General features: G+C 39.7%; 9 protein-coding genes, 1 long non-coding RNA gene and 1 pseudogene across 13 annotated transcripts; 6 read left to right on the top strand and 5 right to left on the bottom strand.

The window, feature by feature from the left end:
- Positions 1 to 3,730: 3,730 nt before the first annotated feature.
- Positions 3,731 to 12,443, bottom strand: LOC103718886 (peptidyl-prolyl cis-trans isomerase CYP18-2). The gene is made up of 7 exons (XM_008807887.3): positions 12,281 to 12,443; positions 12,092 to 12,187; positions 11,928 to 11,989; positions 11,383 to 11,516; positions 5,621 to 5,705; positions 4,216 to 4,285; positions 3,731 to 4,096 (listed from the first exon to the last, which is right to left on the bottom strand). The coding sequence occupies exons 1-6, from the start codon at positions 12,350 to 12,352 to the stop codon at positions 4,240 to 4,242; spliced, it is 495 nt and encodes a 164-aa protein (XP_008806109.1). The 5' UTR covers positions 12,353 to 12,443; the 3' UTR covers positions 3,731 to 4,096; positions 4,216 to 4,239.
- Positions 12,444 to 26,321: 13,878 nt separating this feature from the next.
- On the top strand, positions 26,322 to 36,171 carry LOC103718887 (vesicle-associated membrane protein 714). 3 transcript variants are annotated; one of them, XR_005506949.1, is made up of 6 exons: positions 26,322 to 26,700; positions 31,074 to 31,264; positions 32,568 to 32,731; positions 34,150 to 34,253; positions 34,356 to 34,649; positions 35,697 to 36,147. XR_005506949.1 is itself a non-coding variant. In XM_039115902.1 (4 exons), the coding sequence occupies exons 1-4, from the start codon at positions 26,484 to 26,486 to the stop codon at positions 35,785 to 35,787; spliced, it is 663 nt and encodes a 220-aa protein (XP_038971830.1). In that variant the 5' UTR covers positions 26,322 to 26,483; the 3' UTR covers positions 35,788 to 36,171. The 3 variants fall into 3 exon arrangements, 1 of the variants encoding a protein (XP_038971830.1); XR_005506948.1 differs by having other exon boundaries at positions 34,141 to 34,253; XM_039115902.1 differs by lacking the exons at positions 34,150 to 34,253; positions 34,356 to 34,649 and having other exon boundaries at positions 35,697 to 36,171.
- A 283-nt stretch (positions 36,172 to 36,454) lies between these two features.
- Positions 36,455 to 38,467, top strand: LOC103718888 (casparian strip membrane protein 2). The gene is made up of 3 exons (XM_008807889.3): positions 36,455 to 37,453; positions 37,685 to 37,808; positions 37,988 to 38,467. Exons 1-3 carry the CDS (start codon positions 37,137 to 37,139, stop codon positions 38,201 to 38,203), a joined length of 657 nt encoding a protein of 218 aa, XP_008806111.2. The 5' UTR covers positions 36,455 to 37,136; the 3' UTR covers positions 38,204 to 38,467.
- A 4,197-nt stretch (positions 38,468 to 42,664) lies between these two features.
- LOC103718889 (mRNA-decapping enzyme-like protein) lies at positions 42,665 to 56,899 on the top strand. Of its 2 annotated transcripts, none has more exons than XM_008807891.4 (8): positions 42,665 to 43,016; positions 43,113 to 43,153; positions 43,428 to 43,477; positions 45,048 to 45,192; positions 46,299 to 46,355; positions 51,655 to 51,781; positions 52,013 to 52,480; positions 56,476 to 56,899. In XM_008807891.4, exons 1-8 carry the CDS (start codon positions 42,858 to 42,860, stop codon positions 56,530 to 56,532), a joined length of 1,104 nt encoding a protein of 367 aa, XP_008806113.2. In that variant the 5' UTR covers positions 42,665 to 42,857; the 3' UTR covers positions 56,533 to 56,899. The 2 variants fall into 2 exon arrangements, with proteins under 2 accessions (XP_008806113.2, XP_008806112.2); XM_008807890.4 differs by having other exon boundaries at positions 42,666 to 43,016; positions 51,652 to 51,781.
- A 1,086-nt stretch (positions 56,900 to 57,985) lies between these two features.
- LOC120104562 lies at positions 57,986 to 59,306 on the bottom strand (annotated as a pseudogene).
- Positions 59,307 to 62,805: 3,499 nt separating this feature from the next.
- Positions 62,806 to 63,411, bottom strand: LOC103699399 (tropinone reductase-like 1). Its single transcript, XM_008781417.3, has 2 exons — positions 63,287 to 63,411; positions 62,806 to 63,182 (listed from the first exon to the last, which is right to left on the bottom strand). The coding sequence occupies exons 1-2, from the start codon at positions 63,322 to 63,324 to the stop codon at positions 62,972 to 62,974; spliced, it is 249 nt and encodes an 82-aa protein (XP_008779639.2). The 5' UTR covers positions 63,325 to 63,411; the 3' UTR covers positions 62,806 to 62,971.
- An 8,581-nt stretch (positions 63,412 to 71,992) lies between these two features.
- Positions 71,993 to 73,579, bottom strand: LOC103718894 (secoisolariciresinol dehydrogenase-like). The gene is made up of 2 exons (XM_039115901.1): positions 73,041 to 73,579; positions 71,993 to 72,942 (listed from the first exon to the last, which is right to left on the bottom strand). The coding sequence occupies exons 1-2, from the start codon at positions 73,076 to 73,078 to the stop codon at positions 72,153 to 72,155; spliced, it is 828 nt and encodes a 275-aa protein (XP_038971829.1). The 5' UTR covers positions 73,079 to 73,579; the 3' UTR covers positions 71,993 to 72,152.
- Positions 73,580 to 80,064: 6,485 nt separating this feature from the next.
- On the top strand, positions 80,065 to 82,573 carry LOC103698836. The gene is made up of 7 exons (XM_039115900.1): positions 80,065 to 80,340; positions 80,662 to 80,719; positions 80,799 to 80,958; positions 81,267 to 81,395; positions 81,808 to 82,004; positions 82,089 to 82,160; positions 82,383 to 82,573. The coding sequence occupies exons 2-7, from the start codon at positions 80,711 to 80,713 to the stop codon at positions 82,440 to 82,442; spliced, it is 627 nt and encodes a 208-aa protein (XP_038971828.1). The 5' UTR covers positions 80,065 to 80,340; positions 80,662 to 80,710; the 3' UTR covers positions 82,443 to 82,573.
- Positions 82,574 to 93,735: 11,162 nt separating this feature from the next.
- Positions 93,736 to 112,596, bottom strand: LOC103713646 (IAA-amino acid hydrolase ILR1-like 3). The gene is made up of 5 exons (XM_008800652.3): positions 112,129 to 112,596; positions 109,853 to 109,978; positions 109,053 to 109,367; positions 94,569 to 94,697; positions 93,736 to 94,339 (listed from the first exon to the last, which is right to left on the bottom strand). Exons 1-5 carry the CDS (start codon positions 112,501 to 112,503, stop codon positions 93,965 to 93,967), a joined length of 1,320 nt encoding a protein of 439 aa, XP_008798874.2. The 5' UTR covers positions 112,504 to 112,596; the 3' UTR covers positions 93,736 to 93,964.
- A 12,573-nt stretch (positions 112,597 to 125,169) lies between these two features.
- LOC120104569 lies at positions 125,170 to 125,690 on the top strand. Its single transcript, XR_005506956.1, has 2 exons — positions 125,170 to 125,278; positions 125,554 to 125,690. It is a non-coding gene; the product is annotated as an uncharacterized LOC120104569 (long non-coding RNA).
- A 7,208-nt stretch (positions 125,691 to 132,898) lies between these two features.
- On the top strand, positions 132,899 to 134,386 carry LOC103713654 (secoisolariciresinol dehydrogenase-like). The gene is made up of 2 exons (XM_008800658.4): positions 132,899 to 132,963; positions 133,447 to 134,386. The coding sequence occupies exons 1-2, from the start codon at positions 132,941 to 132,943 to the stop codon at positions 134,231 to 134,233; spliced, it is 810 nt and encodes a 269-aa protein (XP_008798880.1). The 5' UTR covers positions 132,899 to 132,940; the 3' UTR covers positions 134,234 to 134,386.
- Positions 134,387 to 143,138: the final 8,752 nt, after the last annotated feature.

Raw genomic sequence — 143,138 nt, 5'->3', positions numbered from 1 at the left:
TGATTTTTACATTTCTAAGGGAAATAGTGAAAGCACGCGACTCTGAAAATTACTCGTCCATTTCATTTCATTTCCCGTGTATCTTTCAATGTTCTGCTAAACAGTAAATCTTGAAAAAACATGGGCTCAGAGGATACATTGTTGGTACGGCTCATCTACAAATTTTCGTTTTGTCTCTGAAGGAATAGTCCTAGCCTTCTCTACATCTCTTTCTCTCTCCTTATCTTTAGTAGTATGTAAGGTTGGCAATGCTAAATCATTTAATCCGTTTTAACTTGTTTAATCTATTGTAAATTGATCTAAATTATCTATTTAATAAAATGACCAAGTTTAGATTTGGAAATTTTGATTCATTTAACACATGAGTTTTAATTGACAAATTTTTGACCTATTATATATCTGACCCGACTCCTATCTTGTCTTGTCTGATCTGACCTGATTGCCATCTCTATATAATGTGGTCTATATATGGGATACCCAGCCTCTCGTTTATAGAGGGTGGAACCCTATGAGAGTCCTAATTTGACTCAAATTGGAGTGAATAAAGATGGCGAGGGAAGCAACCTTTCTTGGCCACCCCCTCATCAGATCCCACTCAGTCTTTGAGAGGAAGATGGGAGCTAGCTTGGGCTAACACTCCTAGTGAGAGTGAGCCATCTAGGTGGCGCTCAAGATGACAACAGTGTTGACCCATCTAGCTTTGTTTGCCAGCCCCCACTTTCGATTTTATTCCAGTGGCTCTAGGTTAGTCCAGGTGAGAAGATACTTGCTTGATCTACCATGAGTCCATTACCTGTATCTTGACTAATTTTCTTGCCTATTCTATTATTATTTATCTTTATTATTCTTTATTATGGATTGGAGATGGATTTGTAGAAGAATCATTTTATTGATAGAGAATTATTAAAAAGTCAAAAGAGTAATTTGGTTGCATAAATAAAGGATTTTTACTCTCTTTTAAATAAAGTGAACATAAATCAATAGGACATAAAAGGAGAGGAAAAAGATTAAAAGAAGTGTTGATTGGACACCCTTGTTTCTTTTGGCTTCAGGTGTTTACAGCTCATCTTGACCAATGCTTGGAGTCTTCAAATGTAACGTAAAAATGATATGTGGCAACATCACAGGCCAATCCAGAATAACTTTGTAAGCGCCACTTAGTTGTCAAGAGCAAGCTGAGTGACCTTGGAATGGAAGGCTATTGACCACCAAGAGATTCCAGCTAAGGGTAAGATTCAAAAGCTGACCAATTGCACGGGCCAAAAGTGCACTAGAAGGGCCAAATACGTATTCATAGACTGAAGATGGGTGCCTCAGCATTGAGCAATGATGACGAAAAATACTAGCCTAGTTTAAAGATATATATACCTGTATGATGTAAAAAAGGATGATCCAAAATTTAAAGCTAATATTGGTAACCGATAGAGAAGAGAATGGAGATAATAGTGGTAACTAAGCGGGACACATGTCAAAGTGAAAGAGATAACGCTCATCCGAGCCGGTAGAGAGAAAGTGATAGGCGTATAAATGTGAAATTGAAAAGAAAAAAGAAGGATCCATCGAATGAAATCATGAAGTCAATTTTATCTTTTAATTAAATTTTCTTTTATCTATCTTTAATGTTCAATAATTTCAAATTTAGTTATCACTCTCTCTCTGGTAAAATTTCGATAGTTAACGTTTTTGAAAGATCATGGCAATCAAAGTCATCTAGTTCTCTCCTTTCTTCCCGTGAAGATAGGCTGCATACCTGCACAGTTATTCAACCTAGCCATTGACTTGTTTGCCTTTCTATTTCATCCTAAGAAGAAAAAAAATGAGTTATATACAATTTTTTTTTTTTTACTATAATTATATACATAATGCATATCTTTCTATATTGCACTATGTATTATTGATAATCCAAGAAATAGGTTCTGCCTGGCTGCATCTTGTTCAAATAAAAATGTAAATAGAAGAATTACAAAAATATTTAGAAAAAGGCAGATCTCGACAACAATACTTCCTATGTGCGCTTCTTTTATAAGAAGTATATTTACGTATCTGCTAATGACTGTGGCTTCAATTGTTGGAATTTTTACAAATCTGCAACAAAAAAAAAAGGTTATAATAATAAAACTAGTTCAGTATTTAAGCACCAAGCCTATGGACCATCCCAAAAAGAGAGAGAATTTAGGAACTCTTTGTTCTCTGCGCGCAGTCGAATCCTATGCCACCATGTTTCTCATTCTAGATTTCTATAAAAACAGATTTTTCAACTTTTTTTATTAGACTTAAAATCTCTTTTAATATGACTTCTTTTTCTTTTCTTCCACAGCCTACTTCAAATTTTTATTTCCATTTTCCTTAAATACCATAAAAAGGTCAAAATAATAAATCCAAAAAAATAAAATATATATTTATTTGCTGAAATTTGTATACCTTCCCTGTTCCGACAAAAGCCTCTTTGACAACGGTACAAAACGATCAGCATAAGATATCCACAAAATCATGAACATGTACTCTGTTTACAATCATAAAGCCATATCTTGCCAATGAACAAAAGTCCTTTACCTTCTATTTGGTACAAAGAATGAATTGAAAGATGGATTAGAGGATAGGTAGATGAAGGAGAGAATAGATTAGCATGTTTGGCGAAACATGAAGGGATAGATGAGAGTAATATACAATATTTTCTCCTCTATTTAATATAGAAAGAATGAAAGAAAAAAAATGATATTTATATGACATTTTTACAAAATTACCTTTGATTAAAAATATTATTATCATCAATTCATATTATTTATTTATACTAAAGAAGAAGCTTATGCAACACACGCGCGCGCGCACACACAATTATTTTAATCTATATAAACTTATCAATTTGTATATATTTTAATCTTTATAAATTATACAATATATAATCTTATAATCTTTATAATTCATAACTATATAAAATTATACCAAAATATTTAATTTAGATTAGTTTAATTAAATCAATAATTTTATAAATTAATTACATAAGAATTAATATATTTATATATTAATTATATAAATAACTTATTAACTTATAATTTAATTTAAATAGTTAACTACTTTATATAATAGTTAACTAAAAAATAGTGAATATAAATACAAAAATAGAAGATAGAAAATGAAGAAATATTAAAATTTTATCAAAAAAATAATAAAGCATAATTTTGTCAGCATAAAAACCCACCGCACATGCTCCATTCTTCCTCACATCTTTCCAATTCCTTGCATCCTCCCAAATTGGGAGAATATAAATTTATAAGCCAGAATACAAATTGTTGGGCTAGAATGAATGAGCAATCCTTTCTTTTCATCTATCGTTCCTAAAATTTTTTGAACCAAATAATAAACAAAGATCATCCATCCTTCCTCTCATAGTCCCAACCAAATACAGGGTTATTTTCTAAACAGAAGCAACAGTCTCTGCGGACAAAATGGTTTAACGACCCACCCTTCCACTTGTCTGCATTGGGCGATGATACAATTGATATAACATCCTCACAGAGAATTTAATTTCAGTTGCCCTGGAGTTCGCTGGATATGAAGCAAAACACCTTTGGGTGCTGCTGGGCCACCAAAATACCATGGCAGGAGTAGGAGATGACCTTGCCCACCAAGCAGAAAAGGACAAGTCTAAAGCTGCGATTGATCTGAGGATCATTCTCGCAGCTGATTTAATACACACATTTACTCCTGCCACAGTGTGCCTGCATCCATATTTTTCTTGAAACAGTAGGATAAATATATACAGCACATCATCTGTGCTTGAAAAGAAAGCATCATCATGCAGTTCAGGGTCATCACATTCTGAAGTTTCTTTATACCCGAACAGAAGTATCATGCTAGCACTGATTTTTAAATTATTGCACTTTGTTATCCTGAACTAGAAATCAACAGAACCAAAACTATGATCCATCATAAATGTCGGTCCAAGAATATCAAAATTATATTGTATAGTAAAATCTTCCTCCAAAAGATACTGTATGCTAAACTTTCAAGATCTGATAGTTTGTCGTCAGTTGAGTAGTACATGTTCACAATCAGCAGAAGCACCATCTAGCCAGCACTAGCTTTTTCATTTGCCCTGCCATGCAGGATAAATTTTACAGTAAAAATGGTAAGAAATAGGTAAGCTCTAATATGCATAATGATTAGAAGCCCTTGAAGTAGAGAGGAAAAAGAAATGTTCTGGGTAAGTGGTACCTTCATAAATGCAAAAAGATCAACTCAATCTTTGACTATAGTTCGCAATATCTTCACATCATGGATAGGCCTGAATCAGTAAAACAAAGATGCTAATGTGATAACTTACAGAAATCATTTACTGAAACCTCGATTTCTCTCAAGAACATTGGTAATAAATTAAAATACAATGCATAATCTAGTAACGCCAAGGATACATTTTGTTTATTATAGTTTTATATTTCATGCAAGTAGGGAGATCCCTCCCAGAAAAGTGATGTTTCATCTGTTTTCATAAGGATAACGTTCGTGAAATTCAGAGTGCAGTTTGTGTTTGTCAAAAACATGAACACAGTAACCTTCCAAACTCCAATAAAATGATTACAGGACACCAAACAGTACACTAATAAATGAATAATGAACTTACATCATACTTAAACACATAGCGAAAATAGAATGAACTGGACTTCAGATCTCATAATAGCAATTCAGAAAAACACAGCATTAAATTCAGGCACATGTTATGTGAAGAGGGGATCTCCAGTTCTAGGATGTCTGCCATTCCTGGCATTTAAAAATTAAAAAAATCACATCAGCTATTATTAAGCTCGAACAAGGAATCAAGTGCATCTACACGTTGAGACAATCTTATGAGAATCTAATTATTCAGATAGATGAATATGCAGGGTGGAAAATATCAATTCAATTTTATACATTCAAATTGATTTATTAAAAAAATTAAGGACTATTTTGAAGTTGCAGCGACACTAGTCTATCGATAAGGATAACCAATACGCTACTTTTGTCATTTCACACAAACACAAAGTGGAAAAGTGAACACTAAGATCCACGTCATTCCCTTTTGGAAAGGGCATGTTTGGTTGGAGGGGAGTCGGACTCTGGAATGGGAATGGGAATGGGAATGGGAACGGGAACGGGAACGGGTGACTCGCATTCCAGCCATTTGGTTAGGGTAGTCTTACTTCTATTCCGATTCCAGGGGGGAATGGGAATACCCCAATCCTCAAAAATCCAATCCCTACTCTCCCCTGGCATTCAAATCCGATTCCGATTCCGATACCAGTCACAAACCAAATGCTTTGGGGATATGGCCATTCCTATTCCCATTCTAATCCATTTCCATTATAATTCTAATTCCAATCCCAAGTCCGGTTGCGAACCAAAGGCACCCTAGACAGATTGTCCTCCTTATCATCCAACTTGATATGCATAATTTTACTGACCATACAACCCTGAAAGAGAAATATGCAACAACAGCAGCAAGGACAACAATTATAATACTCGCAATAGCAATAAAAATAAAACAATAGCTTTACGTGAAATTCATTCATGTTACCTTGTATCAATTTATCATGCTTATACATGTCAATTGAAAGAACTATGCAGCTTAGCTATCAAGGCTCACCTATCATTCTTATCGGTTTGCACACTTCCAAGTCGTTTGATGATTTCCATCCCTCTGCAAACTCTCCCAAAAATTGTATGTTTTCCTGAAGAGAATTAATTGTACCATCAAACAATTAAATCATAAAGGTTGAGCACAAGTTTATATTTATATTTATCTTTTAGAGTAACTAAAAAGGAAGTTTTTGATAGAAACCAACAGATAATGATAGAATTTTGTCCTTTGGACACAACTTAAGGTCCCAGGCACAATTACCGAATAGATGGTTCTAGTTAAAATGTTGGTAATGTGGTAAAAAAAAGCATTAAGAACAAAAATCGTATGGTCACAGACCATGCCCTCAAATTTCTTACAATACCCAATTTTATTTTATTTTTAAAAAAGAATGGCCTCTAGAGCATTCAGGAAACAATGTTTGAGAAAGTATTTTCACTTGTTTCCAGCACTTATATATCATCATTAGAAATATCGGCATCCAATATCCATAAGTAAGCAGCTTTCAACTGCTGAATACGCACCTACAGACTTGAAAAGGTGACCTTGACATGCATTGAGGAGTCACCATAACAAATAATATTATGCAGAGACAACAAATACATATTACCAATTATGATTGCAATGGAACATAAAAAGCATTATATTCCCTGTTAGAAGATAATCCTTCAAGCCACAAATCACTGTTGCTAACATGGAGGCTCTTAAACCCCACTCCATCAACAATATTTGGAGCTATGTTCATAACATTGCTACCCATTAAATTTGAATGCCTTCTTTCAGAAGCAATCGCTTTTCTTGAATCTCTCTCTAAATGTTCAGCAAAAAGCTTCAATGATGTCCATGTAGCTGCTCCTTCAGTTTCAAAAAATTCTAAGGTCTGGTGTATTACTTTAGGCCAACCCCAGAATCTCTCATGTTGATCCAATACTAGCTGCAAAAGAAATAGACTTAAGAGGTGATTTGTTTATTTTAATCAGCTATATTGCCAATAGGCCAATGATGCTATTGGAATTGCTATTCTACATGAAAGAGCAATTAGGATTATGCAATTATACATCAAATTTCAAATATCAACTTGACTCCACTGCATCCTCAGGGAGACCATGGTATCTGTATTTCTTTATATATTCTATTTCTTTCAATATGAGAGTCAAATATTGTAATGGAATTTTATACCGAATATGAGTGAAAGAATGGAGTGTTTGTTTTTTCTTCCTTTTCACTCTAGCAGTGTGACTCCACAATAGAAGTGCAAGGCCCTTGAACCCTAGGTGTCACTCGTGGGTGCTGAAACGAGTTTGGTAATATTGTTTCCCTCCCCTTTAGCCTTTCTTTTCTTTCATTTTATTTTTCTTCCTATCTTCTTCCTCTCTATATTTGTCTCTTTATTTTTGTTCTTTGCATTTTTTTCTACCTTTTTTTTGTTATATTTCCTCTGCAGCCACCAACAGCCAATCAAAATTGGAAAAGTTGCAGTTAACTGCAACTGATATGACAGATTCTCACAAACCTTTTTGCCACAGCCCATTTGTTGTAGGTTTTATTTCAGTATACTGTTGGTTGATTTTTGAATGGACATCAAGACATCAAATCTTTCCTAAGCATTTGCAGACCCTCTTATTCCCCAACTACACCCTAGTTTCATATTGTTGGATTAATCACCACCATCCATGATCAATTTGGTTTGGAAATTCCAACATTCATAGTTCATTTTTAATCAAAATTAGAACTTGAATTTTCCAGCAATCTACATATTTTAGTCATTTCCCTAAACCCTAATAAGGCCTCTTCCCTTGACTGTCCCACATCAATTTGGTATCAAAGCCTCGGTTACCCACCATGTCTGCTCATCAAGTACAGTCCCAGTGCCATGGTGATCAAGGGCTCAAGTTCCGACAGGATGCCCCGCAGGATACCAGGACAAAGTAGCATCCCCAGTGCCAGGAGAAGACCATGCTGCTATTGTCCGAGCATCCTGCGGCATGTCTTAGGACATCCCTATCCCACGTGTCAGGATAAGGTAGGACAGTAGCATGACCCGTTCCATGAGAAAACTAGGACAACCCCATCCTCGAGATTTAAAACCTTGATACTGATAGCAAGTCTTTTCATACGACACCTACATGATCAGTTATTAATTGCAATGCACAACAAATAGAACAAACTTGTAGCAATGTTGAACTCCCTACTAGCCTTTAATTACCATGATTCGAGGAAGAATCGTAAGTGAACTAAATCACATGATTTCCATGTTAAGAAGTTTGCAGGTGTACATCAAATGCAAAATATCATAGCATCAACAACCCAAGGACTTCAACAAGCATATAACCAAGGATAGAAGGACAAAACAACATCAAGTGCAGTGGCCTATAAGTTCTCAATGTGAAAATCAAATTGAGGACAACGATGAGAGAATTGTGTTTCAAGAAGTGGAAGAAGTGCCAATGGTGAAGGAGATCTAAAGTTCCTGCTGAAGTTTCTACGCAAGATTTTCCAAAGTTTAAGGAACAAGCTGCTCTGCAAAATCCACTGGTGCGTGAAAAAGTTGCCAACACCAAAGCAGATGTATGCTGATCATGTGTGTATATGTTAAGGCAACACCATTATGGACAAAGCTAACTTGAAACTAGAAAAAAAAAACCTAGACTGAGTCACAGCAAGTCAGGATTTATTTGAATCAAGCTTCAGTGCAATTTTACATCAACTGGATTTCATAGGTTACTCAAAGTATTGTGAGGCGTCCAATGTTGGGTATTGATCATCCACTAAACATCAAACTGAAGATAAATCAATGTAATTTTGACTTAAAAGAACTCGAGAGAAGTTCCTGTGCAAAAGAAGCAAATGATGGAGACACAAGATCATGCCATGATATCATAGGGCTACAACTCGGCAAATTATACCCCACACTTTGTGGACCAACATGGCCACACCAATCAGATCATCTTCTCCTTGTGGGCCAATCACTGGGCACACAAGAAGGAAACAAGGTGATTGGCATGGTGCATCCAGTGTAGGATATAATTTCGCCTACGAATCATGGATTTTTATTAGATTTAGTTTTAGTCATCAATTTCCTCTATTTTCTTTTATTTCTGGTTGATTATAGTTTTAGTGGGTTATTTTGGAACCAAGGATTGGGAATAGATGCTCTCAATTTCTATTTAATAACTTGGTAAAGCTATTACTGTAGCAATACTTTTCAATGCATTGTTCATGCTACAATAACTGTGAACAGTAATCATTCCTTAGTGGGGTTAGTTTTGGGATTTTGAAATAAATTTGAGTTAGTGTTTGCTACTAATAGCATCTTAGTGGGGGTAGTTTTGCAAAGTTAATGGATCCTGAAGTTGCTATCGTGCATGAGGCAAGTATCTCGATCTAGGTATAATCCTAGGATATACCTAAAGTGAGTCTAACTCTATCCTGTCCCATCCTCTGTCTCTTTCTTGACTTTTTGTATCTTCTTCTTAGTGTAATTTATTTTTTCTATATCAAGTTTTCTTTCTATTACAAACATGTTTAGTCTAGAGATGTTCTACTTCGATTCCTAACTAGCCCTTCATTGAATCGAAACCATGGTTCGCCGAACTTGCCCATTCAGGACATACCAAACTGGATCAGTCGGCTATCGGTACAACTCGTGACTTTGATTCGGTACGTCAACGCTCCCATGCCGAAACCCTATACCTTGGTTCGCAACATAGAGAGGGAGAAGGAGAGAGAGGGGGGGAGGGGGGGAGGGCTCGAAGGAGAAAGGGAGACGAAGGGAGGCAGAGAGGCTGAGAGAAAGGGAGGGAGGGCTCGAAAGCTCCTGTCGAGATAAGGGAACCCTATTTCATTTCAAAATAGAGGAACCCTTTTTTATTTTTCCAACTTCGAACTAAAGTCGGCAACTGGTTTACTGTCTTCACTTTAAGTAGACAAGAAAAAAAAATCGACAAATGGTTTGCTGACTTCTTAAGTGAACTCGGCAAACCATCTGTCGACTTCAGTTCGACATTGACCAAAAACAAAACTAGTACATCCCAGTATGGTATGGTACGGACCGTACCATACCGCCCGGCGAACCTTGATCGAAACACTACTACATCCCAGTATGGTTCGACAATCCTTTTAGACCTTTTATTTCTTATATTTTAAATCTTTGTTTCCTAGTTGAACCTAGTTTCATGTTCTTTGGAATTATCACTACATCATTATCAATTTTGTGCTGAAAGTTCAACTTCCATAATTCAGATTTGTTGAAAACTCAGATCTAAGCTTGAAATTCCAGCAACCCGTAGATTTCAATCCTCTCCCTAAACCCTAATAAGGTCTCTTTCCTCACTTTTCCTACATCACTCCTCCTCTGTAGTCATGGAAGTAGAATTATAGTTATAATTTACTGAACTGGACAGAAATCCCAAACCAACTGAAATGCACTTCAATGGTCACTTCAAGCAACCAAACAATAGAAAATGGCCACTTCTTGGAAAAAAAAACTCCACTTTGGGGCTCCTACAACCAAAACACCCTTGGAGCAACTAAGAATCATATTCAAAAGGTTATCTAGGGTAGCTTAGGAATATCTTTTCCCCCTACATCTTTCTCGACCATCCTGTAAATTCTCTTCCATCTTTCTTCACTCTCTTTTTCTACATACTTCCCATTGTCCCCTCTATTCATGCAAATTTGACGTCGTGACATGGTAGCTCAAAACCTTTGAAGAACTTTTATCCTGATAAGATGGACAGCTCTTTAATATATAGTAAGCACAATAAAAACTCAGAAATCTTTCCACCAAGCATTTCTAAATCAATTCAATATATCACCTTGAGAACTTACCTCTTTTTAGCATTTCTGAAGAAACAATATTAATGAAAACATCCATTAGTTTTTCTACGTTGGATGAATTATATACTTGGGGTAATGGGACCCCCTACATTTAGATTTTCTAAGGACAATTTGTTGATGAATTTGCCAACTTGCTGTTACAACTTCTATCATTATAAATTTGGTTTATATTAAGTTTTCTTTTTTATATAAGAGAGCCGTAAATTGTTTGCCTCATGATATTTTGCATGCGCATGCATTTCATGTCTTCATCACATAGGACATCACAAAGAAAACCCCAGAATGCCCACATATACACAATAACACAGAACCAAGTTTGAGAAACAGGCTAACATAATCAAAACAACTTACAGAGTCAAGTATTTTGATGGAAACTTATTGCCAAACATCTTTCAACAATTAAAGGCAATTCTTTAAGATGATTACTCTGTATTATTGTTTTCTCAATATTTAAATTGTCCTCAAGCCTACTTACATGCATATACATACACTATGCAGGACAAACAGAGGTAGAGGGCCCAAAAAGGGGGGCCAAAAAGGCAACAATGAATAGCACAAGCAAGACAACAGTTAACTTCACCTGTAATTTGTATCATGTGTTCTTGCAAATAGCTTATACCATTATTTCTCTAAGTCTACTTCATCAACAGTAAGTGTATTAGCTGTAACCAAGTAATTTGCCTATTTTACTTCCAAATTACAAAAAACCAGGCCAAAGAAAAAACAGAAAATCTAAAAAGGATGATTGTAAATTGCTATGGAGAAAAAATTATGACAACTTCCACAATGTAACATATTCAGCAAGAAGACACAATCTAACTGTTGCTCATTAGAGAATGAGCAAGCATGTCAAGAAAATTTTTGATATTGTGCTAGCAAAGAAACCCATGAAGAGTACTAATCATTTAACTGATTATAGCTAGGCTTACCATCCAATGACTGACATGGTGCTAGAGTGATAAAGAACTGGCTTCCATTCGTGTTAGGACCAGCATTTGCCATTGATATAACGCCTGCCCCTGTATGCTTCAACTCGGGCTTTATCTCATCCTCAAACTTTGGGCTGCATAGATTCAACATAAAACCCTAAGATGACCTAATAAAAAAAAAGAAATGAAGCATATTTGATCTTAAGCATGACACAATTAAGCTGGTCCTTTCTATCTAATCAAACAGACTCCATAAAAATAAAAATAAAAATAAAAAAATAAACCCAAATCCAATTAACGTTTCATCAGAAAACAAACTAAAAATCACATTTTTTTTAATTCAGAAAAATCAGAACGGGTCAACATAGGCTTTTACCACTTTGACTGACACGCAGGGAAACCCTAATTTCAAGATCAAATATTGATACCTCTTCCATCCACATCTACTATTTCTTTTCGAACTCCGATATAATTAATCTCAATAAAAATAACACATAAACCCTAAAGTTTACTAACACCGATCAATAAGAAGGAATGTTACTCACCCATAGATGGATTCACCACCCCTCCCGGTGCCCGTCGGATCCCCACCCTGAACCATAAAATCCTACTCCCAGAATTCAACTAATTAGTTACAAAACAACCCAAAAGTTAGCAAAAAAGATAAAAAAAAGAAAAATAATCAGGGAAGGGTAAGAAAGGAGAAAACTTTGATAATCCGGTGGAACTTGACGTTGTCGTAGTAGCCCCTGCGGGAGAGCTCGACGAAGTTCCGGCAGGTCTTGGGGGCGTGCTTGTAGTACATCTGCGGAGAATCGCACGGGGCCAATCTCGTCAGCGAGGGAACAAAGAAAGAAGAGAAGAGAAGAGAAGAAGAGGAGGAGGAGAAGAGTAATACCTCGACGGTGAAGGGACCCATGGAGGTATCCAAAGTCACCTCCGGCGGGCCTCCGTCGGCGCTTCCCCACATCCCGAACAGTCCCGAGCAAGCGACTGAGCCGCAGCAGCAGGCGAATCTTCGAGGATAGTTGTTGGGGTTAAAGAGAGAGGGGGAAAAAAAAAAAGAGGGAGGAATCGGAGTCCCCAGTGAGGTACACGTGTGGAATCTAAAAGCAACGCTAAGTGACGGCCGTTATAACGGTTTCAGACGCCTTCCGTAATGTTCTCGCACGTGTAACGGGGTTTCAAGCGAGAAATGCTCGTAATTACTTTCTCTCTGCATTTTTCTGATAGAATTATCTTTTGAATTCAGCATGCAAGAGTAACTGGATTTTTTAAAAGGTAATCTGGTTTCTTTCTATTGTTATCCAATAAATCGAGAGTTCATTTGGTTGGAGGTATTTTGCCATGAAAAAATAAATCCCATGTCAAATTGGTACAAAAAAAGGATGAGAGAGATTGTAAACTAAATATTAGATTCCACACCTATTTTACTGAGAGAATATAATATAAAAACCATCAATTGGTACTATTTCTTTGCGTGCCAGATTAACCAGTGGAGGTCATCCAAAATTATCATTGCTTGATGGAAATGCATCCATCTTTTTTTTGTTAACGATAATTTGAAATTGTTATGCCACCAGAATTTCTACATTAGAACAATTTATATTAGAAACTATAATATATGGTAGTTCAACATATGATTATGCTAAATCCAAATTTCTAATTTTCTATCTAGTAATTTATTTTTTTCGAAATTAATCAATTAATAATGTGGTTGTGTTTAAATATATTTACTTAGTAAGAAATTAAAAATAATAACTTTTTAAAAAAAATATTTTCTAAATATGTATAATTAATTTTAAAATATTTATTAACTTATGTAAATATATTTAAATTTTAAAATGGCCTATATTAACAATTTTTATGCAAGCGAGCTATAAATGGCCAACAAATTACCTGAACAAAAAGATTGTTATTATTTAAATTATTTATTCAAAAATATTGTTGAAAATTTGATAATATTCTCATATAAGATTATCTTCAAACAAACATATCAATCTTTTTTGATATTATTATCCGAAGTAATTTTTTACCAATCATACATAAGGCTGCAAATGGGTCGGGTCGACCCGTGACCCGATCCGACCCGACCCGCGTAGACCCGACCCGACCCGAATTTTAGGACCCGCGGGTCCGAGTCGGGTTCTAAAATTGGACCCGAATCATTTTCTGGATCGGGTCTGGGTTTACCAAACGGATCCGACCCGACCCGAATGGACCCGAAGAGAGAGAGGAAAAGCAAAAGAAAGTCTTTTTTTTTTCTTTTTCTTTTTTTTTTTTGGCGTGGGTTGTGGTACTGTTGGTCAGTGTGGGAGGATAACAAGTTAGCAACAAGCATAGGTTCACAGAATCCAAAGGAACGTCGGCCCGTCAGGATTCTCTCTCGATCTATTACACTGTTGAGACCCCTGGTGTCTCGGTAGCTGCCTTTTTTTTTTTTTCCCCTTCTGTTTTTTGGTTTTTGTTTCTTTTAACTTTTGAACTTTGAAGGGAGAAAGTGAGGGAACACTGCAACTGAATATGGGTCATGTGCCAGTTTTCTGTAATGGAATTGGATTTTGGAAGAAGGTCTGGGATTTTTTTTGTCCTCGTGAGAGGGGAGCTGGGAGACACCGAGTTCCGTCCAATCAGTCATACAGATAAAAAATAGTGTGATATGAAATTTGGCTTGTAGACCGACCTAGTTAGTAAGTCATGGGTCATCTGTTCTGACTGGAGCTCAATTGCAAGTCTTTCAAGTCATGGGTCACCCAGCACCTCATAATTATGATATGACCAAATTAGATTTGCCCAAATTTTTTCCCAAAAGCACAAAAAAATTAGACCCGATCGGACCCGAACCCGACCCGAATCAGACCCGAACCCGACCCGAACCCGACTCGGACCCGACCCGACCCAACCCGATCTTCAACCGGGTCGGGTCCGGGTCCAAAATTGGGACCCGAACAAAAAACCGGGTTGGATCGGGGTCACCTAGGACCCGACCCGACCCGACCCATTTGCACCCCTAATCATACATGATCAAATTTATTTTCTCCTAGAATCATTTTTTCAGATAAATGATTCTCAAAAATCTTCAGTTATCCGGTAATCTAACATACCCTACCAAATGAACTCTAACAATATCAAAGTTCTGAAATAAAGTTGACATTTGATTAAAATACCTTTGAAAGCTAGTTTCAGATATAGTCAAAAAATAATATTATCTTCATATGAAAAAAGTTGTATTATCTTCGTATATAGATATACCATCATGAATCTTTCTTCAGATTTCAAGCTAAGAGGGATTTAGCAACTTCATATATACTAAATGCTCCTTCCAGCACAACAACTATAGTCATATTACGTTTAATCATTATTTATATAATTAGTATAATACACATGCCTTGCACATAGAGATCCATGATCATTTTTTATGTATGAAATAAATTACTAGTTACAGTATCACTACAGGAAATGTGAGTTTTGCCGACTATGTTTTTCCGACGCTAGGGGAAAGCGTCGGGAAAGTTTGGCTCAGCGCCAACCTTTGCCGATGCTTTGGTTTAGCGTCGGTAACTCTGCAACAATAACGACGCTTTAGAGCGTCGTTACAACTTTGAGAAACAACGACGCTGTTAAGCGTCGTTATAAAACATAAAACCCCAACCCGTCGCCAGGCCACCTCTCCTCATTTTATATCAGTCGATGCCCTAGCTACGCGCCGTCGACCTCCTCCTCCTCCTCCTCTTTGTTTTTAACGCTCGCTCGGCTCCCTCTCCTCATACTCTCTCGGTTGAGCCCCATCCCTAGCCCCGATCAGCGATCGAAGATTCCGCTTCTCCGCCGTTCCCGACCTCGCCGCCGTCTGAGGTAAGCCTCCCCTTCTCCTTCTCTTCCTCCTCCTCCTCCTCTTTGTTTTCTTCTTGTTTTTAACGCTCGCCCGGCCCCCTCTCCTCATCCTCTCTCGGTCGATGCCCTAACTGCGTGCCAACATTTGACCTCCATCCCGAGACCTAGCTACTCCGCCGCCGTCGACTTCGCCGTCGTCTGAGGTAAGTGATCCTTTTCCTTCAAAAATTAATGACACTCGACAACATTTTCTTTCAACAAATTAGAAATTACCAACCTGCAATAACCCATTCATTTTTGTACATTTGGTGTCTGCAGCCAGTAACAGGCCTCCGCAAAGCTTTCCTGCATTATTTCATTTCTAATTCATTTTTATACGTCTCACAACTTTATGATAGCCTAATTTCGTATTGGTATGAACAAGAAAGATCCGGTTTCTTCTTATTTAAATTTTTGGTTGTTTCTTCTTTTCCTTTTAAGGGTTGCTTTTTTATGTCATGTGCAAGATGATCCTTCTTCTTGTTCATGAGTCCATTTGACATGCCACAAATCTGATGGCAGACTCTGTCTAATTTTTGGTTTTAAAGAATTTGTCTAGATCTTAAGATTAGGTAATGTCTATAGTATGGTTAGCTAGTTCCTTTGCTTCTTTTCTTTTTATGCATAGTTCCTTTTTCCTTGCGTGCTGTCTGTCTTCAGAGCACTGGTGGGCTTTAGAAAATGTTTGAAGTTAATAATATACCAATGGTGTAGCTCTGTCTTTAAAAGTTAGGAGGTGGAAGTATTGATCTCCAACTAGTTCCTGAAATTGTCTCTTTTTTTTGTGTGTGAGAACTGGTTTGAAGGGGCCTATGACTGTGTGTATAGCTGAAAAAGCTCCATTGCATGGATTTCTATAGGAGGGATTGAGAGGACCAGGGGATAATTGATGGTGCTGGATTTTTAATGATTAAGAAGGGGTTGGTGTAATGGTTGTGGATCTTGGAATGCATCATTGCATGTGCCTCCACATGCCTTCCAATTCTAGCAGTGGTGGCAGATTTTTGAAACTTGGGATAATGATGGAGAATAACACTTATTGTCAAGAATTCCAGCCACTTTCTGATTTTTTTTTTTTAAATTTTTTCTTTTGTTTTCTTGAAGGGTGGAAACCTGGAACTGCCCTAAACTGTTGGCTTTGAGAAGGGGTGGTAGGGTACTATAGCTTTGACCCCAAACAAAAGCACAAACTTTTGACCCACAAACTGGTCTCTCTATTTAAACACAACTTAAAGCTGTAGGGCTTTATCTTAGCATGCTGTGGGATGGCTGAAACTGGTCTTTACACTTTGTCCAGAAAAGGTTTGATCTACGTTCCATTTTTCCAGCCAAAGCCTTTCATAAGCAAGAAAAGTCTCACTCCTTGTAGCCCCAGCTGAAGGAAACAAGTAGTGCCAATTCACTGGCAAAACAAGATTAGAAGCTTTCTGACAAAAGCAATATGGTGCTTTGCCTAATCACAGATGCATTGATCAAAGATATTAATTACTATAATATTAATTATTATAATTTTTATAATATTATATCATAAACTTAGGTGTTAGGTTTTGATATATATGTGGTGGTCAAGTTCGAGGGTGATGGTTTGGGATTTGATGGCAGTGTATATAAGATCTGAGCTTGAGGTATTAAAAGACTGAGATCGAAGTGAAAGAACAGAGATGCAACTTTGTCTGCAATGAGAAGCGATTCTGATAATGCATCAGATTCTCTAGAGAACTTAAAAGTAATTAAACTTGAGGACCTTAGATGATTTTAGGAGTAAGTGGACTGCAATACGAGGAAATTGAGTTTGGTGATTTGCATATGGAAGGTGGTTTAGGAGTTGTCCCATCACGAGTTTCTATGCTGTCATGACCAAGGAGTAAGTGGACTGACATACCAAGTATGATGCCATATAATTAAACAGGTCAAGATTTTTGGGGATGCACACCCCAGAATCAAACTGAGAACCTCTGGTTGCTAAGCAAAGGGGTGTGACCACTAGGACAAGGCTTAGCCTAAAAAGTCACATTTATCATGACAGGGTTGGATAATAGTATTGACTAATCTAGGGTATACAAAATGAAATTGTAATGTCCTCTGAGTTGTAAGCTAGATTCCGCCCTACAAAAAGTTGAACATTTGCAATATGCTAAGATTAGATTGCTCCTTGAACTTGACATAGTTCCCCATTGCTCAGATCTGATCTTGAAATCATGATGCTGACATTTGCTTTCATGCTCCATTCGTGGATCTACACAAGTTAAATAGCAAATAATACCCTAAAAAATATTTATGGATAAATCTGATCTTGTAAATTCTCATATCCACTAAAAAAATATAGTGGGATCATGAAATTTGGCTTATTAAGTTGATAGCAGTAGAACTGGAATGGTTGCTCCATGCTCATAAACGTATTATGTGAAATCTTTGTATGCTGATACTCGTTTAATTCTCAAAGTAACCTTTTCTCAACTTGCTTAGCATATATGTGCCATCAGAAATTTATGGATGCTGCTTCTTTTCATTTATTTGACCGGACAGATGCACACAACTTGTATGTTGGATTTGAATTCTCATTATAGAGCTTCTCTCTCTTGTTACATTTATTGTCCTGTTTAGTTGTTACTTCTTAAATTGTTGTAGGATATCTGACATATGCTAATGCAATATAAATTTTCAGAATTATGTTTAGACATGAGATTATGTTATGGTTGTGTATTCATTAGGCACATTTGCTTGACAGCCTCCAGAAGGAAAAGATACTTGAGTCAAAGTCTGCAGTACTAATCACATCTTTTATTATATTTTACGATCGGAATATTGATACTTTTATAAATTACTTTGCATTAAATTACTTTTATAAATTATTTCTATACTTTTAATTAACTAATATTGATTCTTTTTTATGCATACTAGATTACAACATGCCGCGAGGAAAACGTTTCAGAGATATTGAGTTTCAGCACACATCTGTGGAATCTACTTCTGATCGTTTCCAGCAGCCCGATGAGCCTCATACTCAGTCCGGGTCCTAGTCTGCGCACGCGCCACCTGCAGATTGTCCAGACATGGATGACGTGGATGTCCTGGGTATTTTGATTTACAGTTTTTATATTAATTTTTCTTACAATCTAACTATTTTAAATCATTTGCCTTTAATGGACTTCTTATTTTATAGATGGACTAGGGAGAGTGAGGAGAACACGAGGGCCCACTCGAGCACGGGACGTATGGACCCTACCTGAGGATGAGAAGATTGTCGTCCATTGCAACGAACTGGGGCAGCCCATCAAGAATGCTGCAAGCATTTTATCCACGTTTTTAGGATCGGTTGCGCGGAAGGGACAATTGTGTCCGCTCAACTATACGAAATGGAATGAAATGCTTCCTTCGTATAAGGTTGAGCTTCTTAGAGTTGTTGAGGTAAAGAATTGAAGCTGCTTACTATCTTCAATTATTTTTTGGTTTAACATTGATATAACATTTTTGACTTTGATGTAGAAAAAGTTTGTCCTTCCTGCAAATAGCCATGATTGGGTGCTGAAGTCCGTCAACCGCAAATGGAAAGAATATAAGGCGAAGCTAAAGGCGGATTGGAAGCACAAGGGCATGACTGAAGAGGAGGTGGCCCGTGTTTGTCCTCCAGATGTAATTTCTCATCAGTGGAGGGAGCTTGTCCACTACTGGTTTTCCGAGAGAGCTCAGGTGGCCCGTGTTTGTATTAATGTATCAATGCAATACAGGTTCATATTGTTATAATGTATGTATCAATGAAATACAGGTTCATATTGTTATAATGTATGTTTTGTAATTTGTGTTTTATAATATGAATTGGTTTTTTATTTTTTTTCAAAAAAGCAATTCCCGACGCTTTTAAGCGTCGGCAAAGGTCATACTGCCCGCACCCGCAAGCTTATGCCGACGCTTCAAACAATTATGTTAGCGTCGGCAAATGAGCATATGCCGACGCTTTAAAGCGTTGCAAATGGGCGACGCTATAAAGCATCGGGAAAAACCAGGAGCTAACCCGTAGGGAACTTTTTCGACGGGTTATCACCGATGCTAATAAGCGTCGGTAAATCCAAGTTTTTGCCGACGCTTTCGCCCTGCGTCGGCAAAAACTATTTCCACTCTGGTATATCCGACGCTTTAGCGACGAGGGGCATTGCGTCGGTGGTACTTTAGCCGACGCTAAAAAGCGTCGCTAAAGGTCCAACAAAGCGCCGGCATAGCTACTTTTTCCTGTAGTGTATATATCCACATGAACATCCAAAGAAGTCAATAAATCCTAAAATGGAAAAGGAAGTTGGACTGCACTTGCAAATTATTGTTGAATGCTCAAAATTTGATACATGTAACCTTAAAATGGGCTAATTACATTACAAAACTAATCTAGCTAACCAATGTAGGTTTTCAAATCACCAGTTGTATAAAAAGTAATTAAAATATTCTATTGACATCGAATTGATAAGCATGCTTTTTTTATGGCATAGGATTGGTATGCATGCTTTTAAAAGTGAATACAGTCCAATGAATTGCATATCAACGAGGAAAAAATAATAATCCTTTGATATGCTATAAGAATATAACTAATGCTACACATATGGCGACACATCAGTGAGGCTATTTTAGCATGTCTAATGACTAACGGTCAATGTTTGGTAACATCAAGATCTTGAACAACAACATTAGCGGCAACAAGCATAGTAAACTTTTTCAAATGAAAACAATTCAATTTTCTCCTTTGCCTCATATGCTACACTCTCGGTCAAGGCTAAGGGTACCTCATCGCCATCACATTTTGTTTGAACAAAAATAATGATCTTCTATAATGGAAGCATGTCTTCGCACTCTTTCCTTTTCTTCAAAAAATATATATATAAAAGAAAATAATGGTCTTTTGGTTCTTTACATATATCTAAAATAAAATAAAGGCAAGCAGTTTATAAATATGAACCAATAAAACAAAGAGTTTCATGAGAAAAGAAAGTGCCAGCTTTTTCATGATAATTAAATATTGCACAAGCATCTAGGCATCAATGCTTGTATGAAGCAAGTCAACATCCATACAAACTATTAGAAATGTGTATTTCGCATATGCATGCATATAACCATGCCTCCAGGAATGAATGGGCGTATATATGCGTGTGAATTTATGTGTGTATTTGAGAGAGAGAGAGAGAGAGAGAGAGAGAGAGAGAGAGAGAGTGTGTGTGTGTGTGTGTGTGTGTGTTGGGCACTGCTTTAGGGAAGTATTTTCCATGAATTCATATTTGCCTCCCTGATGGTTTTCCTCAATAACTAGATACTTCTTAACAAGCCTAACAACCTCATGAGCTGATAGTCAAGTTAAAATAGAAAATGACATATCCACAAAGACTATTTGGCAGAAGTTTATGGAACAAGGAAATAAGCAAAGAAGCTAAATCATATTATTCGTAAATCAATAAGAAAGGGCAAGAACGCAAGATCGAATATTAATATGTTTGACAAATAGTACGGTAAAGTAATTCTTTTTTCAAATACCGCTCAATTGTAGGGTTATCAAGAAATCTGGTGTGCATCTCTCAAAACCAAATTAGAAAACTTGCAGATCTCTAATGTAAGATCACTATAAGTTGATAGAATCAGGAGAGAGAGTTCCTAATTAATAAGTAAAATAAAATTATTTGATGAACATCTCATCTAGAATATGAAAAAGCTGAACTGAAACAAGAAGGGCATCATCAAGGAGATCAGCACAAGTTGTCAATCATAGTTATTTTAGATATAATGCAATTAGGTCTCTAAGTATAGTAAGCTTTGAAGTCGTAATCATTGGAATGGCATAGAGTTTAATTTTGCCATCCCATCTTCTCCTCCTCTCTTCATTGGACTCGAGATTCTGGGATTGAGATGGCTTTCACACTGCTGGGATTCGAAGAACATCAAGGGTATGGAGTTTGGGTTAAAACTCAAGTTCTTGGAAGCAGATGCAATGATGAATGTAATCCAAAAAAAACTGAAAAGATTAGGTTTTGATTGGTAGTTGAGTGTGGAGTGTATCGACTGAATTCTCTTCTCTTCTTCGCAACCCCAAGGAAGCATCATATGAGGTTGCGAGTTAATATTAAGATGTAGAGAGAGTTTGGGAGCTTTCCTTTATGACTCTAGCTGGGGGAGATCATTCTCTCTCTCTCTCTCTCTCAATCAATCTATCTCTATTTTAAAGGAATAATTATTGGTTGGGGAAAAGCTTCCGTGTGCAAACAAAGAAAGAGGGCGAAAGGGAAAGTAATAAAACCCTAACTACGCTATTCGAAGTGTACAAACCCGAACCTCTTTTTCTTTCTTTTGCCCCTCCCAACTCCATGGAAGATGGGTGTGTAGATCACCAGAACAATTAGTGGGGCTCTACGGTTTTGCACAAGCACGAAGGGAGAGATCGATCCAGGAAGGAAATGTTTTCTCTAGGGTTCCTCTGCCTCAGCCCTTAAGAGAGAAATGGAGAATCGAGACTCGGGAGTCGGAAGCGAATGAGATGATGGATCCTCTATGGTGATTTACGGTTGCGGCGATGGATCCTCTTCGAAAGAGAGCAAATGGGCTTATGGCTTTGGCTAACCGGGGCTTCAAGCAGTGAATGGGTTATGGGCTTGAGGACTCCTTACGAAAAATCGATTGTCGGAGCAATTTTTTCTACGGGCTGCGGCTGTGGCCTGTGGGCAGGGGCGGCCCAATACATTTGGGGGCCTTAGGCGAACTCATTAGAAGAGGCCTTTTTTATTATTATTTAAATAATAAATTTTTTTTAATAAGTATAAAAATATTTTAAAATTTTTATTTAAAAATAATTCGTCTAGCTTTTTGAGAAGCAAAATTACTAATTAAACTTTTATACTCAAGATCCATTAAAATACTATTTTCAATCGATAATATAGCTAATCTATTTAATTTTTCTTGTGACACAGTTGATCGCAAATAAGATTTTATCAACTTTAATTTTGAAAAACTTCTTTCAGCAGAAGCAACTATTACAGGTATTGTTAATAATATCCTATATGCAATGCATGCATTTGGAAAAGAATCTGTTTTTTTTATAAAACTTAAAATATCAATAGGGGTACTAGTTTTTGTTTGTAAAAATTCTTTTAAAATTTTTAACTCTGAAAACAGATCAATACCATCAATATCAGAATATTCACCATGCTTTAAAAAGTTTTCAAGATTAAAACCACTTTTTCAAATCATCTTCATTCAAAGATTTTAACTTTCTAAAATTAAATAAAAAACCAAAAATATTTTCATATATGGTAAATTGTTCAAACCTATTTTGAATTGAAAAAATAGCTTGATCTACTATATATAAAAAGTAATCAATTCTAAAAGATTCTTCAGCTGATCTTGTTATCTCATCATCATTATTTTCATCAAAATATTTTTTTCTACGGATCACACGTTTTTCACGAAATATAAGTTCTATTTCCATTTCATTTGCAATTTCTTTAGATGAATTCAAAGCATTCATGAATCCATTTTCCCTATAACTTTTCAAATAAGAAAGAAAACCTTTTAATTGATATATAGCAACATCAATATGCATGTCTTCAGATTGTAAAATCTTACTAGCTGAGTTAACAGCAAACAATATATCGTGCCAAATATTCATGCCTAATAAAAATTTTAAATTTTCAATCTCATATGTAGCTAAACATGTGGCTTCACTCTTTATTTTAGGATCTTCACTAGTTTCCGCTAATTGAACTAAAGCATCTCTTATTTTAGGAGCTTGGTTTTTAATTGCTTTGACACTTTCAATACGACTTTCCCAACGTGTTTGTGACAAGGGTTTAAGAGTTAATGTGGATATATTATCTTGTAAAATTTTTCATCATTTTGTAGAAGAAGAAAATAAGGTATAAATTCGTTGTATCACTCCAAAAAAAGATATAGCCTTAGGACACAAGTTAGCAGTATCACATAATACTAAATTCAAGTTATGACATCCACATGGTGTGTAAAATGCTATAGAATTTATATCTAATAATCTTCTTTGTATACCTTGATGTTTTTCTTTCATATTAGATCCGTTGTCGTACCCTTATCCTCTTATATCATTAACCTCAAGTTTATGTTTTTCTATTATATTTATAAGTTCATTAAAAAGGCCCTTTCCAGAGGTATCATCTACTTCTAAAAATTCTAAAAAATATTCTTCTACTTTTACTGAACTTGTTGAAGTATCTACACATCTTAAAACTAGGGTCATTTGTTCCTGATGGCTTCCATCAGGAGTGCAATCAAGTATTACAGAAAAATATTTTGCTTCTTTAATCTTTTTAAGTATTATAGCTTTAATTTCATATGCTAACATTTGAATCAATTAATTTTGAATATTATGACCTAAATAATGATTGTGAATTTCACCATGTTGAATGCGTCGAATATGTTCTTGCATTATTGAATCAAATTCTGCAATCGTTTCAATACAACTTAGAAAATTTCCGTTATTGTTTTGATAGATCTTTTCATTCTTTTCTCGAAATGCTAAATTATTTTTTGCAAGATTTTTTATGACAGCAATAATTCTAAATAAAACTTTTTTTCAATGATCCTTCTCTTGGTTTATTTGTTCTTGGAGACTTTTATCAATTGTATTATTTTTTAGCAATCTCACTTCTAAATCAATCCATCTATTCATGCTAATGATATGTTCATTAGTTGTTTCATGACTTTTAAGCTTGATACTTAGATTTTTCCAATCCCTACTTCCTTCATTGACTAATTGACTCGTGCTAAGCTTTGAATCAAATAATTTACAGCAAAAACAATATACTCTATTCAAATCTTTTGAATACGTTAACCATTTTCTATCATGTTTTTCACCATTAGTTAACTTACGAATATAATATATCATAGAAAGTGTCTATTGTTTTCATCCTTAGGAAAATGACAATCATAATCTCTAATTGGACCTCTTTTCACTATTAGATCTCTAAATTTTGTATCAATCATTTTCCATTGACCTGGATCATATAAATTTGTAGGAATAGAACTAGTTTCACAATCTTTTTCCTTGTTTATCCTATCTCCATCTGATTCTCCATTGTGTTCTTCACTACATATTGTTTCACTAGCAATCTCATTTTTTAACTCTATTTCGGGTGCCTGTTCTATTGCTAATTCTTGAGTTGAATTTGATGTAGTGTTATGTTTATTTATAACAACAAATCTATCTAGAGCTCCTTTTTGAGATTGAATGAGTTTATCGATTTTTCTTTTTCTTTTAAGTTTTTCATACCCACAGTCATATTTTCTATTAGACATTTTAATCTATAAATAATATTATCAAACTAAGCAATTAAAAAAAATACCACAAACAAATCAAAATATAAAAAAGTTAAAAATGATAAAACTTAATTGTGTCAAGAAAAGCAAACTCGGGTCCCGACAAGTAGTGCCGAACTTAATTGTGTCGAGAAGAGGTGGAATAGTTCCGAACTCGACGGCGAGAAGAGGCCGAATAGTGCCGAACCGCTGAAGTAGTGAAGTCACAACCAATCTACAATTGGACCAAAAAATAACCAATTCTAAATTAATTACTTGACTAAATAAAAATTAATTAGACCAAAAATTAATTAATAAACTAAGTAACTACAATTACTTACTAACTCACCTGCCTCACACTCACAGTGAACCGCCGATTCGCCGAACCGGGGTCCGGGATCAGTGGGAATAGGGGAGGAGGTCGGGAGGTGGGACCGCGGGAGGAGGTCGGGAACCGGGAACCCCGAGGAGGTCGGAGCGGCGGAGGAGCTGAGGAGAGGACGGGGTCACGGGAGGAGGTCGGAGCGGCGGAGGATCGTGGGTGGGGGCCCTCCCTGGGCCGGGACTCGGGAGGAGGTCGGAGACTTGGAAGTCGGAAGAGCCGAGGAGGAAGTCGGAGACTCGGAGTCGGAACTCGGAAGTCGGGAGGCCTCGCCGCCTCGGTCGCCGCGGAGCTCGGAGGTCGGAGGAGGCGAGGACGGCGACTCGGAGTCGGCCAGGAGAGGACGGGAGGCCGGAGGCCCGGAGCTGAGGAGGCCGGAGCTCGGAGCCGAGGAGGAGGTAGCACGGACTGCACGGACGCACGGTGGACTGGAGCTCGGAGCCGAGGACGGCGACGTCGGCGAGGAGAGCTGGAGAGGACTGAGAAGGTTTTTTGCCGTTTTGCGCTCGCCGCTCTGCAAGCCGATTCTGCCGAGAACCGGAGAAGGTTCCGGCATTAAAAAGGCAGGCCGCAGGGCGGCAGATGGGCAGAGAAGGGGGGAGAGAAGGGGGGAGCCGGGGAGGAAATGCCCGTTGGATTTGGCCGTTGTGTTGCCCGTTGCTTGTCGACGACTCGACCGCTTGATGTTGCTGGTTGCCCGCCTGTTGCTTGTCGACGACTCGACGTTGGCCGAAGGGACGCACTGCAGGCTGTAGGCTTGTAGCGGCGTACGGGCGGAGCCCGGTAGCCGTCGCCCGTCGCCAGTCCCCGTCTGCCAGACCGCAGACGCCACCACCCACTCCCAGTCCCAGCTCAGCCGCTCAGGCACTCAGCCTTTCACATCCGTCGCCGCCCAAGCCCACTCCCCGTCTGCCATAGCGCCATTATGGAGCAATAAAAAAAACCATGGCTGGGTGGGGGCCTTCCCTGGGCCGGGGGCCTTAGGCGACCGCCTCGGTCGCTTAAGGCTCGAGCCGGCACTGCCTGTGGGCTGCAGGTGTAAATGGATAATCCGGGTTCGGGTTGGATCGGATCGGATCAGGTCGATGGGTAAACGATTCAAAATTGATAAAAAAAAATGAGTCGGGTCGGGTCCGGATCGGGTCGAGATTGGGTTGAAAAATAGAACGAGTCTAATTTTAAAACCCAATCCGGATCCACGGATTCTCTAAAATAGATCGGATCGGATCTAACCAGGTCGGATCGAATCATGGGCCAATCCGACCCAACCTTATACTAGAAAAAAAAAAAGAAAAAAAGAAGAAGAAGAAGAAGAAGAAGAAGAAGAAGAAGAAGAAAAAGAAGAACCACTACTCGGTGCTGCTATTAACGATTTAATCGGCCTCCAATTTCGCCCTCAAGTGAAAAACCGAGTGCGGGGCCCCTCTGTGTGTTGACTGGGGAAGGGCGGGTATCACGCTTCCTTTCTCTTCGGCGGGCCATCCTCGCCACCAAAACCCTAAGAACCGGGCCAGAAAGGGTCGAGAAAGAGAGGGAGAGGCCCCTTCCTCCCGCCATGGCGATCCTCTACGCCGTAGTTGCGAGGGGGACGGTGATCCTTTCGGAATTCGCCGCCGTGACGGGCAATACTGGTGCCGTGGCCCGGCGGATCCTCGAGAAGCTCCCCCCGGACTCCGACTCCAGGCTCTGCCTCTCCCAGGACCGCTACATCTTCCACGTCCTCCGATCCGATGGCCTCACCTTCCTCTGCATGGCCAACGATACCTTCGGAAGTAAGTTCGATGCCCCTCTCCACTATTTCCTTTCAATTGTTGATCTTATTTCTTCGGTTCGTCCTTCTAAAGGATTTTAGTTTGATGTGGTGTTGATTGATGGCGTATTTTGTCTGAGGTCGAGGGTTTTGATTGGTTATTGAGAAAAACATGGGAGTTTTTAGGGATTCCTGTGAGTTGTTTTTGTAGCTTGTTTGATTTGCTCGTGTATACTAAGAATTTTGCAGTAATTTTCTATTTGAAGAAGATGCCGTCCGAAGTAGATTTTGTTGGCATAAAGATGACTATGTGAGCTCAATGAGTTGATCCTAGATACATTCAAGTGTCAGGAACTTCTTTTAATCAAGAAAAAAGTGTACTTTTATAGGTTTGTAGAGACACTTTATGTAAAATTTATTTTCACAGGTGCATCCATTATTATGCTTAATCTTAGAGGGGATCAGAGCATGTTTGTAGCATCCACAGGTAAGTTGTGGTCGTAAGGGTGTCATTACGAGAGTAGGTGTGGTTATTATTATTTCTTTTAGCGTATAGTGCCATTTAAAAAAAAAAATACAAAAAGGGAGGGTGAGGTCTGCCAGTCCAGAATTTGCATATGATAGAGCCCTCGTGCCAAGTTACTGAAGGTTGATTAACTGGGGCTTGCCCCAGTTGTCATTACTCCCCTGCTTAGCAACCATAGGTTTTGGGTTTGAATCTTGGGTAGTGCATTTCCAATAATTGGGATCTAGGTAATTATTGTGCAGATGGGTCTTTCTCCCCTTCATGCCAAGTTACTGTAGGTTGATGAGCTGGGGCTTGCCCCAATTGCCATACAGTCTCTACTTATCAACCATGAGTTCTGAGTTTGAATCTTGGGTAGTGCATCCCTGATTTTTGGGTCCTAGGTGATTATTGTGCAGGTGGTTCTCCCTCCCATATTCTCTCTCAGAAAAAAGTTACCATAGGTTGATCCAAGTTTGGGTGCATCATGTATTTAGGGGTAACTTTGACTGGAGTGTAGATTTTTTAGGGGCCCAGATTGCTTGGGCTTCTGTTGAAGAAACACTTGAACCAGTGATCTCATGAAACCCTCATGCTTTAATGTATTTGATTAATGGGGTATCAAACTTATGTTCTTCCACTAAAAGCATGGAAAAGAGTTCTTATACCAATTCAATTCCTTAAACACATGAACTAGGCTCCAATTTATCCTTTCATAAACTTCATATTAGCTTAGATTTGTATTTGGAAGGATCATTTTATATATACAGCGAATCCAATTTTTTGGAATCATATTGTGGAGAAAGTGTAAAATGCTTCCTTCGAAAAACGTACCAAACTCCAATAGAGTTTGCCTGGTAACCCTGAGGCTATCAAAAGCATTTGATGGTTGCAAATTTTTGAGTGTATCAAATTGGCCCCTAGATGTATGGTTTCACATGGAGATTGGTATAAAATTATGATTCTGGTAATCAGAATCAATCTATATTGGTTATTCATCTCAAAGAAGCTTTAATTATTGGTTCCAATCACAACCACAAAATATCTAGGGGAATGCTACTATGGGGTATTTTAGTCCTTACAGGGAATAAAAGGTTTTATGTTAGTTACTGTTCAAAGTGGTACAAGGAATCAGAGCATGATGAATTATAGGAATGTGATATAGAAACAGGTTCAACACCACAACTTGTTGATCCCTAAATCTCAGATTAAGTTTAAATGGAAGATAGATAGCGAATTTAATCAAAGTCTGCAATTAGGAGTAGGCAAAATTGATGAGGTTACCTCTTGAGTTCGCTTTGGTTAATATTGAGGGTGCATGGATGGAGCGATGGCAATCATGGTGGATGCGGAGAAGTGTTTGTGGGATTGTTGGGGAAGGGGATGGAGAGAGATAGATAGATAGAGTGAGAGAGGGACCAAAAGATAGAGTTAATAGGTAGATCTAGCAGTAGACCTAGCCAGATTTTGGTGGTATGGACTCTAATTCAAGCCCTTTTGGCATAGCTTTTGGAGAGCTAGAAAGCACTTTTTGGCCCTCCAAAAATACTTTTAGATGTATAGTGGTGTTCGGTAAAAAATTTGGAAACTGTTTTGGCTTTGTTAGAAAGCTGTTTTGGTTTTAATGAAATTTTTGTGGTGATCAAAATACCCATGAATAAATCTCATAATTACATCTTATATCATATCATATCATATTATTGTATTCTAAATATAATATATCATATTGCATTATATCATATAACATCATATTATATTACTATATATTATATTATATTATATTATATTATATTACTCTAATATATTATATTATATTACTACATTATATTATATTATGCTATATTATGCAATGTTATATTGCACCTATATTATAATACTATTATATTACAATATAGTATTATATCATATTGTATTATATTATAATAATGTTATACTATATAATAATATTTTAGTATGCAATAATATATAATCTTATATTGTATTATATTCTATTGTACAATACTTTACAATGTTCTTTATTTTTATTTTTCATACTAAAAGCATTTTTTCAGTTTAGTTACCAAACACATGTTAAAGTTCTATAGCATTTTAGAAATATAGTTACTAAACAGCAAATAACTTTTTATTAAAAGCTCTACTTTCCAAAAGCTCTACTACCAATAGCAATTTTAAACAGGGCCTTAATGATCATTGACTGGTGGCTAATGAGATGATGGGTAGGGTCTTCTTCTTTCATAGGGTTAAAAGAATTGGATGTTGAGAATCGAGGCATGAGAAAACTGTTTTTTATGTGGTTGGGGCAAATATGTGTCGGAAGACTTTTGTTTCCTTTCTATTTTACAAAGTGTTTTTTTTTTTGAAAACGAAAATTGACGTTTTCTGAAAACTTAACAATGCTTTTTAATATTTTAGTTTTCCTTGAAAGAAACACCCGGAGAAATGATTTTCAAGAGTAAATGAGCAACCAAGCCAACTATAAAGTAATAAAAATAAAAATAAAAATGATTGTCTCTAAGCTAGTTGACACTTATGTGGACCTCAAAAAAGGATGGACTATTTGTTTTTCCTTTTCTTTCTCCTTCTTCCTTTCTCTTTGGATAAACAATCTTCTGCTCATAATTTTTGTGCTGCCTTTTTAAAGAAAAAAAAAATCATGACAAGTCTTTATTTTCCTGCTTTCTTCTCTCTAAAAGCGGTGTATACCCATATATTAGGTGAATCGCTTTTAAGTCCCATATAAGGTAATTGGCTATCATTCTTTCAGTAAATGAGTTGAAATATAAAGATGATCTTCCAATGCATTAAAGGGCTCATCAATGATCAACAAATTACATCACTAGAGATCTAGATCATGAATAAAACACAACATTTGATATCTTTCTGTACCTTTGCACCCCCTCATACACTTCTACCAACATCAACTGATCTGCTGCTTGATATTTGATGAATCCAGACATTTTGCTTTTTTGGGCTAAAGGCCAGGCAGGGCATGGCTTGTAGGTAAAATGAGCTAGTGGGTTTCCCAAGGATGAGGCATGCAAGAAATTGTTTTGTAACTAATTTAAGCAATTAGTATGCTTCATGCAATTTGATCTTTATTATGGTTTTAAAAGATACTTCATAGAAAGTTTATGAATTCCTGTGATTTGAGGATAAAATTTCATTGTAAGTTCTAGGTTATTTGTAAATTTAAAAGTTGGTGCTAGATTTATATTTCTGTCTGTATGTTGGAACAGCTATGCCCTCTAATTAAGTGGTATATTCCAATGAGAATCATGGAGAGCTTTTGCTTTCTCATGATGCATCTTCTGTCCCCAGTTCCATCTAGAAAGGATAATAGAATGTTAAGCTGAGGAAGAATTGTTTTTCATTCTTTTAAATTATCCGACCATTTGTGTTGATAAATATACATTCATAGATCTCTTGAATCTTATAGAATTCTCTAAGATGGCCTACTTGACGGACTTTTTGGAAACAGAGGTTGTGAGGAAAGGTGATAATGTGGAGGAAAGATGTCTTCCCCTAGAAACTATGTCAACTTCATGATGTTTATTATGCTAAGTACTTAGTAGTTATTTCTGGTTACTATGTTGCTTCATGTTTCACATCCTCTCCTACCAAAGGGTAATCTCTATTCACTTTTCTCCTTTACCTTTTTCCTCACATTGTACGTCTGCTTCATTGAAAAATTAATGGAAAGCCAAAAAGGGCAAATCAATAACAAGTCTGCTGCTTTTCAAATCAATATGCAATTTATTAATGAATTATCACATAAAAATGATTTGAATGACTAGGAAAATACACTGACTTTTCTAATTCACCTTTTTATATGTTCAGGTTCGTTAGGAAAATTCTGCTTCACTTTCTCTAATTTTATTTTATTTTTGTAGGGAGGGTTCCATTTTTATACTTGGAGGATATCCACATGAGGTTCATGAAAAATTATGGCCGAGTTGCTCATTCTGCATTAGCTTATGCGATGAATGATGAGTTCTCCAGAGTGCTACACCAGCAGATGGAGTTCTTTTCCAGTAACCCAAGCGCAGATACGCTTAACCGTGTACGAGGTGAAATCAGCGAGGCAAGTTATGCTAATTTAGCTGAAAAAGAAAATTCTTCTTTAGGATAGCAAAATGTAGTTGGTGTTTGGTGTTTGACATATACCCCCCCCTCCCCCCCCCAAAAAAAAAAAAAAAAACAAGTTGATAACTATCTCAAGGATTCTGTGATTGACACTGAAAGCATTTATAGCCTTTTTATGCTTGTTCATTCAGAGCAATTTGGATGTTTCTAGAATTACTAAATGTGTTAAGTGGTTCACTAGAGTGCATATAAAATATCAACAAAAAAACATTTGTTTCTATCGATCACTAGTCCTTGACACTTGCTGGTACACTTTTTCACTTTCTGGAACTTCTTCCTATTTGAAATCACCTTTGCTTCATCAAACTGTCTGATTGTTTAATAGTGTGCTTTTCAAGACATGGAGTGCCTCTAGTTCATTGTTGCTAAAGAAGGGATTATATTTGATCCCTCTTCCTTTCCTATTTGAAATCACCTTTGCTTCATCAAACTGTCTGATTGCTTAATAGTGTGATTTTCAAGGCATGAAGTGCATCTATTTAGCTCATTGTTGCTAAAGAAGGGATCATATTAGATCCCTCTTCCTTTCTTGACTATATTTTTCCTGCTAAATTTCAACCAAATGACCAAGGAATTCTTTTGGTGAAGCTGTATTTCCTGGCTGACTTTCTCATATTTCCTAAAGTTTTATATACTTGGATGTTTAGAAGCTAGTCACTCTTCAGGATGATTGGGATGAAAGGCTTTTATTGAAGTGGAGTTCCCTGATTAGATTTCTTGTGATGCTCCTTTAGGTTCTACATGCATTAATGTAAGTCTAGTGGTTTTAACTCCTTCCGTTGTTTTGCCTGATGTCTGTGCCCGAAACAATAGAAGGATAGAGATGTTCTTTTAATAGATTTTTGTTTTATATACATCTTACAAAGTTCCAAATTTAAAAATTCAAGTTGTAGAATTTAATAATTAAATTGTAGTAGTTCTTTATCGAAATTAAACCTTTACATTTAAAACAGGGGCCAAAATGCAACATCAGAAAGTCTAATCTAGATACTAATATTACCTTCCTCCTCATGTCAAGCCTTTGCTGCCACTATCTAACAATCCTTACAGTTTGATATGTATGCAATAACTTGCTTAATTAGCCGTACTCTCTTCATCATGCTTAAGATGCATTCTGCTGAGTAGAATCTTTTTAAGAAATAACTATATAATAACCATTTATCTTTCTGCTGATTGGCAATTTATAGTTGGTCCTGCAACATGGTTATGTTTGTCAACTAATGATAGTTAAAATTTTGCAGGTACACACTATCATGGTCGAAAATATAGAGAAGATATTGGACAGAGGAGATCGAATTGCACTTCTTGTTGACAAAACTGCTACAATGCAAGATAGTTCCTTTCATTTTAGGAAGCAATCCAGGCGCCTTCGCCGAGCACTTTGGATGAAAAATGCAAAGCTTTTGTAAGTGCCTAGCCTAACGTCAAATTATTCTCTCCGTTTTTTGTATGATGTTTAATTAAATAGTTGGATAGATAAAGTGAGTTTTTGCTTGTCAAATCCTATATCATAATGAAGGTATACCTTACTGTACCAAACCGGATGGTTCGGAACATACCATATCATACCGGTTCAATATCGGTACGTGGTACGGGGAGCGTATCGATACTCCGTACACTTGACCGGCCTTCGTATTGTGCTTACCAACATAGTACTGAGTGGCACCGGTACGGGGCCCGGTATCGAGAAGGCGTACCTTGACGTATTTCTTTTTCTTTTTTCTTATCTTATAAGAAGGATGAGTCTTTAGCATCATGTAAAGAGATTGTGAAAGAGGGTAGGGGATCCCTTGGCTATTTGTGTCTGGACTTTAAACTGGAAGGATGAATATGTTTTGGTTGGTGGGGAGGATAACTTGCCGAGGACATGACATTAGAGGATTTAACCAATCTATGAATGTCCTTAAGGGGTGATGGCAGACATAGATATAGATGTGATCAGCTGTATTATTGTATGTTCATCTTTGCTAGAAAGTTTTGGACAAGAAGTTGGCACTGACAAATGATTAGGAGAATTTGGAGAGAAAAGATGGGTTGATTGGTCATGATTGAATAACCTAGCTTCAGAAGATAGGCAGCATGTCAGCTCTTCTGTTAGATTGATATGAAAACAAGTTTCTTTTCTCAATTGATTAGGGAAAAGGGAGGCTGTGAGGGATTAAAGCCCTCAGCAAATGTAACAAGGAAGAAGACATGGGACCTTCCATTAGAGGGAAGGAAACAAGAAGAGAAAATTTGATTGGTGTTGGGACTAGAAAAGATGATTAAACTAGATGGTCATTTGGTTTCTTTCCTAATTGTTTCACTTTTGGTTTTTGTGCTGTACCTTGGAAGTGTATCCTATTTGGGATACTTCCATAGGACCATGGGGGATTGGAAGATAGCTTGGAACAATAGTTTTGCGAACAGGGTTGGAAGTGGTGCTGCTCATGGAACATTTTATCACATGGATGTTGGAGAAAGCATGGAGAGACCTGGAATGAAAGGGTCTATTGGCAATCTAGTTTTGATTTTGCTCACAGACAAAATGTGCAGTTCTCAGTACTATAAGCTTCTTTTGCCGGGCATAACCTGATTAGCAAGTAGTTTGGAACAGTGATTTTTGGTGCTGCTTAGGGACTCTAATCAGTCTTCTTTTTGTGTGAGACTGTGACGAGCAAAGGGCTCTCTGTCTTCCTTTAATATGTCACTTCCTTGTGGCTGGATTTCTTTGTACTATTTTTATATATTAAAAAAAAATAAGTAAGATTTCTTTTCGAGTTCTCTAGTCACAGTTTTACTTGTTTACATGATTGATCGCTCCTTTCAAGAAAGTTTTCGCAGTGTGATTGGTGATACTACTATTTTGGCTCTGGGGACTCCAAGCTTCAGAGTCACAACCTCCTAAAACAGAGTGGTGTTTGGCTAAGCATATCCTTAAAACTAAGGTTAGGGTTTAAGCCTCATTTTTTACTGATCTGTATTTTAGGTTGTCTACTTTGCCCTTTCAGCCATATGCTGGTAGTGATGAAAGCTTATTTATGTAACAGGCCTTCAACATGCTGCTGTCTTAGAAGTGTTGAAGCAGTAGCCTAGCTGCAATTCACTTTCAGTTGTTTGGATCTGTCTCTGTTTGTGAGGGGTATTGGGGATGCTTTTTATCACTGAACCAACTGGCAATGCCATATCAATTCAAATGATTTATTCTTTGTTTCAACCCCAAGTGTTGATTTTGCCATGGGTAGGTGTCATTCAATTAAGGTGTCATACTTTTCATTGACTACCAACTGGAAATGGTGAAGCATGAATGCCAATAATAATCCACCACTCTGCACTCTAGCAAGGTTAGTAATATGGTCTGCTTGTCACCTCTTTTGCTTCAGTTTTGTGAGATGATTAGAACATAAACCCATGATTTTCATTTGGGAAGAAATCCCACTCATAGAATAATTACATGAGCTGAATTCTAGAGGATACATCACTCAAGATTCAAACACATGACCTCCAACTTGTGAGCGGAGGCGTATGATGCAAGGAATGCAATATCTACCAAACCTATCTGGCTTGGTTGGTATTGTACCGTACTGACCAAAACTGGGATGGCTCTTGGTCTTAGTACAGGATTTTACCTGAATTGGTGCGAAGTAGTCTTGACCAGCCTGAACCACTCAAAACCGAGAGCAGTTCGGTCCAATAAGGGCCCCATACCCATTCAGGGTCTTGGGGGAGAAAGGGATCCACCACCCCATTCTTCCTCTTTTTCATGGTAAGAGAGGAGAAAGAGAGGAGGAGAGGAGAAAGGAAGAGAGTCGAAGGGTGAGCTGTTCCTCCTATCTAGGTCTTTCCGTCTTCCATTTTCTTTTTTCTATTCATCCCATAAAGGGATAAAAATTTAAAAAATACGAACAAATCATACCAAATTTTGTAGTATACTTAGTTAATATGTATTATGTAGTCACACAATTCTCTAGGCATGTAATAAAAATTAAAGTATATTGCAATTAAACATCAAAAATGAACTCACAAAACCTTCTTTTCCACTCAAAATCAAATAAAAGAAGCTTAAAAACTTTGAGAACAAAAAATATTTTTTTGGTGTACCAGTTCGGTTCAGTATAGTACAATACCTTACCATTCTCCGACTTGTACAGAGTCCAATGCCGAGACTGTGAACCTTGGTATGACCCCGAGATAACTCCCAAGACCATTGGATGATATATCTGAGGCAGCGCAAGAGCATGCTTGTATTTATTTATTTATTTATTCATTTATTTATTTTTACAAACTTGCATTTGCTTCTATAACCTTTCCTCCATAAAGTTTACTCGTAGACTTATGCTTGCAAGTTATCATCTGCGCTGATACTTCCCCCCCGTATTTTGTCATTGCAGAGCCTTGTTGACATTTGCGATAGTCCTATTGCTGTATATTATAATTGCTGCATGCTGTGGAGGCATTACTCTTCCATCATGCAGATCATGATGGACTCGTGGATATTTGGCTTTCAGAAGGCACATATTACTACCTTCATAAATTTTCTTGCCTTTGCAATGAGGCCCTCTTCGGAAACAATCTTCTTGGTACGTTAGCATATGTGGCTGGTAGTTGCAAACCAAGGATTTCTACATGCTGAAAATTCCTCCATTGTTTTCTATAGCCTGGTACACATTTTTGTCTCTTCAATTAGTTCTGTTGATGCTGGGTTTTCTGTATAATGGTTGTAATTATTCTATTACATAATCTTTCTCCGTGGTTATTTATCTCTTACTTTAGAATAACTGCTTCTGTACCGAACAGTTGGTTTACTGAGGTTGCAAGTTGTGTTGGGCGCAATTGTCACTATTGTTATGTATTCTTTGTTGCTGATTTTACTGAAGATGGGTGTGCAAATTGTGTATGTTGAAAATTTCTGCTGGTTGCGTAGCTCCCTTTTTCCAGCTATTTCCAGACACCTACCTGCTAATGCCGAAAGACTCTGGGATCTGATATATAGTTGTAAGTGGAGTTGTTCCTTTGGTTTCATTTAGATGCATATGGCTGAAAGATGAAGTTATATCTGGGTGGTTCCTGTTACTGGGCCTTTCAAACTCTGTTGACATTAGTGGATGCAACAGTCTCGAGTCTTGACTGTGATATCTGTTGAGGATTTTGCTGAGTTTCCTGATTGTTCTGCAGTTAGATTAATGGAAGGGAAGCTGCTTTTGGTTGTAGTCAATCCGACATTGGATTGTTTACCAAAAGCATCTTTTGAAGCCAACAGGGCCGGTCATTGTTCTTCCTCGCAGAAAGGTTCAAAATAGCTGCAGTGTTTTTGTTCAACCATTTAATTGTTCCTTACCAACCTCCCTGCATCTCCAATAACGAGGTTAAAGGTTGGAATGTTATTCTGCTGGAGGCTTGACGCTTCCAATAAATTATTGATATCAACGATTTCTTATGTCCATGCAGCATCTTTCTACGGTAAAACTGTTCATTCCCTTGCATCAGATTAGTAAGTGGAAAGAAAAATCACTTTCCTTTATGTGAGTGTCCAGGTAAATATCTGTAAAGTGGCCATGAACACAAAAAATTTGGAACTTCATTAGTGGATGGTAGTTGACAACTGCTACTCATTCCTGCTCCCCTAAACTGCACCACCACCTCCAACTTCTTCACATAACTCTAAAGTAAGCTATTCCCTGAACCAACACTTATGAGTTGTTGGTTCCTCTTATACTCTTCTATAAATAACCCACCCATTCAGACACTTCAATCACAGCCTGAACCAGTTCTCAACACAGCATCCTTCTCCCACAATTTCTCATCCATTACCACCTAAGCAAATTCTCAACATGAGCGGCGGTGCAGCTGCCCCTTCGACTGCGATCACCATCGGGGAACCGAGCGCCGATGCCGCGGCGAGAGCTCCTGCTGCCCCTTCTGCGCCCCCTGCACCTGCACAAAAAGCTCGTTTTGCCATTTTTAGGAGGACGAAGGATGGCGCAGGATGGAAGAGAGGCCTGGCTTTCTTCGGCTTCATTCTGAGGATCTTTGCTTTTGGTGCTGCTCTTACTGCCGCAATTGTCATGGGAACTACTGACGAGACCCTTCCTTTCTTCACTCACTACTATCAGTTCCATGCTGAGTTCTCCGATCTCCCAGCCTTACTGTTAGTATCAATTTCATTTAGTATGACGCACTTGAACGAGATGCTTACATTTGAGTTTAAAGCCATGCAATATAAAGAAAACTTTGACAACTCTCAGAATTTAGACCGTATCATAGACAAAAGATTACCCAGAGTAATGAACTAATGGTTATCAATGTTAACAGATAGAGCTCAGCTAATAAATGATTAATATTAGACACAGCTCAGCTGCTTGACAAGGGTGTGTTTCAGGTTCTTCGTGGTGGGGAATGCGATAGCAGCAGGCCACCTTGTATTCTCCCTTCCGCTCTCCATCATCACCATTTGTCGACCACAAGCAGTAGGTCCATGGCTTTTGCTCCTCATCTCTGACACTGTAAGTCTCAACCTGCATGTCATCAATTCTTAAACAGCTCATTCTACAAGGTGCTTGAGAATTTTGCTTATATATGTATTAGCCCCTCGAGTTATGGATAAATCAAATGATGAAATATTTACGTAGATTTGATAAGGCTTGCAGCTTATCGTTGTGTTGTTTTTTCCTAACAAATGCAGGTAATGGTAGCCCTGACGGCCGCTGCAGCCTCAGCAGCTGCAGCAATAGTGGCTTTGGCTCACAGTGGTAGTGAGAAAGCGAACTGGGTTGCCATCTGCCTACGGTTTGATGGTTTTTGCCAACAAATTAGTGGTGCTGTTGTGGTCTCATTTGTGGCAGTAGTCCTCTTAATGGTCCTGGTTGTGATATCTGCTCTTGCTATGCGAAAGCGTTAGAGATGTCTGCAGTCTACCTTGTGTGCATGTTTCATGGCTTCAGGTCCGTGGTCTTTAAATTTGTGTGGTGTAAAGCCAAATTCCAGCTCTCTACTGTGGAGAGAAATTCCCCAGCTGGATATATATCCTCTTGATTGTTGTGAAGGTTGAAGTTTGTAATTTGCTCTTGTGCAGTCTTTAAAGTACGATTGGAAGTTATATCTATGTGCCTGTTCATGAATGTATCTCTTAGATGCTTGATGAAAACTTTCCTAGAGACGGAAATAAAGGGGTAATCCCTCATGAATTGTCTTTGTGGCTGGACAAAGCAGTCTGCATTGAGTAAGTAGGCACTATATTTAACATCTATATAGAATGTTTTAACACATGCATCATGAAGATCTAGTTCTCTTAATGGTTCATTGGCTTGGCAACATTAACTCTACAGTCAGGCTAATCAGGCTTGATCCAAATTACTAGGTTCTATATATTGAGGAGACTTGCTGTGCATGGTTTAGTGAGATGGATCCATGATAGTCATGCTAGCTAATCAGTCATACACCTTTACCACTAATTTTGAAAAATCCAGTGATGATTATGATTTTGACACAAGTGATGGGTGCCAAAACGACTAATGACCTTGATGATTGTGCTTGAAAACACAAGAATCTAGGGAAGCATTCTAAAGATTTCCTAAATCTTTTTTAAGGAAAATGGTGCTAGGGAAACTGATACAAAGAAGGGAGAGGAAGGTAAGGAGTGACGAGACAACAGTAGGAAAGGAAAACAATGAATAGAGAGGAGAGAAGAGGAGAAGAGATAGGTACAAGCGAACTTCATGCAGAGGGCTGAAAACACAAGAATCTAGGGAAGCATTCTAAAGATTTCCTAAATCTTTTTTAAGGAAAATGGTGCTAGGGAAACTGATACAAAGAAGGGAGAGGAAGGTAAGGAGTGAGGAGACAACAGTAGGAAAGGAAAACAATGAATAGAGAGGAGAGAAGAGGAGAAGAGATAGGTACAAGCGAACTTCATGCAGAGGGCTGAATACTCCCTTGGTTCAGCTTGAAAGATGTTGTTCCACCTCGCCTTCTCCCCTGTTTGAGCTCGAACAGCCCCCCCTTCATCAGTGCACATGCCAATCCTTGCTCCTGAGCTGTGGTAGGATCGATCTTCTTGTAAATTTAACCCTCTATTAGCTGCCGAATTAATGGGAGGGAGGAAAAGCAAATAGGGAGCTTCTCTCTCATAGACTCCTTGGCTGTAGTTGCCTGACCCTAAGAAGATGGCAGGTTGAAGTATATGTAATCCAGAGTTCTTCGACTAGGGTTTCGGTTGTGCCGAATTGCGAACATCATCGCCATGATCATAAGATCCTAATCGAGTTATATTTGATCGCTTTTTATGGACCCAGTAAGTTTTATAAATAGTTTACAAGAGTTTGCCAGTACGGTAGCCTTCGCACCTTAAACTTGTGTTTGATGGAAAGACAAATATGCTTGCAAATGAACATCTGATATGACCTTTTAAGAGAATTCGACATTAGAATAGAAAGCTTGTGAGTATGCACATATGGATGAAACCAAGGTCGGTATGCCATTACCTGCACTTGCACTGCGAATCACATACCCGTCCCCATAGCTGCCTTGGGGTGCATGGGTCGGGGTACCCCGAACCACCTTGTCGTTTGACGTTTGTTGCCTAGAGTTAGATAGGGCAGTTTGGATAAGTTAAGGCCGATAAAACTACAAAAATCATCTTTTTCCTTTTTACCATGCAAACCAAAGAATACCACATACAACATTAAACAAACTAAAATTTTAAGATATATAACATAACGAAGCAAATATTTAACAATAATATAAATAACAAATAGAATATTGTTCTTTAGAAAATCGAAGATACCTTCAACTAACGAGACTCGTACTGGTCGACGATTGGCACGGTATGGTGTGGATCTGTCCATGCCGTTCTGAGGTGTACCGACATAGGAGAGGGAGGGAGAGAAGGAGAAGGAGAGAGAAGGAGAGGCAGGGAGGGAGGGAGAAAAGAGGTTGATGGCATCGGTCGTTAATGCCAATTGGTCATCTGCCATTGTTTCATCTAATAATGGACTCAATCATAAGAAACCCTAGCTTGGTGGGGTGAAGCCATGGAATGGAGCAAAGAGAAGGGAGAGAGGGAGAGAGAACCTAAGACTTTGGACCTTCTATATGGGTGTTGGGGGGTTTGGGATGCGTTAAAGCATCGAAGTGTCGAAGCATCTCGAAAGGCCTTAAAAAGCTGGATGATGGGCTTGGGAGATGTTAAAGGGCCGAACCAACCCGACCATATTCGAGCTATTCCAGTTTTTGATAATTCAGCTCCATACGGCCAACACCATTCGGTTCAAGTCAGTTTGATGAAATTTTTCTTTAACTTAAAAAAAAAAATTAAAAAAATATTTTAATAAATACTTTGGGTCAGGTTTAAGGCAGGTATACCATTACCTGCGTCCTCCTTGACTCGCTATGGGCTCTATTTTAAATTCTTGTCCCTGCCTCTGAGTCTAAATTGGTTGGGTGAAACCTACCTTGTTAGGATCGAGTAGGGTTGGATACCCAAAGGGGTAATGGCAGTTGCCACTACTATATGCAAAATCCAGAGGAGTTGACATATGCCAGATGGTCACTTGGAGCAACGATCTATTGGTACAGTTAGTGGGCCGTGCTTTCTAGAGTTGTAGTTATCAAAGGAGGCTTTTCTGGAATCCTTTACTTAGAAGAAAAAAAAGGCCAGCTCGATAAACCAAATCGCCGTGTTCTCCACAGCTTCAAAAGATGATCATTATCACTTGATTTGAGAGTTTGTAATTGCTATTATTCATCAATGCATAGGTTTTTACACATGCAATATTTGTCCCATGACAAGTCTTGCATATTTATCTATAACCATGGTCCCTTTCCGATTCCTCATCCTGCAACCTTTTTTTTTTTTTTTTTTTGGGTTGAAAGAGATATTTCATACATTATGAGTATGGATACACCCAATGGAATCAGTAAACAACAGATCCAAAGTGCTCTAGATACCCTCTCCTCGGCCTACAAGGTGCCTCCTGAGTGGATTGCCACATATGTAACCATCTAGTCTGCCGCTCTATTAGCCTCTCGAATCTTGCTTCTCCTTTTGGTTCTGGGATAATTTCTTTTTGGTTGTACCTTTTAGTATGTGTTATAACATTTTTATCGAAATATGATATCATTTGTCACCTTAGATACGACACTGCAATATGTTTTTAGATGGCCAATGAGGCAACTTGTGCCGTCATATTTTTCCTTTTCTGGCATCTTAAATTTGGAAGGTTTCACTGTATTTCCTGAGTCAAGGTTAGTATCGGCATTATAATTTTATTTTCTAGTATTTAAGTTCAATTGAGAAAATTGGAAGTTGCATTGATATCGTGCAAGCTGGCTGTTAGTCTAAATTTGTCTCCTAGCCGCATTTGGAGAGGCAGAAAGTTGCTCAGCCCAGGGATAGCGTTTTATGACTCTCGGACCAAGTTAACCAGTCGTGGTAAATATAATAAAAAAAAGATAAAGGTAAAACAATCTAGTCCAATAAAATGGAACCAAATTTTTTTTTTTTTTTTTTGCTTAAGAAAAGGGGAAGACGGGAGGAGGGATAAGTCCACCCCGCATAGCAGCTTTCACTGGGCTCCCACCCCGCCAGGAGGAACCTTATCTATTGAAAAATATCCCGAATGTCATTTTGGAAGAATTTTTTTGTAATTTACCATAATTTTAGGTAATATTACTTTTTTTGTCAATTCAGATATCTGTTAAAAAATTGGCTGCTGTAGCTAGGGCTACGGGCCAAATCGGGTCGGATTATAAGTGACCCCGATCCAATCCGATTTCTTGTTTGGGTCCTAATTTTGGATCTAAACCCAACCCAATAGAGATTGGGTCGATCCACTGCTACAATTTTTGACCCAACATATTATTTATGTCGGATCGGATTCATGTATAATCTGGATTCAATCCAAAATATTCGAATCCGGTGCAGGTCGATTCATTCAGGGCTTCAGAACTTGTTTGCACTCTTATGGGCCCAAATAATTTTACAAATTTAAATTGGATCGAGTCGGATCTGAATTCAGTAAATTCAGATCCGACCTAAAAAATAAGGTGGATCTAATTTTAAAATCCAACTCGATCCTATCGATCTGCTAAAATAGATTGAATTAGGTCAAATATGTTGAGTTTGGTCGGGCCACGAGCCAACCCGACTCATTTGCACCTGCTACGATGGTTGATAACGGCGGAGCTGTTATAATGGGATTAAAACATTATCGAAAGTTGGTACTGAGGTCATTTCCGTGACCCGGACCCCTGACTCAGGGGCATTTCCGTCACCCAAGCGGCCAAAGTTGGTCGTGGGAGCTCGGAAATCCGCCATTTTCATTGCTCCCATCGATAAAAGGCTTCGCTTTTCTCTTCTCACCCTTGCTTTCGCTCCCACCTTCCTCTCTCTCTCCCTCCCTCCCTCCCTCTGTCTCTCTCTGTAACTCTCCATACCTTATATATTCGAGCGAATCAAAACCTTTCGAGTCCCTCTCGCCGGCGATGAACCCCCCTTAATCCTCTGAGAATTAGGGTTGGGGTTGGGATTAGGGTTTTGGATTGAGCCTGCGAGGATGTCGCAGAACGGAAAGCTGATGCCCAACCTCGATCAGCACAGCACCAAGCTGCTCAACCTCACCGTCCTCCAGCGGATCGATCCCTACGTGGAGGAGATCCTGATGACCGCCGCCCATGTCACCTTCTACGAATTCAACATCGAGCTCAACCAATGGGTACGCCCCGATCTTCCTTTTCGATTCCTTTTGGCTTGATTTTATTTTGTTCGCTCTTTCTCCATCTGGTTGTGGTTTTCTCTCCATTTGTTGCAGAGCCGCAAGGATGTGGAAGGATCGCTCTTTGTCGTCAAGAGGTGATTTGATTCTCTCAGTGCATTCGACTATGTTGTTGTTTTGAGTCCCTACTTGGATTTCGATTTCTTGTTTCGGTCCTTTCTTTTATCTAATATATGAATGGAAAGCAAGTATTTTTTTTAATATGTTTTTTTAGAATAAGAACAATGCTGTTTCGGTATCTCCCTCTGCTACAATTATATCTTTGTATGTGTTCTGCCATTCTTCTTAGTCGTGATTTTCTTAGCTTTGTTATTTTTCCCAACTTGATAAGGTATAATTTTTTTTTTGCAGGAATACACAGCCTAGATTTCAATTCATTGTCATGAATCGACGCAACACAGGTATAGAACTAGACTTTCAATGTCAGTATCATTATTAACTCTTACAGATAGTTTTTCCTGCCTGTAACCTATTGTTGCATGGTGACTTAATCGCACTAATTAATGAACTAGATGGAAGTCAAAATTAAAGTTTTTTTTAACAAAGGCTTAGGTTAGATATTTGGATATATTCTCAAGTTGCGGGCATACACATTGATTCTTGTCATTTTATACAAGTTATAGATGACTTTTAAAGTTTGCTGCAGTTCTCTAATTTGTGGCATGGGTTGAATCAAGTTTAGAATGATTAGGCCGTTCAAGCGGTCTTATAAGTTACAGTAATGTTAGAGTCAAGCTAACATGTTAGAGTCAAACTAATTACAGTTCCTAATCTTCCAGTTACTCTGATTTGACAGCTTGATTACAAGGGAATTGTGACAACCATCTCCTTTGATCTCAACTTTTCAAATATTTAGCAAGCATGCAACATTGGTTATCTTCTTGAACAATAGGGTAGATGGTTTAAGTAGTTTATGCCCCATTGTGCTTGATAATAGCAAGGAAACTCTCTGCTATACTTTACAGTTCGTTTCAATCAGTGACAATATCAGTTTTGCACTCTGTATTATGTAGTGTTGCTTCCTTGTGTTATTATGTGCCATCTGCATTGTGCACATTGAGGCTCTTATGTTAGCCCAAATAGAATATTCTCACAAAAAACTACTTGGGGTTCAGTTTTTTTGGCATGTTTATACTAGTTGACCCAAACTTCCATATACCTTCTTGCAGATTCTGATTCCGTTCTGTTCAGTGCGCCTTATGAGTAGTCTTGTCCCCTTTGTTAATCTGGTTGTCCTGGTGATGGAAGAAATATTGTAATATTAATTGGTTTTATGTATATATAAAACACAAGATCTTTACTAGTGTTCCAGTTTTAGAAAGTTGGGATCATTCATTTGTCATGAATTTGCATAGATTTAAGTGCCAGTTGCATGGCACAACATGGCATCATATACATATCATACCAGAAACTTACCAGCACGTGGGAAAAGCATGGTATCGGTTGCATGCCAGCATTTGGCATGCTGTTTTACCAAGCATTGGCATGACTTGGCATGGCATGCTACAGCATGTACCAAGGTAGTGCCAGGTCGGCATGCCACCAGCATGTATTGCTTCAACCCTTGCTCATTATAAGGTGATTAACTTATTAGAACTTTTAGTCATCTTGATCTATGGAATGATGTTTGGTTCCTGCACATTAATGTCTAAACATGCTGCTGAACTTGATGTGGAATAATTTCAGAACATTTTTAGACAAATGCATTCTAACTGAATAACTCTGATGGTCCAAAGTGACTGGTCTTTGGTTGTTTGACAAGATGAGCAAATTGGAAAAATTCCTCTATGGCCTGCTAGTTGAGGTCTTTGGTTTTTTGCTGTTTGACCTAACAAGCATCTATTTAAAACTGATTTGAGGAAAGAACATTTCAAAATCCAGTTGGATGGCATATCCCATTTTAGCGATCTACTTTGATCATTCTATAGAAGTAGGTTTTTTATATAAATTTTAACTTTCTCTTATGAATAGATAACCTGGTGGAGGATCTATTGGGAGACTTCGAGTATGAAGTCCAGGTTCCATATCTATTGTATCGAAATGCAGCTCAGGAAGTTAATGGAATATGGTTTTATAACTCGCAAGACTGTGAAGCAATTGCAAATCTTTTTAGCAGGTAAATTATTTTGAATTCTTCCAAGTTAACTTTCCTTTTGACCATTCTTGGTTTATCATATTTACATCAGGGTTTTCATCTCAGCTGAGATCTTCGTTTGTATCATATCAGGCACCCCTAATATATATATACGCACACCCACACACATATACACATATATAGATATATACATATAGACATATAGACATATATACATAGATAGGTACATAGATATATACATATATACATATATACACGCATATATACATACATACATATAATATATACATACATACATATAATATATACATACATACATATAATATATACATACATACATATAATATATATATATATATATATATATATATATATATATATATATATATATATATATATATATATATATGTTATGTATGTATGTATATATATATGTGGCTAATATAAAATCCCAAATATTGGCCAATATGATATTATTCATTCTGCCTAATATTTATTATTATTATTTTTTATTTCTTTAAATAAGCTTTCTTGACTAATAGATCTTGAAATTAATGCTTAAACATACTATTTAATCTTGAATTTATCATATAGGTCATGATTTCAATATCTCATTCCAAAAATATTGGTTGACGTCTCAAAAAATCTTTAGATCCTCCAAATTTCCCACTTTCCTATTGGATGATATAAACCGGGATCTTGGTTCATCTCTTTCTTAGCCACTCATCGAGATGACCAATATACCAGAGATTTAAAACCTCGATTTACATTTACTTTGTGAGTCATGATAGATAATATAATATCAGGGATGGTTATCATAATTTTTTTCAAATGGTCTTTAGTTTATTTAGAATTTTGTATAATTAAGTGATATTGATGTTAGAAATCATCTTTGTCTTGCCTATATTGTGTGATTGTGTTTCTTATTTAGACTTATTACATTAATTGTAAATGCTATGACTATAATTATCATGCAAACTAAAGTATTCTCTTCCATTTGGGGTATTTAATGCATATTTCATTTAATGTTTATTTTTTCCTTATATTCTAAAAACTTAACATTATGTATGAGAATGAGCCGTGATGAATTTACGTTGCATCATACTGAAATATTCTCTTTCATCCAGGATACTTAATGCATATTCCAAAGTCCCTCCGAAGCCTAAAGTACCTGCGACCAAAAGGTAATGTGCAATATTCCTAAATTTGGTATGCTCAATAGGTCATAATACTATTCTGTCATCCATCCTTCACTTTTGCTTTCCCATATTGTGTTCATAAATATCTTGTCCATCTGCTAGTTTGGACCGTGTATATCATTTTTTGGAGTAGAACATCTTTGCTGAATTATCTTCAAGTTGTTGTGTTGTAAATTATGCAAGGTCCACTGAATCGATATCGGGATCCGTATCGGTTAGCAGCCGGTTTGGTACGGTATTGGTTCGGTAAGGTACCGTCCGACATGGTACGCAATGGCATGCCGGTTCGAAACAGACACGCCAATTTTTTTTCAATATATTTTAAGTTTGAATTAATGATAACTATTTTTTTCAATTTTTTTCAATAATTTTAAGTATAATTTGATGCTTCTTAATGTTTTTTGATGTTTTTATGATTCCGATGCATCTTAAATGATGTGTCTTGATGTTTTAGAATAATGTAAAACATAAAATGATTAGTAAGATATTGCATGCTAGAAGAAGCAACATAAAATATTCTAAAATTAATTAGTGAGCTACAAAATATAAAATGGTACAATCAATTACATATATTTAAAGTACAATATACCAATATCTAAAATTTCATCGAGTAGCGATGTCTCTCGTAGATATTCGGATCATTAACATAATCAAGAGGTATATCAGTCCATCTTTTTGAGTAAGCGATATTATAGTCATGTACGTTCATTCTGTAAGTAACATGCTCTAGGTTATAATGAGTCTTGGATCTTTCACTGAAGCTCTAGCTCTGAGAGATGTCTTTTTGCTGATAATACGGCTGTGGAGGGATCCATCCGAATATGCCGGCAGCAAAATATGATTTGTACAATGCTTGAGGCTGCATAGGATTAGTAAGCACTGAAAGACGATGCCTCATACGCACCATATTTATATCCATATTTGTATGGGTCATAAGCTGTTTGTGGCTGTGGGTAATAGGATTCAATATATGATTCAGAATTTGATACGTTTATGGATCTTATTCTACGTGCAGGATCATCTGCAACTGCATTGTGTTCTCCTAAATGACCTCGAGGAGTCCGTCTTTCATATGCAATCGTTTCCTCGTAGGCTCTATCGGATCATGCATCATGGTTTCTATCCTGTATAGCATGTGTAAACTGGAACTCATCGGTGAATCGAAGACTATCATGCAACTGTCTCATAAATGATAGTTTCATATTCTCCACCTTTCTCTGGCCACCAGATCCATGACCATCAGAATCATGGTATGCTGAACCGGCCCGTACCGGACCGGTCCGGCGGCTTACCGGTATGGTTCCATCGTGGAAACCGGTTCGCGTCGGAGCCGGAGAAGAAAAGGAGAAACAACGAGCGAGCTGGGGATGGAGGGAGCAGCAGCCGCTGCGTGGGGCGGCGGCGAAGGCCGAGGCCTCCGCCGGGTCCCTGCGGTGCCCCCCCCCCCCGCAGCCCTCCGCAGGAATCTGCGGCCTCTTCTTCTCCCTCCCTCCCACGCTCGCTTGCTGTTTCTCTTCTTCTCCAACTCCGGCTGGGTTTTTCCGGTATGGGCCCGGTACCGATCATGTTGAACCGGTCTGGTTGCTGACTGGTACGGCTTTCGGTACCGGTTCAGCATACCTGAATCAAAATTGTCATCATTGTTCTTCGTGGTCTCTGAATTTGACTGAACTAACTCCTCTATCCCGTTCGCACCAGTTCTGCACCGAATTGTCCGGTTCGCACCGGTTCTGCTTCGAACCATCCGGTTCGCACCGGTTTTGCTCTGAACCGCCCGGTTCGCACTGTTTCGGCAATGGTATTTGGATTGACAACACTATAATCTTTTTTAGCATGGTCTAATTATTTTTGAAGAAAAATTCTAATAGCTAATACTATCAATTTTAAATAACTTGATGGATTGTATTTCTGCAACAGCTATATCATGGCTTATATAAGCACTTGAATTTTAGGACTAGTCCTACTATATTTCTTCCTCTTTGCTTTCTCTTAGTCATAAAATTTATTCCTAAGTATATGGTCTCATTGCACCCTCTCCCGTTTTTATGAGGTGCAAGAAATGATTCTTGTAATGTGGACCATGTCTTATACTATATACCTGTGGCTATGCAATATATTGTACATTTAATGTGTCCATCTTTTGTTCTTCTATACAGAGAGAAATTGGTATTGTTGCTGATCAATAATTTAATTACCTATAATCGACAACTAATTGGATAGTTTTTTGCTCATTGTCTCAGGTGAACACAGCTTTTTTACATTATACTTACCTTTTTTGAAATTACTACCTATTGTAGTTTTAGCATGAAATCTACCAACATTTAATAGAATGGAACAGTAATGTGACCATTATGATCCTCTACTACATTTGGTTCATCATGAAACTCAGTGACATGTTTTGAGAAAGATAAGACTTATTTGACATGAACTTTTTCAAGTATATTTTTCTGAGCAGCTTATATGCATGTCTAGTGCAAATCTAGAACTAGAAGATCTTCAAATGGCTGTGAGGAAGTGGGTATTGTGGCAATTGTTCTGGTTTAATTGTCTATATGTAGAAGTAAAAAAAAATTGAACAAAAAAATGTTGATGTCAGGTGTGAGAAATAGGTTCATAACTAGTTGGTGTAGGGTTCAGATTCACGGTGATAGGGTAGATAGTACACAAGTGGCTTTCCTGTATATAATTTAGAAGATGATATCTTAAAATTTGAGAAAGGTGGTAGTTTTGGTTGATGTAAATTTCATCATGTTGAACCTATTGAATACATGTAAAAACTGCTCCAAACAAAATTATATATTTAAATGAGGTGTAAGGAAGAAATCATCATTCTAAATGGTATTCTGACAAAATTGATACATTTATAAATTGCAATTACTAGACTTGCTTCATGCATGGCAAAAGTAACTGATAGTGATAGAAAAAATGCTACCACATAACCTCATGTGGATCAAGGAAACAATATTATTTTCTTCTGCAGGAGCTTTGTCTGGGCTGATTCTCTTCTCTCATCTCTAATTTGTGGATGATATTCTTTTCTTCAATGGTAATGAGGAATCATATGAATATGCACCTTGTCTTTTGTGCTTTTGAGACAATAAGGGGCTGCATTTTATCATAAGCAAGGTGTTGGGATCAACTTAGATAAATAAACCTGAATTCTAATACCGATAAAAAATGATGAAGTATTCAGCGAAGATGTTTTACTCTCTTCAGGTGCTCTTTCACTGAGATGTTATTGTTGCCTGATTGGAGAAAGGCTTAAGTGTGGAAGAAGATGACCTCTCCTCATTTCTAAGTAATGGACAGCATTTTAGATTGGTTGGGAAATTATTTTAGATTTCAGTCGAGATGGTAGGCTTGTGGTGGGCAAAGTTAAAATCCAAAATTGGCTCTTCACCATCCTCTCTTCTTTTTATGTTTTCTCCTTCAGTTTCAACTGCTAAAGGCTAGATTATAAAACCAATTGGATAGTTGGGATGGCACTACGTTGTTATGCTTATGCAGCACGGGCATTGATAGCTCAATGAATACCATAGCTGGAATGCGAGAAAAGTCTTTAATAATTAGAGGTTTCATTGATGACTGGGGGAAATTTGGTGCCTAGAGATGCCATTTTAGTTGGAGGCCTCCTCGCTTCTTTTCTTTTAATAACATTTCACTCTAAATGTTATAATATGTTTGTAACATATTATAATATGTTTGTAACATGTTTCTTGATTGTGTAAATTCCCAGGGAACATCTTAAGCTATATTTTAGCTGCATCTAATGCATGGCACGGGGGAAAAACCTTTGAATCTGTTGTGTTGGAGCCTATGCTATTGTAAAATGTGGCATACATCACTGACTAATTTAAAACAGAGAAGAACCATGTCCCTCGTTAGGTTCTTGTAATAGCTTACACAAAAATTATTAACTAAATCTTGTTAAAATAGCAACCTTGTTCTTTTCAAAGATATCAACTTAGTTGATTTGGTTCTTCCTCTCTACCCCCCCTCCCCCCGTGCCGCCCGCCCGCCAAAACGAAAAAAAAACAAGAAAAACTCCCAAGCAACCTGTGGAGGAAGCTGATGGTGAGGACTATCCTGATGTTTTATGCATAAAACTTGCGGTGATATCTACAACTTTTTGAGCAAATTTCTAAGTCATGCACTTCTAGCCATCTAGAAGCTTGAAACTTCATGTTTTTAAATTGACAGCATAGATCTCTCCTTAAAAACATTTTAAACATTAATGTGATAAAAACAGGTTTCTTAAATTTGTAGGTTAACAACTTGTTGCTTCCTTGGTATTGGTTTATTCTATTGGCATGAGAAATCATACACTGAACTTATAACTACAATTCTCTACACGAATTTAAAATCACAGGTACAACAATATGAAGCTTTAGGATGGCAAATTGGCAATATTTATGAAGCACAGTTGTAGAAAAAGGTTCTGCAGGGGTAATTGTCAGTTTAGTACCAATGTTACGACCACCAAACTCCAACCTTCAGGTGTGATCATGTTTAATAACTTGCATGAACGATGATTATGATGTTGTTGCACGAGTCGGGGTGCAAAGGCATTCCTTGAAAGTTGATATGTAGCTTCCAAAAACAATTTAAATACTAGATCTATTTCCTTATGATTCTAGAGATGCTGGTAAGAATGTTAGTTTCTTGCCATATTTAAAATCAGATGGTTGATAATGATAAATGTGGTCTTTCGTACGTGGAATTTCCTGTTTGGTGAAAAAAATGCTAATGAAATGGCTAATTCCTTGCTAGGGTGAGCTTGAGAAGGATGGGATTTGCGTGTAGCATGTCCGTCCGACTTTCCCTTGATTTCACTTTGCTATATTTGTGACACTTCATGTAATACTAGCTTCACTTTTAGGAGATCCATCACTTTGGGGAGGGTTGCCTTTTGAATGCCACATTACTGAAAACGAAGAGCTGGTGCGAGATGACTGACAGTTTCATTAGTTTTTAATACCTAATTAGGTTTTCATGTTTGTAATGAAGCCTAATTTCTTTCTTGGAAACAACCCTTCACTAAGTTCACTTCTTGTTCCCATGCATCGTATAGAATATTTTTTACTGGTTGCAACCTATCTTACACATAACCATACAAAGCATGCATGCACATAGGCATGGGCACATCCACACCATGTGCACACATGCAGATATACAAATGAAAGCACATATAATTGCTATATCTAATCTCTTGTAAATCCCTGATTTTGACTTCTGCAAATAAGTTCTCTTGGGATTTGATTTTATTCTTCTGCATTTGCAGTAGTGAGTTTGAGGAACTGGAAGCTGTTCCTAGTTTGTCTGTCATTGAAGGTCCTCTAGAGCCACCAACATCATCTGCCGCCACACCAGTTCCAGATGTTCCTGATGATTTGTTTGTGAACTTCTTCAGTGTATGTACCCTTCTTGTAAACAGTTCCTTGTCTTGTTTTGTGCTGCCATTGCATATTTTTATTTTCTTTTTGTTTTTCTTTTTAAATCCCCTTTTTGTCTTAATGTAAGGGCAATTTTACTCATTCTAGAAAGTTCTATTGCTTGCAGTAGTTATTATTTTCAGAACCAGTGCACATTGAGTTATAATTTGATTTTTATTATCCTTGACATGGAATTGTTATGTTTTGCAGGCAGCTATGAATATTGGAAATGTATCAAATGCAGCAATTCCTGCACAACCACACCAACCTTCTGCACCTATCCATGTATCTTCCCACACACCAAGTGTTACTCCATCCCCATTGCCAACAATTCAGTCCACCCCTACTCTGCCAACTTCATCCACTCCTGTGATGCCCCTCCTTGATGCAGCACATGAATCTAGCAGTGGCAGTAGCACTCATGTTACAAATCTTGTTAAACCTTCATTTTTTTCACCTGCACCATCTTCTTCTGCATTGATGATGCCACCAATTTCATCTTCCATTCCAACTGCCCCACCACTTCATCCTCCTGGTACCATGCAGCGGCCATATGGTACACCATTACTTCAACCCTTTCCACCCCCTGCTCCACCTCCATCACTCACCCCATCGCCAAACTATGACCCAGTTATTACAAGAGACAAAGTCCATGATGCATTGCTGAGGCTTGTGCAGGTACTATTTTCTGGTTCTATGCTTTCTCCATTTATTTATCCAATTCTGATAATGTTAGTCTAGTTACATTAGTATTGCTGCTTATTGCTTTGCTTGTAATGATCTATTTTTTGAGGATGGGAGGTGAGCATAATTTAAGTAGAGCTATCCTATTCCTGGAAATGACTGGGACATGACCTTGTTAGAAATTTGAGTTCCTAAATTGGGAAGGTCCTGGAGTCAGGAAAAGCACTTACAGCATGGCCACCATGTAAGGTTGTTCAAAATAGGCATCTGAATGTTTGGATGTGTACTTATATGCATGTGCATGAGAAATCTAATTATGTGTTCGTATTATGTTGTCTTCTCTTAACCTCTCTTTGCTAGCTCCCCATTTGCTAGTGAAAGGATATAGCACTAAACAAACAGGCTAGCATGGAATAGATGTACTTGTAACCTGCTTTAACAGCGAGTAAAGTCATTCTGCCTTTTTGGTGGAATATCTTTACTCTGTGTTATTCAGATTGTGTGGAAAAATATGGGGCTATCAACTTTTCAAATGCATATTATGCCCCTGGTAAAAGGTGGGGCCACAAGAGTGTGTTTGGAAGAGTAATAGAATGAACTTAATTAATTCCTCTTATTCTGCTTTAGCCAAACTGAAGAGGGCCTTGAATTCTGCTAGTCCCTCTTCCATTAATGAACCTAATATTTCCATTATGATGAGATTCCTATAGCATATTTATGCAAGTCAAGGGATTAGTTATTAATGATGACTAAGGGATTGAGAACACTGGATCTGTTATCTCCTTCCCCTTGTATAAAAGTGCTAATATTTATAATTGGAGAGAAGGAAGGAGATAATGAGATACTTCTTGATCTAGAGTTCAGCCATTCCAAGGGTAAAAAATATCAGAAAAGGTGGAGGAAGAATAGGAGAGGAAGAAGGAATCTCTTGCCACATCTAACGTCTTCTGTGTCCTTAGTTCCTGACAAGCGTTGTATCTTTATATAAAAATGCTTTCTTCTTAAATTTGCAACTTAAATACTTCTATATGTTTCTCATAGACTTATCCTCCATTTCACATGACTGGATCTGACTTCAGATTTGGTGGACTAGATCATATTCTACCTCATATAGAGGTGAACTAGGCTCTGGCTTACCTGATTTGTAGTTAGATCTTGTCAGGTAAAATCAGAAGTTAGGGGTCCGACAACGATGATCCAAGTTGTTGAGTGTGATCTACTATCTCTAAATTGCTTACAAACTAAAGATCTTATAATTTAGAGAGCCCTAGCCTAGGCAATAGATGGTCAGAAATGAAAATTTTTAATAACACAGTATAATGTCCACTTTGACTACTAGTTGCACAGGCTAGAGATCTCCAGATTACCCAATATTTGATGTATAAGCAATTTGGAGATAGTAGATCACATTTGACTGCTCAGATCTTGATGTTGAAACCCCATATTTCGATTTCACCTAACTAGATCTGACCTAATCCTGTTGACCTAGTCTGCCTCATAGAGGTGAACTGGGCTCCGGTTGACCGGATTTGGAGTTATTCATAAGACAACATAGTAGAAAACACACTTACAGAAAATAACAATTGCATTTGTAAATTCTTTTACGTTGACTGGATTTTAGTCTATTTCAATAGAGGTGAACTTGGCTCCAGTCGACTGAATTTTGGAGTCATTCATATACAACATATTGCATAGAAGTACGGAGAGAATGCACATTTAGAAAATAAGGAGTGCATTCATACATTCTCCTATATACTGAATGATGGGCGCTGTTGCTGTTATAACTCTTATGCATATTTTAATGATAATGATTCTTTCTTTGTTTATATATGAAAATAAATTTATTGCTTCTTTCCAGTTTTTCAAGCTTGGAAGTTTTTAGACTCTTTAAATTGTCCATTACTCCATTTAGCCATTTAAACCTGATTTAACACCTAAGAGGGCTCGGCTTTGGCAACTTAGTTGGTCGTATGCAAGTAAATACAACCTTCTGTTTGACCCTCAGTGTTTTCTAAACCCTAGGTTGCCAGCAAAAACTTTGTTTCATCCACTAACATGACCTATAAACCCTACAATCCTATTGGTCTTTCCCTTATTTAATTCCTTTTTCACCCATTCTTTTTCTTCCTTTTTTATGTATAAATCCTAGGCGCCTACTGTCTGTCTCTTTCATTTGCTCGTACGAGTCAACACTCTAAACCTGTGAACCCAATTGCCTCTTCTCTGTTCCTTCTCTTTAATTCTTTCGTCGTTTTCTTTTTGACCTCTCCTGTTTTTTCTCATTGTTCAGTAACAGAGGTGTTTTTTTGAGTTTTTTTGCATGTATACCCTCCAAAATATACAAAATTGTATGAATATCTTCGTAAAATTGCTATTTGTATGTCTACCTTTATAAAATACTTATTTTGCTTCTATACTCTTTTTTTCTTTTTTTTTATATATATGTATCCATACCATCTAACATCATTAAAAAAATAAACGATTTAAATTTGAAATGACTGAAATATCCTTACAGGTAGACACACAAAAAGAAAATTTTATAAGGATACACATGCAAATAGAAACTTTGCAAGGATATTCATGCAATTACGCATATTTAGGAGGGTATACACCTAAAAAAGTTCGATAAAAAATGATCAAAATTCAGTAAAGATAATTCAGTTATTTTTAATAAAAAAAGGTGGCAAAAAAAGATTAATATTATCATGTCACATGATCTCATGTTAATATCAATTCTTATAGAATGAATCATGCTATTTTTACAAAATTATCGCCTAAAAAACAAACAATAACTCAATATTTACAAATCACTAAAAAATGTTTTACTAATCTAAGCATCAATAATTAATTTAAATTTGATATGCTTTAATTTTTTAAAAATAATGAAAAATATATAGATATTATAGATTTAATAATGATAATTATATAAAAATCAAATGGACAATAAAATTACGAAAATGATCACCTAATATTCTAATTTGACCGAGTCATGATTTTAAAAAAGAAAATTGACAATGTATTTTGACTTGTCAATCCAACCGAATCATAAAAGATTTAGCAAGTTCCAACCGAGTTTTGATCTTTTTTTAATAGATTTTTTGAATGTATACTTTTCTAAATATGAGAAATTGCATGTATACCCTCATAAAGTTATTATTTGCATGTGTACCCTTATAACTTTTTTTGCATATCTACTCATAAGCGTATTTCAATCATTTTAGTTTTAATCCATTTATTTTTTAACGGTGTTAGATAGTACGGGTTCATATGAAAAAAAAGGAAAAAAAAAGAAGAATATACATGCAAATAGTAATTTTACGAGGATATTTATGCAATTTCGTATATTGAAGAGGGTATACATGCAAAAAATCCCCTTTTTTTTTTCCATTGTCTTCTTATATGCTTCTTTCTTTGTTCTCGTTAAATTTAATACTTCTTTTCTTCCTTGCTGCATCTTTTTCTTTTCCTGCTGATGGTACTATACTTTTCTCTTTTCAATCCTTGAGTCTCCTCCATCATCTAATTTCCTCTGATCCTTCTTTCAGTCCGCTCACATCTTATGCTTTCTGCATCTTTGTTCTCATCAAAGCTAGTCTTCATTATGATATTTAGTATGTTATCATAATGCTCCCAGCTCATCATTTTCAATTTACATAATGCCTTGTCTGATGATATTCACCTGCCTGGCTTTCATTCAAAAAAAAAGGGATATTCGCCTGCTTGACATTTTCTGTTTTGTAATTGGCTTGGGGTGCAGTGTTTTGGGCCTCCCTCCACTTTTAGTAATACTTGACTGAATGAGTTTCATGTTGCCTCCTTAGGTGATTTGTGAATCATGTGTATTCTAGCTCAGTGATTTAGATACTAATTTTGCGGTAGTTTTGGTTTTTTTTTTTTCCACACCACCTTTTTGAATCTGCATGATGCAGCAGCAAAGATAATCTGCATGATGCAGCGGTAAAGATAATCTGGATGTTTTTTTGTTACAGAATAACCAATTCATCGATATGGTGTACCAGGAGATGCTGAATGCTTTTTATTCATGATAGGTGGTTGAGTGCTCTTTTGATCATGCAGCCTTTTAGTTATGTGCTTTTAAAATGGGCGGTTGTAAATCATCGTAGCTAGTCATGGAAATCTTTTGTACGTGAGTTTTTTCTTATTTGCCAATGGTAGGACTGAAAGGTGTGATTTAGTTTAAGAAACTCTCTGAATGTAAAAATACAGCAAGTTTGTTTGCTACATGGGAACCTCAAAAATCATGGAGTCCTGAACTGGCCATCTAAAGTTTCTTACTCAACAGCAGCCAATCTCGTGCTCGCATGAGGGTACTTTAACTTCATAATTCTTGTAGTTCATAGAAAGATTTAGTGGCAATAAAAATAATTTTAGTGCGTGATGCTTTATAACAAATCCATCTCTTTCTCGTACACTGATGGAGATTTGCAGTTTACATGATGGACAGAAAATTCTTTATAACTAAGTTGCCAACAGAAAATTCTACTGTCATGAGAAGAAAAGACTGCTCAGATGCTTTTGGCTTTGGATCTTGGTTTCTGCCAGCATTTGCATTTAGAGAACTTACTGGTGAATTGCAATACTGAAAATGAAGCTAAGAAATCATCCTTATTTTCCATTCTTTTACCGAGAGTGAGATATGAACCAGCCATTCAACAAATTCATGAATAGATTTTGTAAAATGAAGGGTTTTTGGAATATTCGCGGAAGACAATCCATAAGCTGGGTTAAATGGTTTAGTGCTTTGCTTTTTTGTGCAGGGGAATCGTTGTCATACCTTCAAATTAAAACCAATAATTGCTGCTGCTTGCATCCATGGATATGCGATTATATCTGAGTGATAAAACAGGTTGCATGGATCATCTAAACCTTGCTTCAATGATGGCTCCTAACTGCTGCCAGGCAATTTACACTGCCGTTTCCTGTCCTGGGAAATAGGATGGCTTCAGGCCCGCCTGGAGTTATTGAGATGATGAAAGAGAAATACACAGAGCTGGAGAGGAGACGGCGATTTCAACGAGATAAGAGAGTAACAAATGGAACACGCAAAGATGCTAAGATGTTTTAGGAAACTATCATAGTTCAAACAGCAGCAAATCTTGAATACTTTTTGCTTGGAGCCGTGAGGTTTGATGTAGGAAGTTTGCAATGTGCTTAATGATCATAGCATGATCATTGGACTCGTTGTTGAGGATTCGAGCATCACGCTCCTTCCAAAGCTCCTAGATGCGGGATCTCATCCAAAAAAAGAGCTAGCTAAGATGTAGTTATTTAGACTTGTTGGCTCTGTATAAATATGTGTAAGATCGATCTAATATGGGATTAAAGACATGCTAGCATAGGCACAGTCCCATTTATATTTTGGCATATCTATGGTAGCAGCGATCATCAATAGCTGCTCAATGCTTGTAATTAGATGTGCTTCGATCTTTAGGGGTTGATCTATGGTTTTTTTGTGTTTTAATCTTCTGCATGGTGTCCTTAAAATCCAACATTATTTAGATGATCGCACTCTACGCAGCAAACATACTGGACTCAAAACAGAGAGCAGACTAGCGGATGACCTTATTGAACCAGAGATCGCCATCCTTGTAGCCAGGCAAGCAGCAACAGCAGGAAAGCAAGCAGACCTGGATCATCACACATCCGAGTACAAGTGCAACCCAAGTGCCGTATTGGTCGTTGTGAAGGCCCCATCCACCAGAAGGTTGAGCCCGCTCGCGTAGCCGGCCTCATCGCTCCCCAGATACGCCACCGCCTCCGCCACGTCTTCCGCCTTGAGCGTCTTCCCTTTGAGAACGGCGTGCTCTTCCGCGAACTCCTCCAGCTTCTCCTCGTCCCTAGAAAACGCCTTGGACGCCAGCGGCGTGGCAACCAGATAAGGCGACACGCAGTTCACACGGATCCCGAACTGCCCGAGCTCCACCGCTGCACCCCTCATCAGGCCCACCACGGCGTGCTTCGAGCATGTGTATGCATGCGGCGTTATGGCCCCTATCACCCCCGCGATGCTCGCGGTCATGACGATGCTGCCCTGGCGTGCAGGGATCATCACCCGTGCCGCTTGCTTCGTCCCCAGGTAGCAACCCACCAAGTTGACCCCCACCACCTTCTCGAAGTTGGCCTTGTCGGTCTCCAGGATCTGCATGCCTGGCGAGCCGATGATGCCGGCGTTGTTGAACATGATGTCGAGCTTTCCATGGCGTGACATGGTGGAGTCGACCGCTTCTCGGACATGAGATTCGTCGGTGACATCGCAGTGGACGTAGGAGATCGACGACGTTGGGGCCGAGGTCACGGCAGAGCTCATGGCCCTTGTCATCTTGGACGTCCGCAATCACCACCCGGGCACCGTAGCGGGCAAAGAGTTTGGCGGTGGCTTTGCCGATGCCACTTGCGCCGCCGGTGATGAGTGCCACCTTGCCTTCAAGCCTGCGAGCATTCCATATATAGAAGCTCAGCTTAATGCATGATAGGTTTCTATGATGATTTTAAGAACAAGCATTGGTCAAGTTGCGCGATGCCTTTACCTTCTTGCGACTGAAGAGAGGACGCCGGCGCTTCCCATCGCGGGTCTCTTGGTGGAAGGAGTAGATGAGAGAGACGAGGGCAGGGGCTTCTTCCACGTAGGTGCAGGCTCTGTTTTTGATTGAGGAATTCACCGCCCTCTACCTACCCACCTCTGGCAAAAGTTTGCCACTAGCATTTACGATCGTTTATTATGATTTAATGACATATGTTGATGCACTTGACACTTCTTTATATGTTTTCGTTCTTGTAAAATAGTTACTGTCATAAACTTACCTGAATTTCTATCATATGAAATGTAATGTAAAAAGGATAAGAAAAAAAAACTTTGAACTCTCGTTCCGTGTCCACGGATCTTGGTACGCAGGATGATAGGGTCTTCCTCATTTCCAAGGTCAGAATCATTAGCATGGGATGAGCCGAAGGCAGAGTACCCCCTGAAACCAAATTGCATGTAGGTACTAACTGTGTGATGGAGGATAGTAACTGTGTGCATATGGATACTAACTGTGTGCAGGTAGAGAGTGACTGTGTGCCTGCATAGTGCAGGTAGAGAGTGACTGTGTGCCTGCATAGAGATGACTTCGCATATATATGGGAGAGGGTCAAGATATCCTTGTCTCTAATGAGCGTCCGCTTCTGATGATTTCTGAATTTTCTAAATTATTAACGAAGGTTTGCATCAGGTTCAGGCATCGTTGCATTCAATCGCTCGGGAATGGAAATAGAGAAAATATTTAATTAGTTTTTGAGTGACATGTCACCATTTCTGGTTTTATGTATGATCCCTCTTTTGGTTAACACCCTGTTTTTCAGTATTTATGCTTGATTCTCATTATATTTGGGTTGAACTGCGTGAATGGCTTCTATCTACACTTCCACTAATTTATTTCTTCTTTGCTATTTTAATCCTCTTGCCAACTCCACCGAACTGGTGCTCTGCAAATGTTCAAGGGGCTTGAAAATAATATAGGATGTTGATGTAGGAGCATGTCTGTATTTATTTGGGATCATGATGGGGTTATTTGCTGAAGAAGCCGGTTGCTTCTGAAAATATTTATTTGGCAGCCCTAATAAGCACTTTGTTTTTATGCATCTCATTCACAAAGGATATAATGCAGAGAAAGAAATCAAATGAAATTAAGATAGTATTCTATGATCTTATTCTATCTCACAATAAATTTATTTTAGTGGTAAAGTGTACCAACTAAAGAGAAACATCTCTGTATGCAATTAGGGCATGAATCGACTGTTGTGTGATGGGAACTTGAGAGGTGCTCCCACGATGATCCGTCTTTTCTCTTTCGTAATGGCAATTATTGGATTGGACTTCATATAGATCTCAAAAATCTATAGCTGAAGCATCTCGAGAAGTGATTTAATGTTCAAGTACTTGTTATGGAGGACTGAAATCATCTTGAGTGCTAGCTGTGTTCTTACAAATCTTGAGAGGTCAATCTATGTATTTCTCAAGAAAAGAGCGAGGGAGAAGTGGTAGATTTGCTCAACAGAGTTCAGCCCCATGGAGACAAGGGGATGGTGGATCTGCTTCACTGTTAAGCATATGCCAGGTGTGTGGAAGAAGAGTCGATTTTAAAGAGAGTATTGTGATATGGGAGATTGGTGGGGATGGGAAAAAAAAAAAAAATTCTTGTATTTTTGTCGGAGTGAGCATGGGAGGCATCGGCAAAATTGTGATGGTGCAACTGGTCCCAAAGAGAAAGAGCTATATGTTCGTTTTTGAGTTTAAATTAAAGTGCACCTACTCTAGATAATGTTTGGAACGAAAAATTTTTTGATAATTTGTTCAGAAATTATCAAATATTTTCGGATATACATACACACGAATAGATAAAATCAGATGGCAAATTGACAAAATAAGAAATAAATGAAAACATAATATTATAGGCATGAATAACTGAAAATAGAAACAAATTAAATAAAAATATAAAATTAAAATTGTTAATTAGTTTCCTTGATTAATAAACTGGTCTATTACTTTCTGTCCTATGATGCCAAATCGCAATATTGAAACTTAGGGACATTGTGCTGATGGGTAGATATGTTGTTTGCTGTAAGGAGTGCTTATACTTTGGTGGCCAGAACCTTCTACTTAGGGTAATGCACCCGATTTAGAATATTCATGCAAGCCATAATTTTGGGCCTTGGATAAGTCATGGATTGTGGTCCTAGAAAAACTATGATACTATTTGATCATGTAACTAGAAGAAGTTATTACTAGTGTGAAATGGTCATATAGAAAGGAGTAGTTGAAATGATCCTTTTTTTTTTCTCTGATTTTTCATATAGAAATTATCCTTGTCTACTTTTTCAAATAAATTACAGTTCAATCGGTATTCTAATAAAATGGACAAAAGTTGAATAAAATCTTTGCAGGATCAGCTAGACTAGATTTCATCTTTATTGCAGAGATTTACCCCTCCGATAAATAACTAAATATATTGAAATATTTTACGTAATTATAATTTATTTTTGTACGAGTGTAATGACTTTCGTATTTTTACTTTCTAAAGAGTCTTTTTTTTTTGTAGGTTGCTGATACTTCATTTATTCATAGAGATGATGATGCCATCGACCCTTGATACATTGTAGACTGTTTATTTAGAAATTTGATATGTATGTTTTTAATATTTTCAAAGCATAATGTAATCAAATATGATAATATTAATACTTCGAATGAAAAGTTCTTGTTTGTGACGTAACTTTTGTTATCTAGGTGATTTAGGTTGTGTATTTGTTGTATTGGAAAGTAATGTATCCAGGTTTTAAAATTACTTTTTTATTTTTTTAAAAAATAATCACTATTATCGACGTTTTTAAGTGCCGACAATAAGCAAACTGGCACAACACGGCTGGCCTTTGCCGACGCTTTAAAGAGTCGGCAATAGGACACTGGCCCGGCATGGCTTGCTGATGCCGACGCTTTAAAGCGTCGGCAAAGGCCCTAGCTTGGGCCGATGCGACTAATTAGAGTCGGCAGAGTCCAAAGCAAGCCGACCTAAGGAAGCGTCAGCCTATTTTGGCCGACACTTTTAAGCATCGGTCAACCCCAAACGATACGATGCTTAAAAGCATCAGTATAGAGCCAGTTTATACCGACACTTTGAAAAAGCGTTGGAAAAAAAAAACTCCTACCCCCACCTGCCCGATGCTTTCTCAACACTTTTGGAAGCATCGGCAGAAAAATTACCGACGCTTAAAAGCGTCGAAAAGGACTCTAAAAAGCACCGAAAAATATTAGGTCTTTTATAGTGGGGAGAATGCTAGAATTTCTCATAAAGGTGAGCTTCTATTGATTATGGACTGATTTTAATTTGATTAACGTAATACGGTCTAAGTTGTTATCTGAACTCATAATTAAGAAACTCATAATTAATTTGTAACCATATAGTTATTTTAGGCTTTATTGTGTTAGTCATGTGGTGTAACGATACATGCTTGATTTGGTTAATGGGCTCCGTAATAGGTAGACCCATTAACGTTACTAATTGGGCTACTCCACTCCTATATATATTTGCCTTAGAGAAACTCTAGGACATCAAGATCCCTACCTTCCTAAGGAACACCTATCCATTGAGGAGAAAGTAATTAATAAAGGAGTAGATGGAGAGGATAATCTATCCTATCTTTATGTTTTTCTTCTTCTGCAGGTATTGCTGCAGCGATCATCAATAGCTGCTTAGTGCTTGTAAGATGTGCTTCGATCTTTATGGGTTGATCTATGGTTTTTTTGTGTTTAATTTTCTGCATGGTATCTTTAAAATCCAATATTATTTAGATGATCGCACTCTACGGAGCAAATATACTGGACTCAAAGCAGAAAGCAGACTAGCGGGCGGATGACCTTATTGAACCAGAGATCGCCATCCATGTCGCCAGGCAAGCAGCAACCCCAGGAAAGCAAGCAGACCTGGATCATCACAGATCCGAGTACAAGTGCAACCCAAGTGCCGTATTGGTCGCTGTGAAGGCCCCATCCACCAGAAGGTTGAGCCCGCTCACGCACCCGGCCTCATCGCTCCCCAGATACGCCACCGCCTCCGCCACGTCTTCCGCCTTGAGCGTTTTGGCGGTGGCTTTGCCGAGGCCACTTACGCCGCCGGTGATGAGTGCCACCTTGCCTTCGAGCCTGCGAGCATTCCATATGCAAAGCTCAGCTTAATGCATGATAGGTTTCTATGTATTGTGATGATTTTAAGAACAAGCATTGGTCAAGTTGCGCGATGCCTTTACCTTCTTGCGACAGAAGAGAGCACGGCGGCGCTGCCCATCGCGGGTCTCTTGGTGGAAGGAGTAGAGATGTGAGAGACGAAGGGCAGAGGCTTCTTCCACGTAGGTGCAGGCTCTGCTTTTGATTTGAGGAAAGGGTAGTTCTATATACACCCCCCGTATTGCTCAGGACACCCCCCAAAAACCAAAAAAGAAATATCCAAACTAACCTTTAGTGTAATTACCATATTGCCCTTGAAATTTTCTCATACACCCTCCTTCCTCCTCCTCCGTTTCGTTTTGAAAAGAAAAAAAAAAAAACACCCCTCAAACCCCCCTTAAACCCCTCCTCCCCCGTTCCCCCTTCTCCCTCTCGTCGCCGGCATTCTCCCGATCTCCGACCACCTCGCCGGCTTCTCCCGGAACCACCTCGCCGGCTTCTTCCGAATTTTTTTTTTTCACGGTTCGTGCTCCGTTCGGCACTGGATCGCCGAACAAAAGGCTTCTGTTCGGCTGAACAGTGCCGAACAGAAGCCTTCTGTTCGGCAACCCTCAACCGAACAGATCTGTTCGGCTGCACAGTGCCGAACAGAAGGCTTCTGTCCGGCACTGTTCAGCCGAACAGAAGCCTTTTGTTCGGCGATCCAGTGCCGAACGGAGCACGAACCGTGAAAAAAAAAAAATTCGGGAGAAGCCGGCGAGGTGGTTCCGGGAGAAGCCGGCGAGGTGGTCGGAGATCGGGAGAATGCCGGCGACGAGAGGGAGAAGGGGGAACGGGGGGGTTTTGGGCGTTGGCGAGGTGTTTTGAGGGGAAGAGCGGGGTGGGGGGGGGGGGTTGGGGGGTGTAGAGAGCAATTTAGGTGAGGGGGTGGGGAGGGTGGGGGGTAATTTAGGAATTTTTAATTTTTTAGGGGTGTCCTTAGCAAATGGGGGGTGTAGAGAGTATTTAATTTTTTTTTAATTTTTGGGGGGTGTCCTGAGCAATAGGGGGGGTGTATATAGAACCACCCTTGAGGAATTTAACTACCAATCTTTTCATGGACCCATTTGTCCTCCTTCTTACTTTTTTTTTTTTTCTTTTATCGAAAACCTAATGATGTGACAGCAGGGAGGCACATAAAAAATGGCAGCTGCAGTGAGGAGAGCATTCAGGGAAAATGCAATCAAAAGTCGATGTTTGTAGATAGAGGCATCATAAAAGAGGAGCAAGAGATTCCAAACTAAGTGGTAAATGAGCCGAAGGAAGCAAATAAAACTGGAGATAGAGAGAAATAGTTCGAGCGACGGTGAAGAGATATGATTGAAGATCTCAAGTTGAAAAAAAAAGTGGTGGAGAAAAGCTGCGGATCCATTTGAAAATTAATGATCTTCGAATAATAATCTACAAAAAATATAAAATATGCAGATCTAATAAGAAATATAGGATCTTCGAATGTCGATTCACTAGTAAATAGAGGATCTACAAGAAAACAGAGGATTTACAAATCCATCAAAAAACAGAGAATCTTTGGGCGTTAATTCACCAGAAAATAAAGATCTATAAAACAACAATAGAGGTTTTCAAAGATTCTAGATATGGCAATGATGACCACAACAAAGATGAAAGAGATAACGACAACAGATTAGGCGATCAGTGGCTCTAATATTATATTAAGATATTTGTAAAAGAATAGAAAAACAAGAGAAAATTAATTTTATTTATCTATTCCATCACATTCGGTATATCTTAAGAGTTATATATACTAGTAAATAGACTGCATATAAAAAAAAATAATATAGGTTAGTATAGGATTATGCTAAAAAAAATATTACTCACAGACACAAGTTGTTATGTGATCCCTAAAAGTACTCTAACAAAATCATGCTAACAAAAAAAAAATAATATTAATTTGTCGACATTAATTTGCCCCATGCTAGATGCAAACGTCGTTAATTAACGAAGCATGCCAAAATATGCCGATGTTTTTTAGTAGTGTCGGAATTGGGGTTTTTCTGAAGCTTTTTGCAAAGCATTGTTATGTTATGATGCTTTAAAGTATCATCGGAAGCCAAAAATACCACGATGCTAATAAACATCGTCGGGATCTGATAATATCTTAAATCCCTAGCCCGACCGAGCCCCTTCTTCTTATTGATGACCACACCGCAAGCTCTGTCTACTTTCACTACCTCTCTAGCGTCGACGAATTCCCCCCTGCTCTGCCGCCTCTCTATTGTCGACGAGTTCTCCCTGCTCCACTGCCTCTCTTGCACCGACGTACTACCTCTCGATCTGCCGAGCTCCCCCTTCTTCATCGACTTCCTTCGCCGCCATTTCTAAAATGTTTACTTCTCCTCCCATGAATTTTCTTAAGCCAAGAATATGCTTTGTTTGTCTACTTTCGTCAAATGATCGTTGGGAACAACCATGACAATTTTAAGATGTCCTGAATATTCTATTATGCGATTCACATGCATTTGGCTGATTTTAATGAGGTTGTTTTGTTTCCCACATAAATTATTCCATTTCAAAGCAACTATGCACTACGAAAGTTGGATTACTTTATAAACTATGCATTATTATACGTCCCGGTAGTGTCATCCCTACGCAATCGGTTTGAATATTTTTTTTCTGGCATTTCTATTATTTTATTAGATTTGGATTGTGGAAGATTCTTTAATTCAAATCATGGAAGATAAGATGGTGACAATGGGGTCAGTATGCATTTTGATTGAGGGAGCTTTTCCTCTAGAGCCATTGGAATTTAGTAATGGATATAGCAATCAAAGATGCCATAAGTTTATCTAATTAAGTTCACACTACATGCATTACATCACTGAAATCCATATCGATATGTGGTGTGGACACCAGTGCCAGGTCAGCCGGTCGCCACAGGATCTAACCAGCTTAATGGATCTCAGCCGATTCAGCCAATCTAATTTTATTTTGGATTAATTTATTTTAGTTGGATTTATTTTATGTTGATTGGGTTTATTTGCATATTGTCATTTTGGTTTATTTGCATATTATCATTTTAGGGCATTTTTGGGATTGTTTTATTCGTAGGGGTTTAATTGTTATTTTGTGACCCTATATATATGGGTCCATGCTCATGTTTAGGATTTGATGAATGATGAATGAAAATTAGTCCTCTTTCTTTTGAAGCCCTGGTGTGAAGTTATGGTAAGAGCCAGGTGAGAAGCTTGGTTCTTCTTCCTTCCTCTCCTCTTCTTCTCTTCTTCTTCTTCCCCCTCCTCTTCTTTCCTCCTATCTCTCCTTCCTGCAGTTGTCCTGCATCAGCTTTGGTATCAGAACAGACCGACTTTGCCCCTGCTGTTAAAGCCTTGATCCAGTTTCTGTTCTCCTCTCCTCTCTCTCTCTCGGGTCTCACACGGAAAAAAAAAACAGAAAAGGGGGACCTTCATCGATTCACCACACACCCAGCTTCCTTCGTTTGCTTGCAACTCCCGATCCCTCCCCCTCTCAGCCGACTCACACCACTCACCCCTCTCATCAGGTTTTACGGGAAAACACAAAAAAAAGGGGGGAGAAAACAACCTTTTCTTCTATGCTCCTTTTCTCCTTCCTCTCTCATAGTTCCGAATCACCTCCTCTCCATTCCCCTCGTCTGAGGACTTTGACGCCGCTGCAAGGGCCGCTGCCAAGGGCGTCGCCACGTGCCCCCGAACTTTTTGCATCCACTACCGGCCGCCTGCGTCGGGTTCGTAGAGGAGATCGATGCCGTGAAACTTCGTGGTCGGCCGCCGACTGTTGCCGCAAGCCCCGAAGCCGCCGCTGCGACCTCCACCCCTGCCCGCAGCCACCGCCGCAGGGATCGACCTGTCCTCTCGAACCCATCGGGATGTTGAAGAAAAGATTAACGGATAAGTCACAAAACTCGTTAATCCGGTAGTCCGGATCCAAAAAAAAAAGTAGCACGTGCCATGCACGCAAAAAAAATGTAGCACGTGCCTGGCACGCGAAAAAAAAGGAAAACCCTTACCTCTGTTCATCTTCCCGATCGGCCGCCGCTTCTTCTTCCGCCGCGTCGCCCACCCTTCATGAACGTCGTCGCTGCCACCGATTTTACCATCATCGCCTCCGCTCTAGTCCGCCGTCGCCACCCAAGCGCCGCTGCTCCACGCCGCCCTGCCGCCACATCGCCTTTGCCGTCGCCGAGCATCTCCTTCCCCGCGGCCGACTGCAGTACTGCGGCCACCTCCCTTCTCCGCTACCTCTTCGTCTTCCTCGAGCCATGGCCGTCATCATCTCCACCGCCTGAGTTCCACCGCCTCAGTGCCTCCCCGCCGCAAGCCCTCACCTCCCTTCGCCCGAACCTCTTCTTCTTTCCGCCGAGCCCTCGTCCGAGCCGTCACCACCGAAGTCCACCACCGGGCCGAGCACCACCGCCATTCTGCCGCCCTCGTTCTTCTTCCCCTCCGCCGTTTTCCCCCCCTTGTCTTCTTCATTCCCTCCGCTCCATCTAGCTCTCAGAAGCTCACCCTCCCCTGTACAGGCCCGATCCATCACCTCTCCACCCCTTCTTCACATCAAAGGCCCAACAGACCCCTCCATCAGGCATCAGGTCTAGCAAGCCCTTTTGCAATGACCCAGAACATCTCCTCCTCCTCTTTTGTTCACAGGCCAATCAGACCACACCAGTTGCTATGATTCGATCAGATTCGTGCCATCTGACGAGCCGACTTACCATAGGTTGATCGTCACCCCAACCTAGGTCAAGTTTCTTCTTTTACTGAAAATTCTATTTGTTTGTCTAAATTTAGTATCAATTAACTCTTAAGTGCTTTATTGATATTACTCCTTGAAAATTTCACAACACCTACTCCAAACAACACCAAAACCCTAGTAGTGGCCTATCTTTGTCATTAATCATAGGGCTACTTAATCTTTGGCAGTTCTTTGAGGCTCTGTGCAGCTCTGCAACATACTGAAAACTAGTACTATTTGACTGCAACTAATACCTGAATTTATTACGTAATTCAAAGCCAATTTCTATTGCTAGAGTTAGCTTCCGATTATATTGAGCATATACTTTGTAATTTCAACTTACTTTCATGCATTAGGTCTACTTAGGAACCTCTATAGTCGGTACGATCATACATATCTTCATTCATTTTATGCATCTATGTAGTGGTCGTGTCGCATCTTATTCTGAGTCTCAATTAGACATAGATTCCAAAATCGAAGCTCTATTAAAAGTTATCCAAGACACTAATATTCAAGTCTAAGCTAATAATGCCCGACTTGATTCAATTAAGGCTTCACTTCAGAGGGTTATTGACTCCAAGGATGCTAGTGCTTTCCATTTACCGGATCTTGAAGGGGATGAAACCCTAGAACAAATCCTAGAACAACAAGGCTCTGTTCGGCATGGCAATTTTGATAATAGGTCTGTTCCAGATCATCATCATGCCTACCCTCATCCTAGAGGACCTGGTCCCTTTTCTAATATTGATAGAGGTTACCGATATAATGTCGAGCTCAGAGAACCTCGTGACCCTAATGAAGATGTAATGAGAGGCATTAGGGTTGAAACCCCCACTTTTGATGGTCGTCTTGACCCGAAAGTCTTCTCAGACTGGTTACACGAAATGGACCATTTCTTTGAGTGGTATAATTTGTTTGATAACAAGAAGGTCCGATTTGCCAGAATAAAGTTTATTGGTCGAGCTAAGCTTTTCTGGCAAAACACGGAACAACTGTTAGCTAGAAGATATCAATATGTAATTATTGATTGGGTAGAAATGAAAGAGAGACTTAAAGAAAAATACCTACCCCGTAACTACCAGGATGACCTCCTTAACCGATGGAACACTAAGTCCATATTTGTAAGGCGCCCTAATACATGGAGCACTTCCACGAGCCCTAATTCCTCAGGGCCCAAACCTTCTGTCGGGTCCACTACTCCTAGGCCCCCTCCTACTGTCCATGTCCCAAGCCGAGACACTAACGACAAGGGAATTCTTGGTGAGCTTTCCAAACCACATTTCAAAATTCGGTGTTACAAATGCCAAGATTTTAGTCATGTTGCCTCCTAATGTGCTAACAAATCTTTCGTTATTGCTCAGCAAGAGTTGGGAGGCGACACAGATGACTTAGAGGTGCAAATCTATGAACCAAACTTCGATGAAATTCAGAATATTGAGGAAGAGTGTGATGACAACCCTGAAACATTAGGATGCACCCACACTACACTTAGCTCGCTTGCACAATCAGATAGCAAGTCTGACCAGTCCACCTTGCGTGTAGTTAGATATGCCCTCGCACAACCCATCGAAACTGATGTTAGAATTTCTGAGCTGCATGCATTTGCACAGCACATTCATAAATTGCATCAGAAAATCCATAAAGGCATTCATGCATGTACTGCTCAATATAAGATGCAAGCTAATTTTCATGCTAAAGAATTTCAAATTTGGGGTTACGTAATGATCCGTCTTAAGAAATTGCAATCTCTTAGTATTGGATCATTCGGGATGTTGCACAAGGATGGCATTGATGCCTATGCCATTGACTTTCCATTTGATTTTGGTCATAGCTTTACTCTTAATATTAAAGATTTGGTTGCAATCCCTGTTGACTCTTTTGCTGCACACTCTCCTGCGCCCGATGTTTATCCTATTATTGATTCCATGCCATCTTCCTCCATCAAGCACAAAGAAAGTATATTGATTATATTTTAGCCACACAAATAGTTTTTGACAGTGATGGAGGCATCCAACACATTTTGATTCGTTGGCGTGGACGACCAAAGTCCGGTTACACTTGGATCCATCACGAGGAAATACCACCAATTGACCCGGACATGTTGGAGTATTACCGGGGCTTTACCGAGCCGCTTTCGTCGAGGTCGACTTCTTTCCACCTGGAAAGAGTTGGTGCGGACACCAGTGCCAGGTCAACCGATCGCCACACGATCCAGCCAGTTCAGTGGGTCTTAGTAGCCAGTTTGATTTTATTTTGGATTAATTTATTTTAGTTGGGTTAATTTTACGTTGATTGGGTTTATTTGCATATTGTCATTTGGGTTTATTTGCATATTGTCATTTTAGGGCTTTTTTGGGATTGTTTATTTGTTATTTTGTGACCCTATATATATCGGGCCGGGCCGAGCTCGGGCCGGGCTCTACAGCAGAAATTAGGCCCGATGGCTATGCCCAGGCCCGACCTGGCCCGACTGTCGGGCTTAAATTTTTATCCAGGCCCGATCCGATTTTATAAATCTGCTTCTAGGCCCGTCTAACCCGGCCCGACCCGATAGGCTCGACCCGACAGGCTCGATTTTTTCTTTGTTTGGAATCTGAAAATAGGTCAGAATGGCCCGACCAGGCCCGACCCGATTTTTTTGGTTGGGCCGCTTTTCTTGCCCAGGCCGACTCATGGGCCTTTTTTTAATGCCCAAGCCCGAAAAATTTCGGGTCGGGCTGGACGGGCCAGAAGGCCCGTGATCAGCTCTAAGTCCATACTCATGTTTAGGATTTGATGAATGATGAATGAAAATTAGGCCTTTTTCTTTCTGAAGCCCTGGTGTGAAGCAATAGAGGGAGCTAGGTGAGAAGTCTGGTTCTTCTTCCTCCCTCTCCTCTTCTTCCCTCTTCCTTCTCCTTCCCGCAGTTGTCCTGCATCAATATGATTACTAACATTTGTAACCGTAGAAGGGTGTTGTATCAATAAATGATAAAAGGACAACTATGATTGGATGTTTGTTGTTTTGTTGAATCGGATTTTTTGACTTAAGATGTTGTTCATTCAAGACATCTTTATATGTGGCTACACGGGAGAAACTTAGCCCGAGAGTCATTTTCAAACTACATATATATATATAATAAATATATATTTTTTAAAAAATTTAAGTCTTCATCAATATCCACCAATTGAGAGAATGCTGGAATTTCTCATAAAGCTGAGCTTCCATTGATTATGGACTGATTTTAACTTGATTTGGTTAATGAGCTCTGTAATGGGTAGACCCATTAACATTACTAATTGGGCTAAATCTCCAACCTACTCTCATATATATTTGCCCTAGAGAAACTCTAGGGCATCAAGTTCTCTATCTTCCTTAGGGACACCTATCCCATTGAGGAGAAAGGCATAAAGGAGTAGATGGAGAGGAAAATCTATCCTATCTTTATGGGCTCGTTTGGTTCGCGGGAAAAGAAGGGGGGAAAGTGTGGTCAACGGAAAAGTAATGAGATGCCTCTTGTTTGGTTGGAGTTTTCAAAGGAGAGAGAAGGGAAAGTTGTATTCCCATGGGAATGTGATTCCCACATTTCATGGGAAAGTCTTTCCCATGAGAACTTTCCCATGAGGCGGGAATCACTCCATTTTTACTTTTTCCCAAAAAGTCCCTTCAGCATTAAAGAAGCATTAAAGAGGCATTAAAAACCTAATTTTTATTAAGGGCATAATAGGAATTATATATAACTTTCCTAGGAAAGTGGATGGCCAACCAAACATAAGCATCTTGGAAATTTGTCACTTTCCCATGGTCAACCAAACATGCCAAAAGTACTTTCCTAGGCATCCTCTTCCTAGGAATTTGTTTCCCAGGAATCATATTCCTAGGAAGGAAAATGCTTCCCGCGAACCAAACGAGCCCTATATTTTTCTTCTTCCACAGGTATTGCTGTAGCGATTATCAATAGCTGCTCAATGCTTGTAATTAGATGTGCTTCAATCTTTATGGGTTGATCTATGGTTTTTTTGTGTTTTAATCTTCTGCATGGTATCTTTAAAATCCAACATTATTTAGATGATCGCACTCTACGGAGCAAACATACTGGACTCAAAACAGAGCAGACTAGCGGATGACCTTATTGAGCCAAAGATCGCCATCCATGTAGCCAGGCAAGTAGCAACCCCAGGAAAGCAAGCAGACCTGGATCATCACAGATCCGAGTACAAGTGCAACCCAAGTGCCGTATTGGTCTTTGTGAAGGCCCCATCCACCGGAAGGTTGAGCCCGCTCACGTACCCGGCCTCATCGCTCCCGAGATACGCCACCGCCTCCGCCACGTCTTCCGCCTTGAGCGTCTTCCCTTTGAGAACGGCGTGCTCTTCCGCGAACTCCTCCAGCTTCTCCTCGTCCCTAGAAAACGCCTTGGACGCCAGCGGCGTGGCAACCAGATAAGGCGACACGCAGTTCACACGGATCCCGAACTGCCCGAGCTCCACCGCTGCGCCCCTCATCAGGCCCACCACGGCGTGCTTCGAGCAAGTGTATGCATGCGGCGTTAGGGCCCCTATCACCCCCGCGACGCTCGCGGTCATGACGATGCTGCCCTGGCGTGCAGGGATCATCACCCGTGCCGCTTGCTTCGTCCCCAGGTAGCAACCCACCAAGTTGACCCCCACCACCTTCTCGAAGTTGGCCTTGTCGGTCTCCAGGATCTGCATGCCTGGCGAGCCGATGATGCCGGCGTTGTTGAACATGATGTCGAGCTTTCCATGGCGTGACATGGTGGAGTCGACCGCCTCTCGGACATGAGATTCGTCGGTGACATCGCAGTGGACGTAGGAGACGACGTTGGGGCCGAGGTCGCGGCAGAGCTCATGGCCCTTGTCATCTTGGACGTCGGCAATCACCACCCGGGCACCGTAGCGGGCAAAGAGTTTGGCGGTGGCTTTGCCGATGCCACTTGCGCCGCCGGTGATGAGTGCCACCTTGCCTTCGAGCCTGCGAGCATTCCATATATAAAAGCTCAGCTTAATGCATGATAGGTTTCTATGATGATTTTAAGAACAAGCATTGGTCAAGTTGCGCGATGCCTTTACCTTCTTGCGACTGAAGAGAGGACGCCGGCGCTTCCCATCGCGGGTCTCCTGGTGGAAGGAGTAGAGATGAGAGAGACGAGGGTAGAGGCTTCTTCCACGTAGGTGCAGGCTCTGTTTTTGATTGAGTAATTCAAGTACCGGTCTTTTTATGGACCCAGTTGTACCAGGAAGCCCTGCTTGATTGTTGTTTACTTGACGCTGCTTTAACATCTGGTTCCCATCTCATTCCTTCTCACTTCAAAATCTCAAATCGCCCTTCCCTACCCAAAAAAAAAAAAAATCCCTAACCTCACTTGATCAACGGCCCTCTAGCCATCTTTTGATCTCAGCCAACCACCAGACCTTGGCCAACGTCCCAACGCCCATCTCGATCCCCAGTTCAGTCAACCATCAAGCGGCCACCTACCTCCCTCTACCCACCTCTGGCAAAAGTTTGCCGCTTGCGTTTACAATCATTTATTATGATTTAAGGACATATATTAATGCACTTGACACTTCTTTATATGTTCTCGTTATTGTAAAATAGTTACTGTCATAAACTTAGCTGAATTTCTATTTCTGGGCTCATATGAAATGAAATGTAAAAAGAAACCAATTGCATGTAGGTACTAACTGTGTGATGGAGGACATTAACTATGTGCAGAAGGATGATCCAAAGCCATCTCACATGAGCAATAAATGAATATGTCCGGTTAGGTGCCAGCATAGAGATGACTTCGCATATGTATGGGAGAGGGTCAAGATATCCTTGTCTCTAATAAACGTCCGCTTCTGATGATTTCTGAATCTTCTAAATTATTAACAAAGGTTTGCATCAGGTTCGCAGCATCATTGCATTCAACCGATCGGGAATGGGAGAAGAGAAAATCTTTAATTAGTTCTTGAATGATATGTCACCATTTCTGGTTTTATGTATGATCCCTCCTTTGGTTAACACCCTGGTTTTTCAGTATTTATGCTTAGGGCTGCAAATGGGTCGGGTTGGGTCGGGTCCTAGGTGACCCCGATCCGACCCGGTTGCATGTTCGGGTCCTAATTTTGGACCCAGACCCGACCCGGTTGAAAAACGGATCGGGTCGGGTCGGGTCCATACCTACCCCGATGGGTCATTAGGGTCGGGTCGGGTCCGGATCTGGTCGGGTCTGGATCGGATCCGGGTCGGGTCTATAGAAATCCCTACTATATGGATCCTCCAGTCAAGACCCAAGCAGAGAAAGTAGATCGAGGAAGACCACAGCACTGTTCAAAACCTCTTGCAGAATATCACAAGTTATGCAAAAAAAAACAAAAACCACAGCACTGTTCAAAACCAGATCAAGGAAGACTTTAGCAGAGAGAATGTCGTGCATATAAAATCTTGAAAACTATGATTAAATCTCAAAAAAATTGTGCAAACTAGGTTAGATCTCACAGATTGGTAGAAAATAAAACAAGTAGGCCGAAATGATGCTCCCCAAGTGTGGCACGCCCCTCCTCCAAATCTTCCGACTATCCTCGAGGACCCCGACGACCCCCACCTCTCCCTCTCCCTCTCCCTCAAGTCCGGCGTCGTTGCCCTGTTACAAGATAAGCCCCCTTCGCCGGAACCATCTCCCGGCCTATGCTAAAAAAAATACGGAGGACTGGAGGAGGGACATACCTTGGGACGCCGAAGAATGGGAAGAGGGAGATCCGCGGAATGGGGAGTCGGAAGTCGAAAGATCTAGGGCACCGAGCACGGAAGCGGGCTACTCTTCTCCAAATGATCCTCCGCCGCAGCTCAAGATCTAGGGCACAGCCGCACGGGAGATCTAGGGCACCGAGCACGGAAGCGGTCTACTCCTCGACGTCCTCGTCTCCTCCAGATGATCCTCCGCCGCACGGGAGATCTAGGGCTAGGGCACAGCCGCTGCGCCGCACGGGAGAGAAAAAGGGAGGAAGGGGTCCAACAGGTGAAGCGGTCCAGCGGATGATTTATATATCATCCGTTGCGGGCTGCGGGCAAAGCACAGAGCACAGTAGTCAGTAGCACTGCGGGCCTGCGGCCCAATGGGCTGCATGTCTTAAAAAAATGGTCCAAAAAATTGGGTCGGGTCGGGTCGGGGTGCGGGTCGAAATTGGGCAGACCCGACCCGACCCGAAAAATAGAACGGGTCCAAATTTAGGACCCGACCCGGCCCCGCGGGTCCTAAAATGCGGGTCGGGTCGGGTCTTAAGCGGGTTGGGTCGGGTCGGGTCACGGGTCGACCCAACCCATTTGCAGCCCTATTTATGCTTGATTCTCATTATATTTGGGTTGAACTGCATGAATGGCTGCTATCTACACTTCGACTAATTTATTTCTTTTTTGCTATTTTTCTCCTCTTGCCAACTCCACCGAACTGGTGCTCTGCAAATGTTCAAGGGGATTGAAAATAATATAGGATGTTTATCTAGGAGCATGTCTATATTTATTTGGGATCATGATGGGATTATTTTCTAAAGGAGCGACTTGCATCTGAAAATATTTATTTGGCTGCCCTAATAAGCACTTTGTTTTTATGCATCTCATTCACAAAGGATATAATGCAGAGAAAGAAGTCAAATGAAATTAAGATAGCATTCTATGATCTTATTCTATCTCACAATAAAATTATTTTAGTGGTGAAGTGTACTAACTAAAGAGAAACATCTCTGTATCGGATCACAGAGAGAGAGGTATCATCCACCAACTTAATTTTTTAATTTTATTGAGATTTTTTTTCCCAAATAGTGCGCGAATATGATTTGCTTTTTCTCATCAACATTACAAGTTGTGAGTGCTGGGATCCCTCGCACGCTGCAGAAAAATCAGAACGCAGCGGAAAGGCATGCGCGAGATCCCGTTCATCGGATGAACGTATTTTAAAACCGATGTTCGTAGATATATTAGGATTAAAAACTTTTTATAAGATTAAGAAGATTAGATCTTCATCTTGTGCGGATAGATGATCACCGCAAATCTGATGATCGTGGATTTATTGGAAGGTTTGCTTGAAGCCACACATGCGTCCGGCCTCTACGGATATCCACACGAGGCAGAGGACCGATCAAAGCTCTCAAATTTTTTCAGGATGCTAGCTTCCTTGCAGAGAATACTTTTGATGGCTGATAACCTCTCTTTGAATCAACTCTTGAATGCCTAAGGGAGGAGGAAGAAGAAGGATGGTTCAATAAAGAAGAACAAAAACCCTTTGCAGCCTTTTGTTTTTCTTTTGCGCTGGAACCAAAGAAAAGGGAGGAAGGAGGCCATGCCACAAACTTTTCTTTCCCTCTTTCTTTTGCGGTTGAAAGGAGGAAGAAAGGGGGCTTTGCTGCCGTGATAGCCAAGGGAGAACACATAAAAGGAGGGGTCGTACCCCTCCTCCCTTTGAACCCCTAGCGGATAGGGATGAGCTCTTAAATTTTAGGAGCTCATCCTTATCCCTTTTATTTCAAAGAGAGGAGGGGCGTGCGCCCCTCCTTTCCTCTTCACGTAAGCAAAGGAGGGGCGTACGCCCCTCCCTCTTATTCCCTCCAATCCCATGCCCCACTTAATCATATTAAGTGGGGGGTGTAGCCACATAGATGGGAGCCTGATCCTTTTCTAAAAAGAATTATGTAAACTCAATTTATCTTTCATTTAAATCCTAATCTAATTATGATTTAATTGAACCATGATTCAGTTGAACTCTTCAATCTTAATCCAATTAGAAGTCATTAGATTAATTAGATTAAATTAATTAGGACTTAAAAAATCCTAATCTAATTAGGACTTATTAAAATTTCAGTCCTAATCTAATTAGGACTCTAGAAATTCTACTCTAAGTAGGACTCTAATTTAATTTGAAATTCTAATCCAATTAGGATTCTAGAAATCCTACTCCAAGTAGGACTTGTATTTAATATGATCAAGTCCAATTGATTATATCCAATTAATTAAATTAAATTACAATCCAATTGCATTTATTCCTTCTTCAATTCACTAACTCTTGGCGGGTTAACCAATTATCAATCAAAATTGATTATTTGTAATTCCTAATCACCATACAATCATCGGATCGATAATACCACTAAAGTGTGTGACCCCATAGATTCTATTCTATCTGGTAGTGAGATATATTGTGATCTCTATCACAATATCATTAAAAACTCCTTTCAATGAGTTGGAACAATTCCAACTCAACTCACCAGGAATCATCGACCATCAAAATAGTCCCTGTGAGTCTCACCATCCACCAGTGACACCTAGCAGCATGTAGTAGCTACCCAGCAGAATAGAATGATGAACCTCTAGGTGTAATTAACGTATGATACAATTATTCTATCGTGGATCCCTGCAGAATGGAGGTCATGGATAACTCGTCAAGCCCCGTCGTTTGTCATTTATGTAGATTTATTCGACTTAAGTTCGAGAGTGAAAAACTCTTTCTCCACTGTTCATACTGCCCCGGCCGAGGTCTTACGAACTCAGTCTTATAAATCACATAGGATCACTCCTTATCTACCAAGGTCGATAGATTCCATGTAAGTGCATACGCTACTCCTACAGTGAACCTACTGTAGTCAATCTACACCACAAGGACCTATATGGCTAGAGACCATGTATATGTGCAGTCAAACTACAACAACCTCACTGTGAATAGCCGAAGCACCGCAAGTCAAAGAACCAGTTATACTACTGCAACATCAAATAAGTCACTGACGAGTGGATAGATATCCAAGTAACTTCTTGTCTTGGTCACGCTCAGTACCCTTGTTCTCTAACCAGTACCTGCACTTTCACTTCAGTGTCCCCACACTGTGGACTCGAGACTCGTCCATCCATAAGAAAAGCGATCTGTGCACTGATCTCATTGGATCAATCACCGTCCTCGTGATGATCCATTGATCAGGAGCATTAAGAAATTAATCACTAATGATACATAGCTCAAATTCTCAACTCTTGAGAATCTGCAACATCATCTTATTAATTTCTTGGACGATTCATAGACACATAAACAATATGAATGAAAAAAAATGCCCATTTATTATTCAATAATAATAAAATCAAGTACAAAACTATGTCTTAGAATTAATAATGTGTCAGCCAGATTGGCTTCCAGGACTTATATCTAACAGTGAGCCTATCTAATGTCATGATGATTAAAATTCATAACAGGTCAGATGTTCTCTAACCTAGCTCATTTAGGATTGATTTAGAGGTGAATTAGTGTTGCTCAACACCTGTTCATCAATATAATATAAAATTGCGAGACGAGGTGATAACATGATGGAAAATGTTAATTACAACTACTATGTCCCCACATATTTCCAAAAGATATTGGACTTGTGATTGATCGACATTTTTTTTAGGATAATATCAACTTGATGTAGATGTTGAAGCGATATTGATGCAAAAGTTTAACCTACATTCCTTCCACTTCTTTATCAATTTGATATAAAGTTGTGATTCCATTTGATATTATGCTGATGAAAAATTAATAATAATAATGTGAGACTGACATTTTCTTTAACATGACATCTGCTTGATGCATAAGTCGGTAATTTATTAATGAATAAGTGTAAGTTGCATCATCTATAACCTACTAAAACTTCCCATTTGGGTCCTGCTAGCATCGCCCTTTTCCTTCACCGTAACATGTACTTTAACGTTACTTGAACATTGTCTCAACGTAGATGACCACGATAATGGCTCGCCAAGATGAGTATGATCGCATACTTGCATCTATGGTTAGTCAGGCATTGTCTGCACCCGCCACTACAAAAGAAATAATATCTTCCGGCGCTTTGTTTGGTCTTTACCGACGCTTTTAAGCGTCGGTATATTTCCTGCCCACGCCCCCCAAAGCGTGGGTATGTCGTCGAACAGGTGGGCGTGGGCTCGGTTTAGGCCGACGCGTCAAGAAAGCGTCCTCGATCTATGCCGGCGCTTTTAAGTGTCGTTCATCATCGACGTAACCGACGCTTAAAAACGTCGGGGAACTGGGACCGACGTTGGTTACTGTAGGACTAGGCCGACGCAATAAAGCGTCGTTAAAGGCGCGCCAGTTTTCGTGCCACTTGCTTTTTCCGATGCTTAAAAGCGTCGGCAATAACATTTTTTTTTTTAAATTTTTTTCTCGTAAAAGTAATTTCTAATACTCTGTATACATTAAATTCTAACAAAATAAATACACTAAATCACATATATAACAAAATACACGTCACAAACAAGAACTTTGATTACATTCATATTATCATATTTGATTACATTGTACTTCAAAAACATTCTAAAAGCATACATCTCAAATTCCTAAGTACACAATCTACGATATGTATCAAGGGTCGACGACATCATCATCTCTACGAGTAGATGAAGTATCATCAACCTACAAGAAAGAAAAAAAAATATTTTAGAAACTAAAAATACAAAAGTCATCACGCTCATACAAGAATACATTATAATTACATAAAATATTCAAATAGATTTAGTTATGTACCGGAGGAGCAAATCTCTGCAAAAAAGATGAAATATGGTCAAGCTGATCCTGCAAAGATTGTATCTTCAACTCTTGGCTCTGCTTCAACTTCGCCATATCAGTCATATGACTCTGCCTCATCTCCTCTATCTTTGTCTCATATGACTGCTTTATCTGTGCCATCTCTGTCTTCAAACTACAAACTTCTGCAGTGCTAGTATCTTGTCTGGCATCTTGGGTATATCGGCTCACTGCAGACAGCTGAGTGGGGGTAACTCCGACACCGTAACCCCTCACGCGACCATAACGTTCTGGGCCAAGCCAACTTCTATTACCTAATGGAAAAAGAAGAAGAAATTGAAGGAGTTACTCTAAAGAGAAATGGCTATCATCACCCAAAAAATTGTTTTCTCAAGTCTCCCTTGATATCAGGTTCATTTCATTAAATCTTAAATTTTGTCATGCATTGCATCAAGGTCAAGTAATTTTATTTTCGGAAGCAAAATATTTACAACCCTAGTTTGATCTGTGGCAAAATTTATTAGACTGAAGAAGTGCTAACACTACAGGAAAACCAAATCTCTTTGAGGAGTTGACTAAAATGGCTGCAGGAAGAGCCATCCACCAGCTACGCAGGGAGGAGAAGAAAAAGGGTAGAGAGATAGGGAGGGAGAGGGGCGGAGAGGCATTCAGGCATCTCCGTGTCTCTCTCGCGCGTGCTCTCTTCCTAGCCCCCATACTCTCTTTTCTTTCGAAGCCCACAAAGTAGAGTAACCCTCGTCTCCTCGGTTTCGACGCCCGACTCCGTTCGATTCCGGCAGCTCCTCCGCTGTCTCGGGGATCCGATCCTCCGTCGTAGCTCGGTACTTAGCTCTCTACACCTCGTTTCCGATCTTGTTCCTTTTTTGTTGTTTCTGATTTTCCCCTTCTATACGAATGCTTATGGAAAGTGATCCGCTGGATTACATGATTGTTGATGGATTTGATCGGACTTTAGGGCTTTGTTCCGAATGCTTTGTCTTCGCCGATCGGAATTGGTTTCTGGTTAAATGCCATCGATTTCTATGATCTTGATCGATATGGTTTTTGATGAATGTGGCATGCGCGGTCTAGATTTGTTTCTTGTCTGGTTGAGTTTGCTCTCAACTCACATTCTTCGTTTATTCTCCTTTATGGAATGCTAGGTTTTGGATTTCTTGTGTTCGTGCCCCAGTAGAGTTTGGTTGGGATCTAATGGACCAGGTTAGAAGCAATGTGCTTTCCCTTCTTCTGGTAGTAGAATGTGATGTTTTGAGTGATAATGTGAGGATTTTGGTCGCAGTACGAGAAGGTGGAGAAGATTGGGGAAGGGACCTACAGAGTGGTGTACAAGGCTCGAGACCGTCCGACCAATGAGATGATAGCTCTGAAAAAGATTCGCCTGGAGCAAGAAGATGAGGGAGTTCCCAGCACAGCCATAAGAGAGATCTTCCTCCACCCAGGTACTTAATCTTCATTACGCAAATAGATGAAACTTGTTCTCTGAGCAGTAGGCGAAGAACAAAAATTACTGATGGCCTTTCCAGTTATTATATTCCTCTGGTTGAAGGGAGTTCCATTTTCTAGTTTTGGTGGTGGTTTCTAGTCAAGTTGCATTAATTTTATTGTTTCCATTCTTTGTGCATTTAACTATCTATCATTCACATGCAGGCTCTGTTTTTGCTTCCATCTTATGTGTGTAAGCAAGATCAAGAAAGTGTTGGATCTGCTGGTGTGAAATCACTAAGAGCATTGGCATTCCTTGGAGCAGGTGTTTCTGGTGTGAAATCACTAAGAGCCTGGCTACTTTGGCATCTGCTGATGAAGCTGAGCATGGCCTACCATGTCCAATCTATCCTTGGCCTCACAAAGGCATTCTTAGTTCCTATGACCACGCATCGTAAGTGGAGTACCATCTCTATATTTACTAATTTTTTTCTCATTTCTATAAGATTCTTATATTCGCTATACTGATATTAATTATATATTACATGAATTTGAATGAATTTATGCTTTGAGATCTGCTGCATCAACTTTGAAGAGATCTCTTGTTATCAGTTAATGGCTAACCTGAGTAGCTTAGTAGCTTGGCTGCAAAAAAAGGTTGTCCGTTTTAGATAACTAACATTTTGTTCATCTGCACAACGAAATAAGCAAAGCTGTATACTAGTTTTAATGTGGATGTACAATGATTGAAATACTAATTATAATGAACTTGAGCAGAATTCGGCGCAGTCACCAAGTTTACCAACAAGTTTGTGCTTCTTGCCATTCAATGTCTTTGATTTCATATCGAGATCTTGTTGGTGTAGCATACACTGAAGTGGAGACAAAGGCTATGGCAGCTGAGGTTGAGGTGGTTGATGGGCCAAATGGTGAAGGTGAAATGTTCACACGTCCTAGTAAAGGTAAATTAAGCGATCGTTTCCCTCAGCCATATCCAAATGAACAAGCAGCAAGATTTGCCAATGGAGGAGCATATCCTCCAGACTTAAGCATTATCACCAAGGTAGTATCACTGAAAATTTGGACTCAGATTTGCATCAATGTCTGTCTGGTTCTTTTACTAATGTTCTCCTGCATATTCCTCCAGGCACGACACAATGGCCAAAACTATGTTTTTGCCCTACTCACGGGATATCGTGATCCTCCTGCAGGTGTTTTGGTAATGTTTTTTCTCTGTTCTTTAAGTATTTATTGCGACATTTTTTCCATGTCCATCACAGTTCTTGTCTCACTTTGTTTGGATGATAATTTTCGGCATATCTGATAAATTAAATGGAGCTATGGCTGAATAAAAATTTACATATTATCAATTATGATGTATAAGTTAATGTATCCCATTTTTACAAATATCTAAGGTTTCTCTTTTCTTTTTTTTTTGTAGATTCCTGATCCTTCAAATGCTCGCATAGATGATGATGATGGAGTTGAATCTCGTCCCTGATACTTTGTAGATTGTTTTTTATGAAGTTTGATATGTAAAAGTACATTGTAATTCATAACTTTTTATGTAAATTTATATTTCGAATGATCTAAATGTTTGTCAATATCAATGTAATTTGAATGTTTGGTTCATATTGTATAATGTGTGTTTTATGATTTATGTAAATTTATAGAGTTTGATATTTTTAATTTTTTTTAAAATAATTACATTTCCCGACGCTTTAAAGCGTCGGTAAAAACCGTCGGCCTAGGCACCCGCGTGCCACGACGGTTTTTTCCGACGCTTTATAGCGTCGGAAAAAAGCGTCGGCAAATCCCAATTTTTGCCGACGCTTTAATCTAGCGTCGGCAAAAAGTTTTTCCACTCCGGTATCGCCGACGCTTCTGCGGCGCTTTGGTTTGCGTCGCGGAAGCTTTAGCCGACGCTTATAAGCGTCGCTAAAGGCCCTAAAAAGCGTCGGGAAAGGTAAGTTCTCCTGTAGTGTAAGGAGCTGTTAAGTTATTTTTTAATCTTTAATCACCACCCACAGATTGAACTAGATGAAATCTGGGAGTTGCACTTGTCTCCCTCCAATCACAAAACTCATTCAGACTTCAAAGTATTCCCCAAAGCCAAGAGTGAAATAATTTGGACTCAGGAATTTTTGGCAGCATAGTCAAAATTACATTGCATTGACCAGCACATTTTTGGCAGCATAGTCAGGAACTTAAGTTTCAAACCGAGAATATCTACAATTCTTGGAGCATTAAGAACCCCATCCATTACCATAAGAGCTGCAATTCTTGGAGCTACAATTCTCTCTCTCTGTGTGTGCGTGTGTGTGTGTGTTATGGGAAAACTATGGATGAGCTTTATAAATAAAACTTCAACCAAATGCAGATCTATATTGTCATTCAAATCCATCGTAGTGCCTTACATGGATCAAATGGGCATACACCCTTCAGTGGAAATTAAAAGATCTAGGTGGTGGCTCCCTGCAATAGCTAGATGATCTTGGCTTCCTGAAGCATATACATTTATGATCATCCAATTTTTTGCTCAGTAAATTGTGGCTGGGTGAGACCACAGATAATGCACTACTGAACCTTGAAGAGTCTATTGAATATCTTTTACTGTTCCGTGCTTGCTTCTTCTTTACTTGAAATAATCAAATAAATCTGACATGAATGGAATTTTCCAGTTGACCAATTGAACTGCATATGCAGCTAGTCTCCTACACATCCATTTAAATCCATGTGCTGGCTGCTGTATGGGTCATATTTAGATAATAAGAACTAGATCTATCAAAACTTTAAGTTACCTGGCACAAAGATATTTTGTATATCAGTCTGCAAATTAGGAGACTTCTTGATCCCTTCAGTTATTCCTTGCATGTAACTTTTAAGGTAAAACTTATTAGGAAAAGAAAAGGAAAACCCATGCAGAATTCATTTAACTGATCAGATAAAGGTGTAAGGGGGTCTAAGCTTGTTAGAAAGCAAGGGTCAGACCTCACTTAATAGCAAAACTCATCTATTCAGTATTTACAAAGATAGCTAAAAGTACAGGTAATCAAGGAAATAGATCTTATTAAGGGCATAATAGCATGTTCAACACCTGGGAAATTTTGTTAAAAATTTGAAATCTATGCTAGATGTTCCGAATGGAAGACAAATCCTCTCCAAAAAAAAAGAAAGAAAAATAAGAATGTCTCATAACAAAATAAAGATGTCAAACAATTGATATATCTGCACAGAAGAATAAAGGAAAGATACTTTAAAACCTAGAGTATATGACTAAGCACAGAAGAATAAAGGAAAGATACTGCATTACCTTGGGCAGAGGCGGCCTCGATCAATCATTGTTTTGGGCCGGTCGGTCGATGCCGGTCTCCGGAGAGGAGGGCTATTGTGAAGTTCGATCGAAGCAATGAACACACGAAGAAGAGGAGGAGGAGAACAAGCGAGAAAGAGGGAGAGGAGGGAGGAGGAGAAATATACCTCAGGCAGAAGGGGTTTGGGTCGGTCGGTCGACACCGGAGAGGAGGGAGGAGGAAAGGATGTAGGAGTCGGACGCCGCGCCGGAGAGGAGGAAGATGGGGGCTAAGGTGGCACCGGAGAGGAGGAAGACGAGGGCCAGGGCAACACCGAAGAGGAGAATGAGGGGGCTCGGGGAGTAGCTAGGACAAATATGCGAGCTCGGGGTCGGCTGCTGGGTTTGGAGGGGGCTTCACCTTCGCCGACGCTTATAAGCGTCATTTTAGGCTTAACCTTCAACGATGCTTATAAGCGTCGTCTTAGGTGACAAAAACGATGCTTCAAAGCGTCGTTTACTTGGTGGCCTACAACAATGCTTTTAAGCATCGTCCACTATTTCAAATTGCCGACGCTCATTAAAAGCGTCGGCCAAATTTGGCGCGGGAGCAAAACTTACCAACGCTTCTCCCTAGCGTCGGCATTTAAGCGTCGGCTTTTTCCTTTTTTCCTGTAGTGAATGTTATGAGCTGTATTGATGATACCAATGACCATATCTATAAAAAAATAGTTATGGAAAAAAATTCTCAAATTTTTTAATTTGAAGATTTTTAAGTGAAGTCGGCAACCGATTTGCCGACTTCACTTAAAACCCCCAAAATAAAACCCGCGGCCGCGTCCCCTGCTTCTTTCAAAACAGAAGACGCAGCCGCAACCTTGGCCTTCTCCGCACCCTTGCGGGTTCCCTCGCCCCCCGCTAGGCTCCACCGCCCCTCTGCGGCACTCCGATGGCGGCCCCAGGTATTCTCCCTCTCTCTCTTCTCCGTGCTCTCTCTCGTTCTCTTCTTTTTCTCCAGCTCTGGCGGGAGAGAGCTGGCTGGTTCGTACCGTCTGGCTTCAATATGAACCAAAATCGTACCGGTTCGGTTGACGACCGATACGCCTACTGGATGCGGTACGGCGAACCTTGTAGCAAACTAATATATTTGGCAATGATGACGTAGCTAACTGATGCAGTAGACTAATGTGTCCACTGACATAGCTGACCAACATAACAAATAGGTATGTATGTCTGACTGACGTGACAAACTAATGTGTTTGCCGATGTAGCTGATTGACTTATCTAATAATATGGCAGCGAGAAGAGATATAAAAAATGACAGTTGCACTAAGGATAGAGCTCAGAGAGAAGGCAATCAAAGGTCGATAATCTTCGTAGATGGAGGCATAATAAAAGAGGAGTAAGAGACCCCAAACTGGGTGGTGAAGGAGCCGAAGGAAGCAAATAAAACTGAAGATAGAAAGAAAGAGGCCGAGCGATGGTGAAGAGATACGACTGAAGATATGAAACTGAGAAAAAAGTGGCGGAGAAGAGCTGCGGATCCATTAGAACATTAATGATCTTCAAATGTTAATCTACCAAAAATAAAAAGTATGCAAATTTACTAAAAAATATAGGATCTTAGAATGTTGATATTAGTAAATAAAGGATTTACAAAGAAACAGAGGATCTACGAATCCATCAGAAAATAGAAAATCTTTGGGTATTGATTCACTAGAAATAGAGATCTATAATACGACAATAGAGATTATCAAAGCTTCTAGATATGGCAATGATGACTACAGCAAAGGTGAAAAAGATGACGACAATAAATTAGGTGATCGGTGGCTCTAATACTATATTAAAATATTTATAAAAGAAGAAAAAAAATAGGAGAGAGAAAATTGATTTTATTTATCTATTCCATCATATTCGGTACATCTCAAGAGTTACATATACTAGTATATAGATTGCATAAAAAAATAATATAGGCTGGTATAGAATTATACTAAAAAAATATCACTTACTGATACAAGTTGTTATATGATTCCTAAAATTACTCTAAGAAAATCATGCTAACAAAGAAAAATAATACTAACTCGTCGATACTAATTTGTTGATGCTAGATGCAAGCGTCGTTAATTAACAAAGCACGCCAAAATATGCTGATGCTTTTTAGTAGCGCCAGAATTAGGTTTTTTTCGAAGCTTTTTGCAAAGCATCGTTATGTTATGACGCTTTAAACCATGATCGGAAGCCAAAAATACCATGACACTAATAAGCATAGTCGAGATCCATTAATATCCCAAATCCCTAGCCTGACCCAGCCCCTTTATTCTCACTGCTGCCCACACCGCAAGCTCTGTCTGCCTCCGCTGCCTCTCTAGTGCCGATGAGTTCCCCCTTGCTCCACTGCCTCTCTAGTGTCGGGTTACCGCATGCGGACGATTGCAGTAGAAAGACACGCCGGGGTTCATTCATCTCATGAACATTCTAGAAAACGTAGATTTCAAAAATTTTCTAGAGTTCTCTAACTCAGATTTATGAAATCTAAAGAAAAGATTAAAATTAAAAGACTAGATTAATTTCAGATCTACTATAATTTCTAATTGTATAGAATTTGTAATGATTTAATTTTTACCTTTGAGCGGGTAGAACTTCACCGCCATCTGATGATTGTAGGATTTTTGGTTCGCTCGAAGCCGCACAAGCATCCAGCCTCTACAGGTATCCACACGAGGTATAGATCGCTCCAAGATCTCACCGTAGTGCTAGCTCCCTTGCAGAGATCACTTTTGATGGCTGAATTTCTCTTCCTTGAATCAACTCCTTGATTACTTTGAGAGGAAGAAGGAGGAGGAAGAAGATGAAGAAGATGCCTCTTCTTCTTTCTTTGCTCACGCTAGGAAGGAGAAGGGAGGAAGGGTGGCCGGCTACAAGGGAACTTCAATACATCTATGCATCATGCCAGGTCTCTTTAAATAGGCATCTCATGCCTATACAAACAAGAAAAAATTTCAACAATCAATCACTCCTTGATTCATCCCTCTAAAATCAGCTACACCCCTTACTTAATTCTATCGCAACCCTTACTTAAAAGAGATTGGAGAGAATCCAAGGGACGTGCTTGTGTCATGTGGCCATCCGTGTGAACAAGGAGGAGGAGGAGGGGCATCTGCCTCTCCTCTTGGCGTGTGGACCATGAAAGGAAAGGAGGGGTGGACACCCCTCCTTTCTTTGTGCGTGTGAGAAGGAGGAGGGGCGGACGCCCCTCCCTCTTTCCTTCTTTGCCTCACACACATGGAGGACGGGATCTTTCCCTTCCTTCCATGCATGGTTCCTCTAATCCAATTAGGATTTACATGGTCCCACTTAATCAATTGAATTCTAATCCAATTAGAACCCAATGTGCCCTCCAAATTGATTTATGCGAATCCTAATCTAATTAGGATCCAAATTGGACTTTATAAATTAAATTTTTTATCTAATAAGGAGTTCTAATTAATTAGGCCTTCTTATTCTTATCCAATAAGGTTAAGCCTAATTTAATTAAGTCCAATTAAATCAATTAAATTGCAATCCAATTGCAAATTCTTCTTCTTTAATTCACTATCTCTTAGTGGGTTAAACCAACTGTCAATCAAATTGACAATCAAGATCGATTGCGATTTTAAAAAGCTATCTAACCATCGGAACGACCAAAATCTCTAATGTGTGTGATCCCGTAGGTTCTATTCTGATTGGTAATGAGATATATTATGATCTCTATTATAATATCATTGAAACTCATTTCAATGGGTTGAAACAATTTCAACTCTACTCTTAGGGTTCACTGATCACCAAGTAAACGCCTTCGAGTCTCACAATCCACTAGTGACACCTAGCAGCATATAGTGACAACCCAGCAGAACGAAATGGATGAACCTTTAGGTGCAGTTAGCGTATAATACAGTACCTCTATCGTGGATTCCGATATGATGGAGGTTATGGATAACTCGTCAAACTCCATCATCTGTCTTATGATAAATTTATTTGACTTAAGTTCAAGATTAGAAAACTCTTTTTTCAGAACTGCCCTGCCCAAGGTCTTTCGAACTTAGTCTCATAAATCAAATAGGATCACTCCTAATCTATTAAAATCGATAGATCCCATCTAGATGCAGCCCTAATCCGACAGTGAACCTACTGCAGCCAATCTGCACCACAAGGATCCTTAGGGTCCATGTTTACATGCTCGTCAAACTACAGTAACCTCACCGTGATTAGCTGAGACATCGCAGGTCTAAGTACTAGTCATACAACTGCAGCATCAAGTAAGTCACTGACAAGTGAATAGACATTCAAGTGACTTCTTGCTTTAGTCACGCTCAGTATCCTTATTCTCTAACAAGCACTTGCACAATCATCCTAGTGTTCCCATACTATGGACTTAAGACTCGTCCATCAAGAAAAGAGATATGTGCACTAATCTCATCGGATCAATCACCGTCCTTCGTGATGATCCATCGATCAGGAGCAATTCAGGAATTAACTATTAATTACATATGCCTTAAATTCTCAACTCTTGAGAATATGTGTTATCATTTTATTAATTTTTAGGATAATTAATGGACACATAATAACATGAATGAACAAAATGCCTGATTTTATTTATTAATAAGGGATCAAATATAAATTTATTACCTCCAGAATAATTATAATGCGTCTGCCAAATTGGCTTGTAGGGCATACACCTAACATCTAGCGCCGACGAGTTCCCCCAGCTCCACCACCTCTTTAGCACCGACGTACTACCTCTCGATCCACTGAGCTTCTCCTTCTTCACCGACTTCTTTCACTGCCATTTCTTAAAGGTTTACTTCTCCTCCGAATTTTCTTTAGTCAAGAATATGCTTTGTTTGTCTACTTTCGTCCAATGACCGTAGAGAACAACCATGACAATTTTAAGATGTCCTGAATATTCTATTATGCGATTCACATGCATTTGGCTTATTTTAATGAGTTTGTTTTGTTTCCCACATAAATTATTCCATTTCATGGCAACTATGCACTACGAAAGTTGGATTACTTTATAAACTATGCATTATGATACGTCCCAGTAGCGTCATCCCTAAGCCATCGATTTGAATAATTTTTTCTGGCATTTCTATTATTTTATTGGATTTGGATTGTGGAAGATTCTTTAATTCAAATCATGGAAGATATGATGGAGACAATGGATACCGACCCCATTGTCTCCATCATTGATTGATGAGGCCGATACTTGGTATAGGTGGCGTACCGACACTCGGTATGCTAACAAAAGTTTATATCGTACCATATCGATACTGTACTAGTATGATATCGGTACAAAGTTCGGTACCGAGATGGCGAACCTTGCCTTTTGATACTTTCAATTACAGGTCATAAACATCCTTCTCAAGGGATTCCATTGTTCTAGGTAGGAGTGCCTGTTTAGTGTGCCACTGCTTACATGGGGCCTCTAGGTAGCAACATTCCAAGAATTCTCATAGCACATCCAAAAGTTGATCGGAGAATAGACCTCATTTGGATAAGAGGTGATGATAAGAACTAGACAATGATTTGAAGCCACACGAGAGAGAGATATTTTTTGTGATCAAGAAAAGTATTTAGCCGACTCCCATTGCACAAGGCGTAGTTGAACCTCTCCCATATTCTAAAGGCATCATCTCAAGCAAATTGAGGGCCCTTAAATTCCATATCAATGAGATTATTCTGATAAATAAAACTTTTGAACCCCTTAACATCCTAATCTTGAATGGAGCTCCTACCACCCCTTTCTCAACTTGGCAAATATTGCAATTGAAATCTCTTGCCACAAAGGTCGAAATTCCCTTGTCAAGAACACTAGAAAGTTCTATCCAAAGTGATTTTCTTTCCCTCCATCAATGCTAGCATAGATAGCAGCCAATAGCTAACTGGATGATTACTTAGTAGTAATTATTCCATACAGCACTTGAGAAGATTTCAAGAAGAAGTCAACCTCACCAAAGTCCCTCTTCCAGATAACTATGATGCCTCTAGATAGCCCTCGTGAAAGGATACTCTTATAGCTCCACTTAGGGCCTATGCGTGATGAACTTTGTCAAAAAAATAGATAATCTTGACCCAACAAAAACACAAATATTCACCCCCTACAATTCCAAACAATGACAATCATGAAGAAAGAGCAGGAAAGGGGTTCACTGCCACCTCATCTGCATTAATTGTCTGCAGAGCTATTCTCACATTGTGAGAGAAAAAGAAGATATAGTCTCCTGAAGGGAAGAAAACTCCAAATGTTAAGAGTAGTTTATGCCCTAAAAGCCATTTGCATGTGCTTATGAACACTTATAGGATTAATGCATAAACTTTTCCTCTTCCATAGTTACATATAGTTTAGGGTCAGTGTCATGCATCAGCTACTAAGCTACAAAATAATCTACAATTATTACGGGGTTTTATTTAGTTGGATAGAATTTATAGGGAGGATTGGAAGGACTTAGATACTCAAAATTTGCTCACAATTATGGGTGAGTTGGCGATCGCAAGAATAAAGCTATCAAGATGGATAGGGATGGCATGGAGTTTCTTGTCTAATACCTAGGTGTGCTATTACAATGAACCGTCAATATTGGCAATCCACCTTCCAATGTATTATTAAGGTTAGATGAGTGAACCAAATGTATGAGCTTGTAAATGGTCACTTAACCCAATGGGAAGGATATCATGATGTAATTTGGAGGCTAGTAAATTTGCTGTGGAACTAGTGTTAACCGTAACACCTTAGACTTTGTTCTTAATAGGGAGCACATTAGTTTACTAGATTCTAATAGAATGAGGTTTAGGTTGTCCAACTTATAAACCAACATAACGACGTAGTGTCCATGTGAGAACAAAGACATGATCAGACATATAAATCCTGGGTGAAGGCAGTAAGTTGATTTTTTTCTGAAAATAACTATTCTATAAATTATTATGTATTACTAAATTATTTTCAAAATAATTTTTTTGCACGAATGTTTTTTGTGAAAGGATGTTTGACATGATCTAGGGATCTAATGGTCTATGAAACCCTATAACTAAAAGTATCATAGTGTCATGCTCAATAATCATATAGGGATACTGAAATGATGGAGAACTGTATAGGAATAGAGAGATCAACTAGCTCATCCTACTCATTAAAAAGCTCTGTAATGCGATATAGGCTCTATATCTCCAATATGGATCATGTAGTTGATGTGTGACTAAGCAGACCTGAAGGATCAAGTTTTTGGTAAGTGGGAACCAAAGATGACTTATCCCAATAACGTATCTAGTATGTGCAATCTGTTTCCAATTTAATTGGGACTGAATTCTAATCAAGGGTTCTCTCATTGATTAGACCAAGAAAGGTCTGGATTAAATTAGAGAAGAAATTAGGCTATGAAATTAGCACAAATATAGTTGTTAGGATAGGTTACATTAAGCAAGACCTAGCTTAGTTTGGCCAAATGCACTCAATTATACTCAGGTTGGATCTAAAACGAGAGCTAGCACCTAGGGCTAGCATCCCTGCCATCTAGAATGCCTATCAAAGGCACACCCTTCTAGAAAAAAGTGAGAACTTTTTGCAATGGTTGGATACTATGAAAGAAGAGTTACCTTTTATGGATAATAACCAAGTCTAAGATTCAGTTGACCTACTTGAGTGAGTGCAACTAGTAGATTGTAGATGGGTCTATAAGATCAAGAAGAACTCTAGCAGTAAGTTTGAAAGCTATAAAGCTAGATTTATTGCAAAGGAATTCACACAAAAAGGAAGACATTAACTTTAAGAGACCTACTCTTCAGTTTCATCAACTCTCTTGGGATCGTCATAGCCTTAATGGTTTATATTGTTTCAGAGCTACATCAAATGGATGTGAGAACATCCTTTCTCAATGGTGATTTAGAGGAAGAGGTTTATATGGAATAACTTGAGAATTTTGTCGTTAGTGGACAAGAGCACCTGGTTTGCAAATTAAAGAAATCTATCTATGGACTTAAGCAAGCTTCTCAAATTTAATGTAGATAATCACTTCCATTAGGTTTAAACAAAGTATTGTTAATCAATGTATATATTCGAAGGCCAGTAGGGGCAAGTTCATAATTTTGGGATTATATGTGGATGATATTTTTCTTTCCAATAGTAATTTTGGTCTACTTAAGGAAACCAAACATTCATACATTACTTTTGCTATATCAATGCTTGGACGGTATTAGACATGAAACATTGGAAAATTGTAAAGAAATTCAAACCTTACCAACCGGGCACAAAATATTACATGTTTATGTACAAATGGTCAGATCATCTTGAAGTTATTGAATATTCAGACTGATAGTAGGGATTAATTCGCCACGTGATATATTTTTCTACTTATAGAAGATGCTATATCATGCCTTCCTGGGGCAAGCTCTTAGACTTAATCTTCTCTTCCATTATTCTTTTTGATGATCTCTTATTTCTTTTATTTCCACATTTCTACTTTTTTTTCATGATTTTATTTACTTAATGAAATCATCAAGGAGAGATGGACAGAGCAAAATAATCAGCTATTCAATAATAAGTGTTACTCCAGCAGAGAGAACTTCACCAAAGTTATCACTATCTTCCTGGATTGGACTTCATGCATCAGGGAACATACTTCGAATTAGCTCTGTTTCCAAAAAAGATTTTATCAGTTATCTCAACCAAGGTTAGTTGAACTAATACTAGGACTTATGCCAGTCAGCTACCAGTTCGGTACGATACCAGTTCAGTATGAGGTGAACCCAGTTTAACAGACCATCAAGCTTTTTAAGATATTGAAAATATAGGGGGCCGAACTGGTGCAAATCAGCTTCTCTGACCCCTTCAATCTTATTACCATTCTTCTTTCTCTTTGCTCCTTCCACATCCTCTTTGATTTTAATTTCTTAACAAAATCGAGGGAATGAAATCAAGCTGGGTATCCCAACCCTCCCATTTTTCCCCAAAAAAAAGAAAAGAAGTGAAAAAAGGGGGAAAAACTACAAAGAAAACATAATAGCTTCAGTTTGTAGAATATGCAGCAAGGGTGTGTTTTAGGTCATGGTGACCCACACCTTTCTTCACCTACGTAAGGCCTGAAGGTTAACTAATGCCCCCAGTAATTGACAGAAATACATGCTGGACTTGGTCAAATAACAAAGAACTCGTATTAGGGAACAGAGAGGACACAAGGGCAGCTGATTTTGATTCAGAGGGTTAGCAACTGTCTCCTGGACACCACTTCTCCCACCTACAAACCCAATATGCATGTTCTTTCCATGCCAAACTAATAATTTCCCAAATAAAACAGGGAATATGCAGAACCATATCTTGATTCTTAAATTGTATTGCGACATTTTCCAATTAATTAGAGATTACAAACACTAGAGTAATTCTTTATGGAAATTAGAAGCTAAACAATTGGAATGGAAAAATCTGATATCTGTACAGAATTATTATTATAATGGGGAGCAGCAAACAATCTAATCAGAACTCACCAAGGATCATGGACGGAGTATTATAGTAGCAAGAATCACAATTTTTGTAAAGTTCCAGTTGCAGCACAGGAGATAATGAGCACAAAGGAATTATGCCCAAACCTAACAACTGATTTAAGTCCATGACCACATGATACTAGTAACAACATCTATTAGCAAATTTTAATTTCTACAAGCTATTGAATTCTGAATGGAAAGTATATCCGAATTTTCATTACAGTTTAAACTTCTGTTGAATGATTATCCAAGTAAGCCATGGCAACAGCAGCATGCAGGGCAGCTCCAATTGGTAGTGCCTGCTCATCAAAGAAAAAGTAAGGAGAGTGCAATGGGTAGGTTGATCCCAGAGTTTCGTTTTTAATTCCAAGCCAGAAGAAAGCACTAGGCATCCTTTGTGAATAGAAGCTAAAGTCCTCCGCTCCCATAGTTGGTGGGCAATGGCGGACGTTGGCTTCACTGACCAGATCCTCCCCCACCCTCTTTGCATGGGCATACATCCCTTCATCATTGACAGTTGCAGGATATGGTATGCGTGTGTTCTCCATGAATTCTACCATAGCAGTGCAACGGTGGACAGCAGCCTGTGTCTCTATAACCTGTTAAGCAAAGTGTAAGCAGATCAGCAACTGAACTTTTAACTGAATTATTCAAGGGCTTCATCTCCAATGTCAGAAAAAAAAAAAAGAATCTGATGGATGGCGCGAAAATAATCCATGCTTATAATTCATAATAAATGCAGGTACTGCAACTCAAGAAGTTGTTTTAAATTTTAGTGTAGGATTGGGAAGCTCAAGAACTGTGCTTGGAATAAGGTACATGTCGTACCTCTTTAATCCTTTCTGAGAGGTATGTGAAGCCTTCTGTTTTCATGCTTCGAAAAGTGCCGCCAAAAGTTACGGAATCTGGGATAACGTTGGGTGCTTCGCCAGCTCTTATGAACCCAACTGAAACAACCTGCAATGTGAAGGAAATAGAGTGATATGATAAATTGCAAAAAAACTTTAAGTGGATTCAACCGGGCTCTCTAGCAAAGTGAATACATAATACTAAGATATGGTGAGTGGTGACAAGCATGAGCAACCAGCATTCGCAGTAATTGTGTCACAAGTGTGTTTCCATTCATAATGGGACTAAACCAAAGATCCATTTACACGTCATAGATGTGCTGATAATGTTTAGGAGAATGCTCCATGGTCTATGCCTATCACAGGCAGATACCATTGATTAATAAGAAGAGGGCAAGGTAATGTGCTGAAATAAAATCAGGAGAAAAGCAATATAAAAAATAAGGGCCAAAATCAAGATAATCAAAATCAATTATATGCAATATAATTTCAATGAAGTTGAAGACTCAGAAAAATTGATGAACAAGAGATGCTACGGAATGATTGACTTCATCATTTACAATTTATTATGCAGAAGAATGGGGAAAAAAGTATATGTAAATAGAATTAGTGATGAATCAATGAAGTGAACAGGATCTTTCAGGTTGTTATTTAACCAAGGTATTTATTGGCAACTTAAGCGGAAATTTCATAAATAGCAATAAATTCTTCTTTTTTAGGAAAAAAGATCGGACAACCGTTAGGAGACAATCAAAAGTAGGGTCGGTGAAACCGTCCCGAACCGGACAGTTTCGGTCGTATCGAGCCGTCATGGCGGCGGACTGGGACAGTTCCAGCAACAGAAATGAAACCTGTTGTTGGAGGGGGAGAAAGAGACGGAAGAGAGGAAAATAGAGAGCGAGCGAGGGAGGGAGAAAGGGAGAGAGGGAGGGAGGCCGGCGAAGGATGGCGGAGGCCAGCTAATTTTGCGATTTTTAAGTGAAGTCTGCAAGCGATTTTCCGACCTCACTTAAAAATAGCGAATTTTTTTAGCAGTTGATCCCCTATTTCGAACAAAACAGGAAAAAGGCCGCGGCTTCCGCCTACTGCCCAGGAGCCGGCCTTCGACGGCCCTCTGCCGGCCTCCGCCACCCTCTGCCAACCTCTCTCCCTCTTCCCCTTCTCTCCCTCATTTTTTCTCTCCCGTTCGCCCTCTCCCCCACCTCCTCTACTATATCGGTACAGGCTCGGCCCAACACGGCGCAAGCCCGTACCGACCCGTGCCGCCGGACAACCGGTCCGATGCCCAATATCTATACAGCAGATTATGATCAAAACCTTCAATAAAAAAATGAAAGAGGTACAATACTTAGCCAGTCAGTGGCCAAGACATGGCCAATGACAGGGGCTGAGACTAGGAAAGAAAATATAGGAGATACAGAAGAAAAAAGCCATAAATGGGCAAAATTGTTAAGTTGGCCTAAGGAGGAGGAGATTGGTTGAGCCGGCATGGGGGAGGAAGTGGGTCTGCTATAGCGCGTGAACTGCCCTAACCTTCTCATCATCCTTGAACATGGAGAACTAGTCAGACACAGTGGTATATAGCAGCATCCATAGCTTGCCTGCACTACTGGTTCATTTCAGAATATAAAGTGATTCTGAGTTTGCAAATATCCAGACCACCGCTGAAGCAATTAAGCCCCAGACCAGCTGATGTGTGGCAGCAAAATTTTCGTCCTCCATCTCACCCAGAACGTTTCAGTCTAGTGCTTTATTTCTCGCATGCATCCCTCAAAGTAAATGACTCCAACTACCTGTAACAATATGGCATTGGAAGAACATGTGGTTCACTGTCTCCTGTTCTCCATGGAGCACATTTCTCTGTCTAGTGCTATATTTCTCACATGCATCCCTCGAAGTAAATGGCTCCAACTACATGTAACAATACGACATTGGAAGAACATGTGGTTCACTGTCTCCTGTTCTCCACAAAGCACACATATCAAGTCCAATTGGCAGTCCTTGCCACAAGGTTGTCCTTCATTGGGACCTGATTATGGGTAAGGGCCCAAGTGAGCAATCTGACCTTCAATCATACTCGAGCATTCCAGAGACACTTAGCCGGAGCAAAACTTGGCCCTCCCATGCTGATGTTTCCATAAGTGGAGTTTATCAAGAAGGCACCTTTACCTTTGTGTTTCCAAATTGCACGATGGTCCCAGTTTAAGACCTGTCTATCCCAGAGTAGCTGGTATAACAATCAGATCTAACCACCATGTCATCCATGACCGGTTGTTGCAGATGTAGATGCCAACTTTGTCCATCCGAGTAATTGCTAACAGGTTCATTCATATCCACAGAGGCTGCTGCTAATAGAGTGAGAAGACTCTGCAAGCTGATCTCGGAGACTCAGCTGTCAGTCAAAAAGCAGACATCCTTTCCATTAACCAGAACTCAGTGCAAGCCCACAACAAGTAAATCTTTCACACATTCAAGACTGCTTCACATCTATGATCCATGTGTTCGAAGCATGGTAAGAAAGTTCCTAGGTAATTGATCAGGGTGAATATGACCAGTATTAAGCCTTTATAAAGGCCTCTCCCTGGGCTTACTGTTTTCCACCACCATATGCATAATAGTGCCTTATTAAAGTTTTTCACATCTAGGACCCCTAAACCTCCTGCTTGGCTCTTGCATACTCCCCGCCAGTTGATACAGTGTATCCCACGCCCAAGGTCACGCCACTTCCAAAAGAATGATGCTTTGTGTGGTTCAAGCTTGTCCACCACACACTAAGGCAGCCAGTAGATGCTTATCCAGTACACTGAGGGTTAACCTGCCACCAGCTGACAGCAATTTGACCTTCTACCCTGAAAGCCCCTACTGCACCTTATGAATCAGGGGAAGCCAGTGGCTTTTAGTAAGACTGCAAAAGCCTAAAGGGAGCCAAAGGTATTGGAGAGTGAAGCTGGCAATCCTGCATCCAAGAATTTCAGCAAGCTGCATCACACATTCACTACTAATATCGTGCGCACCACCTTGGATTTGTTGAAGTTGATTTGAAGAGGAGAGCAGAGATAAAAAGCTAGCAATATCAACTTCAATGCAATGATCTGGTCTGAGCTCATCCGATGGAACAGAATAGTGTCCGTGAAACCTTATGACATTGTAATCTTAGTATCCGCTTGTCAGCCTTCTTTTTATTCAGGTGAAGTGGCAGAAATGTAAACCTTGTAGTTCTAACTCTTTTTACCAATAAATGATACTGAGAGAAAGAAGGTGGATAGGAATGTTCCAACTGAAAGAGATGAATAAGAAGAGCAATAAGTAATAGAAAGAAGGTTATGTAATACAGACAGATTTTAGTCAACCACAGTACTGAAGGTAGCGAATAGAAGAGGACAAAGCACTTGGTCCCAGACCTACAATCAGCTCTCTTTCTTCAGCTCTGGCCAGAATAGTAGTCAAGATTTATGCACTCTAGTAAGTAGACTGACTGGACGACGGTCGCCCTCCCTAGTTGATCCCTCCTTGGTATCAAGACCATCCAAGTTGAATTGAAGCACTAAACCCTGAGGGATCTACTGATATAGCTCGCATCAGATCATGTCCTTCTCAATTACTGACCAAAAGTTCCATAGAAAGAGAAAGGGAACCCGTCGGGCCTGGGAATTTGTCTCCTAGTTTGAATATAGCCTTCCAAATCTCTGCAACTTCAAAGGACTGGTCGAGATTTTGAAGACAGTGGTTGGGGATAAAGCTCCTCCCAAATGGCTGAGCTTCCGGGTGTAGCCAAATCCAAAGATATTCTTGTAATGGGAGTGGAAAGTCCTTGTAATTCTGAATCTCAAATGACAATTCACCACACGATCTAGGGCTACAAGGTTCGTACAATGTTTAAGGGATGCCATGTTACATTCCCTTTCCTTAAGCCACCGCACCTAAGATCTTTGCCATCGATAAGACACTTCTGCCTTGGTGAATTGATGGAGTGCAATCTGAGCTCTTTCCCGAGCCAGTATCTGTTCCTCTGTGATTGGCCTGGATTCCTCCAGGACATCCAATTTATGAATCTCTGCGGCCCAACACCTCTTTTGCTCTTTCAAATTTCCCCCTCTTTACCAATGATAGTCCTTAGAAATCAAAATCGTTACAATTTATTAGCAAACCTTCTGATAGGGTCCTCATCCAGACACCAGCATCATAAGGTCAAGATCACTTTCAGGAAGTCTAGGTTGTGAAGGCATATGGATTCAAATTTGAATTGTTGATGGTAGCCTAGTAAAGCTTGAGCTAATATTCCAGTGAGCCTGATATAAGCATAGTTGGAGGCTATATTTAAGAAAACATCTTGGCTACAGAGCCGGAATTCAGATTCAAAGTCTGTTGAAACCACAAATCTGTCCAGTCTTGTAAGTACTACACCTTCCTACTTGCTAGACCATGTGAAAGATGCACTGACTAGAGATATGTCCATGAGCTCAAGATCCTGCACTAGCTTACTAAATTGTTCCTAGTCTACTCGACAGTTATGATTGTTATTCTGGTTAGATCCATAAAGGGTGGCATTGAAGATGTCAGTGATAATCCAGGGGATTGCAAAAGGATTCCTCACATATCTGAGTTCATCCCATAAAGCCTCCTTCAAGTCTCTATTAACCGGTCCAACCACTACAATAAAAGCCGAAGTGGAGTTGTCAAGGTGGCGAGCTAGGGTGACCATGATGGAGAAACAACCGATGGTGGTGCTTGAGGCCTTTAGCACAGCAAAATCCCAACCCAGTAGGATACCTCTTGATTCTCCAAAAGCCGGCAATTTGGTCCATTCATCCACCATTCGTTGAGCCAAGGAATTTTAAAGAACCATGGGGATAGGTTCAACACTTTAGTGTCTTGGAGGCCAATGATCGAGCAGCTGGAGTCCTGAATGGTAACTTGGTGGTGGTGCTCCCTAGACCCCTAATGTTCCATGATAGATAGCTCATCTATGGGAGTGGGAAAACTCAGGACTTAAGGCTATTTCGAGGCTACGTTCAGATGCCCCACAGGGAAAACAGAGCCAGTCATCTTTAATGCTATAGAGAAAGGAAAGAAAAACATACCACTAGAACTCTCTAGGTAGAGAAACATAAGAAACACATGCCAAAGCAATTACCACTACTAAGTGAAGACAAAGCCCATTACAAGGTTGACCCTCTCCACAACATAAAGATCTAAGACAAGGCACTGGCGAAGCCAACGCCAATGTCCCGCCATCAAACTCTCAAAAAATAGCAAAATAAACAAGACTAACTCCCAAACAAGTCAAACAAAAAACCAGCATAAAGACCCTTTTAGCCACTCCTAAGGCCTGGCAAAACGTCCCACCTCAATGGCAGGGCTCCAAAATGGGGAGGTAGCCTGATCAATCATTTGGCAATCTGAGGCTCCAATCCATACGGACCTCCATGGATATTGATGGTTCAGTCATTAAATTCACTTGGGTTGCTGAATTAGTGAGGTCACCTTACACTTACATCAAATGTTGATGATATCTTCCTCTGTCAGGGCTTCCATAGTCCAAATGCAAACTAAGATGAATCTTGATCCATTCTCTGGAGAATGGGCACTTTAGATGCTTCCTAGAGGGCCCATGTCTTTGTACAATTTTTGGCGAACTACAAAGCCGAGACACACTCAACACCTACCTTGTCCAGCAGCCATGCATTTGTAACCTGCCAGAGATTGGTATTCCTTACTTTCTAGAACCTTGGATAGGACAATCCAACTCTTGCCTAAGTCAACTAGTCCACACTGTCCTCTATCTCTTATGATGGTAATGGTCATTCATGCCCCTCTTCTTAGGCTACAATATGACAAGCTAGGCTCAGCTGCACCACGGGATCCCTTGAGGGCGGGAACCCTTTCAAATCAATTGTTGATGAGGCCTCGTCTGTTTTAATCAACAGCTCATCACAGTCCTATCCGTTTATCATTGGAGTTGGGACCAAGGTTCAAACAATAAAAGTGAGGGCCTTGGTAGGGCAGTGATCATCATACCTCTAAGCACAGAGCGATTTTTGGTTCGATCTAACCCTATTAAGTCAAGAACCAAATTGGGCCCAACTCGACTCTAGCTTCTAGACCACTAACATCTTCCTTGGTTGTAGTTCCTTGCTGAAGAGTGTTGCTTTTTGGGTTCCTACTTCATTGGACAAAGAGAGCTGCACTGGTGTACACAGCGATTCAATATCGATTGCTTGCCTTTGTTACCTCCTAGGTTGTTGCTAGAGCCGATCATCTCCATTGGGTGAGGTTTCGTCCAAAGATCGGAGCCAATGTCCAACTCCAATTTCAAAGGTCATGATCATCCTCCAATGAGGGGTGAAGGCGGCTATCCATCCCCTAGCTAGAAGGCATTGCAAATGGTCAACATCACCGTGTATCTAAAGTCCTCATGACTAGGTCCACGACCCTAGGGAAAATGGCTAGTAAGCAACGAGAGGCGATAATGCTGTAGCTATTTAGTTCCTTCCATTTCTCACATCCCTTGTCTGTATTTTTTAGAAAAATGAAATTGCTGACAGAGGTTGAGATGGATTCATAATTCCAGTACTTGAGCGAGACTCCCTTAAGAATGAGCTTGGCTCGGTGCTGGTGCAGATAAGATACCCCAATATCTCCTCCACACAAGTGGGAAACTTGAAGATGGGGGGAAGGTTGATGGGGGCCCTCTCCATCATCTTGAAGATAAGCCTTTGATCGGGGAACTAGACTAGTATGGATCCATATACCAGCTCCTTGGTGTTCCTATTCCATTTTCCCTCTCCCTCCTAGTTTAGGAGTCCGGTGAATTCCACCTCCTTTAATCTTGATCATATAACCAAGATGTTGGCCTTGTTCTTCGGAATATCATAGCAGTCCCTTATCCCCTCGTCAGGGATAATGCGGGCAATGCTTCACTCCAATTAGGCAAGAGTGTCCTAGTTAGGCATTTTCAGGGTTAACTTGCACCTACACCAGCAATGGCCAAGGAAACCACAACAAAGGCACCTAACAAAGTTCTGGGACTAGAGTTTTTTGCCACAAATCTCACCACATCCAAAACAATGTGTTTTGCACTAGTTCACCTACTCCAAGGAAGCTTAAATAAGTGAGAATGCTCTCAACCCTGTTCTGATCACAAGGGCTAGACAAATCTATAGCATGTGGCTTGGCATGTTGCACCATATCTCCATAAGAGATCTTGGTGGTGTCAGCAGATCCCTTGAATGATATTAGTATAGCCACGGAGTATCATCTTGATCCTGACCATGCTTCTCATTGGGGCGCTACATCGAAGTGTGGCCAGAAATTAGCCTCCCCTATGGTACGATGGTGCAAACGTCACTATAAGGGAGCCTCTGGTTAGGTGGGCCTTTCTTACCTCTAGAACCTTTGGTCCATCCATCCGCTTCCTCTAATGGGAATCATGATTTTGCTTATGGCCAAATTGTCTGCCACTTACAGACAGACCTTTCACATTGAGGACCTTGAAGATTGCTAATCGAAACCAGAAGGCGAAGGCAACTCTCAAGAACCCTATCCAACCACTAAAAGGCATGGATAGGCATTTGCAATGTTTGCCTCTCTCAAACCCGGCGTCTCTCAATCGCGCTACCTCTCTCCATCTTGAAGATGATATAGCTTTTCTTGTAGTCCGATGGATTCATTGTTGCTGTTACTTAGACCCAAAAAGTTGAACGGCTAAAAATGTTGGCTAATAGTGAACATAAGATGAATGTACTAGAATTGCTATCCTAAAATGGAATATGGTAATGGAGGAATAGAGTGAAGAATAGAGTGAAGAACATATAAATATTTACGGAGACAGAGAAATTATATCAATTGAGGATTAGGTAATGGAGGAACTGATTTACATAGAATGGACATGTATAACTAAAATCGTAGGAGGCCTTAGAAAGGAGAGAGAATGGAAGCTATGATGAAGGATTTAGAAAGAGAAGGGGTAGACTTAAAGTAGCATGGATGGACAATATTGAAAAAGCTTGCAATAACACAAAGGTAGCCATAACAAAAAATAATCAAACCAAGCTAAACAGATATGGTTATGGCATACTAGGATGTTGTAAGTTAGGCCATGGTTATAAAATAAAATTTAGTAAAGAAAAAGTTTTTCCTAATTATAATCCTGAAAGTAGATGCTACAGAATAATGAATTCATTGTGCTTCAAATGAAAATTTGTTACACTTCCTATAGACCTCAAAGGCATCCTATGCACTATTCAATTTCATACAAAGTATCTAAGAAGACAGGCTTTTTTTACTTGATCTTCCGTTATGCAAGCAAAAAGAAGATCAACATGAAGATAAAGAAAATGTTACTAGATGTATTTCATTAATCATAATTTTGACATGTATGACAGAACAGCATATTGACATCATCAAGAGAATATTATTAGAAATCTTATCCCTTCGCTGTTCTCTGGCTTGTCATGTAACAAAATATTTTAATTCTCAGTTGGCACTTGGCAGGAATATGGTATGATCAAGTATACTTTTATTTGCATTTGCAGACCCTGCAAGGAAAGCATCGCACTGATAGCTGAAATCTCAGTGAGCTTGATGTCTATAAAGAATTTCAAGGTTTCCAGCATTTCCCAATTTATGTACAGCTACTTTAGCCTTTCTTGGTAATGTGTCTTCCCTGAGTGTCAACCTATAAGATTCATGTTAAACTTTGAGTACCACAGAAATAAATCCATAATAAGTGTGCACAGTTGTGCATCATAACCATTTTTTTTTTTTGGGTACCAGTGCCTCATAACTATTTAAGATCCTTACAACCAAGAGCATAGTGAACTTTGATTGTTTACAATTATGCAATGGTAAGATAAGCTAAACTACTCAAAGGAGTATCAGCAACACTTGGGTGGCTGTCTATTATATGATCAAAGGTAATGGAATGCACAAATAAAAGGCTGCAAATGTCAGGGTAAGGTATCTCGGTGAGGTTGATGTCAGTAAAGAATTACAATGGTTCTAGCATTTCCCAATTTATGTACAATTACCATAGCTTTTCTTAGTAATGTTTATTCCCTATGTATTCAACCAAGAAGATTCATGTTAAAGTGTGAGTACCATAGAAGTAAATCCGCAACATGTGTTCAAAGTTGTGCCTCAACTATTTTAAGATCCTTGTGACCAAGAGCAGAATAAATTTTGATTGTTGACAATTATACAATGGTTTGATACAAGGTTTGCCATACTGGGCGTACCGTACTATACTAGTACCGAATCGGTATGCAGTCTCATACTGTACCAATATTCGGTATGCCTCACCATCTCGTATCATACTGCCTATCGATACTATACTAGGATGGTACCGGTATGGGGTCCGGTACCGAGACGGCAAACCTTGGTAAGATCCCAGGGGACATAATCATTTACTGGTATAGAGGGTGAGGGTATATACGCATCCCTACCTACAACTAGTTCATAGCAGCTATATTCCGTAATATGCACTAGGAGCTTACTAGCTATCTGGGTAATGCTCTAAACCGTTGAATCACAACAGCCCTTGCCCTTGCCATGCAACTGCTGCAGAGATAGGCTTTTTCTAATCCGGTTGGAGCCAATCCTACTCTAGGCAAGCGCTTGTGCTTAATAGAATCTATCTCGTTCGTCTCTCAATCAATTAGGTATTCGATAAAGAAGAAGAGTTTCCATGCTCGGCTATCTTTTGTGGGCGACCAGGCTCCACAGGGAGTCGTCATCTCGAGTGATAAAAGTTCTATCATAACCTCAGATTTGAGGGACGAGGAAAGGCACAGGACTCATAGATAAGGAAGGCCAGGACAAGGGCATTGAGCAGCATGTACTCATTCTCATTCGCAAAGTAGACAAGCATAAAAAAAGGCGAGGTTTTGTCAACGTTATAAACCAGGAGATAAATGCCTTGCTGTCTGTCTGCGCAGAATTGTTAACTGTCAGCCAGCTCTGACACCTCTTTTTATTTATGTTATTTTGCTCCTGCTATTGAGTAAGGAAGAGTTAAGGTTAAACCACTCAATGGGGTTGCTAATGAGGGTCGACAAAACGGAAATTAGTCCCCAGCTCCTTACAGAACACTTGCTACCGTGGCCTAAATGCTACGCACCTTCTACAAGGATATCCGAGAACGTGCTACTTTATAAAAGACCGGGATTTGGGGCAAAGAGGCCCAGGAGTTATTATCTCCTTTAACGGCCTCCCACCTTTGGCCATTTAAGCATGAGAACCTTGATTGGACGTCTCGATACTTTACTCCACTGTTTTGTTATTTATTCTTTCCTCGTGTCGTCTACCCAGGCTGACCGATCATCCACCTTTATCAAGGAGCTTGAGGATGCACAAGGAAATTTGGTCAGTTCTTCTCATATCCCTACAATGATTACTTATTATTATTAGAGCTTATTCCATCATTCCCATAGTCACAAGGGAAACCGAACGCAAGTGAAGTTAAGCCGAGAGAATTTGTCCAATAGTCACAAATGGTGCCTCCACAGGTTGACATCCAATCCAACCTAATAGTAAGCGATCCGCCAAAAGCAACCAAAATACTCCTTGGTGAATCGGGCGAAAACTTGAACTACGCACATACATACTTTTAAAAAAAGGTAAAGCCAAGAGAGAGATAAAAACGCCACTAGCCATCCAAACAGAAAGAAAACGGATGCGTTCATGTTCTTTCCGCGCTGGGGCTATCCAGGATCCATCGGGGGGTGCGGCCTTAAAGGCAGCCGAGAAGAATGAATTGCTTGGAAGATGGCGTGAGTGGTAGGCAAAAGTGAGGCTTTCAAAGCCGAACGAAATGAATACTTTTTTATTAATACTTGTGACCACTCCCCCCGAGGGGGTTGGGGGGGAACGTTCCATAAATAGAAGAGGAGGACAGGTATTGGATGCCATCTCTAAGGGAGGGCATTCAATACCGGGTAAGAGGCAAGGCTTCGCCGTTTGAGAACCCCTCTTTCACCTTTCTCCGATGCTACTTGTTTTTTGGCCAAGACCTATGAGAATGGGTATATCCATCTGGCTGGCCCTAAGTGGACTTTGCTGATAAGATTCGGGGCGGGACCTTAGCCGGGTACCAGAGCGGAGGGTACCAATCTGAAGATAGGAAATAGATGGGTCTTGAAAGTGACCAGAGCTATTTGAAGCGTGTTGACTGAAGTCGAAGCAAAGTCCTGTCCTATCGAAAAATACTATACTCAAACATTTTTCTAAAGAATCTCCTTTACCGAGTTCTTGTTCCCCATATTTTGTTCTTCCCTCAAGATCTTCAGAGAGGGTTCGACCTGTTAAAGAAAATAGAAAGCACTTTCTCCTCGTTTGATGATTAAACACCTTGTTAATACGTAGATTCGTTTTAGGACTAAGAAATTGCATATAAAACCATTTCCCTGGCCCTAATTCATAAGGGCTTAGTATTATAACTATATAAATATATACAATAGTCCCGCAAGCAGCAACAACGACGGGAATAGGGAAACAGGTAGACGCAGCAACTTCGGTAGGAGCACTTTAACAACGAGATAGAAAAAAGAAAGACGGTGGCCCGGTGAAAGTCAAGCTTACTCTTTTTTTCTTGGCTAATAAAGAGGCCAGATAGAGCTTCGAACTCTTGGAAAACTTGTTGGATGGCAGCCAGGGATTGAAGATCACCTTGGGCGTGCCCAATGTTAAGATAGAGGAGAGTTTGACCCAAGAAAAACGTGGACTTCATTATTAAAAAAAATTAATGAATGGATTGATATACACAAGTTACGAGCAGGACTCGAACCTGCATTTTGGAATAAACCCAAAACTTCCTTCTTTTTTTATTTATCGTCACTTTGGTCACTCGGTTCAGCACCCAAGCGGGTACCTACATCCGGGGGCACAGATAGGCCTAGACTAAAGAAGGCGTAGATCTACGATTTTCGGATTAAGGATTGATGCTTAGTTAACACTACCTCTCTTTTTTCACTAGCTTTAGAGGCTGCAACGAGGAGATGCATATCCTTCAAATCACACCTATTGTCAGCGTAATGAGGGATAAATGCTTTACGAGGGCTAACCGATTCCTTCACAAGCAGCAAAGACAAAAAGGGCAGAGAAGATAAAGGCTATTCCTATCAAAGGATTGATAGGGACCACCCTTTTTCCTAGTATCATAGGTGACCAAACGGCCGCCCTAATAAGCAATGGCAAGGCCGGTCTTGCTATTCCTCAAAATTTTTTGAGTATATACATCTTGACGTGTGTAAACAATTGCATATCCTCCTTTCCACCGGTTTCGCTCTCTTGGAACGTTCATTCCTTATAACAACAATCCGACATCTAAATCTTGTTGTTGCCACTAGACCAGTACAAACCTTCTTGTTCGAACTATCTGTCCTCACACCAATCATACAATATTCGCTATTATTACCTATGATTCTATTCTTAGAAGTGATAGAAGTGAAAACAACATAATCTCCGATCAAAGAATAAGGGGTTATTGAGTTTAGTAAATAGAATGTCGGACAAAACGGGAATTAGTCCCCAGGTTCACTACAACGCGGGCTTGGTTTAAGATTTACCAAGTTACGAAGGCCGGATTGATTGAAGTGGGTGATACGATAGGAAAGGAGCCAAGATTTGGCTAAGGAAGAAACAACTTAGTATCCAATTTCACTAAGTGAGGCCATCTCACGAATTGGATTCGAAGCAATAAAGCAACTTTCCTTTTAGTAGATCGTGAGTGGGTCTATCGTCCTCCTCATTATAGTTCTCCTATCTAAAAATCACGACGATTGTCACTGCTTATGGATCCAAACCTGGGTGATCTATCCATGACCAGGATGAAGCTTTGGGTGAAACTAAGTGGAGGTCCGAACCGACTGATGTTGAAGAATCAACGGATGAGTTGTGACAAGTTTCATTCTATAGCTCCTACTTACTTTGTTAGTTCCCTCACTTGCTTTCGGTACACTGGCTTTCAAGTAGAAACTGTCTATTCCCAATCCTAGGCTTTGAAGTCTGCTTCATAATTAGTACTGTCGTCTATCGTAGGCTACTTCTTTCCATTCCGAGTAAGATACCCCAGCTTGTGCTATAGGGCTGGCACCCTTTTTTAGGTATGTGCCTCCGGAACAAAGACAGCCTATCTTTCTGCGACAAGTCAAAGCCATTCTGTAATTTCTTTCTCCACTGACCTAGCCCAGTAATTTATATTGAGGGAAGACAAACCCCATTCTAGGACAAAGTACCTGAGAGCAGAAAGGTAATGTCTGGGGAAGAGTCGTCATCACTGGAATGTCCCTTTTGTTTTGCATTTGATGAATCTTGGCTATTTGAGCCCACATCAAATTCGTGAGAAAGGACTGGAGCTGAATCAGCTGCAAGAGTTGTTCAACTTCCTCTATAGCAGGTTCCAGAGCTGGAAGCTGCAAAGGGAGATTCCAGATGGTTTGGGGATATCACCGACGAAAAGCATTCTTCAACCTGGATATCATTAATCAAGATAAGGATAGTTTGAAAACTGCAAAGGCAGAAAATCTGGAGGCTAAGGGAGAGGCCCAAGAATCCGTATAAAACCCGCCTGGCCATTATGAACTAATCCCCTTGCCTTAGGTAATGTCCGAAAGCAACTCAGCAGTGAAAAATAGATGACCCTAGAAGAGGGGAAACTAGTGAAGATGCCGAGAATGGCCAGGGATTACCGGTCTTAGTTAGAATCTGTTGCAAATGCATGTGAGGGAGGGAATGATTGCACGTTAGTATTAGTAAGAGCAAGGGAAGGCAAGTGCCATGGCATGGAACTTCTTTTCTTCTTTGTACGAGCCTCTAAGAGCAGGGGATTCGAGAATAAGAAAGAGCCTCTCGTCCATTAAGGTCTAAGTTGCACTGTACTTGCTCACAAGCCAGCTATCCAGTTCTCCATGACGATCGTTAGTTAGATTCCGAGGGATAGCCAAACCTATATATCGTTTTTAGACCCCATGCATCAATCAGTAATTTCTCTCCTGGACATAGAAATCAACCCGCAGAAGAATCAAGATCTAGCAACCTCTCTGTGCCGTTAGTGCAACATTTCTCTAGTGTACCTTTGGGGTAGTGGTAACGGGCTCCAGAGCATACTGGTATTCAGTTTCTCTTATCACCGTGGTCATTTCTGAACTAGTGATTTCTCAACCTGAACAAATAGATAAGACTCAAAGGAGTATGAGCAACACTTGGGTGGTTTTCTCTTATATGATAATGGAATGCGCAAAGAAAAGGTTGTAAATGCCTGGGTAATGATAGCTCTCTACTCATCATAGGAATGCAGTGCGCTATTGCAAAAAGATTTCCACAACACTAACGGACTTCTAAACGCTGCATACCATAAAATCACCAAATACAATGAGCCATTAACAGTTACATGTGAAAAAAAAAAGGATATTCCTCATTCAACAGAAAAGAGATCCAATATAATTAGCTCAAAAGAAAGAGGGCTTACTCTACTTTCAAGAGGATCTGACTCTCGAGATACGAGTTGTTGAAGGCTGAGGATTGCAAAGGATGCAGGAAGAACTGGATCTATGGTTTTGTGCGGGAAAGCTGCATGCCCACCTTTTCCTTTAATTGTTGCTGTAAAACGACCAGATGCTGCAAGCAGAGGTCCAGGTCTTGACGCAATGGCTCCAGTTGAAAGACTAGGCTCAACATGGATACAAAAGATGGCCTGCACATCCTCCAAAGCACCCTCTTGCAACATGTGATAAGCACCAGCTTGACCCTCTTCGGCTGGTTGGAAAACGAGCTTCACGGTTCCCTTAGAAAGGGGGAAAAAAGAAAACAACATAAATAATAACTAGCTAAACAACAAGAAGATGAGAATGTGAACAAAAAAAAATGCAAGCCCTGCATGCCATCAAATCTTAGTTGCCAGAATCAGAAGTGGGTGCAGAATCGGGGGTCAGTGCAGGTGCAGAAGCAGGAGTCAGCACAGGTGCAGAGAAACAAATATTTTAAAAAAGACATAGTAAGGAAGCGCTTAGGAAGCAAGCATAGTTTCAAGATTTTGGGAAGATTTCGGAAAGACAGTGGGTACCATACCCTAGGTAGAAATTTCCTGCCACTAAACAAGTAAGCATCAAGCAATTACAACATTCCAGAACTAAATTCAAGCTTAAGAGTGAAACTCACCAAACCGTATAACATAATCTCTAAACAACATAGAGGTATTAAGCTGGATTACAGCATTATTATATTGAACTAACTTTTGGAACTTATAGAGACTACCGGTTACAACTGTACCTTCAATTTGTTTTTATGATGTTGAAGCAACCTAGCAGCACCTAGGAGCATTGTCACATGAGCATCATGACCACAGGCATGCATTTTTCCACTTTGCTTGCTCCTGTACTCCCAGTCTACCAGCTCCTTCCAAAAGGTCAAGATAAAGTAATTAGAAACTTGTTACTAGTATACTCTTGAAGAATGGTGCTAGGAAAAGGTTGAACAAAACTTAAAATAAAATTAAAAAAAATAAAACCCCAGTTTAATACTAAGAGTATAAATAAACAATCCATTCAGTCATTAGTGTTGCTCTGCAAAAAAACTTGCTTGAAATCAAGTCATCTCATCACGAAGGTCTACTTAGTTAAGAAATCAAAGGTATTCAAGACATCAGAGATTCTTTTACAATGGACAAAAACTTGTATATTTTAAATCTCAGTAGTACATAGGGAATATTTTGGAAATATGTGCTTGAACCAACATATTCTACCCTTGTCATGGAAACCTATAAGAGGATTTGAAAAGCTGTCAATTAGTAGATAATCAATCAGCTGCTCTTAAGAGTTAAAACAGTTTAGATCCATAAAATGGAAAATTCACAGCACCATCAATAGACTTCTCCTGGTAGATCATCATGCCCTCATTAGCCATCTGCATGCAAGTGTTTATAAAAAGACTGGTAGCATTGCTGTCATGGTGTAACTTGGACTTGTAGGGCCTGCTTGACTTCCCAGATATTTTGTTCCATGGATAAAACCAATTTTACCAAACTGAGAGATACACGAGTGATCAGAAAAAAGAAAACCACTCATGGTACTTCCGATCAGAGTATCCTGGAAAAATGGAAATTATGAGTCCCTTTTGAAAGGAAATTTGCAGGATCCCCATTTTTCAGGATTGCTCATTCTCCCCTACCGTTTACACCCCTCTCTCAATGGTCTATTGTTGGTTAATTCCAGGGATAATTCATGGAAGCATCCAAACTTCCTGTAAGGTCTAAATTGAGAAGGATTATTAATTAAGAATGAAGTCCAAAGGTCTAATATATTTCACTAACTAAATTTATTCCATTGAGGTTACTAAGTTTTTTGAATAATCTTGTTAATTTATTTTAAGAAAACACTAAAGAAGCAAAGTAGGTACTTTGCTGTAGCTAGTCTTCCAAGCTTCCATCAAAGCATGAGCCTCTAAATAATTTTGTTGAGATTGAAAGTTATCAAAAAGTTCTCTCAAGAGTTTCCAATTTATATATATCACAAATTCTAGGATTTAATGTTGATTTATTATTGACTAGAAAAACTAGATTAACTTTAAACAGTATTTTTTGTACAACTGAGTGAATTCTAGAATATATTCCTTACCTTCTTTAATTACATCTTATTAATTTTTATTGAGTTCATATGGTACTAAAGCAGCAATAATACACCAAAAATTGAAGTGGAGTATAGTGCAGGTCAGAACAAGATAAGGTATTGTTGGAAAATATTTAAGAGCTTCTTTATACAAATTTTGGTTTTTCTGAAAGTAAGTTGATAAAAACATTCAATTCAAAAAAAATTTAACTCATGAGAAACTTCAAGTTAAAGATAAATGGGGTGACCTAATTGCTGAACCATGTGTTGAGGGATGGTTGTAGAAATAATTTGAAAATTTCACATTTCTTCGAAGCACATATGAGATTATGAATTGCATATTATCTTCAATTTTGTTTCTTTTAGGGACAAATTGGGAGGACCCACAATCAAAGTTGAAATTCAAAGTTCTAGCCAACCATTTTTTGAATATCTCATACCTGATTAGGAATTTTTGAACTTTAAAAGAAACGACCAATAACTAGTTTGGGCAAGATTTGCAAGGGCATTTACTGAAACAACCTATTAAGAACAACACGACCATGCCTTGGAATGTGAAACATTATATGTTCTGGATGTAACCTAGCCTTACATATTAGTTGCTTGCAGAAATCATCGAGCCTAGTTTTATCATCTGTCGGTGTAAGACAGAAACCATATGCACAATTTCAGTGTTTCTAAGATCAAAACACCATCCACATAAGATCAAAAAATTCCACCAAATAACCAAATAATCATCAAAATAAAAAGCTCCGAAATCAAATAGATACATCGAAATACTTCATGTTCTCTTCATCCGCAGTAATTTCAGTCTACTACTTCATTTTGCATCAAAATCTCAACTTTTCTTCATTTGTTCATCCACTCAAGCTCCAAACCCAACCAAATAACGAATTCCCGCATGAATATAAAGAATTTCGAAATCAAAGAGATAAGAGATACCTGCAACGGGAGAGCATCCATGTCTGCCCTGAGAGCGAAGAGAGGGCTAGCGCCGGATCCGACGGAAGCTACGATTCCGGTCTTGGCGACCGGCCAAGAGTATTCAATCCCGAGGGCATCGAGCTCCGACCGGATAAGCTCGCTGGTCTTGTACTCCTCGAAGCCAAGCTCCGGGTGCTGGTGGATCCTCCGGCGGATGCTCGTCATCCAGTCGAAGAACTCGGGCTCTCGAGCCGATTCCAAGAGCTCGCGAGGGGAGATCCCAATCTCCTTTGAGGGGTTCTGCGACGCGCATGAGGAGAGGAGATTGGAGGTCAGAAGGGAGAAGAAGAGGCAGAGGTGAGGCGTTAGCGGGAGACGGCGAGAAGAGGCCATCGACACCAAAATAGATTAGTGGAGTGGAATGTTCATTTGCTCATGGCCGACTAAGGGCGTACTGGCGCTTCAATATGTGAGGGATACTCTGACGTAGACGGGATTATCCGTCTTTTTTTTTTTTTCGCCGGCGGCTCAAAGTTTGGGAGTACGCTATGCGGGGCCCAGAACACAGGAATGAGGTATCAAATATTCTCACCAAGCCTATTATACTTGACATATATTCGAGAATACAAAAGTGCACCAAAGAATAATAGTAGACAGAGTATTACTTCATGCCACAAAAGTTACCAGCGCTGCTAGGGCGGTTTGTATCTATGGAGCCCACCTCTTGGTTCTCTTAAAATAAATTTTGATGATAGTATTTCTAAGGATGAAGGTAGAGGAGGAGTAGATTTTGTAATCAGAGATCACGACTCAAGACTCGTCGCATATGCTCTCATACCGTCTAACATCATTAAGTTGTTAGCAGTTTAAATTTAAAATGATTGAAAAACCCTTAATGAGTAAGCATGCAAAAATAAACGTTTGTAAAGGTATATATGCAAATAAAAATTTAAAGAGGATATTTATGCAATTTTATATACTTAGAAGGGTATACACACAAAAAAAAAAGTCTTAAATTTTTATATAAATACTCTCCTAAATATTGAAATTTGCCTAAATACCCTCCCATATTGATATTTGCATGTATGCCCTCACAAAATACTAGGTTTATTTGAATACCTATAACATAGTGATCAGCCAAAATTATATTTATTTCAATTAAAAATTAATTAAAATTATGAAATTATCTTTTTACCCGTAAAACGGGTAACATGTTAACAATTCTCGCTAGAAACTATTATTTCTATCTCCTCTAAGAATGGTCAGTTTAGCTTCGGTTTCGATTTTAGAGAATCGGTTTAAACAGGTTCGGTTTCAGATTTAGCTCCAAAACTATCCGATCCGACTCATGTGCACCCATATTGTTTGAAGCATGCACAAAATCGGAAGCGTCCCTTGTTTCAAAGAGAGGAGGACATTTAATTGGCAAAATTGCAACGTGTAATCCATGTGATAAGTAACTCTTGAAGGTTTCATAGATTCTGAATTATTTTATAATACTCTGTTAGCGCCATTGTAGAGGCAGAGTAGACAAGACGAGAGGGAAGGAGTAAGCAAAAGAATAGTGAAATGAATAATTTGGAGCTAATGTCCATTAAAAATTAGGTTACATATGCATTCCCTTTGATCTTAGCTTCCATGGATGCCGATGTATAATTCTACAAAATTCAAGTTGAAGAAAGGATACTTTCAGGATATTTTGGAGCATTAAACATGACCTACTAATTGATGATTCATTAACATGTGCACATAGCAAATTCGACTTGTTACCTCATCTAACTACCAAGGAACATGTTGATATGGATTTGGAAATAATTTCCTGGAGTGCCTATCTTACCTCATTAAGGAAAGTTAGTTATTCAAATTAGAGGATTGGCTGCATCAAGTTTCCTATTAATTAAGGCAGCAGATATGTTATCTGAAAGGCAGGTTAAGCATCTGCAAGTTTCCTATTTTTATCTTCCCCTTTCCTTCGGTGCATTACACATTTACCAAGTGCTGATTGTAATGATGCTGGATGTAAATGCTTTCTTCTGCTAATTCACAATCAGAAGTATTCACAATTTGAAGACTTACAAATGGGCCTATTCTTCAATTTGCTGAAAAGATTTTATTTATTTATTTATTTATTTATTTACAGTTTCTTTGTTGAACAAATGACTTTCCATATTACACTCAAGTGTGGAATCAACAAAAATTATACCACAGATAGTTTTACGTTTGGTTAATATATATGTTGTTCATGATCTCCAAATAAATTAATCCAGTGTAAATATTATCAGAATTTTTTCTCAACACCTAGTGATTTCACTTCTTTTACAAACTATTACCAAAGAGTGAACTTATGGCCATTTAGTGTAAATGCTTTCTTCTACTAATTCACAATCAGAAGTATTGGCAATCAGAAGTATGCACAATTTGAAGACTTACAAATGAGCCTATTCTTCAATTTGCTGAAAAGATTATTTATTTATTTACAGTTTCTTTGTTGAACAAATGACTTTCCATATTACACTCAAGCGTGGAATCAAACAAAAATTATACAACAGATAGTTTAACGATTTGTTAATATGTTGTTCATGATCTCCAAATACATTAATCCAGTGTAAATATTATCAGAAATTTTTTCTCAACACCTAGTGATTTCACTTCTCTTACAAACCACCACCAAAGAATGAACTTATGGCCATCATTCTAGCGACTGTTTAATAAGCACCAAAGAATTACATGCAGTTTAATAAACTCAAGGGGGACACGTTCAAGAAGGAGGATATCGCCAATGCTGTGCTTTACCTGGCGAGTGATGGCTCGAGATACGTAAGGTGGCCCAACCTGGTGGTGGATGGTGGGTTCTCCATAGTCAATGCACCGTTCCAGGCTTTGAAGGGGACTTGGCAATGAAGAAAATGATGTTTAGCTTGTATTGTTGGATAACGAGTGTGGTTCATGGTGCTGTAACGAGTCTTCTGAATCAAAATGTGTAGACTTGGCACATCCAGTGTCTTGGATGGATTTGGAGGAGGAGAGTATATAGAACGATGGTCAGGATGTGGTGATAGAATGAAATTTCATTAAGAACATGCACAAAAAAATTAAGAAAAGGATAAAGAAACTTGACGAGGAAAAAAATTCACTGAGAATAGTGGGGAAAAAAAGGTTGGGCTACTTAATTTGTCCCTGGAAATCTCAAATATATCGAGAAGCATCAGGCAGTCACTTTGTTGGTTTAAGTATCAATACTATCTCCCACAATGAGAGTTTGATGAACATCCTGATAGAAAGTGGCAGCAAAGAGGAGTCAGAAAATTAAAGCAGAAATGGAGAGAAGACAGAGACGTCATGTTATACCAGTTCATATGGAGGCGCGCCATTCCATCCAGTCCTGGAGAACTTAGAACATCTTGCAATGCACTGACTTGAATATTACCAAGGCATAATCTCATACTTTCTTACTGATAGAATCTCATTCAAATTAGAATTGTACTTGCATCTATTTATGTTTGGAGTATAATATTACTTTAAAAACAATTTAATAAATTCAAACTCAACAGCAAGCCATCTAATCATAGATGCAAACCATTAATATTGATCCATGCCTCTAAAAATGCTTATAAACTTTTTTTGTTTTTTAAGGTCTCTATACTATATACATCATAGGGATGTAAAAGTTAATATCATCATGGGCATAATACGATGTTTTGTTGAATTTTAGCTCTGAAAATGTGAGGTTTCTATCAATATAGGATGATTTTTGGAGTTCTTTTATGTAGGCAAAAGATGGTTCTTGGTCATTGTCGTCTTACCTGAATTGTCCACGAACTGCCTCCCGATTTGAAAGAAGATTTGTTCCCATGCTCCAATTATTTATTCTAGCATTAAATTGAGTGTAGGTGATAGTGTATCTATTAGTATACTCTAGGATCCATAGTTATCATCTATACCTTTAGCAAGATGACCGACATTTGTTGATATTTTGGCATTACAAAATATTATGGTTAAAGATCTGATAATTTCTGATATTAGTCTCACATAAGTTAATGGATAAAGTTCTGTCGATTCCTATATCAGGTGGTGACAGGCTGAGTTCGGGTCCATCGTTTGGCTTGACTATCAAGGTATCTAATCTCGATAGATTTTTTCTATTCAAGCCTCAACTAGTTTAGAATATTAATTGCATCTGAATGATTGGAGAGCATCTCAGGATTGCATTGTTTCTCTGGAAATAGCATAGTATCAGCTACATTGTTTTTAGCAATGAGAGAAAGGAGGAAGCAAGTTTGATTTGTTACATTGTTTATAATATCTGATTTGCAAAAAATGATTGCATCTTCTAAGGTATGAGATAGAGTACTAGATTAATTTTTGTCAAAGCCTCAACTCAGGCTATTGAGTTTCCTCACCTGACCATTGCGGAGAGACTCTTAATAGTAGGAAAATTTTTGGCTCTCCTTATGCAGTTACTGCATCCTGTCAAATAACATATTTTTTTTCAAGGGTGACTCGGTGGAGAGGAGAGAGAGAGAGAGAGAGGAGAGAGAGAGAGTGACTCGGGATGCGTACCTAGGTGCGCCAATTCCCGTGCGGTGGGTGGGGCTTTCTCCCAAACACCTGGTGTGGGGCTGAACAGTGTTGGGAGAGGGGTGGATGGATCCTCGGAAGGGGGCTTCGGCTCGACCGGTGGCCGGAGAAGCTGGGGGATCTGCTGCGCAGGGTGGGGGGGGTGTGATGAAGGAGCGCTCATGGGCGGATGTTGCAAGGGGATCTGCTCGGCAGCCGGCGTGGTCCTGCCAGCAGCCTTCTCCCCGTGAGCTGGAGGTTTTGCAGGCGAGGTTTTCCGCCGAGGTGGTTGACATCTCGGAGGAGGAGTTGGAGGTCGCTCGTGCGGAATGGAGGAGCACGGCGATCATTGTAAGAAGTTTGGGGAGGTCAGTGCCAGGTGAGTGGATCGCGAGGGAGATTAAGAGGGTTTGCCAGTTGGATTATACCGTGGAGGTCTTCCCGCTGATGGATGGGGTCACAGTTATCCGGTTTTCCAAGGAGAATGATCGCGAGGCTGCGGTGATGAATGGCCCCTGGATGGTGGCCGGGCAGTTGTTGGCGATGGAGAGGTGGCGACCGAACTTCGTGCCCGGTGCCACGGGGGTAGGCAGGGTGGTCGTCTGGCTCCGGCTGCCACGGCTTCCAGTCGACTATTGGAGGAAGGGAACCATTTACAAGATCGCTGCTAGAGCTGGGAATCCGTTGGCACTGGATGGATTCACGGAGCAGGGGCGGAGGTTTGGGTTCGCAAGAATCAAAATTGAGCTCGACTGTTCTGGCCCCCTTAAACCCGGAACGCTGGTGAGGGGAAGATCCGGCGGTGTCGATGAGGCTTTTTGGCAAAGCTTCGTCTATGAGAATTTGCCGGCGCCGTGCTCCAAGTGCGGTCGGATCGGGCACGCGGCGCCGGAGTGCGGGCGTTTCCCTCCGGTGGTAGGTCTGGGGGAGACGATGGAGACAGGGGGGAGGAAGATGACGGGTACTGGAGTGGATGACCAGGGGGCTGCTGAACCGGAGCTTGGGGTGGCGGATGCTGTGGAGGAGCCGGCGGTGTATGGGCCATGGATGGTGACGAGCCGTACCTGGCATAAGTCGGTGGCCAAGAAGCCGGTGCCGAGGAAGGAGGCACCTGAGGAGGGCTCTCGGCCGGATCCGGTGACCACTCCCTCCCGCTCCAGTGAGATTTCTTCTGGGGTATCCTCACCGGTCGACCTTGAAGGGTGGCAGAAGCCTTCCAAGGTGGCGCGGAGGAAGACGCCGGAGAAGGACGTCACGATGGCTGGTGCGGGGACGGCCACGGGTGAGCTGAGTCAACCCGAAGCAGATACCGAGCCAGGCGCCGGGTCGGGGCGGGGTCGACTCGGTGCGGCTGTGGGTCGGGGAACTGGCCCAGGTGAGTGCGGGCTGTCTGTTGGACCGGGCCGGGTGTCTGATACACTGGATGGGTCGGATGCTGATCCGGGCTGTGGTGGGATTGGGCCGAGTCCGAGGAAGAGGTCCAGAAGCCCCTGTCGTGGGTTTGGGTCAAAAGGGCTTAGTGCGATGGGGAGCTATGCTAATGGTCGGCCGGACGCTGGGGGCCATCGGAGGAGCTGGAGTTCTCCTCCACCGCTTTCGGCGACGAGCAACCGCCCCCCGCGGGCGGAGCGCGATGGCAGGGGGGCCGGCGACACATCACGGCGGGGGATGATGGCGGCCTCTGGAAGGAAAGTGAAGAGGGCAAGCTCGGCAGCGGCGGGCCTCTCGGCAGCCGGACGGCGACCTCCGTTTTGTGCGATCGAGGAGGTGGGACGTAAGGACGGGCTGGATCGGCGTGGGACGGCTTCGGACAATGTCAGGCGAGGTAAGGCTCCTGTGCTTGACTTGTTATCTGTTTCCCTTTCGCCCGGTTCTTTGGGCCACGGCACGGCACCCATGTCAAGCCGTGGGGAGTGTGCTCTTGGGAGACAGGAGGCGAGGGATCCATGCTCTAGTGAGGACCTTAATGGCGGTGGAAGAGCTGGGGGGACCAGTGTGTTGCCGTGTGGGGGGACGGAGGGGGTTATGGGTACTGTGGCGGGATGCAATGTTGCTGGTGGCACGGCACAGCAATCGGGTACTGTGGCACGATCCGTTGATGGAGGGGATCACAACCACATTCTATTCCAATTAAAGGCAGCGGTTATGCAGGTAAGTCCAGTGGAGCCGGCTAGTGGAGGGACCTTGGAGGAGGTGGTTTTCCATGATTGCAACCCCGGGGGAGGGGGTTGTGATAAACCCATGGGTGATTTATGAAGGTTCTTCTATGGAATTGCCGTGGCGCGGGGAAGCCTTCTTTTGCCCCGGCATTTCGGAGGGTTGTGCAGCAGCACAATCCGGACATTTGTGTAATTTTGGAGACCCGGTTGTCGGGACAGAGCTTACAGAAAGCTAGGAGAGCGGTTCCGAGGTCATGGGGATTCTACTCAGTGGAGTCTCAAGGGCTATCAGGTGGTATTATTGTTACATGGGCGCAGGGGCCATGTAAGGTGGATATTTTCCATGTCTGTTCCCAGGAGGTGATTATGGTGATTTCGGAGGGTTGTATGAGGCCGTGGGTATTTGCCGCGGTGTATGCTAGTACTGATTTCAGGGTGCGACGTATACTGTGGGAGGAGATTTCTCAGCTGATCAGGGTGGGCTACCCCATGTTAGTTGCAGGTGATTTTAACTGTATTACAGATCCTTCTGAGAAGATGGGGGGTAGACAGTTTACTTTTGAGAGGAAGATTACGGAGTTTCAGGATTTTCTGACATCGACTGGTTTGATAGACCTGGGATTCGTGGGCCCTAGGTATACTTGGTGCAATAATCAGCAGGGTCGGGCTAGAGTGTGGGAGCGACTCGATAGAGCTTATGGGACCGCTGGATGGGTTCAGTGCTACCCGGATCACCGGGTGAGTCATTTACCGAGGATAGCGTCTGATCATTGTCCTCTTCTGATTAGCACAAATGTACACATTCCAGTTCGACCCCCATTCAGATTTGAGAAGATGTGGCTATGCTATCCGCGGTCGTGGGGGATGGTGAGGGAGGCCTGGAGGACACCAGTCAGGGGGGACGCGATGTACCGGGTGTCCCGGAGATTGGAGTTGACGAGGAGGCGGTTGAGGAGATGGAATCGCGAGGAGGTTGGAGATATCTTTAGGAGGATCGAGGAGTCAGAGGAGGCTATTGCCAGATTACAGGTGCAGGAGGCTCAGGGGGGGGCCTTATGGAGGGGGAGATGGTAGAGCTGAGGTCGCTTCTGTCACTACATGACTGCCTTCTTAGACAGCAGGAGATTTTCTGGAGACAGAAATCGAGGGTCCAGTGGATTTTGGAGGGGGATAGAAATACCAGATTTTTCCACCAGGCGACAGTTATTAGAAGGCATCAGAACAGGGTCAGAGCTATCAGGGGTGAGGATGGGCAGTTGACAGAGGATCCGGATATGATTCAGAGGATCATGGTCAGTTTCTTCAGGGCCAGATGGACCGAGCAGACTACAGGAGGGAGTACTGTGGGCATACCACCGCCGTCGACAGGGGTATCTGAGGATGAGACTGGTGCATTGATCAGACCGGTGTCGGAGAGGAAGATCAGAGAGACGATGTGGTCCCTTGAGGGGGACAAGGCCCCGGGGCCGGATGGGTTCCCGCCGCTGTTCTTCCAGAGATATTGGATGATTGTAGGACGAGATGTGACGGCGGCCATTCAGCAGTTTTTCGACACGGCAGTGATGGCGGCAGATTGGCAGCAGACTTTTATTACCTTGATTCCGAAGCGGCAGGACGCTACGGAGCCGAGTCATTACCGGCCGATTAGTCTTTGTACGACTTTGTACAAAGCTACGGCTAAGATCATTGCCGCCAGGTTGAGAGTTGTTCTTCCTAGACTCATTGGTCCGGAGCAGGGGGCTTTCCTGGAGGGGCGGAGCATATCTGATAATGTGCTTATTGCCCAGGAGTTTATGTTTGATCTCGGTAGGGCCCCGGTGAGGGGAAGTTTGATGGGGATCAAACTTGATATGGAGCGGGCATATGATAGGATGAGATGGGATTTCCTGGAGCAGTCTTTGCAGGGGTTTGGCTTTCATGAGAGGTGGATTAGATGGGTTATGGGATGCATTCGGATCCCTTCTTTTGCCATTCTGGTGAATGGTACGCCGTCCCGGTACTTTGTGTCATCTGGAGGGTTGCGCCAGGGATGCCCCCTTTCCCCGCTATTGTTTATTATCTGTGCAGATGCCTTGTCTAGATCCCTACGCCAGGCAGTGGATTCTCAGGAGTTGGAGGCTTATAGGCCGGCGATTGGGGCCCCTGCGATATCTCACTTGCTATTCGCCGATGATTGTTTGCTTCTTGCCAGGTCGACGCGTCAGACGGCACGGGTTATAGGTCAGATTCTTCAGGTCTACTGTGCAGCATCAGGACAGAGGGTCAATTTGACCAAGTCAGCTATCATTTTCAGCCCGAAGATCAGACTGGCTATGAAGCATGTGATATTGGAGACTTTGGGGGTCGGTGAGCAGGTGGGCTTGATGACGTATTTGGGTATTCCATTGTCTGTTCGGCGGTTGCGGAGCGGGGATTGTATGCCTTGTGAGCTTGGTATTAGACGCAGATTAGCGGGATGGCGGATGCACACTCTATCTATGGCAGGGAGGATCACCTTGGTGCGTTCGGTTCTTTCATCAGTCCCCATCTATCTGCTTACCAATGCCATTGTCCCGATGAGATTCCTGCGATCCCTGGAGCGGTTGTTCAGGGACTTTATATGGGGGAGGAGTAGCGGCCGAGGTGGTGTTCACTTGATGTCGTGGGAGGTGGTATGCCAGCCTACCAGCTGTGGTGGTTTGGGGGTTCCAGCCTTGGCAGCGAGGCGTGAGGTTCTAGCAGCCAGACATGCGGCTAGATTTGTGCTTGAGCCCGAGTGTCTATGGTCCTCGTTGATGAGGGCTAAGTATGGTGCCTTGGTATCGGGTGTGCGTGTGGGACGGCGTCATTCCCCGATGTGGAGGGAGATGTGTGCCAGAGCCACGATGGTGCTTCCGGAGATTGGATGGGCTATTGGCGATGGTCAGTCTATCGATGTGATGGAGGATAGGTGGTTGTTTGCGGAGCCGCTATGCAGTATGCCGACCATGGTGGACTCGACGAGATTAGCAGGGTGGAGAGTCAGTGACTTATTGGATGCTGAGGGAGGGTGTTGGAGAGAGGAGTTGGTTCGGGAGGTCTTTGGGGAGCAGTTGGCAGAGTTGGTCCTAGCCCGAGCGACCCCGGGGGGGGGGGGAGGCGGATAGGCTAGTATGGATACCGACGGGACGATCTCGGGTGCGAGCTAGGGATCTTCATGCAGTGTTCAGTAGGGAGCCAGTGCGACAGATGGAGGGGCGGTGGATATGGAGGATGCGGATTCACCCGCGTGTGGCACTATTCATATAGAAGGTGGCGCGGGGCTGCCTTCCGACTAGGAGTGTGTTAGTGCGGCGTGGTATGAGGATTTCTCAGTATTGTGAGATATGTGCAGATATCGAGGAGACTATGGAGCATGTTCTGCTGCAGTGCCCTAGGGCTCGAGACATATGGAGGAGTTCATCGGTACTGTTACCGGCCTCGGTGGTGCTGGCGCAGGATCTGATCCATCTGCTGAGAGATTCCGTGCGGCGGCCCAGATCTCTTGAGGTAGGGATTTTTGTGGCGTACCTGTCCTACCAGATATGGTTGGACAGGAATACCGGTATATTTGAGGGTAGGAGGGCGCCTCCGAGGATGGTGGTAGATCGGGCGATGGCGCTTGCGAGGAAGGTTATTGGGGCGACTTCGGTAGTCACCTCTGGGCAGGTCAGGGACATCTGGGGTGCTCATCACGCTGTTTCAGCGCCATGGTTTGCCTTTGTTTCTTGGGCACCCCCACTCCCTGGCTATCTCAAGGTGAATTTTGATGGTAGCAGGTCGGCAGATGGTTTGTATGGAGGGGTTGGATTTGTCATCAGGGACCATCGTGGTAGGCTGATCGCAGCAGGTGGACGGCGCACGCCTGGATTTACAGTGGTGGGTGCAGAGTTGCAGGCGGCTTGGGAGGGTATTTCCTATGCGAGGCAGATATCCGGGGCCGAGCGGGTGTACCTCGAGGGTGATTCAGCGGTGGTGATTGATTTGATTCGGGGTGTGGATCGGTTTGGGGATGGCCATCCCCTCATCCGAGAGTCCCGTAGGGTGGCTCAGATGATGGTTGACTTCCATGCAGCACATGTGTTTAGGGAGGCGAACCGGGCAGCAGACTGGGTCGCCTCCTTTGTCGCTCGGCACTCAGGTGTCTTTTTGTGGACGTCTGATGCAGACGTCCCTTCACAGTTGTATTTTTTGCTTTCCCGTGATTTGGAGGGCTGTACTCACGTCCGATCTATATGATATGAGTAGCCGTTTTTACCAAAAAAAAAAAAAAAAAAAATAACATATTTTTTTTTGGGAGTCACCACTCCTCTGCTTCCTTAAAATCAATTTTGATGGGAGTGTACTGGATAGAGGCGCTTTTGGTGGAGCTGGTTTTGCTAATGGTGCACTGATAGCAGCAAGTGGGGTTAGGATTTTTGATACCACAGTTTCAATAACGGAATTGCATGTAGCTAGGAAGGATTGAAATTGCTATATACACAGTAAGGGCTACACAAATTTATTGAGAGAGAGACTCGGTGATGGTTATTAGATGGCTTTCTGATCCACCTTGTGCTGATGGTAGTCTCCATCTATTTTTTCAAGATTGTTGACGAATGCTGCATTGATTGCTATTTTTTGAAGTTTTGCAGTACTGCTGATTAGATGACTCCCTGCACGGCGAACCATACAGGATCTACATTATAAATTTTCTCAACTAATTTTCCTGTTTAGTTCTTTAATATTTTATTATCTAAATCTCATAAATATATTTATTTTTAATTAATTTAAATCATCCTATTTACTAAAGAAAGAACTGGTAGGCCCTTCACATTTTCTAGTGAAAGCATCATAGTCTAAGGATTGACATGTGAGTAGCTATAAGCCTAATTTGACAAGACTCATCTTTTTTTTTTTCAGTTCTTAGATAAACGGAAGCAAAAGATACATGGATAAAAAGACCCATTACAATGAAAATTTTGGATCAAAAAGTAAATGAAGGATAAATCTGGTAGCAGATCAGATCTAAATTATGGGGGTTGCTTTCAATGGCTTTTAAAATCAAGGTGAGAGATTTCATGCATCCCGATGTTCAGACTTTAGTCACTTGATGGCACCTTCTTTGATGGTTGATATGCCATATAGCCGTGTGAATAGACTCGCCCAATGTCCATTCAAGATGTTGGCAACGTCATCATCAAGTGTGCTTTCCTCTAGACTAGTAGGCAAAGAGATGTGTCGAGTTAAACCACTGTGCACTTGCATGTTTTAGAACACTTTCTTAGCGTGCGTAAAGGCATGTAACTATCATGATATATGATCAAAGTTTCTTATCACGAGTCTTTGGGGACTTCCGATTAACTTTTTGGACTCATTTGGTTCGTTAATAAGAAAAAGGAAAAAAAAATGGTCAATAAAAAATATATATAAAAAAATATCTCATATTTGGTTGGAGATTTTAAAGAAAAAAAGAAAAATATTTTTATGAAAATAAGATTTCCATATTTCATAAGAAAGAAAAATTCATACGGGACGTGGAAAAGTTCAATTTCCATATGTTCGAAACTGATGTAATTTTTTTTTCAAAGTGTCATTAAGCTTTTAGATAAAATGGATTAAGGTATTTTTCTTTAATAAAAAAATAACAAATATTTTACACAACTTTCTTATGAAAGCAAATGCTCAATCAAATATAAACTACTTTAAAATATGCCACTCTTCTATGTATCAATCAAACATATAAAAAAAATTATTTTATCATATATTATATTTTCAAGTATCAGTTTTTCTAAATAGGGTACAAAGTTTTCATAAATGCTTTTTCAAATATGAGTATATTTGCAGGCCCACAAGTCTATACTCATGATTTTTGATGCAGTAGAAACTTTATGATATAAAATTGGCAGGCCAACAACTCTTTCTGGAAAAATGGACAATGTATCTAAATTTTATGGTATATAATTGACAGGCTAACAACTCTTCTTTTCAATACAAGGAAAAAAAGACAAGCTAACAAGCACTATATTTTTTTTATTGGTAAAGAGCTAACAACTACTATATAGTGATCAAAAGTAAACCTCCTCTTGTCCCGGCGTTTGGTGAGCTGCCTCTCTCATGTAATAGACAACTCAAACGCTTAGATATAACAAATATTTAATTTTTTTGAAATAAAATTTATTGCATTAGCCCTCTCTCATGTAACAAGTAATCAAAAGCCTAGCTTCTTCTATAACAAGACATAAAAGTTCTCTCTCAAAATAAAATTTTCAGTGTTATAACTTTCCCTGCACACGCAACTAGCTAATCATATTTGTAACTTATGTTGCTCAACGCATTCTTTTTTAATAGAATGCTCAGGGTCTCTTCACTGGAAGCAGTAATAAAAGATATCCCACCTTCACACCCTTCTGCACTAAATTCTCCTGAACAAAAGCCATGGAGAACAGCTCGAGTAAGCCAGGCACTCTTAGGAAGTAAGATGCAATATCCTCTTATTTTAGGTTTTCCAATCTTTTGAGCATATTTTACTTTAGGATTTCGAATAAAATTTATCGAAAAGAGTTCTCCCTGCATTCCTTAGCAAACATTAATTCAGATAGATCATATATTTTCTTCACTTTCTGAAACTTTCTGCATATATCATTGTTGTTTAGAGTAAGTTCCATGTGAAGTTATTCTCTGTTTTGGGTTGTAAATTTTGTAACTCCTTTCTCATGGTGTGTTTAACCAGAGGAATACATTTGTGCAGGGGAGGTGGGAGGCATGCGAAGATAATTTGATAATTATCTTGATTTATTTTTATTATTGCGGTTTCATAATAAGGTGTATAACCCGGTTGGGCGTACATAAGAAGGATTGTTATGCCTAATATATACTGTTGATTTATTTTTTATCAACTTAAATAAAAACCTTGATCGTTGGGAACATGCAGACAAAGAGATCTGCCTAATTGCAAAAAAATTATTGATTGGACCAAATCCATCAGTTCAATAATATGCCTATCCAACCATGAACTAACATGCATAAAGAAGAACAACAACAAAAACAAAAAAAAATTATGTGCAGTAGATTCATGGTTGTGCATGTTGGTTCATAGTTGGATTGATACATCTGCCCAACGGTAGATTTGGTTGGACCGAAAATTTAAATAAAAACCTTGAATGCTCGTAGATGCTTCTTTGGAAACATGCGAACAAAGTGATTGGCTTAATTATAAAAAAAATATTGATTAGACCAAACCCATCAGTTCACTAATATACCAATCCAACCATAAACTAATATGCATAAAGAAGAACCAAAAAAAAAAAAAAAGTGCAATAGATTCATAATTGTGCATGTTGGTTTATGGTTGGATTGACCCATAAGGCCAGCAGTACATTTGGTTCGACCGGAAATTTTGCCTAATTGCATGTATATGTTATACATAAAGCAAAAGATTTTTAAATTACCAAGAATTAAAAAATTAAAATATTAAAAATCCTCATCCATCATTTGGCACGATTGCCTAAAGTTTACATTTAAATCATGTACATGTTCCAGCTAGCACATCATGTTGATGATGCCTCCTCCATTAGGAAATATCCTAGCCGTATATTTTTTGACGCATATATTGTCCGTAGGCGTGTCCGGACTTGTGAAATAGCTCGATAAAGTTCATGTACGAGCCCTTGGCTCTTTGCTCTCTCCGTGACTCCGTCCTCGTTAGGTTTTTTGTGATTTTGTTTTGTTTTTCTTATCCTTTTGTTTTCTTGCACCCGAGCACTTCATGCTATCTAGGCCGGCAACGAAAAGATTTAGAATTTTTGATTCAATTCTTTAAGTTTTTATCTTGGCTTTCCCTCTTATTTCCATCCTACATTTCAGATACGTTTTAGGAGAGGTAAAATAGAAAAAAAAAAAGAAAATCAACTGGTTGTACCGGTTGGGAGGAGAGTAAGGATATTAGGATAAACTAAAATCAATTTTCTCCAATTCTTGGTTCTACTAACTACCAAATCTAATTACTACTGAGGTGGTAGCCCAATGGGAGCGTGGCCTTACTTCCAACTAAGTAGTTCCGAGTTCGAAATGCACGGGCGTCGATTAAATTGTGAAAATTGGATGCTCCCTGTTCGAACACGGGGTCTGAAAAGGCGTATCGCTCTGTTGGTAGCCTTAGTGGTGCCAGGTGTGACGTATTCACACGTGGTATTCGTGCCGGAGCCCAGAGAGATAACTGAGCCGGGCCCACGGGTGGGGAGGGTATGAGTAAAACCGGCCGGGGTGCCCAACACACGGTCATTTTTGCCCGCATCGAACATTCTCCTGGCGGGATGGGGGCCTAGTGGGAGCTGCTATGTGGGGGTGGGCTTGTCCCTTCCTCCCTCCTTCCCTTTTTTTTGACCAAACAAAAAAAAAAACCCCACTAAATCTAATTAGATTCGTTCTCTCCAAATTTTAAGCACAACACCTTTTCTATCTCAATTTTTCCTCGATTTCCAAACAAGATAATAAAACTAACTAACTTCAATGATCACTAAAAGGTAAACAATTTCATTTAAAATTGAAATAAAAATTAGAATAAATTAGAAATAGAAGTCTAATATATAACTTATCAATATCATAAAATACCATATCAGCCCTTACTATTGTGGCCGCAATAGCAACAATATGCAACAACTTGTCGAATTAACAATTGAACAATGTAGCCCCTTATTGGTATGAATGGTAACACCTTCACAAGATCAACATTGACTCTACAGTCATTGCGCTAAAATTATATGGAGCATCTAGCTTACACTATCAGATATCAAGCTACTAGTTGCAATGTCTGCTTAGCAGGGTATTGATTACATGCAAATAAATAAAATTAGTAACAAAATTTTATCTATCTCCATATGCCTCCACTTCAGCTACTCCAAAACTACCTAGCTTTTCAATCTCATGAATAATTAGATCATTATATAATTTATTATTTTGTAAAGGCTGCTTTGTATATCTACATATTATTAACTCCTTTTAAATGCAAAATCAAATCCTCATACATAGAGTCTTATAACCATTCGATCTTTGTAGTAGCTTCAAAATTAACTGATGCATCATAAGTCATGTCGAATATCAAGGCACAATATGAATCATCTACACCAAACATATCTTCTTGTTGCTTGATCTCTGTAACTAATTCAAAATTAGTCGGCTCTTTATCGTCATAGTTGACAAAACCTCAAAAAGGAATACTGGATAGCTTAAGCGTAAGGATCTTCTATATGATTTGACTCCTCTATGTAGATCTCTATGATCGGATCAACTAGAGCATCTTTTAACTCTTTTTGAACAATTTCAAATTCAACTGGTTTTTCAATCATTATCTCTTTTAAACTTAATAGAGTATCTATTTGATTAAGTTCCTCTTTCAATAGTCGCCAATTAAAAGGCAACATTTTCTCAATTTTTGTTATAGCTGTTGTGACTGTTAAAGCAGCTATTGGGCTAGCTATTGTTTCATCAATCCATCGTAATAGAAAATCAACTTGTATCAATCAATCGAATTTGTTGAATAATTTAATCAAGGATTCTCGGATGAGTTTCTTCCTGTTCTTGAACCAATATATTTCCTGACCTCATTAATTCTTGAGTTGATCAACCTTGCTATGCTTTAAGTTTTCAGAACTTGATCTAGTCTCTAACTAATCGAGTTCTCTTGCTTCAAATCTCATTTAGATTTTTCAAGCCCAGAACAAAAACCTACTTAATACCCAACTTTTATTTTAGAACACTTTGATGTCTCATCTTGCTAGATCGTGAGTGGGCAACTACAAAAATGTTCTATGCTTTCTTAAGCTCCTCTATAGCCTGGATATGGAGATAATTCTCTCTACCAGTATAGCTTGGAGAAGCCATATCACCTTCTTAGCTTTCAAATTTTACTTTCTTCTTGCAACATCATTATTAAGAGTATCAATTGGCAATATCCCTAACACTTCTAAAATATTGTACAAATCTTGTTCCTATCAAATATGATTTGATCATAGACTTCCAAATTAGATAATTGGTATTATTCAACTTATGGAGTGGACAAGTGGTAGTAAAAATAGTTATGTTAATGTTGGTGAAGTCGGCCATCATTATCTGAATATCAAATCATAAAAGAGTTTACACATTTGCAGACATCAACAGATTACTAGAAGCCAGCAATTGCACCAACCCATTACCTTCAAAACCACCAACAATCAAGTTACCACTCTAAAAAGTACTCTATAAACCATGCCTTGGATAAATTTAATCAAAGTCGCACATCACTTGGCCAAACTTATATATCGCTCCTATAGTATGTAAAATGGCACACTTTTTGATGTCGATCAAACATGTTGGCCTATGATTATTGCAAGCAAGTATCAAACAATAAGAAATAATATTGGAAGAGAAGTGTTTGCACCATATCCTCATAATGACATCGATGAGACACATGCACATTCAGCCACGTGGCAAAGTCAGGGCACTATGAGTATAATAAGACTTCAAGTGAATACCCTAATAATACCCAAAACTAAAGTACGGAACACTATATAAGGGAGCTGATCGAGTTGGCTAGGAGGTACCTTAATAAGGGAGTATCATTCTATAGGCCGAGTAAAAAGAGAAAGCTAGGGTAAACTATTATGAGCAAGCTGAATAAAGACCAATTATAATAAGTTTGAGGCTGATTGATCATGGCTATAGAGTTGTAGATGTTTCAGGATATGAATATGATGACAACATGAGTAGTGGAGGGCAGCTAGTATTAGTTGCTACAATTGTCAAAAGAAGTGGAGGTTAGATATAGATTGTTACCATTGGGAGTGAAAAGTTACCATATCATCCTTCTTCTTGTATAAAGAATTAAATGTAATATGAAAAAGAAAACTTTCGGCTAAGCAATCAAGCTAGTTTATTTCCATCTTTATCTTTTAAGTCATTCTTTCTTTTACCTTTCAAGTTCTATACTATGGTTTCTCACTAGGATTCTAATTTATCAGAATACTTTGTAGCCTTGGTTGTATTCTACCTTTTCATTTTCTGAATAAGCAATATGATGATAGTAAAAGTCCAGAAGATTAAGTTACGTAGATCAACACTACTATCAATATCCACCTTTTATGTGTTTTTTAACTAATTCGATGTCGGTGGTACATGCATGCGATTGCTCAATCTAGCCATTAGGCTTGTTACCTTTTATCCGTCTCTCAACGAAAAAAAAAAAAGCCAAGAAGAAGAACAAGTATTAAAGATATATATATATATATATATATATATATATATATATATATATATATATATATATATATATATATATATATATATATATAATGACAAGTTGAGGGCCATTCTTGGCTCTTGCTCTAAAAACACTCCTAAAACCAAAGCCTCTCTCTCCCTCCGTGGGATGCCTCAACAAACAAACAAAAAAAAAACAAAAACCTACAACTACTAAAGAAGGACGCTACACTATCTCTACCCTCCAAGGCTCCCCACACTCGGTGGAATATCTTCCCACACTCACATACTCTCTAAAGCCGACGTCACTAGCCTATTCTACCCCAATTTGGACACGAACTCTAAACTAGAAACACTTCGTCTTATTCTAGAATCTACTAACCATTGAATCGAACCGAATTGATTCCCTCCAAATTTAAAACACCTAACACCTTTTCCATCTCAAACTCTGTTCAACAAGACTACCTAACTTCATTGATCACTCAAAGACAAATTGTTCTTACTAGAATCATCACATTCCTAATCCGAGTTCACAAACCGGAGGTCGTGTAAACCGCTGCATACTCATAGAGAACCCTCTCTACAAGCATGCAAGGTATTTCAACATAATATTACAAATATATGGCAGAACAATTTACATAATAATATGCAAACTTTATTTCAATAACTAGCTCAACATTTAATTATCTCACGATTCTAACAATATTTTAGAGTAGTACATCAATTGAAATAAACTCTAATCTAAAATAATATGTGCCAAAGTTCTGCTAGTCGCTATCCCATAATGAAAATTTCCATCAGGCTAGTTCTCTAAATCTGTAAAAAAATAAGAAATCATATAATGAGCTAGACAACTCAGTAAGCAATGATCACTTCAGGCAATCAAATAGATAATAATTTATAGAAAATAAGCATATATGCAATACTAATATACGAATCAAATCTTTCTTAAAATATTAAATTTCTGTTCATAGATTCAAATTTTTTCAAATATTCAATTCATCTTATCAATTCTGAGCTATGACCATATCTTTCCTGTGACAGGGTCATAACACTGGCTAATCGTATTGCGGTGAGATGTGCCTCATCTTGTAACAAAGTCCTTCAGGATTGCATATCTGCTTGCGGTACGTCGCTCATCATCTTGGGCATAACTTTCAGAATAATTCATGTACCAACGTATTAGCCCCCATTGGCGGAGTCCTCAATATAGCTAGGTCGAAATTCAAATAGTTCTAGATTTTATATTTCAGTTATAAAATCATACAGTGTCAAAAATCAATCAATCATATCTATAATAAGATCATATATCATCATAATCTTTCAAAATAACATATTTCGTAATAATATAGTATCCACCAAATTTATGCATCATGAATAATACCATTCAAAAGTCATGAATATAATAATTTATTGATTACCGATAATTTTAGAAAAAGTGAAGCATTACTTACTCTACGAGTGAATCCAAAGTATCAGTCCAATCAATTTCAAAAAATTCTTCTAAAATTTTGATATTTGAAAATTATATTTCAAAGGGCTGACCAATCAGGAGTGCTCGACACTTCGATCGGTCTAATCAAGATAAAACTCATCTGATCATATTTGAACTAGAGTACAAAAAATTTAATAGAGATTGGGGTAATCAAATCTAACAATGTCCAGGAAGAGTCAAGGTGGGGCTTGGCGTGCCACGCGCCAAACATGAATCAAGGCCCTTCACTAGGGTGGATCCAAAATCATGAAGAGAAGGGCAATGCTAGACGTAACATCTTTAGAGAGAGAAAGTCCAATGGAGAGAGAATCAAAAGAGAGAAATAATAGAGAAAAGAGAGAAAAGAGAGAGGAAGAGACAGAACAAGCTTTTTTCTCTAATGTAGGAAGAGGAAGAGAAGGAGGTGGCCGTAGGTGGTGCCCGAGTCAGTAGGTCCATGGCTGGCCAATAGGCGGCCGACGGTGCCTAAATCATCAAAGATAGAAGTTTTATCCTCTTAAATCACAGAATTGAGGTGTCTCGGTGTCTGGAAATCCGGCCAAGGCCATAGGCCGCTGTGGAGGAATTGAGGGAGGTCTTAGCAACAAGAACCAGCGGTGGAACCTATCGGAAGAAAAAACGAAATCAGAAAAATCTATAAAAAAAGAAGAAAAAACAGAGCATCCCTTCTTTTCGACTAAAATTCGGCGATCACCGGCCGACACTGAGCTTTCAAAGGATCTGGAAGAAAGAGAGAAAGAGGTAGATTGAAGTTAGCTTGATCCTTATCTGGTTCCCGGTGGTGAATGGAAGCAGCGGCAGCGCTATGACGACCGAGCTTCGGAGAGAAAACCAGAGAAATATTTCGATGAGAGCTCCGTTTAGGCTTGGATATCCGGTGGGGATAGAGGAAGGATGGGAGGAGATCTAAATAGAGCTTGAATGAGACCGGAATCTGATCCAGAATTGGATTTCGTCCGACGAACTCGAAAGGAAAAAGACTCCCTTTAGGAGTCTCTTCCCAGCTCACACGTGCATTACTTTTTGTTTGGGCCAAAATTTGGCTGGGCCGATCAAGTGGATAGGGCCAGTCCCACTGGGTCTCACAAGAAATAGGAAACTAGGATAAGATAGAAATAGAATCCTAATATAAACATAGTAAGTAATGAACTTCTAATATGATTCACTTGATAAACAAGTAATGGTCAATGCATATTTGGATGGTTATTATTTTATTATGTTATAGTTCTTTGGTTGGGTAAAAAAGTTGGGGCTCGGAATGGATCCTCAAAATTTAGATTCCATGACAACTGGGATACAAGCTTCCAAACAAACCCCCCCAGCCCCCCCCTCCCCCCCCCTCTAAATAGCTCGAGCTATTCCTTGGGGAAGTGTGGGACGGCATTCGCGTACCATCCGAAGCGGTACCATGACCTCAGCCCTTGTGAAGAGGTAAAGGCTGTCCTTATTTTCCTCGTTTGCAGTATTGGAGGTCAAGATCTCATATCTAGGCAAATTTCTAGTTGTGTGCTAGATTATAATCTCCAAATTTCACTTCAAGTTTCTTGTTTTATTTTAAAGCCAAAGGGGTCGAAATCTAAATGCTACCATAGTTGTAGATGAAATTTCAGCAAAGATGATTTAAGCTTGGGCCAAGCATATCTAAAATATTTAAGAAACTGAGCCCTCAAATAGTGAATACAAATCCATGCTCAAATAATCTCTAGTTTGATCCATTAGAATGTCTATTTGAAATACACCAGCTGAGTCCCAACCCTCTTTTCTTTCAATTGGCTCGAGAGCAGGCTTGCATGCCATGGCTGCAAAGAACCTTTTATCCTAAATTACGGAAATATTTTTCTTTCGTAGCCTAAGATCTGATTCATTCGCAAAATTCCAGCGCAGGATCTAACAAAAGAGGACTTTGTTTCTCAGGTTGGAGGGCAAGGTGGCCGTGATCACCGGCGGCGCCAGTGGCATCGGCGAGTGCACTGCCCGCCTCTTCTCGCAGCACGGCGCCAAGGTCGTCGTCGCCGACATCCAAGATGAGCGTGGCCGGTCAGTCTGCGACACCATCGGCGCCACCTTCGTCCACTGCGACGTCACCAAAGAATCCGACGTCCAGAAGGCCATCGACACAGCTGTCACCGGCCACGGCAAGCTCGACATCATGTTCAACAACGCCGGCATCATCGACGCCGGCAAGCCCATCACCGACACCGCGCTATCCGACTTCCATAAGGTCATTGACGTGATTGTGACCGGGGCCTTCCTCGGGACCAAGCACGCGGCCCGCGTCATGGTCCCGGCCGGCCGGGGAAGCATCATATCGACGGCGAGCGTCGCGTCGGTCATCGGCGGGGTGGGGACGCACGCGTATACTGCTGCGAAGCATGCCGTGGCGGGGCTGACGAGGAGCGCGGCGGTGGAGCTGGGGAGGTTCGGCGTGAGGGTGAACTGCGTGTCGCCGTACGCGGTGGCGACGCGGCTGGCGGTGGAGTTCGCAAGGATCGATGAGAAGGTGTTCGAGGAGGCGATGAGTAAGTTCGCCACCCTCCAGGGGACATTGCTCAAGCCCGAGGACGTAGCCATGGCTGTGCTGTATTTGGCGAGCGATGAATCCAAGTATGTGAGCGGGCACAACCTGATGGTGGATGGGGGTTATAGCATCGTTAATCGGGCGCTTTTATCGTTTGACCCCAGCGACCTCGCTTCTTCTTGATTGATTGTTGTTATATTTTGTCGTTGCTGGAGGAACTGGAAGTGCTTTAATTTGTTGTTTGAGGAATTAAGTAGGGCTTGGCCTCCTACGTTTAAAATAATAGTTCCATCTCCATAACACGGTTTGCTGTTGAAATCCGAATCCTAATGAGAATCAGAAGGGCAATACCCTCCTAAATATTTGGTTCATAAGTAAAATCAAAATAAAAATTAAATATTAAAAAAATAGATATTGAAATTTGGAGAATTAAGATATTTTTTATTTTTCTTTGAAATTGAAATGAAAATGGGACTTTATTTAACCAAACAGCTAGAGTGGAAGTCACTCATTTTTATTTCTATTTAAAGAGGTCAACTTTTTTCAACCAAACATATCCTACTAGTGTCCCATGCAGACGATGTATATAACAAAATATTATATTTTTCTAGAAAAAATATGCATGCATAAAAATGGTTTGGCTATAATACTTTATTTGTTATAAATAAAAGGGAGAAGTGAATGTGAATTGATGACCCTGTACTTCTTTTTATTTGATTTGTTGGCCTTGAGAAGCAGATACTTATTTAGATTAATTTATTTACTTTCTCCTTCTTCCTCTAAATTGTATTTACAATTCATTAAAGATATTCCCAATTAATCTTTTGAACAAGAAAAGTTCCTTCACAAAAAAATAAGAGAATCTTGAAAAATATTGGCCTCAGAAAGGCATTCCTATGAGATAAAAATGTCTGGTCACATAAACTTCTATTAGGGCAACAGAGAGATAATGATAAAAGAATGATTTTATGGTAAGAACCTTGTTGCCTTGGCAAAGGTGTATATATAGTGAGCCACTGCAAGAGTTGGGTCCACATCCTTTGTGATTTGAGATGGATCTGGAGAGATCCAATCTTTCAATCACCACCATCCATTTATTGTGCAATGACCATGATTAATAGTCCTTACTTGGATGGCGAGATCACGGAGTCTATCATCCAATTTGTCTTTACTATAAAAGAATTAAAGAACAATCCGATGGGTATATACATATGTATGTATGTATTTATGTTTGCATGTATTTATGTGTGCATGTATACAAGTATATATGTATATATGTATATATGTATGTAATAGACTATACTCCTCTAGAGAAGAGAAGTTATCTACTGTTTTATTGACCAAAGTCAATAATTGGGTACTTAAATCAAAGATTTACCCATTGATCATGATCTATACTACTAGTTATGTTTATAAATCATAAACATATGCTTTGGTACTCTATAACCTATGCATTAAATACACAAAAATGGGCAATTTATATTATGCTAGTATTGTAAGATACATGAAAAGGTATTTAAATTAAGAATCTATCTTATTGATCATGATCTACATATATTGAAGTATTTATGAATTGAACATCGAATAGATTTTAAAGCTCAAATCATAGCAAAACATCATTTGTTATCAATTTAACAGTATATATTTGCATCCATTTGATGCAAGGTTGGAGACTACAAAACACACGATTATTCATCTCTACATATTTTTTCTGGTATATATCATGATCAACAATATAGATATTTGATTTAGGTAGTCGATTATTGAGTTTGAACCTGAGAGACATACTTTCCTTTTAAGAATAGAGCAATCTATTTTTTATATGTATATATGTGTGTGTATATATATATGTATATGTGTGTGTATATATGTATATACACATACGTACATATATATGTATACATACATACATAGATATATACCTACGTACATATAGAGAGAGTTAGCTTAAAATATTTCTGAGAGTATTTGGCTCCAAATGTTTTCTAGTGGAAATCAATGGAGAGCCTCTCTAAATAAAAGCCAATACTATTAATCATAATTTATGATATCAATTAGTTAGAAACCAAAAATCATGAATTTTTCAAATCTTTTATTAATGCATCAAAGTAAAATAAAATTAACAACTTCAACGTTATGGTATCATATTTTGTTTGATCTATATCTTAGAAATATCCAAATCAGCTAAAATATAATAAATATATATTTTACATATTTAGATTAGGACTAATTATTTGGAATTGCAAATTAAATACTTAATGTAATGTTTTTGCTTGTTAGACATCAATGCATTTAAAGTACTTATACTAAAACCTCAAGAATTTGTAATTCTTTCCCTAATATATTATCATTATTTCTCTCTTCTCTTTTAAATTTACAATTTTTATAATTTTTAGAATTTTAAATATATATTATTTTTTGTATTTTTAGAATTAACTCATCTAAATTTTCCAATCTTCTTGGATTAATCAAATACTCAGTGAACCAAATTTTTTGGTTTGAAGATACTACTTGACATGAATGAGAATAAGTATGATTTTATTGCTACAAGGCTCTGACACCTTTTCTTTTTTCCATTGAAACTCATAACAGACATCAATACAAAGCGAACTTACAAAATCTCTGGCTATATATTAACACATTAAATTTACTTTGCTTTGGATCAGGAGAGAAACAAATGGACTATGCAACTACATCGATGATCAAATCTTTAATTAAATTGTGAGTATCTAGTGCATAACAACTTGCAAAACCTAGAAACATGATCAAGCTACAGAGGTTCTTTCATGGGTATATCTAGAATAAGTTGGGACAATACTAATGTTTATCATTGAGGCACTATCTAACATATATGTATATATATTGTTTTCATGATGTGAAAAAAGAAATACCAAAATTACTTTTCAATAAATCAAAATATGTCAAGAGTAAGGGCAGATGATAAAGATGACTATTGGCTAATATGTCATTGTTCTAGGTTATCTTTTATGTCATAAATTAGTGATTAGATCGAAGAGAGAAGGAAGCAAGTCCTTCAATGCACTTAATTAGGAACTTTCATAGAGAATAAAAATAAGAAAATTTGAGGAAGTAGAGTTTTAAGTCTGTATTCTTTCACCAATTCTATATCAATTTTTCACATACATTAGCTATTTATATTAGCGAGATTCTAGTCCCTAAATTTCAATCAAACTTCTCTTCTAGTTTAAAAAAGATAGAAAGTAGGCTACTTTCTATGCAAAACTATGGTATAAAGTTTCTATTTGTAGTAATGAGTTCTTCCTTTTTAGAATTTGGAGTCAGATTACTCTCCTAGTTGGGATCAAAATTTTTAATATAAAAAATATAAAAATATACACATTTGGAAAGAAACTAGGTTTTAACTACTTTATCAACTTTATTTTTCTATCATGCTGCCAACTTCTTCTTAGATTAAGTTATGGGTTACCAAAGTTTTTGATTTATTGTATAATGGCATTGTAGGGATCATCAAAGTACTTATAGTGGAATATTAGAATCTTTATTCATGATATTACTACATAAGAAGCATGCATAAGGATTAAAACAAATTATACCTGCCTATGATGCTGATGATGATTCTGCAATTGATCTTTGCATTTTTGAGAGACATTGAGGTAGCAAAAGCATACGTCCCTTTGAGAATTACTATTCATAGTTACTTAAGTTCGCATGCCTATCTTTTAGAGCTCCACTAGGCTATGAGTCTTTGGAAACTATAGACCAAGGGATGCACTGTTGGAAAAACTTGTCTCATAAGCTTTCTTCCTCCTCTCTCTCTCTCTCTCTTCTACTTTGAGAAGGAATACCCGAACCTCTATGTGCCTCTCTCATTGTTTCTTTATCTAGCATGTGCTATCACTATTGGGACTTACAAATCAAGAAAAATTGGTGCGGGCACCAGAATCCAGAAAAGACTCCAATCAATTAACTCAAGGTCACTGTGGCTTTGATCGAGTCTTGTAAATAAAATCAATAAGTCAGAAAGCAAGCCTCAATAAGTCAGAAAACAAGCCAAGTTAGGACATGTTGCATGTTTCTACCACCACCTTTGCACACCCTTGGAGCACCACCTCGGCATCCACATCAACATCAGCTAGCCACCTCACCACCACTCCAACCAATGGAAGCACGCCAACCAGGATGAAGTCAAGCATGAGGAGCCGACTACATCATCTCATCAAAGAAACTAGACTATTAAACAACAAAGAAAGAAGTCTCCAAAAATGCCAGATAGATCAAAGGGAATTGTACGTCAAGCCGTGTAACGGAATAGAAAGAGCACCGTCCGTACCATCAATGGAGTCAACCATCCACATCAACAATCATCTCAACCAAGAGGATAATGCCAAATGGAAGAGTCAAAATCAAAGAACCAATCACCATGCCACCTTATACAAGTTGACACGTCACCCAAATTCAAAGTCCAAGAGGTCGGCCACAATTTAAATGCAAGAAAATTTTAAATGAGAGCCAACAACTTTTCAAATCTTCCCCCTTAAAGCCGGCCAACTTTCTTTCCTTTTCTCCAGCAACCAAGCCTTCAAATGTGGAGCGCCATTCATTATATGTTTAAATTTCAAATCATGAGAAAAGTCTATAAATACCTCCTCATGACATCTTATAATTTCAGTTGATGAATGAATAAAAAGAGTTTCTTTCTTCCTTAGCAATTTTGCTTTGTCAGCTTGAGAGAAGGTTGGGCGTGAGGCCCTTGTTCCAAGTTGGACGTGAGGCCCTAAAGCCACTACCACATCCACCGCTGCCCTACCTCCTCTCGCCTCCCTTTTCTTTTGTGATTTCCATTCCCTCTCACGCCAAAGTTTTAATCCTTGTTTCTTTGTAGGTCCTTAAAGTACTCTATGTCATTGGGTCAATTATCCTTCCACACCAATAGAAAAAGGGCCCTGTTGCAACGGAAGATGAAGCTTGGTCATCCAATCATCAACCTTCGAGAGTGAGATCAAGGATCCTCCTTCAGAAAAATTTCAGAAGTTCAATGTTTGGTAAACCTCAACTCTAGGTCTGATTTATTGAAGGAAGTGTCCTAATCAAGTGGTTTCTCAACCACAATGGTCCATTCTTCTAAGTCCTAAATGAATTAGTACATGCGGGTAACTAGTCCTGAAATTACTATGCTCATGTTAATGTTTTTTTATCCCATATGTGACTGAATTTTCTGCTGCTATTAGGCTAGTTAATCAACATAACTTACTGACAATCCTTATATTTAAATCCCTCACATTCATCCCGCATCAAAAATGCCTCCTTTTATAAAGGGGGGTGGCGCCCCCTCCCTCCCAAAACTTTTACGGTCCTAGTTGGACTCTAATAAAAATGAGATAAAGATGGTGTTGTGGCATCCTTATTTAGGCCACCTCTTCTTTAAAGTCCTAATATGACTTTGTATCTAGAGAGGAAAAGAAGAGGTGCTGACCTTTTTTGGATGAGACCTCGCTTCTTCAAGATGCGTTCGCGAAGGAACACTCTATTAAGTAAGAGAGCCAGCCTAGTTGGACTTCCACTTGCATGACCATATTATCAAACTCTTAGTCATACAATGTCATAGCTTACTAGAATCTTGAATAATATCAGACATCCTTTAATGAAAACTATTGTCACAAAATTTATTTAAAAAATTATTATTAATCATAATAATTTGTAAAACAATTATTTTTGAAACTCTTTCAAGTTATTACTGTGGCCTCATGACTATATGTCTAGTATATCTCTATTTAATATAGATACCATGTTATTATGATAGTTTCCATATTGATAGCTTGACTCTAATCTATATTTGAATTCAATAAACTACTATATTTTCCATCAAAGATAATATCTAGATTGATACACAAATTTAGCAACAAACTTATTGATCTTCAAATATAACAAAATCTGCTGCCCTTGCAAGCTTGCACCTAGTTTACACGTCTACCTTTAATAGTACTTTGTGAGATGGATTGTTAGTGCCAACCATTCATTGTAATGGATCATCCTGTATCAATATGAGATCTCACCTCAATGAAGAAAAAATTCAATGAAATCACTATCCACCTCAACAATCTTGTAGAAGTGATATTCAATCTCATCCATAGCTATGAACAAATTTCAAGTGCATAGATCTATCTAATCCTTCTTACGGAAAATACTCCATCCATTTCAACAAATCCCCTATAGTACTGTGGGACTCATTTATAGTTTTATGGCCACTGTGCCATATACCCTATATTATATATGATCATGGAAAGGGAAGAGTGCATGTATGAACTAAAAAATATTTATAATTATATTCAAATAACATTCATGGCATAAACTACTCTAATAATCTCCGGATTGCACTTAAAGCTATTTGGAAATATATCTCAGACTTATCCTATCCATATGAGATGTGAAGGCCTTTCTAATAAGAGGTTAAATCAATCGATTAGCCACATTCTTAGTTGAAGTAATGGGTGAACCTGCGCCTCCTTTTTCTCACATGTCTTTACTTACCTGGTGCTTTGAATCCACATACTTTATCTTATGATGAGACCTCAGCTCCACACTTTGAGCTATGACCTCTCTATTGTTGTAATACAAGGAAATGAGCCGTTATGCAAAAGGGATAACTCTTAGCTTAAATATGAACTTCCTTGGCCACATAACTTTCTTTATCGCATTTGATGTAATAATATATTCTACCTGAATCATGGAGTTTGTGATTCATTTTTGCTTCATATTACACCAATATACAACTCTATTTTTGATGGTAAATATGCTCCCCAAAGTAGAGGCACAGTTATTTGGATCTGACTAGAATTTGATATCTATGTTTCCCCATCTCCAAGTTGCCACTATTGTACACAAGGACATCTTTCTTATTACCTTTAACATGCTTCATAATAAGCTTAGCTGCTTCCTAATATTTCTTCTCTAGGTTGCTTTAGTTTTTGGATACCAGTTCAATGGTGCAGCATATGTCCAATCTAGTATATGACATAGCATATGTTAGATTTCCCACAATCGAAGCATAAGGAATGGTAACCATTAGCTAGATCTCTTCCTCAATCTTGGTCCTCATATCATTTGAAAGATAGATGTCATGCATGAAGAGTAACATCATGAGCTTAACTAGATCTATGAAGAATCCAACTAGAATCTTATCTATGTAAGAGGCTTGGTTGAGGCCAATCGGCCTATCCCACCTATCTTGTAGTAACTTAATGCCTAGTGTTGCCCAGTAGATACAACCCAAGAGGGGGGGTGAATTGGGTCTTTTAAAACTTTTATACTACTTCTAAAACTTTTCAATTAATTATGCTAAGTTGTATAGATGCACAGTGGAATTTAAACTTAGCAACAGTTTGATTTATTGAATGAGACTTGATTAAGTAAATTGAGTATGCTTGCAACTAAGGGATGCGTAGATAAGAGTTAAGCAAGCAATTTATCTAAGTAAGTAAGTGAGCAAGTTAGACAATGACAAAAAGCATCACAAACACAACAAATATATAGTGGTTCGGTGCACCCCAGCACCTACATCCACTCCCCAAGACCTCTTGGGAATTTCACTATAATCCTTCCGATTACAGCCGGTTGTTTTACAAGCTCACAACCCAACTTGTTGTTTTGCGAGATCACAACGAACTCGGTCGGTTTTCACAGGCTCACCGACTAGAACCAACCGATTATTTTCACGGGCTTACAATCCAACCCAGTTGGTTTTCTCAAAGGCTCACCAACCACAACCTTACAACGATTGTTTTCCGGGTTCACAATCAACCCAGTTGGTTTTCCCAAAGGCTCACCAACCACAACCTTACACCGTTGGTTTTTCTTTTGGCTCACCAACAAACCTTAACCTCTTGATTCAATCCCTTGATTGAATCAAGTTACAAGATATTAGACTAAAAATTTAAAGCAAATACAAGCTTCTTAACTAAGTAAATATAGCAAATATAAACAAATAGAGTAAAGAGAAGCCCTCAAACGAGTTTTGAAGATGAAGGAGCTCGGCTTCTTCTTTACTTGACCCTCTTCTGATTTGGCACAAAGTAGAGGATCACCGAGGCAGCACACGGATGGAGAGGAAGCTTTGGGATTCACTTGGATGCTCTTCTTCTCTCTATTTCGCTTTGGATGGTCCTTTTGTGCTTATGGAGGATTTTCCTTGTAATTTCTTTGAGATCTCTTCTCTAAATGTTCTCTCCCACTTCCATACCTTCTTTCCTAGCTCTCCTCTTGATTTTATAGCTTTAGATGGCGTGGAAACAAGAATCTAGCCGTTAGAGACAAAAATAGAGCCGTTGGACACAGTCTGTACCTCCTGACAATATTTCCGTTGGGATCGGAGTCGACTCGCACGATCTGGAGTCGACTCGTCTGTTGCAGGAGTCGACTCGTGCTTGACTGGAGACGACTCGGCCACTGTTCCAAATTTGAATTAATGTGCATGCCTTGTCCTAGAGTCGACTCGGACCAAACTGGAGTCGACTCGCCAATAGTTGGAGACGACTCGGGCACTTGGGGGTCGGCTCATTCTCAGGAATCCAGAGGACATATTTTCTGATTTTCTTCCTCGAGTCGACTCGGATTCTCTTGGAGTCAACTCGGCTCTCAGAGCCCGAAAACTGATCCTCTGTATTTTGGGGTCGCGCTGCCTTGGAGTCGACTCGAACTGTCTTGGAGTCGACTCGCCTCTCAGAGACGAAAATACCGTCTTCTGTCTTTAGGGTTGCGCTGTCTTGGAGTCGACTCGGACTTTGCGGGAGTCGACTCGGCTCACAGTGTCCGAAATTTGCTCTCTGACTTTTGCCTTGTTTTCCTTAGGAGTTGACTTGCCAGCCATCGGAGTCGCCTCGAGTTCTTCAGGAGTCGACTCGGCTCTCAGGGTCCAAAATAGCTTCTCTGTCTTTCTGTCTGTTACTCCCTGGAGTCGACTCGTTCTACTCTGGAGTCGACTCGGCAAGCATCGGAGTCGACTCGAATTCTTCAGGAGTCGACTCGAGGACTATTCTTTTGAATTTTTCTTTGAATTCGCTCCTCCAACTTGAATCCTTTGAACTTGAAACTTGGGCCAATAAATTGTAGC

Source organism: Phoenix dactylifera, unplaced genomic scaffold (assembly GCF_009389715.1).
Source record: "Phoenix dactylifera cultivar Barhee BC4 unplaced genomic scaffold, palm_55x_up_171113_PBpolish2nd_filt_p 000026F, whole genome shotgun sequence".
Classification (NCBI taxonomy): domain Eukaryota; kingdom Viridiplantae; phylum Streptophyta; class Magnoliopsida; order Arecales; family Arecaceae; genus Phoenix; species Phoenix dactylifera.
Note: the sequence above shows the minus strand (reverse complement) of the source record. Positions and strands in the feature narration are given on the sequence as shown.

Excerpts from the sequence above, each read along its gene's own strand:
- LOC103718886 (XM_008807887.3), bottom strand. The coding sequence starts at position 12,352 with ATGTGGGGAAGCGCCGACGGAGGCCCGCCGGAGGTGACTTTGGATACC. Across the intron at positions 12,188-12,280 it reads TGGGTCCCTTCACCGTCGAG|ATGTACTACAAGCACGCCCC; the intron begins GTATTACTCTTC and ends GATTCTCCGCAG. Across the intron at positions 5,706-11,382 it reads ACCATGTCAGTCATTGGATG|GAAAACATACAATTTTTGGG; the intron begins GTAAGCCTAGCT and ends AATTCTCTTCAG.
- LOC103718887 (XM_039115902.1), top strand. The coding sequence starts at position 26,484 with ATGGCGATCCTCTACGCCGTAGTTGCGAGGGGGACGGTGATCCTTTCG. Across the intron at positions 26,701-31,073 it reads GGCCAACGATACCTTCGGAA|GGAGGGTTCCATTTTTATAC; the intron begins GTAAGTTCGATG and ends TTATTTTTGTAG. Across the intron at positions 31,265-32,567 it reads TACGAGGTGAAATCAGCGAG|GTACACACTATCATGGTCGA; the intron begins GCAAGTTATGCT and ends AAAATTTTGCAG.
- LOC103718888 (XM_008807889.3), top strand. The coding sequence starts at position 37,137 with ATGAGCGGCGGTGCAGCTGCCCCTTCGACTGCGATCACCATCGGGGAA. Across the intron at positions 37,454-37,684 it reads TCCGATCTCCCAGCCTTACT|GTTCTTCGTGGTGGGGAATG; the intron begins GTTAGTATCAAT and ends GGTGTGTTTCAG. Across the intron at positions 37,809-37,987 it reads TGCTCCTCATCTCTGACACT|GTAATGGTAGCCCTGACGGC; the intron begins GTAAGTCTCAAC and ends TAACAAATGCAG.
- LOC103718889 (XM_008807890.4), top strand. The coding sequence starts at position 42,858 with ATGTCGCAGAACGGAAAGCTGATGCCCAACCTCGATCAGCACAGCACC. Across the intron at positions 46,356-51,651 it reads AAAGTACCTGCGACCAAAAG|TAGTGAGTTTGAGGAACTGG; the intron begins GTAATGTGCAAT and ends CTGCATTTGCAG. Across the intron at positions 52,481-56,475 it reads CATTGCTGAGGCTTGTGCAG|AATAACCAATTCATCGATAT; the intron begins GTACTATTTTCT and ends TTTTTGTTACAG.
- LOC103699399 (XM_008781417.3), bottom strand. The coding sequence starts at position 63,324 with ATGGGCAGCGCCGCCGTGCTCTCTTCTGTCGCAAGAAG. Across the intron at positions 63,183-63,286 it reads CTCTCTTCTGTCGCAAGAAG|GCTCGAAGGCAAGGTGGCAC; the intron begins GTAAAGGCATCG and ends GAATGCTCGCAG.
- LOC103718894 (XM_039115901.1), bottom strand. The coding sequence starts at position 73,078 with ATGGGAAGCGCCGGCGTCCTCTCTTCAGTCGCAAGAAG. Across the intron at positions 72,943-73,040 it reads CTCTCTTCAGTCGCAAGAAG|GCTCGAAGGCAAGGTGGCAC; the intron begins GTAAAGGCATCG and ends GAATGCTCGCAG.
- LOC103698836 (XM_039115900.1), top strand. Across the intron at positions 80,959-81,266 it reads AGAGATCTTCCTCCACCCAG|GTGTTTCTGGTGTGAAATCA; the intron begins GTACTTAATCTT and ends TCCTTGGAGCAG. Across the intron at positions 81,396-81,807 it reads AGTTCCTATGACCACGCATC|CATACACTGAAGTGGAGACA; the intron begins GTAAGTGGAGTA and ends TTGTTGGTGTAG.
- LOC103713646 (XM_008800652.3), bottom strand. The coding sequence starts at position 112,503 with ATGGCCTCTTCTCGCCGTCTCCCGCTAACGCCTCACCTCTGCCTCTTC. Across the intron at positions 109,368-109,852 it reads ATCATAAAAACAAATTGAAG|GGAACCGTGAAGCTCGTTTT; the intron begins GTACAGTTGTAA and ends CCCCTTTCTAAG. Across the intron at positions 94,340-94,568 it reads TCTCAGAAAGGATTAAAGAG|GTTATAGAGACACAGGCTGC; the intron begins GTACGACATGTA and ends TTTGCTTAACAG.
- LOC103713654 (XM_008800658.4), top strand. The coding sequence starts at position 132,941 with ATGACCTCAGCCCTTGTGAAGAG. Across the intron at positions 132,964-133,446 it reads ACCTCAGCCCTTGTGAAGAG|GTTGGAGGGCAAGGTGGCCG; the intron begins GTAAAGGCTGTC and ends TTTGTTTCTCAG.